Source organism: Solea solea, chromosome 4 (assembly GCF_958295425.1).
Source record: "Solea solea chromosome 4, fSolSol10.1, whole genome shotgun sequence".
Classification (NCBI taxonomy): domain Eukaryota; kingdom Metazoa; phylum Chordata; class Actinopteri; order Pleuronectiformes; family Soleidae; genus Solea; species Solea solea.
Window position 1 is genome coordinate 12,998,596 of NC_081137.1, and position 144,179 is coordinate 13,142,774.

A 144,179-nucleotide genomic window follows, 5' to 3' on the forward strand; every position below is an offset into this window, starting at 1 on the left:
AGGCACAAAAAGTACACAGATATTTCAGGTTAAATGTAGCTGCATGAGTTGTATGTACTTAGTACTGACATATAATCAGTGCTCACAGGGAACCAGCTTGAGTCACAGATGCTTGCTATAAAAAAAAAACAGATTTTGGACCAACAGATTATCCAAAAAGAGGTTTATCAATTTAAGTCTATGTTATCTTAAAAAAAAAATTAGCTTTACCATTAAAAAACAGTTGTTTGTTTCGCTTTGTAAAACACTCTCTCCCCCCACACCAAAGTCCATAAAGAAGAGCTGTGATTTTACATCACAGCACAGAATATCCCCTGCTGCCTCAATCAGCAACTATGTGTTATGTTGTGACTTCATTGTTTGAAACATTTTGTTGAGATGTCTCTAATTGACACTATCTTGGCAAACGTAGCAGTAGATCAGCATTTCAATCCCTTGTCCGTGCATGCTAAAAATTGTTTAATTTCTCCATGGTTTTGTGTAGGGACAGTGAGTGGTTTATGACATTTAGTTATTAATTTTTTTTTTTTTTACAAATGACTGTTATCAGGGTTGTAAATGATTAATATGATAATGGTTAACACAATATGAGCGATGTCCATTTATTATTGTCAGTGGAAAGATCCCATTTTCACACTGTGAAAAATAGAGTTTGTATATCTGTACATGACATCATCTGTCACAGACGGGTGGAGACCGAGCCACACATCTGTGTCAGGGTGGATAAGCTCCATCACTGTTGTTGCAGTTACCAGGGTTGTTGGTTAAAGGCCATGGCTTCATTCCAATAACAACAGATCTGTGTGCTCATTTTTCCTGTATATTTAATGGGAGAAGATTTGAGTGCAGGAGAGTAATGTTGCTTAACTGTGCAAATGCAACACCAGTTCATGATATGAATTATTCCATTAGGCTATAGGAACCTTGTCATCTCTCAGGCTGTTTGTCCTTCCCTGACTCCCATTATAATGGCATTTTCTCTCCCTGCCAGAGCAGAGGAATCACTCCCTGTTTTGTCTCAAAAACTAATCTCATCTGGACAAATGGCTGCTTCTTGTGTGCTGTATCGTCACTCTATATTGAAGTGGAAAATAAACCTCTCCAGGGCATTTTGTTACTGGACAGCAAGGCTCTGATTTTCACTCTCCTCACATCATACTTTTGGTTGCTTTCTGTTTTCTCTGGTGATTTGGGGAAATTATGCACTTTCTCTTAATCTCTCTCTCTCTCGCTGTCATAGTTGTTAATAAATTGTGAAAAATAAAACATTTTAGTGCTGCTCTCAAATTTGCATCAGGAAATGAGTGAGATAATGAATGCATGCAAACTGGGGTACATTGAATTTAATATGCGTTTTACATTGTCAGAAAATATACCATAAACACAGAATTATGCAAGTCTCACTGAATGACTCATTGGGATAGTCAGCTTTGACAAAACACTTTTGATTTTTTGAAACTCAAAGTCATAATGAACTTTTACTTGCCTACTGCCTGTATTCCAAACGCACCACGATGAATCATTTAAATTTCATTTTAAGGTCCAGTGTGAGGTGAAATTATTTTTCACTTGGCAAAACAAGTCTACTAATTAAAGTGGAAATGGTGGTATGAATTGTTGATTTTCATTATTCCAGACTGAGCCTTTTTACATTTATATCAGGAGCTGGATCAGTTGTAACAGAGTAAAAATTCATGTATCTGTGTTTTACTTAATTATTTATATTTCTAGCAACTTTTACTTTTTACTTTTACTACATTTCCTAAAAAAATTGTGCACTTTTACACCACTACAGTTCCTCTAACTATTTTTGTTACTCATTACTACCAAATAAAATCAGAAGAGTTAGAAATGGTCTGTATTTATATAGCACTTCTCTAGTCTTGATGAGCTGCTTTACACTATAGTTTTGCTATTCAGCCATTCACACATCTTTCTTACCCATTCACACTCTTCAACATGGGGTTAAGTGTCTTGCTCAAGGACACATATAGACACATGAATTGCACCCACAACCTTCCAGTTGAAAGACAACTCACCCTACCACTGAGCTACCATGGCTCAATCCTTACTCTTCACTTTTTTAATACGTTTATTTCTCAAACTTTAGTACATTTTACATTAGAAAATTACTTTTGATACTTAAGCCGTCCTTTTCTGGTAAGATAACTTTTGCTCAAGTATCCCTTTTAGGTAGACTGTGGACAACTTACAGTAATGTATTACTTTGCTTAATACTGTGACCATTTTGCTCTAATAAAACAGTGGTGAGTTTGTCGTTGTTATGTTGCCGTTATACTGTTTGTATACTTAAAAAATAATTAAATAAATAAATAATAAACAACTGTCTTCCGACTTTATTTCGGGGTTATGCGGCCCATGGAACATGCGCAGTAGTGTTACTCCCATCATGCCTGTCGGCTATGTCCGTGTTCTCTACTTGCTCGGCACGTTCATGAATAGACGAATCCGCGACCCCCTTCAGTATGCGCACGATTGAATGGGAGCTGTCATAAGAAGTGTACATTTCTACTTTTACCTGTACTTTTGATTCAGCATTAATTTTGAATTTAAAATGGCAAGCGATTGTAATTACAGTTCATTTGTCATTTCAGAAACTAATCTCAGAACTCAACATTTCACTTCCATAAATGAATTTTGATGTTGGACTGTCATTAAAGTCAAAATAGAACGACTCGAGTCCATGAACTTTCATTACTCCATGTGCTATTCTGATAGCTATCGCATGGTAGCAGATGCTTAAAGTAAACCTTCTTCAGGTTTGCAGATTTTCCCCATTGTCCACATACCAGGAACATGTGATTTGTTTTGTTTGCACAATGCATCGCTACTTGGACCTGGTAATAGCAGCCTAATCCTGATGCAGTTTCCCTGAGAACGCATCTTCCATTTGTATGTTTTATGTCATATTTGTTTGAGTCAATCATTTTTAGCAGACTGCCATCATGTGACTCAAGCTTCTTCAGTGTAGGACACTTAATCTCCAGGATGGTGTCTGTATCAATGATTCCATCAAGGCTGGCACTGTGCCAGTTTTCTTTCTCATGCACAATGAGACCTGTAGTCTGCACTGTTTGCCCTGTGGTCTCCTCTCCTCAAAACATTTTCTAGCCAAAGGCTCACATGTTTGCCTGTATCTAGTAGTTGTGTTTCCAACAAACTTGCCGTTCAGTTCTATTTCCACCCAGTTTCTTGCATCTGCTTTTTTTGGCACTTCAGATGCCTCAATACTGGTTATTCTCATTTTGCTCTGTTCTAGCCAAAATTGACAATTCTGGCCCTTTGTTTTTGTTCCTATTTTACCTCCCTATTTTTAACATGTCTTTCAAAAACCACATTGTAGAGTTCACATTCAGCACAATGTGAATGATCATTGGATAGTTCATTAATATTTGTACTCCCCTGTGGCTGTGCAGTCAACACATGATGTAAAATGGTTCCAGGTATCATGGCTAAGCCAGCCATCTTAGGGGATGAAGTGTTGAATGATATCTGCATCTGTCTCAAATGCTGTAGCTGTGACTTTCATAATTTTTCTAGATCCATGGTCTGGCCCTCGAATGTTCTCAACTGTGTCTGGCACCACATTTTTCCAGGTGGATTGGTTCCAGGCACACCAACTGGTCAGTGCAGGCTGTCCCTGTGAAGCCTTGAGTCCCTGCATTTTTCACCTTGTAAAGTAGTCCTGTTGCATGACTGCAACACTTCCCTCTGTTGGCCATACAGTCACAGTTCCCGCCTACAACTTTGCCATCCTTCCTCTGCAGTGTTAATTCAACATTATGATGGTTGTTGATGGACTGTGAGTATCGGACAGGTCCTTTTAGAATGATGAGTTCATCATATAGTAGAGAGTGAAATTTTTGACCAACCCATCCGGAGCTCAGGTAATTTTGACCCTCTATGAGTGACCTGTACTGTAGTTGGCATTTTGTTGCTCATCACGTGCCAGGCGATGAATGAAATAATCTTGAATACCTAAAAAAAAATAGGGCAATAGCTGTCGTGACAGAAGAACTGTCAGTGTTTACTATGAATATAAAAGCATTAATATAAAATATTTAGATTTGTGGCATTTTTACAATGTTATATTTTGTCTTTGCTTATTTGTAATGCCTTTAAAAAATGTCAATCCGCCTCAGCTCTTCATTTCATGGATATATAATTTATGCTAATAATCACAATGGCCACAAAATACAAAATTGTCTCTGGGAAAACTGTGAAAAAACACACTGTTAATTGGATGTTTATTTGATAGCATCAAACATATATGTAATGCCACTTTATGTTTTAACAGTTTTATGTCCACGAATGTTTTTGTTTTTATTTTAAAATTTTACAACATCCATTTACATTGACAACAATAACACATATGGCATTTTGACTGATAAAGTACAAATAGCATTTGAGGGAAAAGTGCACAAGTAAATAAAATACAGTAAATACAATAAATAGCATAAAAGGGAACTGTATCAACTCAGATTTCTGAAACATCGGGGTGAGTTTTCATTATGTCATACAATCGTAGGACCTTCAATAAGTTTGAAGGACTGCATGTATAATTTGAATTAATTTCTGAAGACAAAATTGTATTCTATTTTTGTGTATAAAAAGGTATTGTCCACAAATGTTGCTGTCACAGAACTCAGGGATTTTAAACATTATTGTCCAAAAAATAATTACAAAAAGTACAATTCCATTTCATGTAAATCATGAGTAAAATAGTTTTTGTTGTTTTCCGCTGCTTTGTATTTTGGTTTAAAAAAAATGTACAGTAAATTGTAACTGTTTTCGGAAAGACGCTTTACAAATAAGTGATTTTTATTATTACTACTAACATCGTTATAATATTGATGTTATATTACTATAGTGATCATACTGCTTTTTTAAAATAAAGTCAGGCCAGAAAATCTGCAGACTCTAACGTGATAAAATTATTAAGAGCAATGTGTTAAAAGTATTGTTAAACTCCAGATTCTTCCACACAACATCTTTATATTCAACTATAATTAATGTGTTTCTCTCAATCCTCAATGCATCATTGACACAGTGGCTAGTTAATACATCGATAATAAGTTTGAAAATAAATGCTAATGAGTGACGAATAAATAAATAATACCTGCTTTGTCATAACATTTTGAAGAGTAAAAGTAATTTATTCACATTTACCCATACTGTTATCTCTATGTCTTATCATACATTTTGTTGGCAAGTAGCACCGTTCCCAAATGATCGCGAGTTGGTGAAATAAGTTTTTTCTGGTCTTTTTACGGCCTTAAGGAAAGTTTTACAAATATGAAACTCCATACATTTAAAACATAGGATATATAGATCGATAAATGTATATGTCCATGTCTCGAGGTGTCCCGTGAACACTTTTACAGGTGTCTCAAATATGATTGTGGTTAATGGGTTAATTGAGTATTTTTTGTTGCAGTACCACGAGTGGCCACTGAAAGAAAATACTGCAAGGCAGACAGAGGGGCGGTGCTCTATCCGGTGCTTATCCACGGAGGAGGAGCTGGATGTTTGAAAGTGGCGGGCAGTGACAACACTCATTTTACAGAGGTCGGCCTGGGCCATATTCATTTGGAAAAGGACAAATGTTAACAAGAACAAACAGTCGAAAGTAAACGTTTTATTAAGGCTGGTAAGACACTCACCGTCATCGAGAGCAGCAGCTTTCGTGGCACTGGAGGAAACGTGGAGAGGTAACGTTAAAATGTACGTACTGCTAATAACTGCAACAAAGCTAGTTACCGCTACCCCTCTGCTAAGTCATTGTAACTTATTTATAAGTATAATCTCTGAACGTGGCGAACGACAGTTTGTTACCCGACCGCTGTTGCTGTCAAGTCAATAAACATTCACTTTAATTACCGCAAACAACACAGTCGCTGGTTTAAATTTCAGTACGTCTACAGCGAGTTAAACTTTAGGTGTTGTTAGCTAGTTTCCTTGTGTATCATACAGAGACCGACCGAGTACGCAGAGATTTTCTACCCCATAATTGTAAACTTCCAGGGTTGCACTGGTCTATCGTTATGAAGTTATGGCGTCATCCTGAGCTTCTTTTATAGTGAGTAATGGACTGACTGCAGTGATAGTCTGACTATTAACTCACGGTGATACTGCTGCGATGTGGAAACATTATATGTTTAATAAACCACGGTCTTCAAAACGTTCAAAATCAAAACGTTATTCTCATTTAGCATCTCTAACATACTGTACAACTAGTAAACCCAAAGAGACAGACACTGACCACAGTTAGTTTGTATTACATATCTTTAGTAAAATCCAGCTGTACAAAATATGGCCTATTATCATTTTATTAATTATTTAAGTCACCACACTTAATACTGAGTAAACAAAAATGTACAATAAACCAAAACATAAATATAGCAATGCACTCCACAGCTATACATAAAACAATAGAGTATTATTATAAAATATAAGGACATACACCACAGATATACAGTGACTAAGGAATAGAATATTAGAATTAGGAATGCACGATATTACCAGCACGACATCGTCTGATATTGGCTTTAAAATATATTATTGGATATCAGCAAGATTCCCACCAAGATTCTGTATTCTCTATGACTAAGGCTGAATAAGCTTGACTTCCATGTTAGTACCCTCTCCAACTATTTTTTTTTTAATGTTTATTTACTTTGTACAGTGAAGAAAGTGTACATCTGCCTCTACATAAGTGTGCAAAATATGTTAATATTTTATTGTATACACACCCTGTGTATACAAAAACATTTTTGGTGTACATGAGGCTGCGTGGCGTGCTAAGCAAGCACAATTTAATGAAGACTGGTAAAAAAGGAATCTGCCAACAGAGTGGTACTCCTGTCAGTGTCCAAGCCTCTGTGTGAGACACTTCAGTCAGTAAATGTGTATTTTTAAAATGTATTTTGTGGTTGTACTTGTACTGTAGTGACCAGGTGACAGGTTTATAGCTGGATCAAATTCATACCAATGCAGGGTCATCTTCACCCAGGAATAAATCTTGTATCTCTTCACACTAGACAAAAGACAGACCTTTTTTTTGCTGAGGAATAAGATTTTATAATTGGATAAAATTCTGTAAGGGCGCTATACTGGACTGTCATCTCAGTTTTAACTTGGGGAGAGACCCACATGATCGTGTACTAAAAGTTTGCCCTGACTGATGACTAAAACAAAGAACAGGGACGCTTGGATCTCAACACACACACACAGGGAGTGTGACCTCATTCCTTGCTCAGGACACCATTACTCTTTAAATTAAAATAGTTGTTAGCTGCTCTATTAATCTTTAAAATCTGTTAACTATAAATGCAAAAAATTGGCTAAAAAAAGTCCTCTGCCTATTGAAATTATTGCAACATAACTTGGACTCACTAGAATTATTGGTTTTGTTAGAACATCCTTGTTGTGTTTCTTGTCTCATAGATTTTTAAACCATGTCACATGAGGACGCTAAGGTGATCCCAGTGCGGGTTGCTTTGAGATGTCGGCCTTTGGTACCCAAAGAAATCAATGAAGGATGTCAGTGCTGTCTCACGTTCGTGCCCGGGCAGCCACAGGTATGTGCTTAACAATTTAGGAAAATACTTGGTTTGTACCTTGTCTGTCTTTAAGACTAATGTTTTTGTACCATGTCAATTATATCCATATGTGTTTCACTGCACTAAACATTGTGCGCACAAATTGAAAGTGTTTGCTTTTCAGGTGATTGTTGGCACAGAGAAGGCTTTCACCTATGATTATGTGTTTGATCCCGCTGCTGAACAAGAGGAGGTCTACAGCACCGCAGTGTCCCCCTTACTGTATGGCCTTTTCAAAGGTAGCTACATCTTAAAAAAAAAAAAAAATATTCTTCTGTTTTTGTTGTTCTACCCTGATACTGGTGTGAAACCATGTAGGGCAGAAGTTTAGTAAAAGGTGGACAGGGATCCAGATCAGCCCCCAGACGCCATCCTAACTGGACCTGATCCTCTACTGATGAATCATTGATATTTGCCACATTTTGATGGAGCCTTTGTATTTTAACTGGCACAGCTTTTGTAGTATTTGTGGCACCAGCCATCCATAAAATGCAGACGATTACCTTTGTTGTAAATCGTCATGTAATGCCTCTTAGCCAATCAAATCAGTGGTTTAGCGTTTATTTTTTCTCATTTCATGTACTTAGTGAATTGTCTGCTTTGTAGGCTACCATGCTACAGTTCTTGCATATGGACAAACTGGATCAGGAAAGACCTTTTCCATGGGAGGAACATACACATCAGCACAGGAGAATGATCAGTTAGTTGGGGTTATTCCACGAGTCATCAGGAAAATCTTTGAGGAAAGGGAGAAAAGGACGGACTGTGAATTTCATCTGGCAGTATCCTATCTGGAGGTTGGTGGATTTATACTTCCCATTTAGTGTGTTTTAATTTGTATTCTTTTTTGTAAATTATATTTTGTTGTGGTTCATACCATGTAGTTTTCAATGTACAATAGAGCAACACATTATTACTTCAACCCAGGGAGTGGGAGTGAAGTATTGTTTTTGGTGGCTGTGTGTGTGTCTGTGTTTCCACACTTGCTTGCAATATGAGCAACAGAGGCCAAAGAATTTTGAATGGGGTGAAGTCTGCCATCTCTGATTGCCTTGTTTCCTATTGTGTTAGATCTATAATGAAGACATATTGGACTTGCTGTCTTCGTCTAAAGATAAACCTACCCTCAGCATACGGGAAGACCCCAAAGATGGCATCAAGGTAAGTGGTTGACATTTAAAAAAACAAATAAATAAATAATTATGCTACACTACACCAAGCCAGAGCCAACTTGACACAGTTAGAGTAAGCTGAAGCATACTCTTACTATCACACATTATTAATAATTATTTTTGGTTACAGCAAACAAGAAATGTTATTGTTATTTCCAGGGCGAAGCAACTACTAGCCCCATGAACACGCTCACAAGCCACACCTCCTGAGTTATCAGCAGCATTTTTGCCATCGTGGTTTGTTTTAAATTGTTCTAAAAGAGAAAGATAGCATTCACTGTGGATGGTTTCAATAGCCTGTGTGTTGCGTTCAATGTCCTGTAGTAAATAGTAAACCACGGTTCTTAACAGAAACTCTTGGTCAATCACTTTTCAGTTTCTACTTATTATAACTTATTTTCACTCATACTGTGCATCTGATTATTATTATTTGTAGTTAATTTCAAAGAACCTGAACTATTACTTTTGTGGTTGTGGCCATATTTTACAGATTGTTGGATTGACTGAGAGGCAGGTGTTCTCTGCCCATGAGATGGTGGGATGTCTTGAGCTGGGAAACTCTGCTCGCACTGTGGGCTCAACAGCAATGAACGCCGCTTCTTCGCGCTCACATGCTATCTTCACCATCACACTGGAGCAACGCAGAGGGACAGACAAGTCAGTTTTCTGGTTTCTCACATAATCACTATCATATTTTGGCTTGGTAGATTTTGGCCATCTGATAACAAATTAGGCTGATCATTAATTGTGATAAATGTCAAGATAGTTAGATGTTTGTGTCTGAGTGAAGGTTGTAGAGGTCAGGTAAATGTAGATTTAAATGAGTTAATTTAAAGACCTTTACAGAACAGGCTAACATTTCACATTGTGTGTTTCAGTGTGCTTGTGTGATGCAGCATAAATGTTGCATTGATATACATTATTATTAACTTATTATTTTGCTATAGAAGAAAATTATGTTAGTGTTAATTATTGTTTTATTGCCCAGACCCCTGCTTTTTATTTTGTCTCAATTATAATGTGACATTCTATCTCTAATGTGAATGCTGTCATAAATGCTGTCCACAGGTTTAATTGGCTAGTATTCAGACGCTTTTGTTTTTTGCTCACTTTGGGGCAGATGTGTAGACATTCCCGAGCATTTCCTGGTATCTGATACTACATTGTCTTCACTTTATGGCACTTTTCCCAATATACAGTTCCAGCACGACTCTACTCGGTTTGGTATCATTTTGCAGTTCTATAATATCTCCTCAACATGGGCGGCGTCATCATTGCACGGCTGCATGAAACTGCAGTGATATTGTTTTACGCACGACACACACAGACTTGTATTGATGATGGGAGAGTCGGGCCACTGAGCAAAGCCTTCTCCAGCACATCCCAAAGATTCTCAATGGGGTTATGGTCTGAACTCTGTGGTGGCCAATCCATGTGTGAAAATCTCAAGTCTCATGCTCCCTGAACCACTCTTTCACAATTTGAGCCTGACATTGTCATCTTGGAATATGCCCATGTCATCAGGGAAGAAGAAAAATGCATTGATGGTATAATCTGGTCATACATTATATTCAGGTAGTCAGCTGACCTCATTCTTTGGACACATAATGTTGCTGAACCTAGACCTGACCAACTGCAGCAACCCCTTACCTATTTGCTTAGTTAAATCCAGGTGGTGACTTTTTTTTTGGCCAGGCAGTGTTTAATCCTATATATATTTTCATATTGTTTTGTTGCAGAGCTGACTCAGTTGTTTCAAAGTTGCACCTTGTGGATTTAGCTGGGTCAGAGAGACAAAAGAAAACCAAAGCAGAGGGAGATCGTTTGAAAGAAGGTAACGATATTAATTCCACCTAGAGTTTACTAATTTAAACTCCTCAACCCTCACTTGATGGTTTTCCCAAATTGTGTATATGCTACAGTGCAAAACTGCACATGCCCTTTATTTGTACTTTAACTCTAACTGTAATAACATAACATAATATTCATTGTATTATTTTATTTTCATCTTTAGGCATCAGCATCAACCGCGGCCTTTTGTCTTTGGGTAATGTGATCAGTGCGCTGGGGGATGAAAGCAAGAAAAACGTCTTTGTTCCTTACAGAGACTCCAAGCTCACCCGACTGCTGCAAGGTAGGCTTTGATTTAGATGTACAAAAGTTAGGTCCGTCTCAGATCTCATCTTACATTTAGGATCTTCAAACATGATGCTTTTCAGAAAGCCTCCAGGGTTCATCGTGCCTTTCTCTGCTTTGAAAAGCTTCTTTACTCCATTTGTCATTGTAACTACCTTTACTTTGCTTACCCTTACTACCTTCTCTATTATAAATATAGCTGCATTACTTTTTCATACACATAACAGGTGTCCAAAGCTGCACTAATACGACCCAGGTAATGACTGCAGATCCTTTTCCTTGTGTTTGTTCGCTCAGACTCCCTTGGAGGCAACAGCCACACTCTGATGATTGCATGCATCAGTCCTGCAGACTCAAATATGGAGGAGACGATCAATACTCTGCGATATGCTGACAGAGCTCGCAAGATTAAAAACAAACCTGTTGTCAATGTTGACCCCAGAGTTGCAGAAATGAACCGTTTAAAACAGCAGGTAAAGACACTGAACTAAAAAGCCACTGTTGCTTTCCAGGTTGAAAATATTTTGAATTGAATCCTGTTTGACATACTGAGAGTGTATGATACACAGCCTTTGACATTCAGTGTCTTGATTCAAACCTTAGGTTCAAGAACTGCAAGTGATGCTGCTGCATGCTCGTGGAGGAGTTGCCCCAGTGCTTTCCGGGTAAGACACAAAATGTCCTGGTTACGTAATACAAGATAAATGCGCACAGTGTTATATGCAGTGCTACCCATAACAAAAGGCTGCAGCAGTTACGTAGTCCCTTTTTGTTCCAGGCCAGAGTCAACGGAGAAGGTTACCAAGCTGCTGGAAAGAAACCGCGCTCTGCAGGATGAGAACAATAAGCTGAGCAGAGAGCTGAGTGAGGCCGCTGGACAGACCGCTTTCATGTTTGAGAAGATCATTATTGTAATCAGAATCTTTACTTTCTATCCTTTTGAAAAAAATCAATGCTGAAAGCAAATGCATACATTTGTTCAAAGGCAATAGCTTAAAAAAAATACCTTTTAAAATTGCTGTTTATTCAGAAGTTTGTTATCTGTCATTTCACTGTTTTGTATGTCCATGTTTTTATAGACGGAACAAGCAAATGAGAAACTACAAAGCAAAATGGAACAACTGCAGCATCATGCAGCGTAAGTCATGCAAGTCATGAAGCATGGAGAGCTTTGGTCAGACCCCAAAAGTACACTATGACAAAATGTCAAGACATTCTTTAAGTGTATATATGTGATTTCTGTTTGTTGCATACAGACACTCTGGAAATCTAACATTTTACATGTTTTAGTCACAAAACACCATCTTTAGTTAAGAGTTCTAATCTGACTAGATCTTATGTGGAAGGTGTATTGACATTATATTCAGCCTAACTCTGAATTGATGTTTATTTCAGATGCACTGTCGATCTTGAGACATTGCTGGAGACTCTGGAAGATCAGGAACTGAAGGAGAATGTTGAAGTGATGAGGAACCTACAAGAAGTCATCATAGAGCTCAAGGTAGAAAAGTCAACTTGAATGTTAATGTACCAAAGCATAGAGCGTAGTAATATAGAAATCTGCAATGGATTTCAATTTTGAGTGAACTTTTTTTGCACAAGCTGATGTTTAATTGGCAGGTATCCAAGTACAATTGCATTTTGCAATTTGAGTAAAAGTTTTTTAAATGAATCCTGAGGTTTTACACAGTGTAAATTTGCCACTGGATGATGTTTATGTTCTCAGTACAATTTTTAATAACATTGACTGACTGTTTCACTGTTTGTTGGCTTGTCTAAGACTGAAAGTGCAGGCATCGCTGCCTCCATCGACGCTATGGCTGCAGGAGAAGAAGAGATTTCTGGGGATGGCAGTAAAAATGCAGCGGACGAGTCTTCATCAGTATGTTGACGTTTAAGTTCTCTCATTGTTGACATGAAATTGCATTTGTCAGAATCCTTTTCAGTGTTACTGTGCTCTTGTTTTATTTCAATTCGTTACGAATTAATGATAGTTGGCATGTTTTGTTTTCCAATTAGCCTTGAGACCTTTTCACATCAGCCGCAAAGCAAATAAATGACAAATAACTGTGAGGTAAATGTACCCTTAGTATTTATGTTTAGAGTGACACAATTAAGGGTAAGGGAAAAATCGAGACATTGAAATATCGGTATGTGGTAAGTATTGACTTTTTGTGCAGATGTTACAAATAAGCAAACTTTGTGGATTAGCAAAAATTAAAAATCAATTGACATTTCAGTCCACTAGATGGTGCCAAGTGCTCACTCTCCCTATAGTTGTTTAAGTATGCCGCAATATTTGGTTCCGCAAATACTTTACTAATATTGTATCGTGGTGTCTCTGTCCATCCATCTACTACCACTTTATCCTCAACATAAAGGTTGTGGCACATGACCACGTATAGAGGCAACCATCCATTCTCACACTTGTGATCAATTTAGAGTGTCTAATTTACCCAATCCCCATATTGCATGTTTTTAGACAGTGGGAAGAAACCGTAGAACCCGCAGAAAACCCATGCACACGCGGGGAGAACATGTAAACGGGTCTTTTTGCTTCAAAGGCAAGAATGCTAACCACTACTAATGACCATTTTACTTAATTATATATATATATGTGTATGTGTGTGTGTATATATGTATATATATATATGTGTGTGTGTGTGTGTGTGTATATATATATATATATATATATGTATATATATATATGTATGTGTGTGTGTATGTATGTGTATATATATATATATATGTGTATATACAGTATATATGTGTGTGTATATATATATATATATATATATATATATATATATATATAAAACCTTAGTAGACTAAACTGAAGAGAGAAGAGCTTGTTTGGTTTAGGAGCTGATGTAAAACTTCAAAAGAAAAAAAGCATCCTTTGCACGCTGGATGGTGGTTTTGTATTTTCTCCTTTGCCCACACTAACTGATGAAAGAATGTCTCCTTCCCCTTTTAACTTCTGAACTAAATGTAATTTAAGATATTTCCTTCCTCTCACAAATTAAACAGGACGCTCCTGCCAATGTGAGTAAGGACTCCCCGGAGGCATTTGCAACCCATCATGCACTGCGACAGGCTCAGCTCTCCAAGGAACTGATTGAGCTGAATAAAGTTTTGAGTTTGAAGGAGGCTTTTGTTAGGAAAATGTGCCAGAACGACAGCCAGTTGGAGCCAATGCAAACTGAACATCAGGTATGAGAACCTTTGATTCATTTTTGACTGCGCTTTGATCCTTATCAGTATTATTTAAGTTTCTATAAAGTTTATTAATATTAAGAACATTTGATAAGGGTAAATGTTTGTTATCGCAGACAAAATACTGTACTATGCACAAGTTAAGATAAACATAAAGGGACTTTTATGTATGGATCATTTGAGCATTGGGAACATTAAGTTTAAAGCTCTTAAAGTCTTTTTGTTTCATGATATGGATTATTTTTCTCAAGTGGAACATTTTTGTGTGTCCTACAGAAAAACGTGCATTCTTTACAGTCTTCAGTGGATTCTCTGCAGAAGGAGAAACAGGAACTTGTTTTAGCACTTCAGTCTGCAAAGAAAGACACTAACCAGGCTAAGTATGAACACAGATTTTTATTAACGTTTGACTGTAGTTTGGCTGTACCTAAAATATTTTTGCTTATTTATGGAATTGATGCATCTTTTTGTAATATCTCAAAGGTAATTTAATGAGCACTCACTCCTGACCTCCATTGTCTGACACTACTTTCTTGTAGGCTCAGTGAGCAGCGGAGAAAGAGGCTGCAGGAGCTTGAGTCTCAGCTCACAGACATGAAGAAGAGGCTGTTCGATCAGTCAAAACTGCTCAAACTCAAAGAATCATCTGTCCAGAAAGTCAGCAAGCTCACGCAGGAGATACATGTAAGACGTGATTCTCTTTACATATACTAATGATGATGTCGATGGGTGCATTGAACCAACCGTTAAACATGGATTAGTATAAATTTTGATGAAAGAAAAAATGTTCTTGATATTTCTATTGTTTAGACATATGTAGCTGAGTTGTCACGGTCTTACCTTGATGCAAAACATGTGTAAAAGCTCTGCGTAATTCCTAAAGAGGAGGAAATTAAGTAGAGGAGAACAGAGAGATCAGACAGAAACCAGCTCAGTGTTTGCCGTTAAACTGCTGCCAATAATTCTCTACACATTTGTTGAACAGGTGATTTGACACCGTAGCATTTCCGTTAATTTTCTGTACAAATGGTGACGCACAGTCATTTTGGCTCCTCCAGTGATTCAGGGCAGAGAATGTTGCTGAATTTTACATGATTTGAACACTTTTTTTTTAATCATTCAAATTGGGTCAGGAGGTGACAAAGTCAGAAGAGATATTTAAGAATCCCAAGTACAATAACATTGTTTCTCACAGTCAATGAAGACCCAGCGAACACAGCTGATGAGGCAGATGAGGGACGACTCTGAGAAATTCAGACACTGGAAGAGCATGAAGGATAGGGAGGTGCTGCAGCTGAAGGAGAAGGTATGTGAACACCAGCCATGCATGACAAAATGACATGTATGTGAACATGGCATTTTATCCGATTCCCACAGTGTTTTTGCCCTTTTACGAGTTAGGTTCTTTGTTCTCGTTTTATTTTTCCCAGGATCGTAAGCGCCAGTATGACTTACTGAAACTTGAAAGGGATTTCCAGAAACAGGCCAATATTTTGCGTCGCAAAACTGAAGAGGTAAGTTTTGTCTCTTGTCTGTTATTTCTAATTTGTGTCATCTACATGTTAATATATTGTCCTGTGTTTAACATATGTAACATACCAAATTACAAGATTGTACCTGATATCCAGAATGGAATTTTCTCTGGTGCACCCTCCTAGTTGCAAACACACTTTCTTCTTATCACCTCACTTGTGAAACAGCTTGAATTGAGTGTAATTTAAAATAATTTAAAGTAGTTAATTGCAAGTCTTTTTTTTTTTTCTACAGGCTGCAGCTGCAAACAAACGGTTGAAAGATGCCCTGCAGAAGAGAAGTGAGGTGGCAGAGAAACGTAAAGATATTCACAACAGAGGGATAGAATCGGCTGCTTCAAGAGTTAAGGTAGGAAACATGTGTTCTAACCAACTCTGTCGTTACAATCACATTTATTTAGTTGCACCATTGAAGAAAATACCATTACCCAACTTAAGAAGGTGCATGAAATGTTACATTTTCAAGAGTATAGTCATATTTTTCATATATGTTGGTGTTTACTCTGTATCTATGTGATTAGACGTGGCTTCTCAATGAAGTGGAGGTGATGGTGAGTACGGAGGAGGCACGGCGGCACCTCGGCGATCTCCTGGACGACAGAAAGGTCTTGGCTCAGGAGATCAACCACCTCAAACAGCAGCTAGAGGCTGGAGAGAGGCCTGCCTCCAAAATCAGGGTGAGTTACTCATTAACACAGAATGTTGACCAAACCGATAATTAAAGACTTTAATTGCACTATCAGAGTAAAAGCAAAAAAAGTTTTACTTTGTGTGTGTGTGTGTATGTCCTTGAATGCAGCGTCGTACACTGATCATTTCTGAGCTGGAGAGCCATGGGGCGCTGGAAACGCCTCTGACCAAACAGGTGGAGAACCTGGAGACAGAAATGAGTCTCAGGTGAGTCTGAAAAACCAGCTCATTCTCAACAGTTCATTAGATTTTTGTACATCAAAGTAAAGTAAAAATCGCATCAAGGACTCTTTTCAAACAAGGTTATTTCATAAATTGCATTTTGCTGTTCTGCAGTGTGATCGTTTAATCTTTGTATTTTAACAGGAACGCCCAGATTGCCGACCTGCAGCAGAAACTTCTTGTTGCAGACAGCGAGGGGCGTTTGAAACAGCGTTTAGACGGCATCAACAGCATAGTGGACGCCAAGTGTGCCCTTAAAGTCTTGATATCTGAGGTGATTATTTTTCTTTTAGGAAGTCATATCACCTGTGTGTTCAAGCTACTGTTAGTGGTGTCATCATTACCGTCCAACTTTGTGGAGTTCAGACTCCAGAGCCAAACAACACTGCTTCCCGATGTCAATAAACTATGAATTTTGTTTTGATTGAGAGACTACTTGCAGCAGAAATGACACACCGAGTATTTTCGTGAGTAAATCACGTACTAATCTGCTGCTCTCTTTTTGTGCTTTTCCAAACCCCCTCTTTATATAGCTGGTCTCTGCTAAAACAGCCGGTGCCAAGCTGGAGAGTGAACTCAAGCAGGAAAAGGGAAACTCACAAGATTTAAGGAAGATGCTCGCTGATGAGAGAAGTGTGATGTCAACCATGGACGTGGAGCATCAGCAGCAGATGGTGGAGCTAGAGCAGAGGCATCAAGAGAAGGTGTCCATGTCTTTTTTTTCTTTTCATATATTCCTGTCTAAAAGGAAAATGCATATTCATGTTGTTTATATACTGTGTGATACATGGTTTTTTCTATTCTTTGCACAGGTGTGTTACCTCCTTAACCAGTTACAGAACAAGCCCATATGTAATGAGCCGGACAACACGAAGCAGCAAGAGGAGGATAGTTCAAAGGAGAAGGAGCTTCTCCATCGCCTCAAAGTTCAGGTTTGTCTCGCAATGTTTTGTGAATCAGTGTATCTAGTTAACTCTCATCGTTCTGGACAAAGTCATGCATGAATTAATGATGCCATTATTTGGAACATAATTTCAGGAAGAAGAGCTTGAAAAACTGAGAGAATTGAGTGAGCAGAACCAGGAACTGTTGGAGCAGAATGAGCAGTACAAACAGGTAACTGGGAAATTTCACAACGTATTCGCCGTTGGAAATTTTGGAACATTGTTTTTCAAACCTGGAAATGATGGATGTTCTCCATAGTCTTGTTTTGTCCATAAGCTAAAATGATTCTGTTTTAATGATTTCTTTGTTACATGGAGCAAAGAAACCAGATAATATTCACATTTAAGAAGCTGAAAATCAGGAAACTTAAACTCTCAAACCAATTAATCAATTAGTTAATGATTAATTTAGTAATCAATTTACAATTTATTAATTAAGTAATCATTTCAGCCTAATTGCTTTCTATCCATTTTTGTTTCTTAATCATTTTAATGCGGTCTATTGTTCACCAGCAGCATATCTGTATAACACATGCAAATACAAAATGTATCATCTGCTAGTTTGTCATAATCTAAATATAAGTATAAATGCATAAATATGATTGGTTGGTTACTTTTATGTTTATTTTCTTTGACATTTTTTGGAAGTGTAGTTGTTAGAGGTACTGAAAGTTGGTCTAACACAGCCAGATAATGAGATTAGGAGAACGACACAACCACTGAACAAAAGGCTTCACCTAATAAATTATATTCCTGATTAAGTCTGTGTTTCCTTAAGTGCTGCTTAGACAGCGATTCACAAAAAAGTCCATGAAGAATGTTTAACTTGTGGGGACACAGGAGCTGCTACTCCACTGCTGCCTCCTTTGCTAAGTTTGTGTAATTTTTGTTCAATGTGATTGAAGGATTTGTTTTTTTCCCTCTGCAGAAACTCTCATTGCTCCAGATGGTGAGTGGGAACAAACTCTTGGTACCTTCATCCAACAGTGAAAAGAGCCCAGATGACTCCTTTGAATATGTTCCCCCAAAGGTCGGCTATTGCAAATGTTTTACCTTTTTGTATGAGGTTACATCAGGTGTTTAACGTCTGATGTCAGGTTATTTATGTGTAGTCATTGAGATGACAACTGAAAGATAGCAACACACACACACACACCAAATATGAATGATCCTGTGAACATAATCATTTCTGATTTAACATAATGTGTAGATACAAAACAAAAGTTGTATTTTGAAGTTTCTTAGTTTCTTTTTACAATCGACAGCCTAAAGGGAAGCGCTTCACCACAGCTAAAGCGCCGCTGAACATGGCCATTAAAATCGAAGACCTGATATCTCCCAGTGAGGATGAGAACGAGCAGGAGGAGGAGGAGTGGCGTCCTGAGAAACCTGAGAAGGGACGTAGAGCCTCAAAGAAATCCAAAGCTACTGGGGTAAGACTCATGGCAGGGCTGTTTTTTTTTGTTTGTTTTTTTAAATCAGCCTGCTTGACCACCATGTCACTTCATTGGACAGTGACACATAATTAATAACACACTAGATGACACACAGAGATGCAAACCAGAAAATGTATTTTTTTTTTCTTTTAATAAATGTTGTCACTCACCTTAAAATGGCAGTACAGGTGTGTTTGCTAGAGACCATGACATAAAGGGTGCAAATACACATACCTTTTTTGGTATTTTTGGAAAAACACCCCCCAGAGTGGGAACATTTCAAAACGCTGGCCCTCGTGTTTCCGTGTAGACGGCGAATACAATACTTTAGGAAAACAATGACGTCCTATTCCCAGCTCTCTCTTGTGCTGTCATTCATTGTCTTGTGTTTGGAGATTGTTTGACAGTGTTACCAACTACTGTCAATGAAAAGTAACTACTATCAGCCTGAATAGATGCTGGATATCACTAGAGAATGTCCTGCCTTTAGGGATTTCACACACAGTGAAAAAAAGTGTTCAATCGTAAAATAAAGAGAGGAGAAAACAAAACCCTTTTTATTACTTTAATAAACAATACAGATCAGTGATTGTTCCACACACAGTCTGCTGCACTGAACATCCACAGCTCGTTCTTGTCTGTGACTCTGAGCACACACAGCACAGTCAACCCTGACTGTGCTGTGTGTGCCCCCTGCACAGAGAATCAACCTTAGACATGGAGGCCTCCTCTCACTGACACAGGGAAAAAACACTCAACAAAAGGCTGATTTAGTGAAAATTTATACCTGTTTAAGTCTAAACTATTTTAAGAATGTGTTCGCCACATTATCTCACTCTTTCTAGCTTGATTTTGTGGATTTGTAAACTGCTCACACCTTGCACCAAAGTCATTTTAAGTGTCTGTCACGTAAGAGTGGTTGATCAGTAATCAGTATGTTATTGTTTACTCTACTCTTTTAAACCTCTCTTTTAAAGAAAGACAAGTAATGAACATGTGTGCTGAATGTACATACAGGACGTGCAGGTCATCTCATTCAGTTGGTTTGCTGTGGGTTTTTTTTTAATAATGGAACAATTGAAGATGCTAAGACCATGATTGTGTTTGTCTTTGTTTAGTGTGCGTGTAAAGGTCGCTGCGGTAACAAGCAGTGCAGGTGTCGCAAAGGAAAGATGACGTGTGGAGAGAACTGCCAGTGCGATCACGAGAAATGTCGAAATATGGAAAACCAGGCGCCCGCTGAGGTTAATCTTTAAATTCATTTTTTGTTTCCTACAGACAAAAAAAGTACTTTTGTTTGTGTGACACAGCTCCATACATTTGGTATAAATCGATAGCATTATTCAATGTCGCCCTCAGGACACGGAAAATGTCTCCAGAGACTCCGTGGCACTTGAAAACACGACGCCCGAAAGCCCCGACAACACCACCTTCTTCAAGCCGCCATCTTGTACTCCCACAAAGAAGGTAAACTACTATGAAGACACATTTGAGACTCCTCGGTTTCCTGTTTTATTGTCGATGATTTAATAATCAGTCTTATAGCAAATTTCAGACACCTTCGATATTCTACAAAACCAGGCAACGAAAGACAAAATTCATGGCTGCGGTGCAGATGCGTCCAGGCGCATAGAAATGCTGTTTCATACACTGGACACTAGAGGGCACTTTCCTAAATTGCAGGACTGTTTCTGTTTTACCAGTTATGTAAACTGCATTTCACTTTAAACCAGGGGTCTGTCTGCAACCTTGAGGATGAAAAGAGCCATTTTTGTCCCCTCTCCACCTTAGTAAAAATAATGTGGAGCCACAAAAACTATTAGACCCATAAATTGTAGATAATAACAAGTGTAAAGTTTTTTTATACAGATATACTATATATATACTGTATATAAAAGAACAATAGTTTATTTAGGAACTACGAAAAGAAAATGTATAAAACACATAATTATGTATGTCCTTCCATTGTCCACTTTGATATAAAGTAAGCAATATTTGGATTGCATGTAGTTCATGCTTGAGGAAACCTGCCTGGTATAAATAGGTATGTGGATCCAAAGATGGACAAGTGTGTCCAAATGTGTACTTCTTCATGTAAACATTATTGCATTTAAGTGTCGGGAACGGCTTCCATAAACACAAGTTTGTTAAACTGACTGATTAATTGTCTTGGTCTCATCACATATTATGTGTCTACTTTATTCTTCTTATTAAGACAAACGCAGTAACCTACAGTATTTGGTCTACAGTGCCACTCAGACATCCAGGGGCTTAAGAACTTAAATGAACCTCTGTAATGTGCATTATTCTAGGTGCTCAAAGAAATCGGAGACATGGGACATGTCTCTGCAGACCTGAAGATGGTCAGGAAGCCCCTCTTGGCTGAGGAAGAGGAGGAGGAGGACGACGACGACGAGGACAGAACAACAGTCAGCTTCCTCAAGAAGAAGAAACGAATCTTGACGAGTTTCCAGAACAGTTTTTTCTCTGGATGCACTCCCATCAGAGAGGAATCGTAGTGCAGACACTGTGGTGGAGCTTTTAACTTTAGTCTGTGTCTCTGTGTGTTCTGTCTAAATGTTTTCAGCTTCTCTTTAACTGTTTTGTCATGTGACTTGAAAGTAGACTGTAAATCACCTTGTTTTTTTTCTTTTCCCCTGTAGATGGTAACAAAAAGACTGTGAATAGCATTGGATTGTTTTCTGGAGTTCAGAATGAGATGACCAGGCCTCCTATGAAAGTTTTAGTTTTCATCTATTACATAAAAAATTAGAACTAAAAAATACTTTGCTAATCATTTTTCCACTAATCGACTGTCACATTTTTATACAAGCTCCATTCAACACATACTTGAAGGTGTTTTTCAAACTGTGCTTATAGTGTTAGAGCTGAATAAAGTCTTTTTAAAAAAACAATGTTTTGTTTCCAAGTGCACTAGTGGTATCATTAAATGATTGAAAGTAATGTATTTCTTTTTCTTTAATGTGTCTCTTGTAAATCTCGCCGAACATTCAGAAGAATAAAATAAAACAAAGCAAACTGGCTAAGTCATTTTATGTCTTTGTGTTTAATATGTCTTTCTCTATTTATTCTCTATTTATTTATTTATAAAGTCGTAATAGTACGACTTTATTCTCGTAATGTTAGGTTTTGTATCATTATTTAATTTTAAAATTTACACTCTGCTTTTCTCATCTTGTCGCAGGTTGCAGCTGAACATCTTGATTAATAATGACTTCATTCTCGTAATATCACGGCTTCATTCTTGTAATATTACAACTTCATTCCCATAATATTACGATTTTATTCTCAGAATCTTACGACTTTGTTCTCATAATATTACGACTTTATTGTCATAATGTTACGTCTTTATTCTTGGTATATTATGACTTAATTCTCATAATGCGACTTTATTGTCATATTACCACTTTATTCTCAGAATATTATGACTTAATTCTCATAATACGACTTTATTGTCATAATATTACCACTTTATTCTCGGAATATTATGATTTAATTCTCATAATACGACTTTATTGTCATAATATTACCACTTTATTCTTGGAATATACAACTTAATTCTTGAAAGATTAACATATTTTTTTCATCTCAGTTTGGCACTAATACTCTTAGTTGTGTTTGAAATGTATATAACAGTGAATAAAGTAAATATTTGCGTTGTTTGGACCAAATAAATGATCATATTATTCTGACATAATCCCAAATAAAAAAATAAAAAAAATCTATAATTTAGTTGTATTTTCAGTTTGTGTGTGCGTGGACAATTCCAATTCCATTATTGTGACCTCACAAACTTTTTATTTTAACTTGTACCTTATCTTTCTTACCTCAAGGCAATCCTTTTAAAATTTGGAACAAATGTTTACAACCCCTGGATTAAGTTTTCAGGCGTGGGTGACCAAAGGTCAAGGTCACAGTGGCCTTACAACACATGTGTTTGGCCCCGTGCACATCTTTCAGTCTTTGTCCTGAGCTCCTGTCATTCGATGAGCATGGACAGAGCGACAGACGCGTTTGTTTGCCAGTGTCCACTCTGCCTGTGATGTGACGAGGCTGTAAACAGAGTCCAGACAAGGAACAGACGAGTTAATAACAAATAACAAGATAGACATCACTGCTGTTTGATATTGAGTGAATACAATGTCAAACAAGTTACTCTTTGTTGCAGGGTTGATATATATATATATATAAACGTACAGAAGCTCAGCATAAATTCTTCAGACAGTTTCAAAACACTTTTCTTCTTTTTTTTCACTTTGACTATTTTTCATTCACTTTTTATTTAATTCAATAAAAAAAACTTTATTTGTCCCCAGGGGGCAATTCACTTCAAAAACACAGTCGGTTATTGTCAGAGGTGAAAAGTAATGAATTACATTTACTCATTTTACTGTAATTGATCAGGTTTTTTTTGTGTACTTGTAATTGTGTATGTGTAATTTTACTTTTACTTAAGTGTTTTGTTTTGGAAGTACTGTACTAACACTGTATAACACTGGAAACTTGAATGATGAGGACAGGTGAGTTGAAGTTAAAGCATTTGCGACCTTTGACCCATTTTTACTGATACATGATATGTTTACATGTTCTATTTTGTCAGCACTTTCATTTGTAAAGGTTTGCCTTTCATTAAAAACAATTCATGTGAGATTCGTGTCCCCTTGCACGACACAAGAAAGAACCGCAACCTTGTTATTAAGGTAACTAAGTAACTTTTACTTTGAGTACATTTTTTAAAAAAAATGTGCACTTTTAGACCAGTACTTTTGTATCATGTTTGTTCATCCATTCATCCCCATTCTGTCGTGCGGAAAGCAGAATAAGCAATTATGAGTGAATAAGTTATTTGCCAAGCAGTTCAAGTGGCGGTCAGTGGGATTATTATACACACTGACTCACTGATCATAAATTACGACGGGCAGTGGATCAAACACTGAATGTCTTGGCGATGTTGACGTAGTGTGGCTTTAGCTGGAACCCTAATATCATGTAACAGATTCAGACATGAAGAGAGCCTATTTGTTGTGTAACAGAGTATAAGGAGGAAAATGATCACGAAAACACGAGGGGCTAATAAAAAAATCATTTGGATCATTTCCTTGATGAACCGATAAGTCGTCGCGAGATAAGACGCACTTTATTGATCCCCGTCATCCAGCAGCTCAAGACAAGAGAGTAGATAAAAATAAATAAATGGTGATGGTAATGATAAACAGAAAAAGACCAATGCTACATACTGAGGTTATAAAGTCCAGCCGGGATGGATATGATTGTCAAAAGATGCACAACATTTTGTGAAATGTTTATTTCTCGTTTCCCAAAAATGTCCACATACATCTCTCGTAAAGAGATTTTTGTTTTTCTTTAATTTACCTTTAAGTGTAGTAGTTCCCTGTACCCCAGTTTTTATTCATAACTTTATTGACACAATACCAACAATGCAATGACCTACAAAATGCACAAATAGGCCGAAATTGAGTACATTAATCCACTGTCCAATGTTTAATGGAAGAATATGTGATTCTTCCAGTAATAAAACTGAGTGAACTATTTCACAGATGACCCACTGAAAGTCAATTTAAATGAATAATTTAAATTGCGCGGAACAGACGGGACATTGTTGTAAAAACATGTTTGGTACCGATCGGGCACTTGGTTTCTCACAGTCTGCAGTTTCACCACTAGATGTCCCCAATGCTCACACACTGGACCTTTAAAGAGACGCGAGAACTCGGTTGTTTTCATCTTAAATAAGTTTGTTAAGTGTTACTAAAAGAACATCATCTCCCCCGATGAACTCAGTCAATCCGAAAAATTCAAAAGATTACAGGCCCGAGACAGGATTCCGGGACTGCATGTGACTCAGTTCATAAAATCATTTCATGCTCAGCAGGAATGATACTGTTATCTGCTCTGAATTGCAGCTGAGATGGTTATAACCTCAGGTACCTGGCGTTCACAGGATCGAGGAGCGCCGTTATCTGCGTGGCAGATTATTAATAACATATTCTCCCTCTTAAAGACACTGGACTCTGCACTCAGACACACTAAACCCTTGAATGTCAGAGATAAGATAGCCTGCCATGGCTTTTCACTGCGGGTTAGACTTTCTTTACAGCTTTCAAGTGGTTTCTGTTTCTGCATAGTGAGGGCAACAAAACCGTGATTCTTGTTCAAAAATGTCCATATGAGGAGAAAACGGCAGCCCGTCCCGCTGATGTAGTGTTCTGTTTAATTATCAATAATCCACTTGTCTGGCACCTTCGTTAAATCACAGAGTACAGTCTGTTTTTCACAAATTCAGAGAAATTAAGTATAGAATGCAAAAACAAACACTAAAGGGACAGTTCAGACTTTTTGAAGTGGGTTTGTGTGGTGTACTGACTGAGAAATAAGCCACTTACCAAAAGGTTTACCAAACAGAATCCACACCTGCTAATATCATAAGAATACGTGTTCTGCTTTATCTTGTTTAAGACTTGTTTTTCTGACTGGACACTGAAGTTTGTGTTGCTTTCTTAAACCACTTTCTCCCTGCACCAAAGGCCAGAGAGAAAATCAGCGATTTTATTGTATTATTATTTTATTTTTATGTTACACAGGAGATGATCCACTTCATTATTACGCTCAAATGTGTTACTTTTTATTCAGTTCCATCTTAGTGTACACAAATTCACCAAATAAGGCAGCAGTACAAAAGCTAAAAACACTGATTTTTTTCTCTGTGGACTTTGGTGCAGGCGCTTGAGTGTTTTTGAGCAATTTTCAATTTCCACGTTTTAAAGGGCTGCCCTAATAACGAGAAAAAGCGCCAAACCTATCCTTAGGATATTGTAGACTTAAGTGGGCGTAGATTTTAATAAATGAACCATTTGTCTCAGGTTGGTTTCCTGGTGCCAGTGAATGCAGCACTATGACTCATTTGATTCAGAATCCCATTTACTCAGTCCTTCCGTTGCTCTATTGTCTTTACTATCATGACAATTTGTTTAATGAGGAATCATTTTGCATTCAGCGTCAGAGTTCCCTGGTGCTGCCGCCACTGCCGCCGCCGCTGCTGCTGCTGCTGCCTGGTGTCGTTCTCAGTCCAGACGTCGTTGCGTCATATCTGCTTATACCACTGGATCTGCGGGGGCGTGTATATGCACATGAAGGGAGAAATGGATGCAGTGGTAAATGAAAATAGGAGGACTCAGGTGCTGATAACCTCACAAAAAATAAAAGCACGCAGCTCGTGTCATGTCATGTTGACGTTCTCATGAGCAAAGTCTGTCATTGTTTTAATCAACGCTTATATATTTAATCACAAGAAATCTTAATGTAATGGTCACAAACGAGTAGAGAGTGATTGGAATTCTATTAAAATCCAAACAAGCTAAAAACTCTGATTAAAGTGCCCTATAGGGTGCCATTTTCTAATCAGCGCTGGATGCCCACAAGGAAAATAAAACTGTTCATGTGGACAATACATTTGCTTGAGGATGCCCCCGTCAGTTTTATTTAAACAAAAGAAGAATAAAGAAAGACTTTTTTGGACCTTGGCCAGGCGTGAGTCGTGCTCACAGATGTCAACAAATGGCAGATCAAATCTATTTTTTTAAATTATTTTGTCAAAGGTCGATGCCTTCAGGTGTTCAAGAGCGAAAATAGGGATGTTCTTTTTTATAACGGGGGCTAAAGGTGATAATAAGTGACATTTCCTCAAAGTAGGTGATTTATTTATCGTTTGACAAGTTTGAGATAAAAAATAATTGTCTGTTTTCTGTTTTCTTAACGTTTTCATGTGAAAATAGCTTTGTTAATTTGAACTGAGGAGGTCTATAGGTTGCGTGCCAAAGGCACCTGAGTGGCAAAGGGCAGCCCTGATAAAACTACACTCAACTGGCATACGTGACACACCCGAGGGCCTGATCACATGTGCTATGATTGTCAAGACTCCCATTTTATTGTCCCACTGGTTATACAGGCGTGTGGAAGGCTTCAGCTCCTGCACCGACAGGAAAGAAAAAACATTAAATAGAGACATAATAAAACAGGACTAGACTTTGGTAAGAATATAAATCAGGTGTAAAGCATTCTAAAATATAAAAGTTGACACAAGTGGATCAGATTAGCTACTGAATGTGTATAAGAATAAAAGAGTAAACAGAAAAGTTGTCTCATTAGGTGATTCCCAAAGACCGGGTCAAGACTCACAGATAGGTCACCAGAGATTCATTTAGCAGACTTTTCCCAAACTTTAAGTCAAGATACAGCTTTAGGTTACAAAACTTGCTCTTGTCACGATTTATATTGTGATTTGGCCCGTGATAATTTGCTATCTTTACACAGTGGGGTCCCCATATGGAAAGTTTTGGACATAAACACTGATCTAATTTATTTAGAACAACAAAATAAGTGAGGCAATAATCAGTATAATCTTATACAGATTATAGTCCAAAATGGACATGTGCTTCACATCCACTGGGGTGCTTCTTATCATTTAAAATGCAGTAAGTTAATAAGATCAGGGTTTTTATTTTCTTTGACTCTGACTCAGAGTCTTGCAGAGGTGGAGTTGTTTGTGTGTGAATGCATTTTATGTGCAGGGGACAAAAGAGATGTGCTTGACACTGGCCCTACCCTCGATGTCAGTCAGTGTAGAATCAGGATGTTGGACTGAGGGGCAGGGCACTGGGCCTGTTAAATATTGACTGCAAGTGTAATAATTAACCTTCCACCAACTCCCGATCTCTTAAACTGGCTGCTCTGCCTTGCTGCCAGTGCTTGACTGTCAGTGCTGACATTAACATCAGAACAAAAAACAACAACAACAACCAGCGCTTCTAATAGCTGTCCACTGTCAGTATCAGCGTCCCATGTCTTGTGCTGCCTCTGCTTTGTCCCCGCCGTGGTCCTTCTCCCTCTCTGCTGCTCTGTCCGTCCGTCCCTGTCGCTCTGTGTCACAACTGCTCCTCAAACCTTTGGCCTCATCCTGCGACAAACCAGCACGAGTCACAAATTTAGAGGTGAGTATGTGATTTATAATGATTTAGGAGGACATTTCTGTCCAAAAACGACCTGAAAGAATGGGGCGAAACTGAATTTGTTCAAATACAAGCAAACTTTCATTTTTACTTTGTTGTTTTTTGTTTTCTTTGCCTTAAAATAGATTTTATGTTCTTTTTTGCTCGGTATAACATAAATCACGCCAAACTCGTGTTATTATTAAGGTTATTTTTCCACCATTGACTGAATAAAACAAAGTTTGTATTGAAGTGTTATTAGGTTTTTTTTTTATTTATGTGCCTGTTTCTGACCCAAAAAAGGCAGAAAGTAGGTGGATGCAGTCCGATTGGTCTGCTCAAACTTTAAAAAAAAAAAAAAAAAAAAAAAAAAGGTGAAGTACAAGCATAGGCTGCTAATCATCTATTTAATTGCTTTATTGTTCTGTTTTTCCCTGTGTTTTACTGCCACAGTAAAGCAAAGTCTACCGAGGGATTACTTCCAGCAGAACAAGACGACAACTGCGTCATAGAATTTAAAAAAAAATTTAAAAAAATAAATAAATAACATAGTCAAACACTGATTTATCCAGTCTTTTGTTTGTGATAATGAAGGCAGGTGTAAGGAACAAGCAGGAAGCGTGCGTGAGGCCTTACAGGTGCACAGGTCAGACACACCCATGTGTTCACATATTAAAAAAGCGCCCTCATGTTGACAGCTGCCATAAAACCTGCGTTATCTACACAGGCCTTGGCCCTTTGGCCGTGCTGTTGGAAAAGAGTGTGAGCGATGATGCCGACTCTTGAGGCAATAAAACTGGGTGGAGGGAATTGTCCAGGTCAAAGTCACTTGCCAGTGGAGACTCCTCGCACACTAAAGCCACAACCCATGAGTCCACATCCCACATTAACCTCGCTGCTTCCCCTCTCTCAGGTTCATCTCCAAACGGCTGCGAGGAAACGGGTAGGTGTGATCTCTGGAGATCCTCTGGTGCTCGCTGGATGTAACAGCAACTCCATGTGGAAGTAGTGTCTGTTCCAGTGGAGGTGTTGTTACTTTCCGAGAGCTGCCAAACACCATTTTCTCTCCTTTCTTTTTTTTTCCCTTTCTCCATTTTGACTCCAACATCTTCAGCGTGTTGACGGACGATCACCGTTGGAGAGCAACGAGGCACAAGGTGATGACCTATGAATTGACAGCCAGTGACTGTAACATCTGCCTGTCAGTTCTGTAGGCCACTGCTGCGTTTCTCCATCTAAACGTGCGCAGATTTACAGATTTACATCAGAACTACGGCTTTTCAGTTGTTGTTGTTGTTGTTTCTTTAACATGAATAGTGATTGTTCTGTCTTTAACAATAAAGTATCTTTAACAATTAAAAAAAAAAAGCTGAACGTGTCATTCTGTGTGGGGATGTTTTTGTGCTGCCAATGAAAGGCAAATTTATTTAATTTATGCACAGTTAAGGAACATGCATTTGCCTCAAAGGGTGTCAGATATTTTACATTTTTTAAAGGGATTTTACTTAACTTGCCACTTAACAAACAAATAAAAATCTACACCCACATCCATTGTCTTTTCTGACTAGAAACAAGTTAAGCCAACTGCTCACTTTCCAAAATTCATAGAAAAAAATTGGTGGAACAACTGGTACTACTGCTGCCTTAGGTAAATTTGAACAGAAAAGGATTTTAGTCCCAGAATAATACATTTGAACTTACTGGTAGAGGTGATAAGAAATAGCTGATTTTCACGATGGACTTTGGTTGCAGAGAGTGAGCAGTTTACGAAGTGAATCGAACTTCGGTTTGCAGTCATAAATAGCTGTGTAGCAGTCAGATAAAGTGGCCGACACATGAGTTAAACAGGTATGAAATTTACGAGGTGAAACTTTTTTTCAAGGAGCTAAAAATCCTTTTTTTTTTTCTTGTTTCCACGCTGGTGCAGCCATTGTGTCAGCACCTTATTCAACCAAAAAAAAAGGAAAAAAAAGGAACTTTCCTTTTAATAATTAACCTATGGAATGAACACAATGGAATAGAAACATATAATGATGTACTAATGCATACAGAATCTCAGACAATGATGTTAGCTCAGTACACATGTGCGCCCGTGCTCAAACACCACAGAATTAGTGTTTAAGTGAAACTGAAGTAGTTGAGGTTTCATACAATGCCTCATACCGGTGTGCACACAGTCTATATAGTTTAGTTAGACACAAGAAATCCATTTAGGGGTAAAACCGAAACCAAAAAGTGAACTCTCCTTCTTACATACAACACCGCGAGCTTCAATAAAATGTTTATGACTAAGCAGCGAGACAGGGAAGTGATGACTTTGCTGCGTCTGCTTTTGCTAATCAGCAAGTCCAGTGTGCAAAATGTGGGTCATTTTTATATGTGTAAGTGTACAGTCATCTGATTGTGGGAATTGTTTTTTCATTACCTCAGAATGAGCCTTTTATATTTATGTCATTAGCTGGGTCAGTTCTACTGTCACCTCTCCACCCAAATAAAATTAATCTGGAGCTGCAAAACCCATTTGACCCTTAAAATTAAGATAAGCTCACATATGGGGTTTTATACAGATGTACTCTATAAAAAGTTTGTTGCATTAAGAATTACAAAAAAACCCCATCACATTTCATTGACATTTCATTGTATGTAGCCAACCTTTTATAAAGTGGAGAAAAAAACATCTTTGAAATAAAACACAGAATTATGTAGACCTAGTCCTTCTATTGTTTGTGGAAATTAATGAAATTAAAAGTAACCCACTTTGAAATAAATACAGCAATAGTTGTATTCCATGTAGTTTATGCTTGAGAAAACCTGCCTGGCATAAACAGTGAATATGTGGATCCAAAGATCTAAATAAGATGTGTTCAGGAGAAAATGAAAATAAAATAAAAATAAACGATTCTTTAATTCAAAGCTACAAGGAGCTTTACCTGGCACACTTACTGCATCCAAACTCAGCAGTATGATGCACATTTTGCCCTTCAGGTTACTTTCTTATATTTGATTCAGGGGGTTTTATGACACAATCTATGCACTTTACAGTTCACAGTTTACAGTTTAGTCCATATTAAAACTAACACTAAAACTATATATATATTATAATTGTATTAATTGTTTTATAATTATTATATAAGTATCTTATAAAAAAAGTTAAAATAAAAAAAATACACAGAGGTATCATGCTGCCCTTTACAGTCCGAAGATTGCAGTTCTAAGATCGTAATCGCCTGCATATTTGCCATTACAGTTCACTTGCTCCTTAAACTTTATGATAACTGTTACAATGATTGCCTTTGATCAGGATTTCTAAATTCCATCATGTCATACACTGCCATCTTGTGGTGAAACGATTGCATGCAAGTGACGCGCACTTCCCGTGACGCAGGGAAACGCGGTAAAACGATATTCCGGTTTGCAGAAGCAGTAGCAGCGGCGGCAGTAGCAGCAGCATGGCATCAGATAGCACCATGGACAACGTTAACGGCAGCGAGGCGGCCTCACTGAACGGGGAGCCGGTGGTGAAGCGGCCGCGGGAGGCTTCTCAGCTCGAGTCGTCGCTGCGCATCCCCAAAGAGCCGCAGAACAAAGTGACCGTGGTGCTGGGTGCGCAGTGGGGCGACGAGGGGAAAGGAAAAGTTGTGGACTTGCTCGCAATGGATGCGGATATCGTGTGCAGGTGTCAGGTACGGTTCTGTGCACTCGGACGAACTCAGTTGTTTGTACCCACTGACTGTTTTACACGTTGTGGGTTTTTACTGCTGCTAAAATAACCGCTAACTGTAACGGTATTTTAGTGAAAGTAGGTGCCGCTAAACGTCGCCTCTTGAATATTCATGACCTGGTTGCGACGTCAACAACCTTGTCTGACCTCCCGGATGTAAACGTGCTAAGTTGATGCTAGCAAGAACTGCTAACGCGCTTCAATGCGCGTCACTGTTAGCAAGCGGTGTATTGACTCCTGCCGTTGACCTCTGTAGAACATTTTCAAGCTGCTGTTACTTTATGTAAGACCCTGCCGCATGTTGTTCGTGTTTTTGTGCTCTTTGTCGTCAACTCGATGACATTTAGCAGACGTTTTAAATGCTGTAGCCAGAGCTGCTTGGAAACACTGTTTGCATCAGCCTAAATGGGTTACATCAGAGCATGGTACACCAACACAAAGCAGGTCACCACAAGTCACCTACAAGAATACCAATGGGTGAAATTAGTAACTAATGATTATTATGCCTGAGTTTAAAAAGCAAGAACATTTGTTGTTCAATGTACTCCAGTTAAGTAATGAAGAACAGTGTTGTAATGTGACAAAGTACAAATACTTCGTTAGTGTACTTAAGTACAAAATTCAAGTATCTTTACTTAACTTTGTTCTCATTTCGAGCAACATTTACTCCACTACATTTCCTCTAACCATCGTTACTCGTTTCTACCAAATATAATCAGCAGAAGAGTTGGTAATGGTCTGTATTTATATAGTGCCTTTCTAGTCTTGAGCTGCTTTGCACTATAATTTTGCTATTCACACATCTTCAAATAGGTTTATTTTTACATTGTGACGGTACATCACAGGTTGTAAATGCCCTCAGTGTTGGTCTGTTCTTCTGCTATATGTCACATTTAAGACCTGCCCTACCGCACGCTGACTGTTGTTTCTCTGTTTGCAGGGAGGAAACAATGCAGGTCACACAGTGGTTGTGGACTCGGTGGAGTATGACTTCCACTTGCTGCCCAGTGGAGTGCTCAACAAGAAGGCTGTCTCCTTTATTGGTATGAGACACAAATACACACATTTTTTCTAACTTACATGAAGTTGATGCTGTGACAAAGATCGCAGTGAAACAATACAACTTTTTGTAGCAGGTGTCAAATACATGTATATTAGTGTACATCAGGGGTGGGCAATTGTTTTTCCAGAGGGCCACACTGACATAAATAAAGCAACCAAAGGGCCATAAATAAAAGTTTGTATAGAAATAATAATCATTCAACCAATATGTTAAAAAAAAAAACACATTTTAGCTGAGACATGTAACCTGACATACATTTCCTTTCCTGTGATTATTTCCAGATAAATGCTATTAATGAGAAGGTGCAAAACTGAAATGCTTGTATTTACAGTCTAGTGCTCCATTGATCACGGTGTATAGTCTCAGCCCAGAGACAGGCGGATGGAGCAAAGTGGTTGTATTACTTGTCTGAATTATGCGTTTTTTGGGCATAACACCAATTAAACCAATCAGAGATTTGTTTGCCATCCTCTTTAAAACCAAATGCGCTTGTATCTGCGAATGTATGTAACTGGAGAAGTGAATGATTCTCTGCTGTGGAGAATACAGAATAAAAAAAAATCCGCTGAAAATTTTGTGTTTAAAAAGAAAGATTGAAGGAACCTTAAAAGAAATTAGCCAACTCAGGTTTGACGTTAAGAACAAGCGCCAGAAGTCATGTGCTTTTACACACAGGATGAGATGCAAAGCGCTAATGAGTATGTTGTCTTTGGCCAGTGGACCCTCTGCCTCCACTGTCTACTGACCTTCTCTTCTATCGACATCATTACACTGCGCAGGAATTGCACATTCAACCTGCATATAACTGACAAGGAAGAGGAGGATGAGAAACACAGTTATGTGTGTATAACAAGCAGTGTGTGTGCATTGTGAACTCGCCTATGCAGGTGCATCTAATGCGCCGTTTAAACAACCACTATTAACTGCGCTATTGACTTTAGACCAGGTTTGTGTTGGTCAGTGGTGCAGTTGCCTCAAGATATCAATGCATCAACAATGTGCCCTACCACAACTTATTTTAAGACCAACACACCCATGGGTACACTGATGAACGCAAGTGCATTTGATACCTACAAAACGCGAGAGCTAATAATAGTGCTGTGTGCCGCTTTGTGTAAGACAGAGAGCCCCACACTTTGAACTTCACTTAGACTTTGAACAGACTCATGTGAAAAAAGTACTTAGATGACCACTCTTGCCTCATTACCGGGTAACCTTTTGGTTTCTGATTCTGTCATCACAACTGCTGATCACAACGTTGATCTGTCACAACCCGTGAGGATGTTGCAGGCCAGATAAAACTGGTTTGTGGGCCGCATCCAGCCCGTACTTTGCCCATGTGTGGTGTACATCCTTTTTATTGTTAATTAGGAATGTCCTGCACTGGATTCTGCCTTCCTAATAATGTACTTAAACTTGATTGTCCCCCCTATTTATATCAGTGACTGATTTACATTAACCTCAAAGCTAAATCATCCCATAAGAAAGTTGAATCTGCACTTTTTTAAAAATTTGTTGATCAAAAATTATTCATTACAAGCTTGATGAAAGCAGGGTTCTCTCAGTTTTCATTTTTTTAGCTTGATGAATTTCATCTTCATTTCATCACCACTTAAATTGCAAGTGTGTTTTTTTTTAATACTAAACTTCCTCTTTTTTGCTGGTTAATTTTTCCCACTGTCGCGAAAAGAGGAAATGAGAAAACATATAAGGAACAGTTTTGATTTCGACCTGTATGAGTTACTGACACGTGGGCACGTCAAGCAAAGGATCCTAATAAACTGAAGTCACAAAATGGCTCATTTGAACTTAATGATGAGGTAGCCATATTTATATGTAAGAGCAAGTATACATGTCTTAAGCTGGTGCAGGGAGCAAACTGGGGGTACACTTAAAGCAGTCAGTGCTGAGAATGTGTCAGTACATTATTAGTTTCATGTTTAAATTGAATATTTTATATTCAATATATTGAATATTTGTATTAAGGGGTTTAGGATTGTTAAAAGTTGAATTTTGTTTTCTAGGAAATGGAGTTGTGATTCACCTTCCTGGTCTGTTTGAAGAGGCGGAGAAAAACCTGCAGAAAGGCAAAGGTAAGGTTTTCTTTGGTGATGGCGTGATATCCATTCAGTTGTTGGCTGAATTCCATTTAGCTGCTTTAATGACGGGAGGGTCCTGAACACTGAGGCCATAGAAAACTTTCCCTGGCTTTAACTGAGTCGAAATGTATTTCTTTCCTTTTCTAACCTTTTATGTGTGTGAATTAAAAGTGTTGTTGGCATCACTACCACTGTTTGATGAAGTGCTGTCTGTTGTACATACAGTGTATGTATTAAGTTATTTATTGTATTGTGAACAGGACTACAAGGTTGGGAGGAGAGATTAAAGATCTCGGATCGTGCTCACATCGGTGAGTAAGCGTTTTTGTCATTTGGAGCATTTGAATATGAAATGTAATGTTACTAAACCGTCTCCTTTTTCTGCTTTTAGTGTTCAACTTCCATCAATCTGCAGATGGGATCCAGGAGCAGCAGCGGCAGCAACAAGAAGGCAAAAAGTAAGTATCATTTATTTATGTTAAATGACAAATATAATAATGATAAGCTAATTGTGGTTTGTTTTCCTTTTGTTCTTCAGTTTGGGAACCACTAAAAAAGGCATCGGCCCCGCCTACTCCTCCAAAGCTGCACGTAATGGTCTGCGAATCTGCGACCTCGTGTCAGATTTCAAGGCCTTTGAGGACAAGTGAGTATTTTAATTAAATCTTTAATTTTCATTGATTTTTTTTTCATGTTGCTTTATCATTTGCAATCTCAAATATTAAGTGATCACCAATTGAATTAAGGGTTAGTATATTGATCTTTTGTTAGTGTGTGCTCTTTCATCTGTTTTTCTATTCATTTTGGAGCAGCTCAGCTGCTGTAATGAGATCTGAAGATATTAGTCTTTCCATATAATTTAGGTCACACTTTATCAAAACAGTTCTAGTTTCTAGTCCCTGTAGACATGAGATGTTTTAGAATAATTATTTTTCTCTTCTCTGTCATGCTGAGCATCACTGTACCTTCTGTTGCCAGCAGGTGGCATCACGTGGCTGTTGAACTATGAAAACTGCTGCCACCCTACTCTTAATGGCAACATTCAGTCTGTCCTGTGCATGACTTTATGTCGCTGTGTTTGCTGCACACAGATTATAATGAGTTTGCATAAACTGAGTGACTTTTAATCTCTTGTCATCCAGGTTTCGTGTGTTGGCAGAGCATTTCCTGAACATGTATCCAAACCTTAAAATTGACATTGATGGTGAACTGAAACAGCTAAAGGTAAGGACTGAAACCAAGAGTGACACCAACACATATCCCAAAAAGATATTTTGACATGTGAACGATAAAACTGATGTTGGCTGAGTTCCGTGCTGCTGTTGCTGCTGTTGTTGTTGTTGTGCTGCATGCTTGCTCACGGTCACAGTGTCAGGATTTATGGGTGACACTTGAATTGAGCTGCTGCTAATGTTATTACTACCACCTGTGCCTTTCCTTCTGTGGGAAATGAATGTGTAGTCTTTGTCGTCGACTGGGCTTACGTGTTGTGTATATTGTCAAAAGCATGTGTAATCCTAGTTTAGAAGAATTGCTATTGCAGTGCAGCTTTGAAAACAATAGAAGGTGATAATATTACAATGATGGTAATGAAGTTAAATTTCTCTAGTAGTTAAATATCATTAAAATGGTGTCTAATCCCAGTCTCATCTGGAGTTTAAATTAATCCCTTAAAACTGCAATTTCTGTAAATGGCTGAACTGTATTTTTTGTGTTTACATTTGTCCCTTTTCTCAGGAATATGCTGAGAGACTGCGCCCTCTTGTGACGGATGGTGTGTACTTCATGCACAAAGCTCTTAATGGACCCAGTAAGAAGATCCTGGTGGAGGGAGCTAATGCTGCTCTGCTGGATATTGACTTTGGTGGGTATTTAGGGCTCTGGAGTTCATGATGAAGACGGGCGGATGTGATTTCAGTTCTCGGGTTTACACAAGTTTATTTTCACAGGGACGTATCCTTTTGTGACGTCGTCCAACTGCACTGTGGGAGGAGTGTGCACTGGTCTTGGTGTGCCCCCATCATACGTCGGCCGAGTATACGGTGTTGTCAAAGCCTACACAACCCGGGTGGGCGTTGGTGCTTTCCCAACAGAGCAGAATAATGTGAGTAGTAAACATATTAGGTTGACATATTATTGATCAGAGACTATTTTTGTACGCATAGTTTGCATTTTGAACAGATTTTTCGATGTCAGGAAACCTGGAGTCCATGCCATACACGTCCACAAAATCCTAAATGAATAATAATGCACTTGGAAATAAGACGATTGTTGAAGCAATTCATGTTTGTTGTGAGACCTCCTGATTCTGTTGACTCCGAGTTAACAGAATCAAGCCCTGATATTTTCCGCTAACAGATAGTAGGGCGAGTAGAGACAAGCCCTAATCTCCCCACAACAAGCCATTTAACCGTCACAGCTCAAAGGTGTTAAATTACAGTAAAAATACTGCGTAGTTCTGCTTTAAAAACAACTTAAGTTGTAAGTCACATGCATACATCTGAAACTGAAAATATTATATTATAAAAGATATAATACCACACTGAACATATCAAACTTTTATTAACCCTTATTAGTATATTGAAATAAGTGAGGCAGTTGGTAGATTTTGGACCGTTGGTGCTCATCGGTTAGATCTATAATCAGATCCTGTATGTTTTTCTGGGCTTGACCAATCACATTTGAGCAGGCGTGGGGTCCAGGGATCCCCGCAGGTTAAAAGTCTGAGTGGAAAGTAAAATAGGTGGAACATTTTGAAATGTATCATCTCTTTATATGCCGACAGCTGTTAATAGAGTAGACAAAAGCCACAGTTCCATTATTGCTCAGAGTGAATGGTCACAAAGCTGCTGTCTACATGGAAAACCCCAAAATAATGGCCAGTGACCTCAGACACTAATTTATTGCCAGACGTTCTAGCTGATGGGCTCCAAGATTGCATTGCCCTCAACCTCTCTGGTGTAGCTGCTCAGTCATTGACCAAAGAGGATGTGCTTGTGCTCAGTAGCTCGAATGACATTCACAACAAGAAATAAAAGTATCCGTCAATGTGAATCTAAAACAGTGTGAAGCTGACAGAGTATGTTTCTTTGTGTCTTAGGAGACTGGGGACCTGTTACAGTCCAGAGGGAGGGAGTTTGGTGTGACAACAGGCAGGAGGAGGCGCTGTGGTTGGCTGGACCTGATTTTGGTCAGATACGCCCACATGGTCAACGGCTTCTCTGCGTAAGGAACCACCGCACATCACTGTTGTCATGACCTGCTCATGTTATTGGAGTTCAAACTTAAGTAAAGTAGAGTTAAAGAGTGACTTCTTCTTTTCTTTTTTCGTTCTAGGATTGCCTTGACGAAGTTGGACATTTTGGACACTCTGCCTGAGATTAAAGTTGGTGTGGCTTATAAAGTTGATGGAGAACCTCTGCCAAGTTTCCCTGGTATGTTATTGCTGCTTCAGTGTTTCATGTATGTGCTCTTTGTTTTCTTTTGCTCATTGTAGAAAAATACAGTCACAGACAAAGACTTGCTGTCAGCAACAGCATTTTAGCTGAGTCATGTTGTGGGCTTTGTATTTCTTTATGGGAGAAGAATAGATTAAAATACATACATTAAAAGATCTAAAATGACTGATATCAGTATTAATACATACTCTTGTTTGTGAAATTGATAAGAAAATGTGCCATCTTAAAATGTCTTTAAAAATACAATTTCTTATTTATATTAACTGTCTACAAATGATTTACGTGCAGAATCACAATTATGTATATAATACAACATTTTCAGAGCTGCTACTTACGCAAGTGATTGACGACAGCTTTAATGTTCTCTCTAATGTCATATTTTACATGGGTCAGCTTTTACTGGCAGGAAATGCAACATCTTAAGGCTTTTGAAAAAAAATCTATATTTCAGCAGATCTGGTGCTGCTTGTCTCTGTCCTGACAAAAAAAATGTTTTGTTTGTTTGTGGGTAGTACAAGGGGCTGAAACATACAGTAGTCAGCACTGACTGTGGTTTTCATGATCAGGTTGATAAATGATACCGAGTGCCGTCCCAAGTTTTAAAAGGTAAAGCTCACGACATTGTTACTCGGGGCTAAGCCAGCAGCCCCGAGTGAATACATGTCATAGCACTGCACTGAAAAGTAGAGCAAATACATGTGTCCACCTTGTTATTACAAAAACGGGGGCTTTTATTCTAAAAAACACGCTTTTAATGTTGTAATGGAGTCTGACTTCCTGTCTGGCTTGTCATCCGGCAAACAGTGTTGCCAACTTAGACTTTTTCTGCTATATTTTGACCCCTCTAGTGACTCTTTTTCAAAAAATCGACTAGCGTGAAATCTAGTGATGTTTTCTGATGTTATTAGAGACTTTCGGGGACTCTGATGTGAAAGCACGTATAGTTCTAAAGGTCTTTGCACACCAGACGGGACAAAAATGCGAATAATTCGGATGCAAATTATAACGCACCCTCCCATGCACGTCAAGCGCAACACAAAGAAACGGATACATTATGAGGACGAGGGGGGAAAAATGGCATCATGGTCTCTCTGTGACCAATGCAGGCTTCACACACAGCTGTTGCTGCAGAAACAACAGCTCGGTGTAAATTATTTTGCACACACCATCCCACTGAAGCTTCATTACCACGCCCTCCGCATGTTTTGTAATTGTTTTTTTTAAGTTTTCACTCTTGTTATCGCTCTGCCTCTGTCGTAGCAAACATGGACGTTTTGACGCGGGTTACCGTGGACTATGAGACGCTGCCTGGCTGGTGCTGCAGCACGGAGGCAGCCCGCAGCTTCGATGAGCTGCCGCCGCACGCTCAGAGTTACATCCACTTCATTGAGAACTTCCTGCAGTTGCCAGGTTTGAAAACAAACCCCTTAAGATATATATGCAAATGGAGAAGTGTTTTGTTAGTTTTGTCTCATTTTTCCTTTCTTTTTTTTCTCATTTCAGTGAAGTGGGTTGGAGTGGGCAAGTCCAGAGAGAGCATGGTCAAACTGTTTTGATCACACACCCGTAGTTCTCCTCCTCCTCAACGCCATGATAACTTCAGGTATCAGTAGGATTATCAGAGGAGTTTAAACTATACAGACTTTATCCTAAAGTAAAGGACTATCACCAGCAAGGCTATTTGTCAAACCTTTAGTCGCTGCTTGTATTTCACATTTACAGTAATTGTTCCCTAGGTATAATTTATGCATTCCACAAGTTTTCCATGTGTTCATTTTTAAAACCTGGTACAAATGGATCGGTCCCTCTTTATTCCATTACCCAGAAAAGCACACTGTTTATTTTTTTAGCATTTGGCAAATACCCTTTACTGAAATCTGTTCACAATGCGATTGTTTTTTTGTGGTTTTACATACAGTATATTTGAATAACGATTAAAAACACCTTCATAATAGTTAAAGGAACATCACAATAAAGTGAGAGATTATTTTTAGATTTTGTGAAGAGATGTTGGAGGGAATGATTTGGAAACCACAATATGATCAGTATAATTTTCTATTGAACAGTTTTAAACTATGAAGAAAAATGCATCTCACTTAGTGTTTGTAACAGTGCTTAGTGCTTTTAAATCACTGTCAAGAAATAAATGAACTCAAAGGACATTATTTTCATAACAGGACAGTATTGGTTAGTGTTTAAATGCAAATAAAAACTCACCAAGACATATTACAATAATGACATTTTGTTCCTTTTGTCAATGAAGCAAAAATACTCGTATTCAGCTTGCAATGATCAATGAAAATAAACTTTAACGTGTAGTGTTTCATGACTACAGTCATTTTTACACGGTAAATATCTCTGCATTAAAAAAAAAAAGGACGTTTTTGAGAAGGAAGTGTAATTAATCTGTCTCAGGTTTTAACACAAGTGTAAGGGATTAAACCAGACTGCTTTAATGACAGTGTTTTCTGCTCCTGATGTTTATCATCATTTTAATATTCTACTTTCATTGTTGGTGTTTGTTAGTAATAAAAAAAAAAGAAAGAAAAAAAGCTGGTGGTTGATGGGATGTACCTCTGGGAAATCCAGTGGTGGTTTGTTAGAGACCAAAAATCATGAATTAATGAATGAATGTTCCACTCGTTCATCAGGTGGCTGAGATATGGGACGAAATGATGCTAATGTTTCTTCATGTTTACTGGATGTTTAAATAGGCAAAGGGTAATAAAAAGATGTGTAAATAAATCAGTGTTGTGTTTCTAGCATTTTGTTTTGTCAAAGTATGTAACTGCTCTGCTGTAATTCAAGTACAATTCCCTCCAAAGTATTCGATCAGTGAGGCCAAGTACTTTATTTTCGCTCTACACTGAAATCTTTTGGGTTTGAGACCAAATGATTTATTATTTTTTTTGCTTTAATTTCCAGGTATTTACATCGAGATATGTCAACCTACTTGGTAGATGATCATTTGTTGAGGAACACCAAATCGTTAAACTCAGACATCGTTAAACTCAGGTGTGTCCTGTAATTAGCATCACAGGTGTTTTCAATCAGTCAGTAATCAGTCAGTCTGCCTATTTAAGGTTGGAAAAGAAGTTTCTGTGCTCCCTGGACGTGGCCACAAGAGGAAAATTGATGACGAATAATACGAATGGTAACCGAAGAGCCCAGAACGACTTCCAAAGAGATTAGAGGTTGAACACTGAGGTTGAGGTACATCAATGTCGGATCACACCATCTGTTGCTGTTTGAGCCAAAGTCGACTTAATGGAAGACGACCGAGGAGGAGACCGCTGTGCCACAAAGCTTCTGGGAGAATGTCTTTTGGGCAGATGAGACACAACTAGCGCTTTTTGGTAAGTCACATCAGCTCTATGTTCATATATGTGAAAATGAAGCATACAAAGAAAAGAACACTGCACCTATTGTGGAAGCTCAGGTACTGCGGCTGCTCTGCTGCTTCTGGCACAGGGTGTCTTGAATCCGTGCAGGGGACGATGAATGTCTCCCAACTATCTGGAGCAAAATGTGCCGCCCAGTGTCAGAGAGTTGCTCCAGACAGCTGTGGCAGCAACGTGTGAATGTGTATAAAAATGCACTGCACATAGATGCACTGCATGTGAATGGCAAAAGTGTAGCGTCGAGTAGTTTCGAGTGCAACATAAATACAGATTTATCTAACTATTTTTCAAGTGTTAACTGAAGTGAGGTGGAGTAACCTTGTGTTTCCATACCAACCTGAATTTTCACACTTCTTGCACTGAATGTGACTGAATGACTCAGACGCTTCTCAAATCTTCTCGAGCAACAAACTTTTCACCAAGTTCTCCTTTTAATAGGCCGCTTTTCTCTCACTCTTGCGTTACATCCTTCTTTGTTAAGTCGACTTCCTCTCGCAGTGTAAAAGCTTTCTGTGTGCCTGAGGAGGGGGGGTCAGATTAAAGTGTAAATTAAAGTGTACTAAATGGATTTCTTGGCAAATCGATGAGGTGTAACAGTGTTCTGGAGCCTCTCTTTCAGACTGATTAGTTCTCCGCTCCGGGTTAATGTTGGACTGAGATTTGCCAGTGAAGTAGGCGGTGTCATCAAAGACTAGGCTGTGAGCAATAAAACAGCAAAGGGTTAATACTGATAATAGGTTGTTGGGTGTAAATCAAAGCTAATAGACTGGCATCACCTTTTTTTTTCATGTGCTATGTAGTCAATGAGAAACAATCCATGATAACGATGGAAACTTGCTTGAGCACATACACTCAAAGAATACAAGACCAGTGAAGAAGACGAGGTGTTCTCCTGGTGAGAAACTGCCAATACTAAAAGGCAACGAGAGATTGAGTATGTGCATAGAAGGCAAGACTAATGAAGTTGACAGTGTAAATAAAGAACGGTTATACTGTTTACATATTGCACTTTACACAAAGTGCCCCCGCTTCCCCCCTTGCTATGATACACTGTGAATAAGACGAATTAAAAGAGCCCATTTCCTGTTGGATAGTAATGAATGACGGATATGATGATGGAGAGGATTTTATTTTCCCTCATTCAAATCGTACAATCTTCATTAGTGGACTGTAGCAACTTTGGAGAACAAAGGAGGGGCTGAGGTACAGCCTGCTTGTCCAACGTGCCACACAAAGTGGTGGAGCGAGTCGTCTTTCAACTTGAAGTTTGTGGGTTTGATTCCCGGCTCTGCTGGTCTACGTGCCGATGTGTCCTCGGGCAAGACGCTTAACCCCAAGTTGCTCCCGACGGCTGTGAATAAGTGTGAAAGATGAGTGATTTAAAAAATGTTCTGCACATAGAGTGAGTGAATGGGTGTGAATGGCCAATCTGTAGTGTAAAGCAGCTTTGAGTGGTCTATATAATATAAGTGCTATATAAATACAAACCATTTACCATAATCCAAATAATCACAGTCATCAAAGAAAAATAAGCGTCAACCAAAAAATATGGCAAACCATAACCCGCTATCCCCCTATCCAATGTGATCATGAACTAAAAAAATGATATGTAACAATGCCAAAATATAACAATCAATGCACCTTGCTATAATAGAAAATAACTGGTAATTATTTCATGACTCCTATGTCATTTTTCTGTTATGGTTTCACACTGACTTGATAATCAAAAGTAAGTCTTAGTCTTATTGGGGGCGCCAAAACTGCACAAACAGAAACAGCCTGGCCTTTTAACACTTATTTTTCAAAAACAGAACAAATTCTTTCTTTACCGGACGGTTGGCATCCCTAACAAACCTTTTTAAGGCAAACCATTATGGTTACGTCAACTTTTATTTCTACAGCACATTTAAAAACAGCCAAGTTTGACCAAAGTGCTTTACCTATTTAGTAAGGTAAGTAAAACGGTAAAATAGTGACATAATAGAATAGTAAAATGGTAAAAACCACGTAGAAGTGTCCGGGTTGACTGTTTTTATCCTGGCCAAGGAGAAGAGGTGGGTCTTTTAAAAGCGATTTAAAATGTTCAGTGGTGGGGGCAGATTTAATTTCCCAATAAACTACAGTCGATAGTAACGCTTAACATGGGCATACACACCCTGCGTTGCAACATGTCCATGGATAAGAATTGAACTATGAAACAAATGTGACAGAAATGAAAAGTAAAGCAGCAGTGATTGTACCAATGGCAGCCATCTTGGAATCCCAAGCAACCCCAACATGGGATTCCAAAATGGCTGCCATACAAAACTGCTACTTATATCATTAATAGCACAAGTCTTCGTCTTAGATTATTAATATCCCATTTTCACTTTTGATTTCACAATGATGAAAGAATTTGGAGTTAAACGGGTACAATTAAAATCATGAGATCCACCTCCCGATATTTAAGGGAAAAAAAACCATTGAGTTAAAGATTCAGGGACAATGGATAACCGTTCAATTCTGGCTGGAATCAAACCCAACATTGCATTCATGCACTCACCAAAGAGACATTGTTCACAGTAAAAAAGAAAACTTAATGCCCCAAAAGCTAAAAATGGATGAATAAAATATCTGATTAATTTTCTTTATCACTGCTCAAGGGCCTTTTCTCTCCCCTTAAATTAGCAAAGTTGCTGACGTTTGCTAACCAGTCAATTTCCAGCGCAGAACTCCCTGCATCATCAAAAATAAATGGCAGAAAGTGATCTCACAGATACAACAAGGCTTAATTGAAAATAAAGTGCTCGTAATAACCGCACAGGACTAGTCCTCCTCCTCTTCCTCCTCCTCCTCCTCACGTTCCTATATGTCCACACCCTCCCACCTCCTTTTTTACTTACTGCCATCCTTCTTAAGCTTTAATTTTCAGATTGTTTGTCATCAGGTATTTTATTTCAGGGTAGCTTCTCATCTCAAATCAGACAGATCTATATTCCAAAATTCCGTCTTCCATTATTCTCCCTCCCACTGGACGGAAACTAAACTTCACCGCGAACTTAAAGGGCACCTGAAACAGCCATTTATCGACTACAAGTAAGGATTTCTACCTTCTTTACCAGAAATGACGTGTTTTAATGATGTGAAGTAACCTGATTTATTCCTGAAGCTGAATTTCTAAGTTATTTGAAGAGGTATGGCAGAGATTGAAGGATTTATGAACACTCTGTATTTGTTTTCCTACACTCTTTATTATCGTCCCTGTTTTCCACAGATATCTTTGGGTTTGAAAATGATGAGTGGATTAATTTCTTCCTCACAACAAGTGATCAGTCCTTTTTGTAATCTGTGAACCTTGCTCACACTGCAGTATTATAGAGTCATAAGCTGCAGTGGATCTGTGCTCAGCTGGAGCCGGAGCGCGCTCCACACAGATTGAATTTAAAAAGGAGCTAAATGTGTTTTAACACTTTATTTGTGTGGAGTGCATGAAATAAATGGAGTCTGGTACGGACGGATGGATTGAGTGTGAGCAGGAAGAGAAGAATGTGTCAGGTTCCATCTCGTTACAGATGCATCTAAATACATTACATCCTGATGTAATTGTCTAATGCATTATTACATCTGTGTTTATGTACGATGACTAATGCGACCCGTGTCAGTCTGTCAGTGGTAATTAAAATCAACAGTTTCAGTAATCTAATAACAGCCATTCAGTATTCACCACTTATTAACATCAACAGGCAACATCTTGACTTCTTAGGAAACCAGTGAACAACAACAACAACAACTTGTAATAGAAGCTGGAAGCAGAGGTGTATCAAGGGAGTTTGGGGCCACAAGCGAAAGGGTCCTGAGGGCCCCTACAAAAAACTGAAAGCACTAACTATTTCAATTATTTCCAATATCATAAAACAAGACAAGATATTCCTTTAATTGACAAGGTAGACATAGAAAAGAAATATGATATTTAATTATATGCAAAGAAATGTGCAAAATATACAAATACAGATAACTTTTTTTTTTTTTCATTGTATTCGCTTTTGGCAAGACTATTTTGAAAACAGAAAATAGCCACTTACGTTGTGGCTTTTGCATTTGTATCATGGCTAATTTGTGCCTAGCGGCAGAAAATGGCACCTTCCCAAAAAACGCTGTAAAAATAATATACATTCATATTTTTTTCCACTTTAAATTAGTCAATCTTTTAAAACTAACCTGAAGTATATGTATCAAATACTAATAAAATATTTGCTAGTATGTTTACACAGCTCGACTGTTTTTATAATCGAAAAAAACGCACAGGGGAAGCTTTTGACTGTTTTCTTGGTTTGTAATGTTTTTGCCAACTCAAGTGAAGTAAAAGAAAGTTATCTGTAGTGATGTTCCTGCCCTTTCCTGTGTAAGTGCTCCACTAATTTCAACACCACAATGTCTCCCATCCTCTGAACTGGCCTCCGCGTCTCATCTCTTCCCAGGTACGGCACAACCATTCACCATGTATTAGGTATCGACATCAGCAGCAAACCAGAACTTGATGCCACATTTGTCTGGTTTGCTGGTGATGTATTGGATGAAGCTGCATCTTGCCTTTGTTGGAAAGAGCTGTTCATCAACAGTAATGTTGACACTAGGTTTATAGCAGGCGTATGCTGTGGGTCTACAGCTGGATTTGGTTCTGATTGTGGTGGGGTCTCTGGCACAGCTGGCACAACAGGCACCCCCCGGTGTCGAACTATCACCAGAAAATATCGTGTGTTAGTATTTTTTGATTTTTTTTGATTGATTGAGTCATATGGACATTGAAAACTAGCATAAATAAAAACAAATAGCGGTAGCCGTGGTGACATCTTCAAGGGGCGGGTCAGTATTACATTACATGTCATTTAGCAGACGCTTTTATCCAAAGCGACTTACAATGGAATTGAGTACCATTAGCCAGGGGTGGAGTCGAACTTGCGACCATGATGTCTTTCCCACACAGAGTATGGGTCTTAACCACTGAGCCACTCCACCCCCCAGTATCAAAAAATAGACATATTACATCATTTATAATGAGTACGGTCAAATTGACCGCTATGGTAATTAAAGGTAGACATTCCCAGACCTTTTTTTGCATTTATTGTTTTAACAATAAGTACACATATTTAGAAAAAGTCAGGGTCCCATGGTCTCATATGTTTAATTTCAGTTATCACCCTAAATAAAAAAAAAATTAAAAAAACGGTCAAAATGACCCCCCTTGGTAGTTCTAGTGTTAAAGGCTAGTTTGTTTACACAACTCCACTGTTTGATTTATACTACAATAATTTCCATAAGATACATTTAAGGGAGAATTTGATTATAATTATTATTAGACCCTGAGATGGGTCAATGATTGGCAGAAACATTGATTTTGATGCATTGTAAAAAAACATTTTTCTGCAGTGTCAGATTTTTCAAAAAAATAAAACTGACTAATTTGTTCCTAGTGGCAGAAAATGTCACCTTCCCCAAAACAGCTGTAAAAATATTGTATATTAATATTTGTTATCTTTTGAAACTACCTCAGCCTGAAATATACATATCAAATATTAATATCTTTGAAATTAAAAAAAAAAATTTAATGACAAATTTGTTCCTAGTAGCAAAAAATGTCACCTTTCAAAAACAGCTGTAAAAATATTATATATTAATATTTTTTTTCCACTTTAAATGGGTCAGTCTTTTAAAAGTACTTCAGCCTGAAATACATATGAAATATTAATAATATTTTTGAGATTTTAACCCTTTTAAAGGCTAGTATGTTTGCCCAACTCCACTGTATTTTTAACCCTAATCTTAACATAGTCACAATTGAAATTTAAGCCCTAAACTTAACCAGTTCCTCATAAGTAAGTACCTCATTAAGACCAGGTTTTGTTCTCCATGAAGACTACTGGTCTCACACACACAGGCACACACATTTACAGAGGGACAGAAAGAGAGCAGCAGCAGCAGCAGTTCTGTCAGGCAGCTTGTGAGGAGAATGGGATATTGAGAGTCGGGTAAAGGGTGGCTGAGCTGTTTTTCCCCTGCAGAGTCGGCAGTGAAACACCAATCAGACCTCAATCAATCAAAGCTTTAAAACAGAAATATCAATAGCTGTACGCAAAGCTGTACATTGCACAAAGCCAGCACTACTTCACAATAGAAGTCACAGAGGGAAATAATGACATGCATTGTGTGGTCTTTTCTTCTTCTTTACAGTACAAACTCTTCTAGCTTTCATCCTCACCTCTGTTTTTACCAGTGCTGTGCTCGCTCCCTCTCTCACTCTATATAAAGTCGCTTTGATTGAGTATCTTTTTCTCTCGTGCACTCAGCAACAGCCCCACACACACACACGCTCGTGCTCACACTCTCCTCGCACACACGGCTGCCTCCTGAACTCATGAAAACACGACCATGCAGTGCCTTGGAGTCTTTTGATCCTTCATTTTGAGGTGAGCACACATACCCTGTACAGTATATAGGGGCTGGACTGTCAGGTGCTTCGCTCAGTGCCATACATCTCATGGACCCAGAGGGACTTTATAAACGGTAATAAAATGGGATGACTGGGATGGGATGAATGGGCTGCAGCAGCAGCGCTAACGGCATGGTTGGCACCTAATAGAAAGCTATATTATGATTTCCATTTGTGTAGTGCTGTGTAATCTGTTCTGGCATTGTGTGTTATGTCTGTCTGAGGTTGGTATAGACAGATAAACTGCATACTGGCTGCTTTAGTCTGGTCTTATAGGCGTGTTGGTAGACACTGGATGAAGAGTCTGCACATTCAGATTCAGTCAAAGTACACTTTAATAATGTATATAAAAATATGGTTCTTTGTGTAATTCATTGTTCGTATGTCACATGTGATGATCAAGTATGTATTCTACATTTTTCCCTCTGTCACACTAAAGCATTAGTTTGTAACTTTTTTTTGTTTTTGATGTTATTTCTTTGCCTCTGTTTGGGCTTTTGTAAACGGAAGCAATGTAACATTATTTGTATGCTGTGGCCATCTGTGAAGCAGTACTATCAGACCTGACTGAGGCAGCGTTTGTGTGTATACAGCAGCAGTGCAGGGGCGGGCGGGGACGAGAAGGGTTGATAGATAGATAGACAGACATAGAATGAAATGAAATTGTACATAACGTAAGGATGAGGAGTGTAATAAATATGTCGTAAACTGTAAAGTAGTGTATAGATTAAACGGTAGAGTGTAAACCTGCTGAACGACCAGGTTTTTCTTGAGCAGTAGAATTCCCTTCCTGAAATTCTTTGCGGTTTCAGTCGCTTCTCTTTTATGAGCACAATGTTGCTTTTGCTTCTGTCTGTCATGACTTGAGTGGCAACCGGTCGTGGCGTCACCCATGAGATTCCGAACTCTCGTTTTGAAGCCTCCAGAATTGCAATTTGTTCCGGGAGAAAAGTTCAGAGGCTTGTAGTCAGCTGTCAATCACACTGGTGTCCACTCATATGGGCCATACTTTCTGTTCTATTGAAGAAGACCTGAAACTAGTAACTGACATTGTAAATTATGGAATAAGATGTGTGTCAACACTTTTTAAGAAGCAGACAATTGAGCAAACAAAAATGAACCACCAAATCAAAATACACAAATTGCAAATAAAATATCGATTTAATCATTAAAAAATATTCTATTTTATTTGTTTGTAAATACACTTGCTTGTTTGCAATGATCCAAATTTTGTCTATTTTATGGTCCCTGACTTGTTCTTTGCGTTCCCTAATTTGTTCTTTGCGGCATGGTTTTTTTTTTGCACTTTTGACCATGGGCGGGTCTTAGGAAGCTGCTTGCTGATTGGCTACTAAGATTATTTTGTCAGATTTTGACGGGGAAAACGACATAGCCTTTACCGTGACATTTTTTACTTGTTATATAGTCTTACCAGGTCATCTTGGCCCTAATCCTAACCTCACTTCTTCTCCATGCCTAACCCTAAACCCTGGGGTGCTCTTTCCCCCAAAAGTGAGTTGTTTCTTGTACATGATATACTTATAAGCCATCTTTTCTACCACTTTTCTGAGATTTCTCTCAAACTCCTCTATTGTAGTGAAAACTTTGGGACTTCTAGCTTGGGGAATAGTTGCCGGCGCTGGCTTTTCATTGGCAGCCAGCCCTCAGTACATCACATCAGGCACCACAGCCCTCCAAAAAATCCTCAACCCACTCCAAAACACAGTAGCCAATCAGCAGACAGCTTCATAATGGTCCGAATCGCAAACAAAAAAACACAAACGAGTCAGAGCAAACAAAATTCCAAATAATTTGCAAATAAAAAGTGTATTTTCAAACAAATAAAATTCATTATTTTTGAATGATTCAATTTCCGTATTTTGATCTTGTGGTTCATTTTTGGTTGCTCAATTCATAAGGTGTTGCTTGCGTCGTGAAAAGTATTATAAAATACTGACACTAATCTAATTCTGCAGTTAATCAAGTGAAAAACAGGTGATTTTTTTTCCATTATTTTTGCAAACAGTGGAGTCGCCCCCTGGTGTCTGTTCAATATATTGCTATTCAGTTGGATTCAGTGTAAACACCAAGTTTTTGTTGATTTTTTTTGTTCCTTTTACTTCATCCTTTATTATCCTCCATTATCATTATTCATTAATTATTCTCATCTTTTATTCCGAGGGATAAGCTGACTCGATACTAAGTGATACAAATACTGGCCAAAATCATTCAATCAGATACTGGAAAAATAAATCTGATACTGTCATAAACAAATGTCTCCCATGCAGTGGGAGCTTTAGCTGGTTATAGCTGGGTATTACCAGCTAAGTTAATTAAAAGACATAAAATACTGTCTAAAATTGAGCTCGTTATCGGTACATGCTCAAGGTTGTGATATTGCTATCACATCAGACACAAAAAAGCAGTATCAGGTTATCCTCAGTGATGATGATGGTATTTTTACGGCATTACAGTTTAACGGCAAAACAGTTTTTGTTACATAAGATTGTATGAAAAGTGTAATCGACTGATACAGTACTCTGTATTTACTCAAATATGAGTATATGAGATATATACAGTATTCCGCAAACTGTAAATCACATTCCGCAAACTGTAATTTGCTCAATTTAGTAAGTGGACAGCTCCTTTGTTTTTACATTTTCCCAGCTGCTGTAAAACAGTTTCCAGAGTGAGTGTATATTTGCTGTCACCGTGTTTATTGCTGTAAAATTGGATCAGAACCAGTGGATCTGCTGACTAAAGAACTGCAGTTACAGAACTTCGGAAGACGAGAGCTTGTTGGTTTTCTGGCTTGGAGTCCAGTGATGCAGACAGAATTTGTTCCAAAAAAGATAAAGCCCTTCCCTTTTAAATAATTCCACGAGTTTCTCGGAGAGATCGAGTCTCCGACACATCTGTCGCTGTGTTCTTTGCCTCTCAAATGAGGATGTGGTCTTTGTTTGAGTTGAGTTAGGTTGCCAGGTTTCACAGCTATTTGGATGCCACTGCTCTTTAGCAACACCTAAAGGAAACTGATCCTAAGGCATTTGTTGCATCCAGAGATGAAAAACTCCTTGTTTTCTCATTCAGACCGCAGTAAAATGATGCCGTTTGCCCTGGTTTTAAATACTGTGTTAGCGTGCCCACGGGAAGATGCTATATAGCTGCAACAGCCGTCGTGACATGATATGTTTTTGAATTAGTCTGTGAAGCCAAGGTTCTAGGAATTCATGATACATCTTGTGTCCCAATAAAGAAAACAATCAATTGCCCCTCAACGTGACAATGTGTTGTTCTTATTTGACTTAAAATCACTGCGTGTGACTGCTGTGAACAGTGAATTCCACACAAATTCATCATGCATGTGCTCTTCTCCGTCTCTAGTGTCCCCTCCTCCTTCAGAGTGTGAGGTGGACGGGCTCCCCGGTGGTTACGGGTCCAGGGACACCATCCTCACACCTGCTGTTAAGAAGGACTGGAAGAGACGCAGGCGTCAGCACCTGAAACGTATCGACAGGTACGCGTTTTATGTGCGTCTGCCTGTGTGATCATGACACGGCCATTTGTTGTTGCCTTTACTGCTCTCCTTTTTACAATCACATCTGGTTTGTGTGTAAGGCCCGATCAAGTGACAGGTTATCAGAGACTCACTGTGTCAGCAGTGTGGTGATGCTTCAGTCTGATTGATTTGCTTTCTGTGCAGCTAATAGTCTTCTATACGGGGGGCATGTATGTGTGCAGCCCTCAGCTGCCGTCGGGCTCTGTGTGGTCAGCATGAAAACACTCATGTTGGTGTTTCAGCTGCAGCAGCTGGGATCCAGGCCACACTGAGGCTGGCAGAGGGAAACCGCAGCCTGCATTCGAACTGAGCGGACGAGTAGCCATGCGGTGCTCCACCCTGCTCGTTATCTTCACCGGGGTGATGCTGTACTTGGTGCTGGGCGCCGTGGTGTTCCGCACCCTGGAGACTGAGCGAGAAGAGGGCATCCACGTTCAGCTGCAGCACACACGCCGGGAGTTCTTGTCGGACTTCAGCTGCGTGGAGCCAGACAACCTTCGGTCTCTCATAGAGGTAGACACTCCCCTCACAAGAGCCACTCCTAATGTTCTGGATTTACTGATGAAATGTCACAAATGTGTTGCATGCTCCTCCCAATAGTCTTTCTTGAGCAGCTAAGATCATTTCAAATTGAGCGCCATTGTGAAGGGTAGTCTTTAAATCTGTGTGAGAGCCAATCAGAGACCTGTTTTTCCTGAGGGGCGGTCTGAGTTACTGTAGGAGATGCTTTTAGGCGTTTTTGTCATTGTATACTGACACCTAAGCTTGTTCATAAATCTGATATTCTCAAACTCAGACCACATTTGGAGGTGGTTTGAAATGCGATTCAAATCAGATTTCCACAGATGCGTCCGAGTCTGAACATTGTGGCTGCTCAAATTTGATTTGCATCACTCTTCATGCAGCCCCACCCCTTGCTGCACAGCACGGAACATTGCACTGTACCCCGGTGTCTCCTCCGTCACTGAGTTTCAAATGTGACATGATGATTGTTTTTAGTGCAAGATGATGTGTCTCCATTCCATCTTTCCTGTTTGAAAGCAGAGTCACAAAAATACCAAAATGTACCCACACAGATTGACTAGACTGGACGCAAATCCAATTTAATATCTTGCAACTGACAGAACAAAAAGTCATAAAAAGTCAAATAAAAACCAGACTTGCCTGCAGTCTGAATATTATAGTCAGCAGTGACTGTACTGCGTGCACCCCCTGCTTTAGAATTCACAGAATTCATGGCTGCAAGTCCATTTTTAAATTGCAGGCACATAGGATTTGCAGGTCTACTGCTGCCTCACATGATTTCACATGATTTCAAACACCATAGTCACAAAATAAAGAAGATGAACTTAGCGGTGGAAGCAGTGGATTAATAATTCCTGTATGCCATGATGTAAAATCATTGGTTTTCTCTCTCTTCCTTGTTTTTCCTCTTGTCGCCATTGGCAGCCATGTTTCCAGTGAGAGCACGAGTCTGAGTCAAGTTGGATGAGTCAATACCTCACACAACCACATTTCAATACTGTGCCTCATCATGTTGTGACCATTTACTTTCATTTTGAGTGAACTGATGACATGTATCTTTCCACTTTCACTGGGCCCTATCCCTACAGATTAATTGTCACCGTGACACTGTAGTTTCAGCGTGTTGTTTACACATAAACAAATACCAAAGAGGATCTAAAGCTTAGGGAATGATAACATTTTGGTGCTAAAAATACATTTTGGCTGGGTGTCTGACAGATACCTGGCACTGCTTCATATTTATACTCACTGGGATCTTTCTCTGACATTGACAATACAAAGTATCACAATGAATATTATTTGTGCGTCCCAAAGGAGCGTTTGTGTAGTGTACCATGTTGGATCTGTGACACAGTGGGTCGGTGTGTATATAGACTGTGGGGCAGACACAAGGTGTGGTCAGAGCAGCTCAGTAGTGTTTCAGTAAGTGAAAGCTGAGCTCATTCATTGGCTGAATGCTATGATTCCACCAAGTCTGGTCTGATTCCAGCAAACGCATTGTAAATATTGTTTTAACCTGCAAAGTCATCTACAGATAGCAGCTGACAACTTTAAAAAAAAACAAAAAATTCAAAATACACTCAAAAACATTTCATGTGTGTTGAGACGGTTGTTAGCATTCTTAACTAGCTCAAAATAAATAAAAGATGTTGAGCATTTTGATTAAAAAAAATTCAAAGCTTAATGCAAAGCATGTCCTGCCATTCCAAAACAAGGACTTCCATGCTTTGTCAAATTATGATCATTTAAAAACACAATAAACACTCATGATTTGATGGTATCTTTTATTAGTTCCTGTTCAAAAAATAAATAAATAAAAATAAACCTAAAATGACACCAAATTAATGGCAGCCATAAGAAGAGAAGTAATGAAGTGGCAGCTGTTAAAGGGTCATTCTTTAGACGTCGTTCTGGGGGTCAGGTTTCACTCAACAAGTGTCAGCTGCTGTTTCAACAGGTCTTCAATGGACTCAAAGTCCCTCTTTCCACTGTTCACATCCTGAGTAATGTGAGATGTTAGACGCTACACTACTCAATGTCACCTTTGTACAGTTGGACATTTTATTCCACTGGCTATTAATGTGTAATGGGTCATGTGCCTGGTATTGTGACACAGCTGTTGGTCTGTGTGTGTCTACTTGTTGTATATCAATACTACATAAACTAGTATCTTAAAAGTTAACAGCAGACTGTGACTGTTAACTTAAAATACAACAAACATTGTCTGATTCGAGAATCTCCGAGTATTTTTGCTGCTTTCTCCGTTCAATTTTACTGTTCAACAAGCAGGTTACTAACAAAGAGGGTATTACCTTGGACTTTATAGGAACGCATGCTTGTCATTATTTCAGTGTAAACAAAGCATAAATTGAGAGTTATCAGCAGATGAATTGATAGTTGTAGAGCTTAAATCTAGTTCAAAAATAAAAGTGGTCAGGCTGAATATTTGTACAGCAATTTGGAGTGCTCTCGTTTATGGCTCTTTTCTTACCTCCTCCCCTGTTTGATCAAATTATTGCATTGGAATCTGAAATGGTCAGAATTATGTGAGAATCGTGTTTTTCTGGTCCCAAATAACCCTAACCCTAACCCTAACCTCTGATAAATTCTCTGTAGTGGTCAATGTAGACGTAAGCTGAGGTGAAAAGCATTTATCCTTTCACCCAGACTTTTTTTTTTTTTGTAATTGAATTAAAATATACAGCTAAATAATTATGTAGCGTTTGAAGCACAAATCTGATGTTCCTCAAATCGGGGACAGGCATATGCAGTGGTGTGACTCAAACTGACACAGCTCTGTCTCATAGATCATATCATCTCGTTAATGAGAGGTAATAATGTTTGCAGTCACCATATTCTGTCCCTAATCCATCATATTCACCTTTCAGTTTGGATTTAACAAATGTCTTGAAGTGCCAAGAGATGCAAAATGGTTAATTGGATCAGGCAATTGAATTATCTGTGCTGGCAGTGGTTCGATATACTTCAGACAGAATGGAGCCGGTCGCAGTTGTACATCACCGGTGGCCTCTTCGTCACTGGCAGCCAGCTGTCGAACGTGACCATGCATTTTATACATCGTTTCTTTCTCCGCTGTTGAGGAGCTGCAGCTCGATTTTAATGTAATAACACGAGTGATCTCTGCAGGGGAAATAAAAAGTCGCTCATCCATGTGTTGGATTTTGAAGCGGTCAGCATCTAAGAGATGAAGCGTGTATACAATTTTGAACACAATTTGAAATCACTGATGGGTTCATTTATTCATGTGTGAAGTCGCCTTCTAATCCTTCTTTATAGTTTACAATTTATTTCTATAAACTAACCAGGGAACTCTCTCTCTACTGTCCAATCCCAGGAGGTGGTCGATGCCATCGGTGCAGGTGTGGATCCTATCAACAACACCACCTTTGTCAGCCAATGGGATCTAGCCAGTGCCTTTTTTTTCTCAGGGACAATCATCACAACCATTGGTGGGTATCTAGTACAACCCTTAAAACCTCTAAATTAAACATTTTGACTGGAATATGTTCCCGGATTCTGTCTTTAACCTCTGACCTGACATTTCAGGTTTTGGAAACATCTCCCCAAAGACAGAAGGAGGCCAGCTGTTTTGTATTTTCTATGCCCTGGTGGGAATCCCATTGTTTGGTATCCTGCTCGCTGGTGTCGGAGACCATCTGGGTACTGGGCTGAGGAAAGCCGTTGCCAAAATAGAGACTCTCTTCCTGGTCAGACCATAAACTGTGCCGTGTACTCTTTGCTTGCACTTGATGTAAATCTATTTCTTTTTTCTCATTCCACTGTGTTGTTTCGCTCTGCTGACAGAAATGGCGTGTCAGTCCTACTATTGTGCGAGTGATCTCCGCCGTCCTGTCCATCCTGCTGGGTTGTCTGCTCTTTGTTGCAGTGCCCATCCTAGTTTTCCAAGAAGTGGAGCAATGGAGTCTTCTGGAGTCGGCCTACTTTGTAGTCATCACCCTAACAACAGTGGGGTTTGGAGACTATGTTGCAGGTATACAGTACTATAGTAGTAGTAGTACAGTACTATTTAAACAAATGTCTGTTACATTCAAACCATTGTGAAACGAGTTCACACAATGCTGTTTAAGCCGATCAGCTCCACCCGTCTGTTTTGCTGTCGTGTCACCCAGCACCCATTCTCACTACATGCGGGCATGTGCCATTCACAGCTGCTGCTCCTGCACCACACAGCTCCAAATTTCCTGGATGCAGTCTGGACGTTAAAAGACAGATATAGAACACATGAGTTAGAGAGCAATGCGGAAACAAAAGCTTTAAATATAGAAGGCAACTGCCTGCGACAAATATTTTTGCTGCATTATCTCAACATTAGACAGTCTCCTCTGACCTAAGAATGTTTGTAGTTTGTATTGCTCGGTAAACTACTCAAGTTCAAGTTTTCTTTGCACCACGTGGCCAGCCTGTTTACCTCACTCCTGTAGATTGTCTCATCGCTGTTGTTGATGGGACCCACCACAGTTGTGTCGTCCGCAAACTTAATGAAGAGGTTGGAGCTGAATGATGGAGTGCAGTCATGGGTCAGCAGAGTGAAGAGGAGGGGGCTCAGCACACATCCTTGGGGGGCCCCAGTGTTCAGCGTGATGGTGCCGGAGGTGTTGCTGCCTGTGGTCTCCCCGTCAGGAAGTCCAGCAGCCAGTTGCACAGGGAGGTGTTGAGCCCCAGCTGGTCCAGTTTGTGGATGAGCTGCTGGGGGATGATTGTGTTGAATGCTGAGCTGAAGTCAATGAACAGCATTCTAACGTAGGAGTCTTTAGTCTCCAGGTGGGTGAGGGCTGAGTGGAGGGCAGCGGAGATGGCATCATCGGTCGAGCGGTTTGACCGATATGCAAACTGGAAGGGGTCTAGGGTGGGGGGGAGGGCTGACTTGATGTGCTCCATGACTAGCCGCTCGAAGCACTTCATGAGGATGGGAGTGAGTGCGATCGGACGGTAGTCGCTGTAGCTGGAGGGAGACAACTTTTTCGGGACCGGGATGATGGTGGTGGCTTTGAGGCACGTGGGGACAACAGCCTGTCTCAGTGAGGAGTTGAAGATGTCGGTGAAGACATCTGTGAGCTCCTCAGCACAGTCTCTCAGGACACGACCAGGAATGTTGTCAGGACCCTGGGCTTTCCATGGGTTTGTGCTTCTGAGGGATCGCCTCACACTTTCTGGGGATAGCGTCAACACCTGGTCGTCAGGAGGTGGTGGGGTCTTCTGTGCCGGGGTGCTGTTGTCTGCCTCAAAGCGAGCGAAGAAGTCGTTCAGCTGGTTCAGCAGAGAGGTGGAGCTCACACCCCACTCCAAAGCTGTTTGTTTTTTTGCTGGAGCGCCCACACTAGTTGATCTTCATTTGTATTCACAATTTCCTACTGTAAAATATTCATTCAAAAAATGCCAGCTAGCTCCAGCTGTTTTCATGTTACGGTTTAAATACAAAGGTTGTAGAAAGGTATTCATATGAAGAAGATGTCTTCATATTAAGTGATAAGCTATTTTACTGCAGAAATTAAAAAACTGTCCTCATGGCAAATTTCAAACTTCAAATTGCAAATGCTAAGCAATTTTACTGTAGAGACAACTGACTTCAAATGACCTCAATGTGACAATACTGTATACCAAGATGGGTTTATTAAGGCAGGGTTTATTATACAGCTGACCAGAAGGCCTCATCAGAGGTCAAACGTTCTAATTGTGTGCCCATCCCTTTCCTCTTAACAGACACTTTAATATCATTTACAATATACACTCAAAGCTCCATGTGCACCACAACTGACAGCTGGTCATCATTTGCCATCCTTTGATCAACAAATGAATTAGAACTTACTTAGAACATCTTCCTGTTTATGCTGAAGAAACAAAAATGCCTCTACTCTTCTGTGCTTGTTTTTTTTTTTTTTTTTTTTTAAACAAATTTTCCCTTTATTGTTGAATTTATCGATTAGAAGATGAGTTGCTGGGTATGATACAATTTAATTAGTCATCCGTAAGTATTCCAGTCGGTTGCAAAGCATTAAGATCACTTAGCACAAACAATTTTCATTTAACATCTAAATTATTCAGAACATTTTCTCTTAAGAAGTGAACTATTGATTTAGCTGCTGAAGGCGACGTCCTGACGTCATAGAGATGGAGGGAGGGAGGGATGGATGGATGGATATGCTGCGTTAAAGTCCCCAACATGTGTTACTTGAACACCAGTAGTTGTCACAGTTTAGCACGTCCAGGAGAAGAGGTATCTCCAACACTGAGTTCTTTGGCCGTTCTTAGAGCTGTCTTTTTTGGGGAAATGCCAGACCAATATTAACATTAACATATATTGACTTATTTCTCTCTCCTTGCGTAAAGACTGTCACCTAGGGTGGATGCTCTGAACTACTTTCCTACCGACTGTACTGGTGCATTGCTACCTGTGAAGCCCTAATCATAGCACAGGGCCTTTCCGAAGACTAAGAATGAATAGGTCATAGATATGAGAGGGAAATGTTAAAATCTACAAACAAACATTTGAGCATGGCTTATTAATATTGATTCACTCATTCATTATCTACCGCTTTATCGTCCACATGGCGGTTGCGGGTTGCTAGAGCCAATCCCAGCTGACAAAGGGCAAAAGGTGGGGTGCACCCTGGACAGGTCCCCAATACCTACATTGTATGACAAACAGACTGGGTCTCAAATCTGGTGTGACTATGGCTCAGTGGTAGAGTAAGTCGTCTTTCAACTGGAACTAGATGTGTGATAGAAAATGCACTGCACATACTGTAGATGCGCTGTATGAATATGTGTGAACTGAGGGGTCATCAACAGAAAAACGCTATATAAAATACAGACCATCTTTGCTGCAAGGCAACAGTGCTAGCCTCTATACCGCCATGTGGCCATACAGGATCAGGGTCAACTGGCTACCGAATCAGAGGCCTCGAACACAACGCGCATCATCATCAGTGTCATCAACTCCATCACATTAAAGTCATCAAGTCGTGACCTAAATTTCTGAACCACTCAAGTTAATTAAAAAAAACATGTTCATGCACTGTCATGAAGGTTAGGGTCAAACCCAAGTAGTACTCCAAAAGTACCCATAAGGTAAGTGTAATACTTTCATTTGAATTTTTTTCATGCCGTCACATGCCAGCACTGACTGCACGCAAACGCACTTTGATTTTGGTTCTTTAAGTTGTCTTCAGTGTAAGACAACTTCAGATGACACTTGAGTAACTGCTAGGATGACAGACACTGTTGTCACGACAATGTCGGGTGGGAGTGGCCACGTGCACAGTCACATGGGTAAGGGCATGTCCTTCAAAATGAAAGGATCATCATTCAAGAAAGATTGCTCTATTCTATATCTATAAGATATATAGTATATATAGTGTCTTGTACTACACCATATGGAATCAAGCATTTGGATGCCTGACCATTACACAAACAGGGACTGTAATGACATATTCAAATACTAATATATTGCACCTTCAACTGAGTGCATGTTGTCATCCTGTGTTTTCTCACAGGAGATTCTGGCCTAGCAGGGAGCGACCACTGGTACAAGCCTCTGGTGTGGTTCTGGATCCTGCTGGGTCTTGCCTACTTTGCATCTATCCTGACTATGATTGGTAACTGGCTGCGGGTTCTCTCTAAGAAGACCAGAGCTGAGGTACTTTGTATGTTGTATGGTCTTCCATCAAACGCTCCAACAGGGAGGTTACATTTTGTCGCTGAGCAGCATAGCCCAAAAAGTAAAGGATGGATTTTGGGGATGTGAGTTATGTCCCAAGGATCAGATTCATGTGTTGTTTTGTTTGAAATAATTGTGTTAACCTTGTGAGACAGTTAAGTGTATTGACACACGTTTCGTCCTTTTCTCCCAGATGGAAGAACTACGAGCCCATGCCACTGACTGGACCCAGAACATCCAGAACATGTCAGTGGATTTTCGCATTCCAGGAAAAATCGATGACCCCTTCAAACGCCGCAGGAGAAAGCGCCGCCATGGCTCCCGCAGTCATGGTCACAGTGTATCAGCCACAGGGGCTCCTGATGGGAGAGAAGTGCAACATGAGAATGAAACAGAATCCGGATCGTACTCCTCTTCCTCCTCTTCTGCCTCCTCCAACGAATCAGGATCTGGAACAGAGACGGACTCTCAGGTCACTCAGACAGAACGAGTGCCTGAAGAAAAACCAGAAGAGAGCGTAAAGGAGGAAATTGCTCCTAATCCCCACCTGTCTCAGCCTCTGGACTACTTTGGGGAGAACCTTGCGTTTATTGATGAGTCATCAGATGCTCTGAGTGGTAAACTACATTTGGACCCACTGCTGGATTCATCGCAAACCAACTCTGCTCGCTCCCGTCAGCCAAAGAGGAGACGCCACAGGCGGCCTGTTCCACAGAGAAGCTCCAAAAACAACAGCTCCGACCCTGACAAAAAGGAGCCCAATGGAAACACCACACCCGTTCCAGATCTACCCCTGAACCTTAAGGTTTGAGCGAGGAGCTGAAAGCCCTCTGCTGCAACAAGATTCAACGTGAGAGAAGTTTTGGAAAAACCTGACCCAGGAGTCCTCAGCCTTGCAATTTATTTGTGTATATGTACTGCTTACTTACAGACACTTAAGATGAAAACCTATTGCAGATGCCTTAGCCACTTGTGGTTTGCATTTAATGCCCTTTAGCATGTGAGTGTGTATGCCTTAATCAAAGATGATGATAAGTGTTTTTATATGCCAATGTTCCCTTCACTTCACGAGGAGCTACTGCTCTCTACTGGGCCAAGAGAGAAGTGCACCTCCATTCTCTCCACATGAGGGCTCCCTGCTTTTTACTAATACACATCAGAGCAAGAGGAAACAGAGATGAACGAAAACCCGTTTGGCCAGAAACGTAGCACAGTAATGTTGCTGTTAGTTGGAGACTGTTACACTCTACTCCTGCCAACAATCACACGGGTATTAAACAGGCTCTTACATGTTGTTGGTTTGCAACATAACTTTTCTAAATGCCTTGTAAACAACCATAACATTTGCATTTTGATGGCCAAATGCATTAATCACACTGTAACTGCAAACGTGTAATAAATATTTTGAAGTAAACACAGCGCCGCGTCGTAAGTACGTGCTTTATGAAGATTATGGTGGATGTGAAGATAGTTGCGTAGCAATAATTTTGACAGGTTAGTGTCAGTGTATCATCTGCACCTGGAACCAAAGTTTATAATTTTATGTCAAGACAGGCAACAACAACACTGCACTAGTAAAGTGAGATGGCTGCAAACAAGTAGGAGTACGACGGAGAACATAGAGAAGAGTCCCTGTGAAACTTTTCAGTAGTGAATTCTACACGCGTCCTCCACACTCCTGCTGTATACGCACAAACACTCCCTCAGTCAGGTCTGATAGTTTTGCCTGACAGGAATCTGGGAATGTTTGCAATAACAGGCTACACTGCAGCAACAGATGCAGCAAATGTATCCCACCCCCTCGTGTCACCTCTCTTATCAAAGTAATGTAAATGCTCATCTGTTTGGGCAGCTGAGGAAACATGGCAGCTCAAGATGGCAACACACGAGTCTGAAGTACATATAAAAGGCTGATTATTAGGCTACTAAAAAGCGAACCATTTTTATTCTACAGCAATTACACACTTGCACAAATGTACTCGTGTGTATAGTATATTCTATTTCTGTCAATAAACCCTAAATGTTACACTCTGGTCCTTTAAAGGAAACACTTTGCTGGACATGCGGTCACTGTGGCAGTGATGAAAGCCATGTTGAAAGTGTTTTTTGATGAATTTTGGTCTTTTGACTGGCCCAGATTTGGAATCTTTGGCTAATATCTCTTCTGATTTTGTCTCCCCACAGAAAAATGTGTTACTCACCACATTGCTAAATTTGAATGACTAAAAAAAAAAAAAAAGCTGTTAAGTGGTCAAAGTCATGTACCCTGGAGGAGCTCCGGTGAACTTTGCAGTCCATTTTTGGTCACAGTTTAACACAAACACAGAGCTTGTTTAGCCACAGTCCTGCGCTCTGTCTCCCTCTGTCAGTGGCACTGCAGCCACACACCCGGAGTCTGTAAGGCTGACTTCATTTCCTCAACTTTAGGAATTTAAGGAATTACAGCATTTGAGGAGGGGTTATGGCAGGACTATTCAATTACACACTCAGTTGGGCCGCAGGTGATGACAAATTTAAAACGTACATCAAAAAGTGCATTTTAAAAATAAGAAAAGGACTAGCAATATACATATTTTGGTCATACCTGTGCGTAAAAAGGTGCATAGTATTAGCTATTAACTATTTTACATTAAAAATAAATGTGTTTGTCATCTCAGGGGCATCTCAAAGTGCATCATATCAACAAAGGTGCATGATATTAGCATTTGTTTCTCTTTGAAATAAGATAAACATGTGTCATATATGACCCACAGACATCAGTCAATCAAAATCACAATTAACAACTTGCTTACATTATAAGGTGCTTAAAGAATGACGGGAATAACCTTGATGTGTCTGTATAGCTGAGGATTAGAACTGCATTAAGCACAGCTTTAGCTCAGATATATCCTTGGATGTCTGCTGCAAACGTCTCCCTTAAGGTCATTGAGTCACAGTCTCTGTCGTGTTCAGGTCAGGGTCATGACCAAGACGCTCCAAAATGTGTATTTTTAATAAAAAAAATAGCTTCTTTGTTTGTTTATTCTTTAGAATAGCAAATTCAAAGTGGTATGGAATAAACTATTTGTCCTGACCTATGGAGTCTGACCCTAAATGATTTTTTTTTATTTATTTGGACTATGTCATGTGACTGCCTTTTTTGTTTACCTAATGCTGAATCATTTTATTACATTTGTATTTTTGCTTGTTGTAGCGTGTGCAGTCCTGCACATTATGGCTCCACCTTTTTCATCAAGACACTACCTCTAACTTCTGACTCACATCTCCAGTTGTCTTTCATGACTGGACTTTATAATCCAATTAGCTTTTGTTGCTGTCATTTATTACCTTGATTCACAAATGCTTGTAGGAACCAATTCACTGAGTGTCTGAATGATGTTGTTAAAACCCTTTAACACACCTAGACACATTCTTGTGTGTTTTTTTAAACAATGTTAACTAAAATACTCACACTAACACACCTACACACAAAAATACTATATTGAAAACCATTCAAATCACTATTTCATGACAAAAACTTGCCAATTTAAGGGTCAATTCATTAATATTTCATATGTATGATGAGGACTGATAATATATAATATCTGATAATAATTATTTATAGTTATTTTGTGTTAAAGTGAGTATTTTATTAAATGTATTATTATTAATCTGTTAAATTAAGAATGCATATGAACAAATGTTTCTGCTAATCTTTCATATTAATAACCAGGCTGCACTAATCAAACCAAAAATAGTCCAGGTTGCATGAAGTTTTTAGACCATACAATTAAGGTGAATCATGACAAAAATTACATTTTTTAAAAATTCATTAATATTTGATATGGACTGATTTTTTTGGTTTAAAAACAATAAAAAAATTATACACTTTTTATACCTTAATTTTGGTGCTCTATGTGTGTTAATGTAACAGTTTGAAGGCGCATCTAAGGGTTAATGCAGTAGATACCGCAATAATACAGTGCTGTTGGTTTTAAAAACGTGAACCTACCTTTTTAAAAAATGCATGAATCCATACAAACAATTCTTGGCAATCAATAGAGGAGTTGTTGATGACAAAGATGAAGCCGTAGCCACCACAGGTTCTAAAAGAACAGTAAACAACAACAGTTGTTTACTGATTATTATTTGAGAAAAGATAAACTGACATCAAAAAGAAGGCTTACACAGGATCTGGCACACAGGAAGGTCAAATGCAAATGAATCAACCAACTAAAAAGACACAGAGGCACAAAGAGAGCTGAGGGAGAGCAGAAACCAAAGACACGAGGGAGGCAGAGGACACAGGTGAAACACAGCTGGGTGGGGCAGGACGTCACAAAAGAAGAGGAAAAACTAGACAAAGACAGGACAGGAAGTTGCACACACAACCAGCAGACAGATGCGGTGAATTATATCAAAAGAAACCAGGGAAATAAAGAAAGGTCCATTGAGTCTCTTCAGTTGAGCACTGAGGGGAAAGTGTTTTATGATTTAACGATGAGGATAGAAAGCACTGCCAGACCTTGTGGAGAATGGCATGTGCTGCAAGGCTTGAATAGCATTTTGTACACGCAGTACTGTATGTACTGTATAAATGCCCTTCGTTTTTATCAATATAGCCCTATCACTAGCTCTGTGGCTCCTCAGTTGACCCGTGTAAGTGATACTTGGCTGGTAACTCTACCTTGGTGTTTCAATCTGGAAAAAGGCACCAAGGACAAACGTGGTGCAATCTCAAATTGTGCCTGGAGCCATTTTGTTTCCTGGGTTTTCGTCTTCTTTTCTGCGGTGAGTTCTTTCTTCCGTCAGACAATATCTGATTGACGAAGCTTGAAGCTACTGCTTTCTTATGATTCCCCAGTTTCTCTTTAAGGTAAATGAATACTTCTTCTTTTTTTTAATCTTTGAATTTAGCCAGCAGGGGGCACACACTCACACATTATCCTCCGTCCAACAACCTAACTGTACAGGGTGTTTTCAAACATCCAGGTAAAATTCACCGAGACACAGTATATGTAGAATTGAAACTGTTTAGAGACCATCTGAATGATTTAAATTAAAATAAATGATAGCCTGTTTTTTTTCTCTTTTTCTCTCCCTGTTGCCGCGTCTTTATGGTAAATAAGAGAAACTCGCAGGGATTATGTGAATGTTCCTCTGTCAGGTCTTTGGAAATGTGACACTTTTCTGCAGGAAATACAAAAAAGGAGAGCAGCGGCGCTCTGGCATTGTGAACAGGAAGTCAGCAGACAGTGATGATGTGCAGTGGCAGTGGGTGACCTTTTACTGGAGGACACACACTCAGCTGCTATAACGTCATCAGCACTGCTGCTGCAGTTCCCCCAAGCTGCCACTAGGAGAGCACATAATTGGCAGTATTTTCTTGTATACAGTATATAGTGCTGATGTAGACTATACACTCCTGACCTGGTGTTAAAGGGAAAATCCATCTTAAAACAATTTACATATGCTATTTTTTTTCAAGTAAGAGCAGAGACAAGTGTTGGAACTAATCCATAATGGATATTTGTTCTCATTCACATGTGGGCAATATGCCTGTAAATCAAATGATTGTTAAAAATAAACTATACATATGCCTGCAGTCATTTCAGTGAATAAATGACACTCTAAAAATGATCACATCAAGGTGCTATATTCAATTTAGCAAATAAATTAGATGATACATATACTCATTACAAAATGAGCGTAATAATTGTATTTTTGGATGAATATATCCTTTACATTTCATACTAAGACATGGGAGCATCTAAAAAATGCTGCAGCACAAGTGGTAACCTTGAAATCTTTTCATTGTGTTCCGTTTCCTTTGTGGTTATCTTATAACCTGTTCATCCACTTGACAGCTCTTCCCCCTATAATATAACACCACTATCACCTGGCACTGCAGCCTGGATATGGTGATTTTCTGTCCGTGCTGTTTATCTAATAACCGTACACTAATAAGGTGGCCCCCAACTCCTTTTGTGGCACAAATGCTTCTTGGTATTTATACATCAGCTGACACCTGTCCGGGGTCATGACCTGCAGTATAAGAAGCACCACAGGGTCCACAGCAGGCGTCTAAACTCACAATCACCGGCAACACTCTTGGACAGCTACACTTAGTAACATTACAAATACATTCGAACACGCACACGCAGTGTCATTGACATGGGATCTAAAGAATACAGCACCATTATGGCTGTTTTTCGTCCTCTATAAAGGGATGATCATGCAGACTCTGCACCAGTGTGATGCAGCCCCGCAGAAGTGCAGTGTCTGCAGCAGAGACTGAATGACCTTGTTTCAAGGTCGCAGTGACACTGCCGTCAGTTTTTCCCTCTCGTGCACGCGCCGCGGAAGTCCTATCCCGCGAGCACATCATGACACACACACACACACAAACACACCCACAGCAGCAGCAGCAGCTCTGTCCTGCCACAGTTATTAGTTTAAACACGACCTTTATTTATGTCATTTAAGGAGGAGATATACACTAAATGCTCAGAGTTTCTGCCTTTCTTACTTCTAAACCAGTGTGTGTGTATGTGTGTACGCGCGCGCGCCAGCTGCCACCAGCCGTGTTGCAGAGCGTATGCAGGGACAACCTATTTTAAGACGCATGCAAAATAAGTTAGACAGAAAAAAGGAAAACAGTTAAACTGGTATTATCCCGTTAAACATGTTTGGTCACACATTATTATCACAGGCAGCGAGTGCTAAATGTAAAAATCCCTCGACTATTGTCCTCATGTCATTGCAGACTCCCCCTGCTCTCTCTCTCTCTCTCTCTCTCTCTCTCTCTCTCTCTCTCTCTCTTCCTTAGCAACTGCTATGTGTGTAGTGAGCCCGGTCAGTGTCACAAGACCGACAGCATGACTACATTTTCCATAGAGGTGTGTGTGCTGGTTTCCCCACCCCTACAGTAGCAGTGCACAGTACAGCTTTTTGGCATACACGATCATTTAAGATTACTCTATTTACATCAATAAATGTAAAAATGTGAATATCATGCAAGGATAAAGTTAAAAACAAACAAACCATCAAATATGTTAAAGTTACCCAATTACCAGTTCCCAATTGAGATTTAATAATTTCATATAGTGTGTGTGTGTGTGTGTGTGTGTGTGGGGGGGGGGGGGGGGGGTGGGGGGGGGGGGGGGGGTGTTTTGTGGTGTCTGTTCTGATTTATTATGGAGTTGCACGACTGATTTGTATAAAAGAAAACCGGATGTGAGAGCAGATAAATGAATATAGGCCTACTCCAGCTCTACTGGATCATATATATTATTTTAACGGCTCACAGGACTTCATCATCATCATCGTATGCCTGCATGCTGATGACGTTGGTGGAAGGTGCGCGCGTGTGTACGTAACGGAACCACAGTGGACAAGAAAAGGCACGAGAAACACAGACTGACGTCACAGCCGCTGCGTCAAGTTAGCAGGAGGAAGCCGCGAAGAGGCCGGAATTCGCCCCACTTTGCGTGTATTTCAAAATAAAACCATTATGTCTATGTTGCTTTAGCTAAAGATAATAACGTGGTGCTATCACGAACGTATGACGCGTAGTCCAGTCATTAAGAGTGGCTCTCTCATATGAGGTGTTTATGTCGCTTTGGGGTGAAACTTAAAACAAAAAAAAGTCAAAAGGGTTTTATTGTGAAAGTCTGGTCATGCCGGAAGTAGCAATCTGACGCTGACATCTAAGTACATCCTCAGTTGTGAGAACCGAAGACGAGAAATTATAATAGGAAGCCACGGAGCCGAAGAGGCGGATTAGACAGTCTGTGTCGCCGCTCGTCGTTGTCGCTGTATTACACGGTAACATTCAGTGAGGAGATGTGAGTCACTCGGCGCCATTAAAGCGGTTCAATAAAGCGTTCGCGGACTTGGCAGCTGCACAGACTTCACACTGAAGAGGAGATAAAACACAACCCTATGATGTTTTCACGTTTACCAGTAAGTGTCCTTATCCTCTGTTGACAATGCACAGACTGAGCACACACATATACAGATTGCGTGCTGTGTCTGTATATGTAGGCTGTGTGGGTCGTGTCGTGGAGATGTCAGCTGTTTGATGCGCATTCAAGATCCGCCTGACAGAGCTGTAAGTTCGCGTGGCCACGTTATTTGGAGAAGTGGTTTAAAAGCTGTGTAGTAATATGCAGTATAGCGTCATTTAACCCACTAATACACAATACTGTGATTAATATGCATCTAAATGCATGGTGGTTCGAGCTATATAGTCGCTTGGAAAACACACAACATGTTTCGGCAGCTGAATGTGATGCATTCACGGACTGTAGGTAAAAAATGTTTAAAATGGTTTGAATGGGATGCTACGGCTCAGCGCTCACTTAAAACACTTAGTCCTGCATGAGCGCACTTCTTCAACTATACACACTTTTTCGAAATGTTCCCCTTTTTGTCCACCACCAATGTCCTCTCCCTCTTAATCTCCATTCCGCCTTAACACACTGAACTATGCGAGTCAACCGAGCCTGCGGGACCAGGATTGAGATCGGCGATCTGAACGCATAATCCACTTTGGCAATTAACCTTTAACCGCTCCGAGATCAGTAAAGACAAGGTCACCCCTGGCTGCTGTTCTCGCCTCCTCCACTGTGCGCCGTGTTTAAAACCCTCTCACACTGACTTTTATGTCCAGTCAGTCAGTGCGATGCATTGTCCGTGTCAAAGACCACTGGTGCCCCCTAACTCAAACTATGATAAGAGGAGACAAAACCCTGTGGGACAGAAACAAGAGCTCATGCATGTGCTGTGACAGCCTTTGTGACTTTTCACCTGTGGGGAAAAGTGTATTCAGAGTTGATATTTAGTACAATTAATAGAAATTTCAGGCATGCCAGATATTGGCATGAATGCTGTTTTTAATTAAAACTTTGCTTTGTAAAATTATGTATAGACTGAAGCATTACTGTCTGACCCACATTAGGGCTGCAATGATTAATTGATTATAAGAATAGTTGGGAAGAAATTTAGCAATGGGTTAAAAAAATCAGTTTATCAGTTTGAGTGTCTGTCTTTTATAAAAAAAATTGAGACAACTTCTCTAGTTTAAGTGTCTTAAATGTGAATATGTTCCGGTTTCTTTGCTCTTCTTTGACAGTCAACAAACATTTGATTTTTTTTCACCCTTTTCTGACAAACCAACTTATCAATGAATGAGTAAAATAATCAACAGATAAATCAATTTTAATATATAAGTGTTAGTTGCAGCCCTTGGTACACATATTGTTGCTTAAGTTTGAAGTCTGCAGGAAAAAACAAGCAAACAACACTTTTGTCTCTGTTGTTGATAGAAATGCTAACTTTAAAGACTCACAGAACAGTGTATGATGTTGTGTGTTTTATTAAAAATGTACTAGTTTGTAATTATTTACAGAGAGTTATCACCCAACTTCACGTACGACTTTGAGTGAGAGACAAGGTGTTGGCTGTACTCTGTCTGTCCTTCAAGCATTCCTGTGGCTGTGACCTTTGGAGTGTGTCGCGCAGTGTAAGGGGGAGGGTACTCTAGCAGTGTGCAGTAATTTGGATACATACAGTAGGTTATGTATTTTTGGTGTGTTATAAGTTTACACATGTGTTACCACAGTGGGAGGAAAAAGTGCAAATATAAATGTTTTGTCCGACATGTGTGGGGACTGGCACTGCTATTATTAACAGCTTTTATGGCCACTATGGCATTACGAATAATAAACCTGCCATTTAAATGGCAAGATAAGATGAAAAGTAATTGTCTTGACTTCAGTGTGTCATTTTGTTTTATTTCGCAGGTGTCCTGAAAACTGCAGACTTCAATCCAAGCAATAGCACTGAACTACCACCAGGGGTGAGAGAGAGGTACAGGCTTTAAGCTCTGGCTCACTAATCAGGTAACATGCTCTCACATCATCATTTATGCAGATGAAATATTATATGCCATTATGTTTCAACGTCATATATATGTCTGCTATGGGTCGTCTCAGTCAATATAATGTAATGACTTGAGCTGACAACTTTAATGTTGTCTTCCCCGGTCAAAGGACATGCAGTACAGTATGTGGAAGGATACTACACCAAGAACAATGGAGAGTGGTTTATTTAATAGTGTTGGCATTCTCAAATATTAAGGGTGGCCACTGATAGAAGATGTAGACTATATCCATTCATTTTGCAACCGGAAGACTGCATATAAATATTATACATGGCCTTTGGATAGAATATGACACATTTCTGTTGAAATCATGCAGTTCAACCGAGAAAAGCAGAAGCAGCTGTGCTGGCAGCTGCTACACAAACACCATAGACACCATATACCATTTGGTCTTTTGTTCTGAATTAATTTCACATGGACACATTGCAAGTGTGGGCTGTGGTTGCCCCCCATTCTCATCAAATGATAAACGAGACACGTGGATTGGAAAGGAGAAAAGAGCAATCAAGGTATCAGGCTAAAGTGCTCAGTGATAATAACCATAATTTAAGTGCTACTTGGGTTTGGGATACTGTATGCAGCATGGTGGGAAAATAATAAGCTTCCAGCAGTGATTTTGATCCAGAGGAATCAAAGTTGTGCCAAACACGAGGGGAAAGCCTGATGCCTGACATTAAGTAAATCCAATAAAAACTGACCAAGTGAGTCAGACGTTTCCATTTATGACGTGGACTTGTCAAATTCTGTCTGGCTTAAAATTGATGGCTATTATTCGCTGATAATTCCATTAACACTAGGATTTTATTTGGTGCTGTTAATGCTGTCAATAAATTCTTAATAATCTGCATAATGTAAAAGTGGTCTCTTTTAGATTCTGTTTAGAGCCTCTCAACTGAATCTCTAGTATCACAGGAGGCTTTGACCAATCCCAGGGCAGTTAAGAGAAAGACTACACTACACATACTCAGCAGAATGATCGCACCTGCATCACTGGCCCCAACTGCCAATGATCGCAAATAAACCTTAAAAGGAGTCAAAAAATTGGACAATAAAAGTGTCTCATCAGCTGAAGGACAGGTTGACCAGTGGTTGGGTCAATGGTCATGTATAATCTCCCCATGAACCTCAGCAATATCAACTATTTTCCAGAGATCCTGCCTACTGCAGCTTAATTATGGACATGCTTTATATTGGCCTTTGCTGAATTTGCAATAGCAACTGGGGATGAGCTGATCTAATACTCAGTATTGGTAACAGTACAGTCAACACACAAACTAGTGACTTGTAAAGGAGTTATTTTCATTGTACTGAATCATTATAATCAGTTAATTAAAAACATTTGTTCAGCACCTCCTCCACGATCGGAGCACAGACTCCGTCTGACAGTCACTGAACTGAAATACAGCAGCAGGGTCTGTGATGTGGCTCGCTGCTCGTGATCGCAGGCTTTCAGCAGTGCTGTCACTAAAAACACTCCTCTGTTAAATATGGAGATTAACCCACATTTTCAGCATTTTCTACAGTTCGGCATTGTTCACTTTGATTCTTCAATATCAGGCAAAGTATCGTCTCAGCTCACTTGGATCCTGAGCAGGTACTAATAAAAGTACCAGGTACCATCGCTAATGGAAAAGCAAACTAACCGTGCCATGCCGAGTCGAGTCACGCTAGTGGAAAAGTGCCAACTGTGTCATGCTTGATGCAAGAATACTTTAGGCAGGGACCTTGCTTTACTAACAGACAATCCTTTCTGGATTGAGATCGGTGAGTCTCGCCAGTAGATGCCACTCATTCTCACACACTGGACCTTTAAAAGTAATAATAATAAAAAAGGAGGGTGATTCTCACACACTAAAAATGGCATCTCTAAAGACCACATACATTCTACAATATCACCTAAAACAAATACAATGCTTTGATGTTCCTCTATTATAAGACCAGAACAGAGGTTAACAAATGAAATACATAAATAATTAGTGAAGTTTGCTGTCAGGTAATGTAATGCTGCTCGTTGCATTGGCGTGTTAGAGCTCCAGCACATCCATCCTTTTATCATTTACCAGCTGTTAGGGAAAGCCGATTGTAGCCCGGCCCATCTCAACCTCAGCCAAACACGAGCTAGCGGCCGCTGGCAGTCTGGTCTGGAAGCGGACTCTCTCTGTGTCAAACCTGTGTCATGTTATTACACCGTGGTGACGCTTAAGTCCTGTACTAGTCGCCGTTCTCAGGTAAGACGCGCTCTAGCCAAGGTTATTGAGACAAAAATAACCCACTGTCCCGGGAGGAGAGAGAGGTCAGTCAGGATTAGCGCTAGCTGCTGCTAGCCTAGTTAGCTAAAGGGAAAGCTAACCTACAGTAGTATGTTGTTGATAAAGCTAATGCTAACGTTAACCCAAACATGCTGGTACATTAAAGTACACGCGACACTTTTTTATGGCGAGTTAAACGGAGAATAACGCGCCCCACTTACGTACACAGCTTATATTTTGCTTTCACCAAAATAATCAAACAGCCATTCATCATTTTGGTGGTGTTTCCACATTTTAATCACAGTGAAAGCTGCTTCTCATTTGCCAAAGCAGATGTCGAAGTGGCCAGCGGTGCACATGGTACAGTCAGACAGACAGGCAGACAGCCAGCCAGGCAGGCAGGCAGGCAGACCGACCGGGATCTGTGCTGCTTTGAGAGCAAACTCATATCTCTCCTCCTGTATCATTATTACTTATGGCACTGACTGACCCTTTCCCAGGACTTGTAAACTCCGTATGAGTGAGGTAAACTTTAAACAGGGTTGTGACACCCTCATCTCTTGTCAAATAGGACTACAATCAGGTCCAGAAGGGCAAACTCCAGTTTAAGTCTAGGACTAGCAGTCACTATAGGATTAGGTAATCTGCCTTGTCAGTAAATTTAAAATGATCAGAGCTTTTGGTTTGCATTTGATGATCAAGCAAGTTACTGAATCAGTGTCTCGATATCAGGTAAAAGAGCCGTAATTAATATATACTTACTGTATTATGTGTAAAGCACACAAACACATGTACCTTGTTTTTTCAGTGTAACTTGTGTATTAGGTTTGATTATCTTTTTGTGAGTAGATTGATAATTGATGATGTATATATCTTTGTGCAAAGATGTGATGGCATATTGTATATAAAGTGTATTAACTGGATAAAGCACTTGGAGAGTGCAAACCTTTGCCATAGGCTATCTGTTTCCCACAGTGTCACTTCCCTATCTTGCAATGTTAACAGTTTTTTTTATATGTTCATTATCTAAAACCTTATTATCCGTCTCACCATTAAAATCAAATAATTTCTTCCTTGGGCCATAACCTACATCCCCAGGATACATCCTCCAAATCCATCTTTTAACTTTTGATTTAGGCTGCTAACTTGGTGTAGGTAATAAGTCTGCGAACTGACAGACAAACAGCTTTCAGCACAGATCAGGACTCAGTCTGAGGCTATTCAGGGTAAAGGCTAATGTGTGTAAAGGCTCTAAATGCCTTTAGCTCGCTGTGGTGAACTCGGCAGTTTAAAATATGAAAGTAAAACTGGAAGTACAGAAAGTTTCCAAGCAACTCTAACCCCCAAAGTGCAGTATATGTATGTATATACATATATATATGTATGTATGTGTGTATATATATATGTGTATGTATGTATATATGTGTATGTGTATGTATGTATATATATATATATATATATATATATATATGTCTATGTGTATGTGTATATATATATATATACATACACATATATATACAGTATATGTATGTATATATGTGTATGTGTGTGTATATATATATATATATATACATATGTTTGTATATATATATATATATATGTATATATGTATATATATATATACTGTATATATACATACATACATACATACATACACCAAACACACACCAAACACCCAGTCAGCCTCCAAACTAGTCTATGCCAAGCATTAAATAGTCTGTGTAGGCAGAATGAGTGACTGGAGCTTTGAAATGTCTATAAGCATGTTTTTGAAAAACTTAATTATACAGTATGTACTCTATTGTAATACACAGCAACTGGATTATGAGCCAAGCTGATGCAACAGAAAGTTGTTAAGAGGTTGGTAATTGCAGTATGTATGCTTGAGAAAATCACCATCTGGTCTTAACTCCATTAAGACTATTTAGAGTGCATCTTTAATTGTTCAAGTAAACTTCTCCATTAAAGGGATAGGTCAGGTTTTTTGAAGAGTGGTTGTACGAGCCCCTGACACAGTCAGAGGTGACTGTACTGTGCGCACACTCGGCCTGAGACAGGGACTCATTGAAAACATGGCTGCTGGTGTGGACACAAGGAAAGCAGATAATAGCCACGTAACAAAATACTCACCTTATTAAATCTACACAAACATACGTGTACACAGTCTTAAGAGTATGTTACTCCTTTATCTCACTATTATGGCACTTTTCCACTATAAAGTTCCAGCACGGCCCAACTCCAATCGGTTTGGTATCGCTTTCAATTACAATAGAACCTCTTCAACGTGGGCGGAGTCATCATAGCACCGCTGCATGAAATTGCCATGGCGTTGTTTTATATTTGACACACACAAACCAGTGACTAGTGATTTTTAAAGCAGTTCTTTTCGTTGTACTGAATCATTAGATTTGTTTAATTAAAAAAAGATTTGTTCACATTCGTTCGGTAATTCCTGCATGACTGGAGCAACTGAAATATGGCTTGTGGGGTTGTGATGTGGCTCACCATTCGTGATCATCGCTTTCAGCAGTGTGGTCGCTAAATAGACCAGACTCCTCTGTTAAATGTTGAGATTTTAGACATTTCCTTCCTAAATGTTGGAGATTAACCCACATGTTCAGGATTTTTACTGATTAATGCATGTTGTAAGTCTTTTCAACTGATCTACAGTTCGGTTGGATTCTTGTCTCAGACGTCGCTCTCGCGACTCTTCCAGTGACAACACCTTCTGCCAATCAGCGGCTGGCAGTCTGTCTACGTCACATTTAGTATAGGCTCAGCTCGCTTGGAACCTCGCCAGAGCAGGTATTAAAAAAAGTACCAGATACTTTTGCTAATAGAAAAGCAAAAAAAAGGCGTGTTGAGTCGTGCTGGAACTGTGTAGTGGAAAAGTTCCATTAGGCCTCTTGTGAACTGAAGTTGATAAAAGGCTTACTCTCCCATACCAAAGTCCATAGAGAAAATCAGCGGCATTTGAGCTTGCAGGGACACAGGAGCTGCTGGTCTCCTGCAGCCTTGTTCGGCAAGTTTTTGCCACTTAAGTTTAAACAAAGGATTTCAAATGGCAAAGCCACAAAATAACTAATATCAACTTAATGGTGGAGGCAACAATGGATCGACAACTACTGTGTGTTGTGATGTGAAATCAATGATTTTCTCTATGGACGTTGGTGCACCAGTGGGAGAGCACCATTTAAAACAGTGACACAAGGTCATAGACTTGTTTTATTAACTGAGCCATTTAAGTGGTTAAAATAATATTTTCCTTGTATGACAGTCATGTTTGATATAATAATTTATTTTACTTGATTGTGGATGATGGTTGAGATGATGAAACTTGCCAACTCGCATAGTTTGATTACTTCACTGCAGGGTAGCGTGGGTTGATTTTTGTAATTAGTGGGATGCAAAGTGTTCTCAGGTGCCCACGCAGTCTGAGTGACAGGTCCACAGAAAATGCAGGTCTGAGAACTGCATGCCTGACTTGAAAACATGCATGGCTAAATCAGAAACTAATGGTTTTGAGTTTTTAAGCCTTCCTGTTGAGGATATGAATAACTGAATGGATGTTCTGATGACCTATTGATGTAGTAGAATGACTCCTGGTGCTGCCCTTGGCCAGACTGACTATGACAGATGAGACGTGCATTTTGTGTGTGAGAGAGGAACTGGGAGCCACAGTGGGGTCAAAGAGCAATGGTGCACAACACTTAGTTAATGGTATTATGAGAAGTGGAAAATAAACTTATTACTCAGCTTATTAATAGGGCTGACTGTGCACAATACTGGACTAGTGTCAGACCAGGTATTGGTACTGGTCTGACACTAGTCCAGTATTATCCAAAAACCGTAAATATCATATAAATGCTTCACTATCAATGTCATGTGACCATAATGTGAGTGAGAAGTGAGGAACTTGCAGTAATCACGTCAGCTGTGTGTACTTCCTAAAATCAGCTGAGTGTGGTTTTGTTTTTGAAGAAAATGTAAATTAAAAGCAGTAGCAGTATTATGAGCATTATATTTCTGAAATGGCTGTTTAAGACTATGTGGCATATGCATCAAAACTGCTGTTTTATTAATGGCTTGGTAGATGTAAAACAACTGTATTAAATTATATTGGTAGATAGTTTACTCACCATTGTAATTTCTGTTTTGGCATCTGCACGAAAAAGTCAGCCAGCTCAAGGAAAACTTCCTTTAATGGAAAACACTGAAGTTTAGAATCACCTTCAATGCTTTGAGTGACACGTTGCCTGTACAGTCTGTTGTTGTTGCGAAACCCAGTGAAAGTGACCCTGAACAAATGACCAGAAACACAACTGATTAAAGTTATGCTGGCTGCAAGAGAGCCAAGAACAACAACAAAAAAGACTAGGTGTTGTACAGACTGGCAAAATATACACTATCTGTTATGTGCCATCTGCCGGTCTGTGTCGCTGCCCACCTTGGAACAGAGAGCACTGTTGCAGCCCCTAGGGCAGCACACAGCCGTGTTCCAGTGTTTGTAGCTGCTGTGATTCTGCGTCAGGCAACTGTTTTACAGGCAGATAAAGGAAGATCATGACCTAAAGTTTGGACCAACAACTTAAACAAAAAAAGCTGAGAAACTGTTATGGCTATAACAATATAAAGTGTATGTTTGGACCAGCGGTCTGGAGTTTAATCAGTTCATTGATAATTGAGTAATCATTTATTCACTATGTCTTGTTTACCTCTGAATTTGTAATGGGCCTAATTTGTAAATTGTTGGACTTTACATGGACTGGATGAAAACAATGGAAATGGTTATTAGTTTAAGCCATAATTTTGCAGTTTTTCATATGCAATCAGTTTATTGGTTTGTCTGCAGTAAGTTGCCATAGTTACTCACTAAATAATTTTAGAAGTGCAGTCTATATGAAGTTATTGGCAGGTAAGCCAGTGTGTTACTGCCTAACTTAAAACATAAATTATGTCCTAGTGGAAACCTGGGCTCTGGGTATGAGCATGGCGACCTTGTGGTCACCTTGGCTGTTTCGCAAAGATTCAAAACTGTGGGGAGGATTTCAGGGCTATACACTTTATTTCTAGTTATAAAAATCTTCGTTTAATGCTATTAAGCACTTCTGAGGAACACAATGGCACACAAAGACACATACTTTAGTTCTGCTGAAGAATAAAAGAAGGGAATTGCAGGACCTATATAATAATAAAAATATGGTTATTTAGTACATTTCACAGCCCATGCTTCCTGGAAAGATAAATGACCACCATGTGAAATAACCAGGACACACCTGGGTGAAATCCTTATCAGTGAAGTGTAATTCAGATTATTTTCCTTCTTTTTCCCACTGAAGGTGTAAGTGTAATCAGGTTAAAGGTTAGATTTAGATTCAGCAGCTGGCGTATAGCTAGTTATGGTGATTGATTATCGACCGGTTCTGATATCAGTCAGATACAGATATACATCTGTATCTTCTGTATCATCAGTTTACATCTTTTACACTGCTAAGCTGTCAATGGTAAATTTGTGCCGGTGCATTTACCACCTAGCTATAACCAAAATAACACTTTTCTTCTTTCAGTTAAAAATAAGTCCACGCAGCTGACAGAATGACTGCAGTGTAGCAGACATGTGCAGCCCTCACTCACATTCTGGTCACAAGACATTGATGGCTCATGTCTCTTTTTACAGCCTGTGCCATAAATGTTCATGTATTTTTGGATTTTTTTTCTTTTTACAATATCCAATCCAGTCATTTTGACCAGTATCTGATCATAACGACTCATCTCTAACAACAATGTCATAAAAATAAATCTGAAACTGTAACTGAAATTATTTGACCTTTCTTTGTTTAATGTCTCCCCTCTAGACGTCATGTCTTCCAGGGACCGTCGGTCAGATGTCTACATAAAGGCAGAACCGAGTAGCCCAGAGGGAGGAGGGGGAGGTCGCATAAGTCCCGGCGGAGCCTCCTCGGACTCCTCTCAAAGTGGAACCAGAGGAGACGGCACCAAACGGTACTCGCCGCCACTCTACACGCCAGCTCTGCGTTGTCACTTCAAAGACGAGGGAGGTGATGGAGCAGAGGAGGGCTCCACTGGAAATGGAGCGGGGCGATGCAAGTACGCCCTCAGCACGCTACCCAAGAGGCTCTGTTTAGTATGTGGAGATGTGGCTTCAGGTTACCACTATGGTGTGGCATCTTGTGAGGCCTGCAAGGCATTCTTCAAGAGGACCATTCAAGGTTTGTTAAATTTAAGTGTCTGCAGATCTGAACCGGCAATGACCAGTTGTACAATTTAAATCTTGTTAAATTGGACACTGACTGCTCTCTCTCCTGTTATAGTGATATAGTTTTTCTTACATATTTCAAACGCAGAGTAGAAAATTAAATATGGAGGGATTTGTCCACATAGAATTAGAATTTAGAAAGTCTGTTCCGCCAAGTCTTCATAATACACAGTATTTTTCTACATTTAGTTTCCACAAATCCAATCCAATTTATTTATAAAGCACATTTAAAAAACAACAAAAACAACAGCAGTTGACCAAAGGCTTTTATTAACCAATGAACCATAAGAGCAAATTTAGTTACATTGTAATGTGGGGATAAGGTAATTTGGACATGCTAAATTGACCGTAGGTGTGATGGACTGGCGAACTGTCCTGCCTTTTGCCCTATGTCAGCTGAGATTGGCACAGCGCCCCCTGTGACCCTCATGTGGAGGATAAAGTGGTAGACGATGGATGGATGATTAAATCTGTGAAAATATTGTTTTTTAGTGAGCACTGATATTAATGCTATTATGAAGTATGTCATTACAAGGAAGTTTTCATTTATAAAGCACTTAATTCATACAAAGAGGGGGATTGAAGGTGCTCGAACAAATAGCATAAGAAACAAAGATTGAGAATAGCAGAATAAAAGTACAACCATTAAAAATATGTGTGAATGTGAAAGAAGCCAAACAAAAGGGAATTTAAAAGGGAAATAATAATAAAGGTAACATTTTCATTTAAGAATAAGAAGTGTCTCAGTGACCCCTCTAATCTTGTTATTGTTATCTTGTTACACTTATTGTATATAGTGTAATAGCAGATATATATATAGTGTGTATATATATATAGTATATAATATAGTGTAATCACAAAGGTGTTTATTTCAATCGAAAAGGATTAATACGTTCATCGGATCCAAAGTGGAACTTGTTGAGATATCCCGTGTTTCTGCTGTGCTTAAAATGCCTTGACAAATCCGGCAGTGATAAAGGACCCACATCACGTCTTAATGGTATTATTCTTTATTCATGCTTCAGCACACCGTCGCTACAGCCACTCCATCTAGTTTATACTGGGCTGCTAAACAGAGATCTCAGTCGTGTAGCACAGACTGCACAGTGCATACTATTGCGATGGAACATTTTGTTGGCAGGTAGGCGTAGATTGCACGTTTAAAAGCGTCTAGAGATGAACAGGTTGAAGGGTGGAGGTGGAATATCATTCATATCTGTAATTTTCAATCATGCTCTCAACATTTTCTTCTATCCCTTTAAAGGTAACATTGAATACAGCTGTCCAGCATCAAATGAGTGTGAGATCACCAAAAGGCGCCGAAAGGCTTGCCAGGCATGCCGCTTCACTAAGTGCCTCAAAGTAGGCATGCTGAAGGAGGGTGAGTGTTGTCCTTAGCCTGTCATTGAATAGTTATTTTAATCATGTTTATTCTGTTTTCCCAGAATTCATCATAATTACTCTATGTCTCACCCATGTAGGAGTTCGTCTCGACAGGGTCAGAGGTGGAAGACAGAAGTACAAAAGGCGTCCAGAGGTGGAGAACGCAACATACCAGAGTGCTCCTCTGCCACTGATGAAGGAAAATGAAAAAGGTGGGGTTAGCTTTTTATGAGACATTGCTCAAGTACAAGTCATAATTTTTTTTATGGTTTTAATATTAACTGTAGGTGCCACTATTGCAACATCACAAACATGGAGCCAGCTCACACTGTATTTGACATTAGACTCTGGTTAAAGGAATGGTATTTGTTTTATTGCTTCTTTTCTGTGGTTAGAAGTGTGCTGCTGCTGCTGCTGCTGGACTGTTTATTAGTTAATTGCTGGTTAGTACCACATTTTTACTACAGCAGATAACAACAACATACATAAAAGTGGTCTGTTTATTTGTGACCCCTTCCTTTTCCTCCCCTGAGTGAGATGTGATGGAGGGGTAAAACATCCAGTGGCAAGAGCATAAAAGGAATACACAAATGCCTTAAACCCACTGGATTTAAAACAGCACCATCTACTGGCAAAAAGTAATAGAAAAAAAAGGATGTTACTGTTGAAGTGATGGTATAGGGTTTTTTTTGTTTTTTTTTTCAAATGTGATTGTATAAAGTGCTGATGATGTCACTGTGCCAGAACCGAGCCTGAGACACAGATACTCACACTTATTGAAAACATGGCTGCCACTGTACACAGACTTTTGTTTTTAGATTTTATCTCCAACTAGAAAATTGAGTTTATAAAACTCTCCTGCACCAAAGGTCAGAGAGAAATTCAGCATTTTTATCTCCCTTGGCAGGAGCTTCTGTTCTCATGTTGCCTCCTTTGGTAATTTTATCACTTATGACGATTTTCCACTAGCAGTTATTTTGCTTTTGATATTATAGAACCTGCTCTGGCGAGGTTCCAAACGTGCTTTAATCTCCAACATTTAGCAAGGAAATATCTAAAATAACTAACACATGAAATGATAAGGAAGCAGGAATCTGTGTTTTTATTTGTGCATCATATACTCACCGTTTTGCCTGGTGTCACAGGATCCTCCAACATCATCGTCTCTCACCTCCTAGTGGCAGAGCCGGAGAAGTTATTCGCCATGCCCGACCCTCTGCAGCCTGACACAGCCCAGCGGACGCTCACCACCCTCTGTGACCTCGCCGACCGCGAGCTGGTGGTCATCATCGGTTGGGCCAAACACATTCCAGGTAAGGGGCGCAGAGAGTGAAGCAGGCACTGACAGCAGGTGGAAGAGATGCGGCGATTCTGTCTCACTGACCCCAGGAGGAAACATGCTTTGTCATATTTCAATCAGGCTTTGACTTCTGAATTTATTTTTTCCAGAACAAGAATACTAAAGATTATAAATGGCCTGTGCGAACCTGATTCTGGTGACATTGTGAAGGTTAGAAGTACAACAAAATCAAGTGTTAAATAAACCAAACCCATCAGATTAAATCAAAAGCAAATAAATTAACTGGTGTGTATTTGCACGCATCTGCTTGTGTGTGTTCGGAGAGCAGATGCACAATAGGGGTGGGAATATCAGGGTACCTTAATTTGTCGCTGCATATATAGTTTAGTGAATGGGCAGCCCATAGCCAAGTGGAAATGGCCACACTGTAATTCTTCCATATGTCAGGAGATGGGGTGCAAGGTCTGAGCAAGGTCTTCAATCCCTATTCCTCCCATTTATTGGACATGATAGATATAAATATATATATATACACTGAAGTGATTAATAGAGATTTTAGTGGTAGTGGGGTTTTTCTATCCAGGCTTTTATGCATGTAGAGACAAAATATTAAGAACACACAATTCTTAGCTGAGATGGGCCGTCATGTGACTACAGAGCAGAGAAAAGTAGTGTCCTCTAATTAATGTGTACACTTGGATGATTCCATGGAATCACCATGAATGTTCTGTGTATTGATATTTTTTTTTTATCAATTCATAATCTTTTTCTTGTGGAATAAGGATGCACTTAAAAATCACTATCTCCTCCTTCCTTGTCTTTCATTTGCACACATTGCAATTGTTGTTTTTTCCCCCCACCTCTGTCTGTATTTTCTTTATCAATTCATAATCTTTTTCTTGTGGAATAAGGATGCACTTAAAAATCACTGTCTCCTCCTTCCTTGTCTTTCACTTGCACACATTGCAATTGTTTTTTTTTTCCCCACCTCTGTCTGTATTACAAGCTGGAGTTGGGTAACCAGCATGTACTCCGTTGTTTTGCCACTATAAAGACAAAAGACCCGAGTTTGCTTTGGCTAAAAAGTGCGAACACTGCCAGTTAGATTAATAATCTCATGTTCTGTTCTGTGCAGGCTTCCTGTCACTTTCCCTCGCAGACCAGATGTCTGTGCTGCAGTCGGTGTGGCTGGAGGTACTGGTGCTGGGTGTCGCGTACCGCTCACTCGGCTGCGAGGACGAGGTGGTGTTTGCAGAGGACTTTGTCCTCGACGAGGAGATGTCGCGTGTCGCAGGACTGACAGAGCTAAATGCAGCAATTAGTCAACTCGCTCGCCGCTTCCGCTCGCTAAATGTGGACCGGGAGGAATTTGTCATGCTAAAAGCCATCGCACTGACTAACTCAGGTACAATTTGTTGTGTGGTTGAACAATTATGCCCAGATATAGATTATAGTACTTGTATTTTTACTTGGGTCTTCATCATCATCTGTGGTATATTCTGTGTTATAGATTTTAATTTCATTTTTCATGAATGACCTAAACAGAAAATGTCTGGTGTTGTTGCTCACTGAACATGCTGGTCATTTTAAAGAAATAAGAAATAATTGACTTTGAGAGATTTTATTTGATGTGTGTGTGCGTAAAAGACCCTTTTTTTTTCACAGAAGGGTCTTTTATCGTGATAGATAATTTTTTTCATTTATATTTTAGTTATGACCAGGGTTCGCGAAAGGTCTTTCTGCATGTAGTTTGCATCATCCCCATGTCAGCGTGGGTTTTCTCCGGGTTCTCCAGTCCAACAAACATGCAATATGGCGATTAGGCAAATTGGACACTCTAAATTGACCGTAGGTGTGAGAGTGCATGCTGTTTGTCTCTATATGTGGATGGATATTATAGTTATTTCATAAATTTCACCTGACATACTCCTGTAAATTCTCATTCATGGTAATATTTAATCCATTATGTCGATGTTCTCCCCGTTGTTCCGTCAGACTCTGTTTACATTGAGGATATGGAGGCTGTGCAGAAGCTGAGGGACCTCCTCCATCAGGCGCTGCTGGAGCTGGAGTGTCAGCGGCGCCCGGACGACCCCCAGCGTGCAGGACGCCTCCTCTTAACGTTGCCCCTCCTCCGACAAACTGCCGGCCGAGCTCTCACCACATTCTACAGCATCAAAACCCGTGGAGGTGTACCCATGCACAAACTGTTCCTGGAGATGCTGGAAGCCATGATGGACTCTCCCTAGAGCGGAGATCGGCAGAGGCTGAGAGGACGTGATGGGAAAGACCCAACAGAGATCTGATCTTCTAAAGTAGATGAGTGATATAAGAGAAAGGACAGTTGTCGTAGCGAGTTAATGAAAATGATCCTTTGATCCTGCGTGAAGAAAGAAAAAGAATACAACAAAAGAAAAAAAACAAAAACTCATGTATCCGTCTCTAAGTGGGAATGCACTGCTTAGAATAAGATGTAACTGCCAAACTGCAGTTAAAGGCTTCAAGATCCCCAGAGTGACAACACATCAATCCCTAAATAGTTTCAACTATTTCCATGGCGTGCTCCCTCACGGCAACAGTCTGCAGTTGTGCAGCCACCGAAGAACACTTAGACGCCTAAGAACAGACTGCTACTACACGGTTCCCGAACTTTTTAAAAGATAACGCAGCATTTACTCATGAAAGCCATGATGAAATGTTCGGCAAAACAGGACTTGAGGGGTGCAGTGTGGTGTCAGATTGATGTGCACATGGAGTGCTTGTATTAAATATACTTTAGTGTGCCATTGTAGGCAAATTCATAGGAATTACTTGCAATATGTTAAAAGCAATATAAACGACTTCATTAGTGTCTGTTGCAATTTAAAATGTGGATAAAAATGGTGAGACATCTAGTTGTGTGTGTGTGTTTGTGTACATCAGTAGTTCTCCACTCTCAGGACCCCAGGTGCTAGCTTCTAGCGGAGCCAGCTTTGGATCATTGATACCAGGTGAGTTGGCGTAAATTAAAAATAAACCTGGTTAACAAAGAGAACAGCAGCAGCACACTTTGGGGTTAAATGCTGGAATTGAGAACCACTGGTGTACGTAGTCAGAGCAGGATTCTATACGAAGTTGATTTGTTGTCCAGGAGAAGTGCGTATGAAGACTGTGTACTCATAACATGCTCCTCTTGGAAGGTCATGTTTAGTCAGTGTTGTATGTAAATCCCTTTGACACACCAAGAACTGGCTTCCATATAAGGAGGCGTGTGCGTACGTGTGCAGTCAAAACCAATGAGCTACACTGAAATCAGGGAAGAATGCAGCTCTGACATGAAAGCCAGTGTGGCAACATTAGTGGTTAGAAAAAAATGCATATTCTTTTATTTTTTATTTTTTTTGGTCTTCATCCTCTCCTCTCACTAGATCCAACCATTTTTATTGTCTGTGCTGTTAAAAAAAGACAAATCCGACTTGTTTCATTTGTGGGATGTAACGTATAACACTAATCCATGATGTATAATTTATAGGTTTTATGCTGCATTTTCTGCAGCAGTGAAGATCACTGCATACAAGGCGCCGCCTTTCTGTACGTAGACGTGTCGAACTTGAACTTGTTAGTGCCCCTCGAAAGGGCTGGAGGCAACGAGAAATGCAACATACGCAACATCTTCCTTTTTTCGGATGTTGAAACCTTTTTCTGACTGCGTTCTTTTAAGTCCCACTCGCTGTACAGCAGGTTTGTATACTTGCAATATAACTGATCATTATAGTGCGCTTCAGCTGCAGTGTCTGATGGCAAAAAATCAGATCCCTGAAAATAATAGCGTCCACGGGAGTGTCACTCTTTTAGCCATGTACAGTTCCATTTTAAAAAGGCAGAAACATGCCGTTTATAGTGAAAGATGAAAAGCCAGCACGTTCTTCAACTTCCCCACATTTGTAAAGACTTGAAAAAAAGACTTTTTTTCGTACATTTTCCTTTCTAGGATTTAAAAGGTATTTTATTTACATTGTGACACACTGTTGTGGGTTTGGTATTGGAATGAAGCTCTTCATTCATATTTTTAATGCAAATTGTTTGTCTTATGTGCAGCCGCTGTGTGTTTTTCCGAAAGCTGATGGTCACTTAGGGATCAATTTACACGGCTCTATAGATGCAGCTGCATAGTGAGGTTCCGGGGGGGAGGGGCTACCTCAGGAGGCAGAGCAAAACCACATGGCCAAATAACTGTGGGACACACAAACATTATGCTTCATCTTTTGACTTGTCAAATTTAAATTTGAATATTCGGTACGTTTGAATGTCCTGGAGTTGTTTTTCACAGCTGTTTTCGTATATTTAAGATAGCGGTTTCCGCAGGATTGAGGGTGCAAATTGAAGACGGTTCATCTTGTGACACACGGGTTTATCTGGCAAGATTTTTCCGAATCACTGATTTGCTTTCTTAGGCTGCAGCTTACATAGTCCTAAATTCCTAAATAATTATAACAATTTTGGGGGGGCTCTGTGATTTGTTTACTAACCTAATTTCTCGAATAGTGATCAGATTTCTGAAACGAACAAATGCATACGATACACGCCTGGGTTGAACTAAAGCTTTTAAATCTTTGTCTGTCACGCAAGGGTAATTTTCTTTCATTAGCATACAAATATGTTTTAGGTACGCTGGTTTGAGGTGAAGACGGGGTCATGTGCATTGGCACTGTTTAAAATACATTTTTTTAAAAAGTCATTTGTAGTTTCTATTAAATATGTATGCATTAATATAAATGAGCAATACAATAAAGTACCAAACCTCACACATTTCCTTGTATAGCCACAGTGTACATTTAACATTGCCAGTTATAATGAAGAATAGCTACTAAGCGTTATATTATTTAGACGTTCAAATCAATGTTTGTATTTTGAAAGACTATTTAAATGATTAAATTCTATTTTTTACTCAATTTACTGTTATTTGTTGACACTGCTTTATTTTTGTGTGTGATATTGGCTGTGAATTTCTGTGTAGGCTACTTTTTTTTTTCCATTTTAGAGAAAACGGTTCGATGTCCTTGTCTAAACATGTCCACATAAAAACATCACTGTGAAAAAAAAAAGTGAGATCTTCCACTGCCTGTCACAGGGAGTGGACTATTGTAGGTGCTTTGTGTTGTGTAATAAACGGACACACCACCACCACAGCATATCATTGGTCTCATCTCTCACTGTGGACGTTTGTGTTTTGTGTGTTTGTGTGTGCTGCTTCTTCATTGTATGAGGGTATTACAGTCGTGTTGAAACTATCAACTTCACAATGTTCTAACTTTCAGAAAGTGACGATCTAGACACAATCTTATTTGATGACGAGAGACAGTCTATAGACATGAGATTGAGATGACAAATTGCATGTCACAAAATAATTGTGAATCACAATGTCATTCCAATAAGGTTTTTAAAAAAGGCTAAGAAACAAATCTTTTTGCATCAGGATTCATATTTTTAGTCAACAAATTTAAAGTGATAAACAATTATCTTAAACAAGATCATTTAATCAATTTACATAAAATAGAACTTAATGCAATATAAATCCTGAGGTCCTAGAATGACTGGAAAGATACAGGCTCCCCCTTGTGGCAGTTAGACACCATTTCAAGTCACTCATTACAAATTAACAATGTTGTCCTTTCATAATTATCCTGATAACGGAAATCCCAACATAATAAAATGATTGTTGTGAGTGTACTTTATCCTGGTGCACGATTAAATCGTATTACCAAGGTCCATCTGACGCATACAGAACATTAGCAATTATTATTTAATACTTAAACGTGCCTGCAGGTGTGAATCAGCATGGGAAGTTTGACTTTGAAAGGTAATATTAGGTTTCAGTGTTAATTTGTGTGCTTAAAACAGGATAGACATTATAGGCTTGGAATTGACCTGTGAGGGTTGCAGTCAGTAATACAGTATAATAATAATAATATATGATTTTTTCCATATCATCCACTGCTGGTTTACATTGCTAAGTAATTAAGACAGATGTACATTTTGTACTTAGTCACAACAATAAAAACAAATCTTCTTCAGTTCATTTTTAACCACCTAAAGCATTTAATAGTTATTGCTTCATGGCTTGACAAAATCAAAAACAAACTAATTGGCAACTTACCTGTTTTAATAATGTAATTGATTGACATGTGTAATATGTGTGCAAGTCTTATCACCTACAGCTAAACCAGGGGCTTTCAGTGTCTGGGGGGGCCTTGCCTCACTACACTTAAATGCACAGTATGTAATTTCCCCACGGTATCTCAATCAAAATAATAATTAAAAGGCTTAGATTGGTGATGTCATGAAGCAGCATGGGATCATGGGAATTGCTGTCTTGCTGTCTCATCTGGTCCCTCTATCTGTTTGTGCTTTACGGGTCAAGGTTTGTTGGCAGAACGTGCAGCAAACAGATTCAAAGATTTCTTCATGGTCATTTATTGTGTACTATGTAAAAGAATAAAAACAGATAACATAAAAGAACAGAACAGAATATAAATTCTAAAGTGCATTATGTGCATTGTTACATATATCTTCAATGTTGCAGTAAGTCAATTAAATTTCCTCCACAGGTTATTAAAAATACCCTAACTTTTCTGAATCGCAGCTCTCTCTGTCCTGAGGTCTTTTCATTGGATGAGCAAAGACAGACTGGCTCGAGGCAATCTCTCCATCGCTGAAACTTTCTGCTGACACTGACACATATTTTATTGCAGTTCTTGTCTGACTCTCCTTTATTTCTGTCCGTTGGCTGCATAGGCAATTATTTACTTAAATTTCTGGATGTTAGTGGGATCAGTTGTATCAGTAAATACTTCAATCATCTTCTGAAAACTAATGTATGATGTTAGTTAATCCACTGAAATTGTATGGTGGTTTTATGCCCTCCCTGTTACTGAAAGTCATTAATACATTCAAAATAATATGTAATGTTCTGCTAGTCTATGTTCTTTTGTAGGTAACCTATACTCTAACACAGAAGGCACAGTAGTCTAATGTTGTTTACCTCTTTTAGAGCTATATATGGTCAAATATATATATATGTATATATATATATATATATATATATATATATATATATATACACACACACACACACATATATATATATATATATATATATATATATATATATTTATTTATTTATTTAAAATAAGTTGCCCCCTTTCAATCCTCAGGTAAAGAAAACCCCTGAGTTAAACTCTGGTTAAACTGTTTTCCTTTCAGTCCACAAGGTGATCAATCATTGCAACAGAGGTGGAAAGTGATGAATTTACTCACGTTACTGTAACTGAGTAGGTTTTTTGTATACTTGTACTTAATTAGGTTATTTGGAAGTACTGTACTTCTCTACATTTTAAATCAATTAAAAAAATATAATTGGCACTACTTAGGTCCCTGAGTGTGAACGTTAAATCATTGTGACTTTTACCCATTTTGACTGCTATATTATGTGTTTACATATTTTATTTCGTCAGCACTTTAATTTGTAAATATTTAATTAATAACAATTAATGTGAGATGTGTGTCCCCTTGTCCTTTTTGCACTACACAAGGAAGAACCCCAAAAGTAAATAAGTAACATTTACGTTTTTTTTTTTTTTTTACTTTAACTTGAGTACATTTTTAGACCAGTATTTTTACTTGTTCGTAAGTTAAAACATTTTTTTTAATCAAAAATAGTGGTTATTTTACTTAGAAGAGTAGAGTATTTCAGTACTCTTTCCATCTCTGGTAACAGTGTAATACAGCACTGGCTTTATGGCCTCTTACTAGCTAGCAGATGGTACAGTTAATAAAGAATTAACGGGCCCGAATGTGGAAGCTAGGTTAGGTTAATACTTAGCCTGCAGGTGTTAGCGCGAAGTAGGAGTGACATAACCCGGGAGGGAGCAGACACACACGCAGGCAGACACACTCCTTCCCCGTCAGAGCTGCCTAAGACAAATAGAAGTCACCTAGCTTGTGGTCCAACAGCGAGCTAACATGCTCTCGATCACCGGCGCTAAGCTATTCAAGAACAGCCGTGTCGTCGTACAGCGCGTGAGGTTGCTACAGCTACACACGTCTCCTGCCGCAAGTATGCCCATTCAGGTAAGACTGCAGACTATGTTAGTTTCACATGCTACACTGCATATGTCAAGGACGCAAGGGTGTTGATTATGTTTGACTTTTAAGGTAGCAGAACTGTGCTGTTGTATCGCCCATCTGTGTCTCTGCAGTGTAGCCCACCGTGCTAACTGTTGTTCTCAGAGGTCGCCATGAGAAATGTTTGTTGTACTGTGACTCGACACCTGCACGATATCATGTGAACGTTGCGCGATATAAACTGTCAGCTGTTAACACACACTGTTAACAGCTGTTAAACTCAGTAAATGTCCGAAACTGTTCCCAGACTTATCAAATAAATTAACAAATACCAACGTAAAAACATTAAACATCAGTGTTAATGTTGTCTTTACAACACAAACAATCTAAACGTTTGTTATTAACGCTCCTGAATTTGCTAAAGGTTTTCGGCCTCTTTAACAGAATACCTACATCTGTGTATGATGATGTGTCGCCCCCTGGTGGCTACAATTCCTCGGGATATCTGTTCTTCATTGGGGCTACAAAACTTAACTTAATTTTTTATTGCAGTTTCAACAGTAGCAGTAATTTACAACATGTTTAAATCGGCATAAAGTCATTACTAGTCCTCATAATAGTTTACCTATGACAGAGCTCCACCTTTTGATAAATATTTCTTTTTGGAATCTCAAGTATGTTATTTGTTCCATCTGGTGCTTGTGGCATTTAATTTCTAGAGTGTCTAATAAAACAATTGTTAGCATTGCTTTGTTTTTTCAAATCAGCCTTTTACAGCACATGCATCCCATTAACAAATAATCGATTGTTGTAAAATAAGCATCATTATGTGTTTGGTGTATCTTTCTACCACTGAGGAAACCAGTACTTCCAGTTACCTAAAAAAGTGGAAAAAAAATATTAGTGTCTTACACCATAGTCATTTTAAAATGCCTTCTTCACACCTCCATCTTTACCAGGTTGGTGAACATCTCCCTGCAGTAGAGGTCCAGGAGGGGGAGCCAGGGAACAAGGTGGCGATGGATCAGCTCTTTAAGGGGAAGAAAGGAGTCCTCTTTGCTGTACCTGGGGCATTTACACCTGGTTGTTCCAAGGTGAGTCCACTCTGTTTAATACTCTGCTTGCAGAATCAATCTTTGCATCAGTTGACTTAACAAGTTCCATGTTGCTTTCAGACTCACCTCCCAGGTTTTGTGCAACAGGCTGCAGACTTGAAGAGTAAAGGTTTACAAGAAGTTGCATGTATTTCTGTCAATGATGCATTTGTCATGGCTGCTTGGGGAAAGGAACATGGAGCAGAAGGCAAGGTATGGACTCTTTTATATACACAATTTCTGAAACAACCATTGTGTCAAGTCTATTGAATCTCACTCAAACTTAAGTTTGTAATACACTTACTCTCCTGCACCAAAGGAAATCAGCATTGTTAGCTTGCAGGGACACTTGAGCTGCTAGTCACTGATTTTCACAATGGACTTTAGTGTGGGATAGTGAACGGTTTATCAGTATCTAGTAGTAAAGGTCTGTCTCTCAGTGAGATAGAGCAGCAAACACATTGTAGACATAGCAGCTTGTGGCTTAAAATTATTTCTTTCCACTTTTCAGTGAGACCAAGAATCAGTGTCTCACACCGTGTCCCTGCCTTGGGGACACACCAGGGCCAGGACTCGGCCCAGTCAGTGCTGAATTTCTGTCAGTACCTCATAAAACCACACTTCAAAATAACCCCTGAACTATCACTTTAACATATAAGATGAGTACACAGTAGTATTGTTATCATCCTCTGAATCTCAGATTTTTGTGTACTTGACTCAGTGGCTATCACAGAAATCGCTAATAAATGGTACAAAAGCTCCCTCGTCAAATTTCCAGAGCTCATGTGAGAATTGAGCAGGAAAAACTCTAGATAATTCACAGCAATTGAGTGGACGATGTTCCATGCCGTTGTGAGCTTGCCTGACTTGGGCAATCTGCCGTCACATTTCGCATAATACGAACAGCAATCTATGGGCGACAAGTGGATGTCTGAAAATGGCTTCACTTGACTGTAAACTCAGTGTGTGACGTTAATGTGATTTTCTTCTTCAGGTTCGAATGCTGGCTGATCCTACTGGAGAATTTACAAAGGTAAAACTAAATGTCTGCCATTTTCAACTTCTGTTAAGAACATAATGAATGTGTGCACTCATCAGTTGTTCTGTCGCCTAATAGGCAGTCGACCTGTTACTTGACAGTGATCAGATTGTGCAGGTACTTGGAAACAAGCGATCCAAGAGGTAATGATTTTTTTCCAATCCCATATTTGCTGTAATAGATTGATAACATGATTTTACTGCCGGTTTCATATCTTTACAGTATCTTTTTATTCGTCTTTTAGTTGTTTGTACATTTTTTGTCTCAAGTGATAAAATTAAATTCAGAATCGTACTCTATTAAGGAATCTAATGCTTGATGGCTGTGACTCATACATTTATAGATCATAGTACTTAATTGGTGTGAATGTCATCCTATATTTCAGATATGCTATGTTAGTGGAAGATGGAGTTGTGAAGAAGATCAATGTGGAGCCTGATGGCACCGGACTGACCTGCAGCCTGGCTTCCAACATTCTGTCTGAGCTGTAGACTTATTTAGAACTCATTAAACCAAACCGCAAAGCTTGAGTTTACCTGTAAAAGTTGCACTTAAAAAACCCAGTGTCATGTGGAAGCTAGTGTGATAGCTAGCATAGCCAGATTGCAATTAATGCGCACAATTACGACTTGACTGGCAGTCTAATGGACCTTGCATCAACTTCTGTAGTCTGTTACATATGAGTGAATAAAAATGACCCTGAGCAATAATCAATAATTACTGTTTTCCTGTGTGGCTCATTGTGTAAGATTTTATGAGACAAAACCCAAGTGTCATAATTTATTTTCATATTGTGATATTTTAAATCAAAGTAGGCATTGATGGAATATTTAAATTGAAAGTACAAATAACCAAGCCAATATATATTATAATACATGTAACAGTGTCTCTTTGGATAATTACCTTTATATATAATTTATTGTTTTTGTGCACAAAAGTAGTTTAGTTCCCTACTTGTACAGTAGATCATGTACTGTATATTAACATTAGGCATAACATAGATTGTAGATGATAGCAGCATTGTAAAGCCTAAGGGAATTGCATCAAATATTACTGCAAAATCTCTTGGGATAAACTTTTATTCTGAAAAGTATTCAGCATAAGAAAATAATTGACCCTCCCTTTTGAACAAGTTATTAACACAGATAATACCCCTATCAACCCATTTCTTCAGAAACAAAGATTTGTGTTTAAAGCAAATATTCACTTTGGAAAGTTGGATGGATTGTTTTTATTTTGTGATTACTGCGCAATTGAAAGCCAAGTCCAGATGTATGGAGAAGGAGGTCTGCTGTAATGGATATCCCAGTTTCAGGCACCGCCACCACCAGTTGAACACAGAAGACAGCGCTTCAATTCTTGCGGTTCCAGTAGTTTCAACCAAACAACACCACCAAAGACTTGAATGTAAGTATGGTAAATTAATTTTATTTCTGCTTGAATTACACTGGGAAGTTTGTTAGTGTGCTTAAACCATTTAGTTGTAAAGTAGGTTAGTGTTTTCCGTCGTTTTAATTAAAAAAGCCACCATAATGCCATAATGCACTTGCTAAATCCGCCTAACTCCGTTAAGAAAGTGGTAGTTTAGACTTAGAATTCAGTGAATTGAGTGTTTATTTTGACCAAACCAGAGATGATAATTTGATGAAATAGATTGGGATATTGTGAAGCCTTTATTATTCGCGTTGGCCTTAAACTATATTATTAGAGATTATTAAATGACTGCCTTTGGTGGCTCTTTCTGGTTAAAATGAGAGGGGAAGGACACACGTGGCTCCGGTACTGCAGACACATACTGTTGGGTTTATCACTTTTATGTTATTATTTTATTCTATTTAAGAACTTTATTATTTATCTTTTATTGCTGTCACAAAGTCAAAGCGTAATGACGTGTACAAAGCCGAAATTCAAAAGCTCACGTCCCTAGGTGACGTCATTGCGCCGGAAGCCGGCGCATTGCATTGTGGTCGCCGCCGGTGCTTGAATAGAAACAGAAAGCTTAGCACACGCCACGGATCTTCTACGACGCTCGTCAGCGGTTTTAAGACATTTTAAGGTAATTTCATACTGAGTAAGATACTTGGTGTCTTCAGCGTAAACGCGCTGCAAGATTAATTTAAAGTGAAACTACGAATTGGCTATTTAAGGCAAAAAATAGCAAGCTAACGCTGAAGCTATGTTAGCTTCAAGTTAACTGGAAGGCGCTCAGACGTGAGCCGTTACTACTCTTCACGATGCTGACTTCATAGGTTGTATCATGGCGATGGTTATTGAACACCACGTAAAGTCTTAAAAATAGTAAAGCAGTGACTATTAAAAGGGAAACATACTTTCAAGCTAGCGGATGTTCGCTCGTTGTGCTAAAGGTGTTCGCACTGAAATGCCTTGGGCGCGTATAGAGTGCAATAGGAGTGAATCGCCTTGATAAGTATTCGGTTACTATGTCAACAATTTACAGTAGAGATGTGGTTATGTTAACCAACAATTATTTTCATAATCGATTAATCTGTCGATTATTTTCTCGATTAATCGTTTGGTGTTCAGAATATCAGAAAACCTTAGGAAATGATGATCTCAAATATCTTGTTTTGTCAGCAGACAAAAATCATTGCGTTTTAATGAATTCTTTGTTATCCAGAGCAAAGAAATGAAGAAAATTCTCACATTTAAGAATCTTAAACAAGCCGAAATATTGTTTAATCATGAAAAAGCTTCAAACCGATTATTCGATTATCAAAATAGTTGTCGATTAATTTAGTAATCTAATAATAATCGATTAATCGTTTCAGCTCTAGTGTCGATATCTCCACTGTAACGCCCGCTCTGTTGGGACTTTCGGTTTCTATGATACAGTAGTGAAACCTTAACTGGTTTTAGCTTCTGGAGCTAATAAAGCTTTAGCCAATCAGAGCGAAGACTAGATTTAATACTTAATAAAGCAGTCGCAACCTGGAAGCTATTATTGTATGTTAAAATAATGCATTTATTTACCATTTAATATTTTGTGTTATGTTTCAGTGGTCGTTGGTCTGTGACAGCCCTCAGAGCAGCCATGTCGTCGACGTCTCAAAAACACAAAGACTTTGTGGCTGAGCCCATGGGTGAGAAGCCTGTGATGGCTCTTGCAGGCATTGGAGAAGTCCTTGGCAAAAGACTGGCGGAGAAAGGATTTGACAAGGTGACATTTATTTATTTTTAGTATGTGTATGTATGCATTTAGACAAAGTGAATATTCTCTGTCCATCATTTGTTATCATTACAGCTACCTTTGCAGCATTGTCTGGAAAAATAGGGGAAAATAACAAATTGCTGCTAACATTTTGTAATATTTAGAATTAATTTTTACTCAAATTTTTTCCCTTTGGTAACACATTGTGTATCGCACAATGTTATGATAGTTTTGGATTTTTCATGTGTTAGTTTCTATTTAGTTTTGACTTTTTGTTTTTAAAATGAGTTAGTTTTAGAGTGGGTTTGCAAGTTTTCATCAGCTTATATTCTTTGTAAATGCTTAGTTTTAGTTTTCATTAGTGTTAGTTTTTGTAGTGTGGAGTATTTACCAGGTGTTATGGTCATTGATATTATGTAATAAAAACCTAGCTAAAGAAGCCATTTTAAAAACATATTAGGTAGGGCTGTAACAATATGCAATATGAAACAGAAATCGCGACACTCAGATCCACGATCCTGTGTCGCGGTGTGATAAGGCAGAATCGCGACACACCCCTTCCAACTCCCAGAGTTATCTCTCCTGTTCAGATCCAATGAATCATGTGACGCCTGCCTGCAAAAGTTCAACTCCCTTAAATCAACTCCACAACGAGTTCGGTTTTCTTAAGAGAAAGAAGTTGTTTATTTGTTTAATGTTTACTTACTTGATTTGTGGTTTGCAGCACAGGCAGTAAGCCTCAGTTACCTCAGTGTGAAACAGTAGCCATTTAATTTACTTTGTAAATGTAGAGAACTTGATTGAAGAAGAATTTTCAACATGCTCGAATCATCTCCACAGTGGAGTTTAGTTCTGTTTGTTTTTCAACAGTATTTTGTTACAAAGAAAACAGAAGTGTTATAGCTTTGGCTATTTATGGCTATTTATATTAATAATTTGCATAGTTAGTCTTGTTCTTTGGTGTACAGTCTATAAAGGTTTTTCAAACGTTATTTAATTAAAAAATAACGCCCCCCCCCCCCCCCCAGAAAGTAAAAACGTGATACAAATCGAAATTGTTGGTCAAAAATCGTGATACGAATCGAATCGTGGGTTTGGTGTATCGTTACAGCCCTAATATTAGGACAGATGAACAACAATCTCTGAATCAAATATAACAGTCTGCAAGAAAGTATAAAAACATATCCCCTGAAGAAAAGATAGTATAACCGAGCAACAGAGCTAAACAATCCAAAAAACTCCCCCTTTCGGAACAGATTTTAATCACTCTATGCAGTTTTGCCAACTTGTCTCAAGTACAATGGACATTTAACAAGTATGTAAGACACGGAAGTACACTCGGTCTAGGACTGATTTGCCTAACTCATAAATAAATGTAAAAGGTTAACAACCCTTTAAAATGTGTTGTGAGAGTACTGTGGTGCCTTTAGGAGTGTCTGTCTGGAGGAAATGTCTCTATCAGCTAAACGGGAGTTCTTGTGAAACATAACCAGACGTTTGAACGTTGAACTAGTGGAGGGGGGGGGGCGGCGATCTGAGCTGATACTATCTGTGACGTGGACAGACTGATCAGAGCACTGGATTCTTGAATAGTCATGAGCGCAACGTCTGACACAAGTATCAAGCTGAACAATGCTGAACTGTAGATCAATTAAAAGACTTGAAAATCCCACGTTGATCTCCAACATATAGCAAGGAAATGTCAAATCTCAACATTTAACAGATGAGTCTGGTGTACCCCTTACGCCATATTTCAGTTCAGTCTGCACTCTGGTCATGCAAGAAGTACTGAGTGATTCTGTAAACAGTTGAGCTGTGCATGTACCGTATAATGTCAGCTGGCTGCCATTTTTTCATTGAGTGTCCACGTTTTCAGCTGGCTGGGGGATGCACTATTCGCTTTGTCATGCCTTTGTGTCAGTACCTCATGCAAAAATATCGGAATTTCATGTCCCATATTTAAATTTTCAGTTGTGTTTTTGTGTGCGTCTCCACAGGCGTACGTTGTCCTTGGGCAGTTTCTGGTGCTAAAGAAAGATGAGGAGCTTTTCCGGGACTGGATCAAAGACACGTGTGGGGCAAATGTGAAACAACAAGGTGACTGCTATGGCTGTCTTAAAGAATGGTGTGACGCCTTCCTATAAAGCAGTCGTTTTCTACTTCAAACTGAACGTTACCTCTTCAGTTATCTTGATACATTTAAGATGCACAGGATATATGAATGGACACTGTACACACTAGGGTTTATTGAAGTCAGCGTGTTTTTTCTTGATCTGTCACATGTAGCTGTAAACTAGGAAACCTAAATGCAGACTCATGTTGGTCTACTGTGACGAGAACTGCTCATATTCCTAATATTCTCCCTGCGCAAGATTTTTCAAATTATGCATATACTTTCTGTTAAAGGTTAACATTTTTTGCAGAGCTTGTCATACACTGGGATCCCGTTTGTTCTGTTTCATCTTCAGGGAAAATATAACACGTTTTGGTTCACTTATTTTCCCTGTGTAATGTGAACTCGTTCCAGACTGACGCTCGTCTTCTAAGCCTTGGCCTTATTTCCCCATATTGTTTTTAAAGCCTTTGAAAAGTAAATGCAGGCTATATATTTTTAAACATGTCATGGTAATCTACCAATGTTTAAATTATCTCATGAAGTGTTGTATTGTCAGTTTGTTTAGTACTGTATGTGACTCATTTAAGAAAACTAGATATATGCAGGTGGCTTTTTATAATATTTTGCCATTTTAAATTTGGATGCGACCACTAAGGAAGCAAAACGGTCACTTTGGCCAAACTTCACACATCGGTTAGAAATGGAAATGTTTTAATAAAAGATGTCAATGGAACAAACTCAAAACGCTGTCTGTTACTGATGAGACTCCAACCTTTACAATGAGTATGTCTATTAAACTAGCTCTAATGAATTGCATGAAATATAAGAGATCGATCCAGATAGATGTGACTGCCATGAAAACGTGAAAATATTCTTTGCACAGCACCCATTTTGCCATGTTTTAGCAGCAAAAACACACATTATGGACCATGTAGATAACAGTGGCTTTGTTCAGTTTGTCAGTCAGGACAATGTGACGGTGAACCAGCATGCACCCTGAAGCTGAGAACACAGCCATCCTTCATTTGATTATAGACACCTGTGGTTTTCCTTCTGTGACCTGTCAAAATGGCTGCTGTGCAAAATCATGGGCATCATCTAATTTAAAAAACAAAACGATGCATCAGTTAGTAAAGATTTGAGTACTTTATTATTTTAAGCCTTTATTTGCTGTACTTGTACGATAGAATGTACTTCATTTAAGGTTTTGTTTATATCAAATAATTTCACAAACTAGAGGAAGAAATTCTGACAGGAGGTTTTATTTGAATGCTTGGTTTTACATGGTTCACCTGTGGATGGAGAAAGTAAAACCTTTTAGCTGAAATGCAAACTGCCAACTTGGTCTCATCTGCCCTCATTTCACAGGGAGAGGGAAAGACCATCAGTCAGTTCTTTTATTTTTTTACAAACCAGTCAAGCCCACTCTGCTCAGTCATGATCAGTTTGCATGATGTACACCTGGCACTGTCATTCTTTAGAAAATTGTTGACATTTGTGATGTGACAAACGTGGTAACTGATTCTGCTTTAATGGCCTCAATTGTTGCCCTTTTTTTTTATAATTTGGGTCGGTTTGCTGTTAAACTATAAAAACGTAATGACTGATCTGATGCACAGAATTGTTGCTTCATTTTCACAGTAGCACCTATGCGTACACACACACATACACGTTCACATTCACACTGTAGCAACAGTATAGAAATGAGCAAACCTGCTAAAATCTTAGTAAGACCTTGAAAAGAATTGTTTATGTCTTTATAATCCACTCATAAATAGTCTTGGATACAAGTAACTGCCAAGCAATCTTTTTACAGATGGGTTGTAACTATGGAAGCTAATCTAAATGCTGATGGGGGGGGGGGGGCATTTGGTATTTAGACTTTTACTTAAGCATATCCATCCTGATGAAAAAGGTGTGTTTTTACCTCTGTGTGCTTTTATTCACCAAAATAAAACGGTCTTGTACGGACGGATTTTATGGACGAGAATTTATCAGAGCAGCATCTGAGACGTGTAGCACCACCGTCACCCATCATAGACCTAATGTGGGAAATTGAACGTCAAGGCAAAAAGTTTCAAATGCTGCAGAATCCAAACATGAGAACATATGACTGGTGGAGGCTGTTAAAAAGACATTTGATGCTCTGTTGTTTTTGGCAGTTACCTGTGATGTGTATGAGCATGAGAGATGTACATGTTTTCAACCAGGTGACTTTTTTTTTCTAATTCTATAGTAGTTTTGGGTCTAGATATTACTTTTTTTATTGAATAAATGTCAAGTTCTAATGCAGACCTTCACCTCTAATTTTATCAGATAAATAATTCAGTTCAACCCATTTTTGTACATGTTCATGGACTGTACATCGGCAGCTTTTATGCAAGGTTACTATAGTACATCGATGTCTTATTTCAAATGGAAGTACGTGTACACACTGTACATTCATGTACATACTGTACAGCTGTACTTTTAAACCGCAACAATCCCTGATGAGTCTCAAAGCAGAGCGCAGAAGAACTTCTTCTCCCTGAAGGGGTTCTCTGAGGTGGGCACAGGGGTGATCAGGGGATCGTCACAGGAGTGTGCGTCGCAGTACGCCATCAGGTCAGCTGCTGCCTTTGATACCTGCAGGGTAGGATGAGCATATTTGACTTTTTTTAAGCATTAGTTCATTGCACTTAAAACCAAACATTGTGTTAAAGCATTTGTTTTGTTTTTTTTCCAAATGATTTTATTCCACCAAAAGACGGAGCTCTGAGGAAAGAAAGTTCTCGATGTCTACTTTTAACTTTCTTTTTTATGTATTTTTATGTAAGGTGTTGATGTATCAATACTATTATTGTTTACTAAACAGATTCAGAGTGGGAGTCTGACTTAGCCAGATGTACAGTAACTGATATTGAACTAAACTGGAACTGAAATCAGCACCAAATATGAATATTTTTTAGATCATGCCATCGTAAAACATTTCTTTTCTCATATGCTTGTGATTTTAAGCATTATTTTGGTTTTATGTAAAGCCCATTGAGGTGCCCTTGGGTATGGAATGTGCTATACACATAAATATACCTTGCGTTTTTCCACCAAACCATAACCGGCCGTTAAAAAAACGTAATATTCCAACTGTATCATGAATATTCTGCTCTTATATTGAAGAAGTAAACAGCCTATCTTGTTACCATGTTTGTGCCTAGCAAACCATTTATATGAAATTTAGGGGTTTTAGATAATATTAGATTTTCCCTTTTACTTTTTCCGATATCAATCCAGTGATTTTGACCATTCCTTCAAAATAAAAGTCTGGCTGTTTCACTAGTTTAAATGCCATTAATGTGAAGATGCGAAACTGAAAGGGCTCTGCATATGTCTCACCATATGACTCTTGTAAAACATGTATGTATATATGTATATATATATATTTTACAAGAGTCAAGATGTCTACTTTTGGTTAAAAACAAAACATTCCAAGGCAGCCAATCAGATGCATTCACAGACCGTGGTAAATTGTATCACTTCTGCAGGACCTGCAGCATGTTAAGGTGAAAGGAGCAGCTTCAAGATGCATTCAAGAGATCTGTTAAATTTCATCACTTCTGCAAACACACATGAAGTCCACTGGCTAAATGCTTGCTGTGATCATCGATGCGCCACATTTTTATATTTTGAAATGATTTTTAGCTTCATATTTAATGGGTAAATATGTCCAATATATGTTATACACTGGGATTTAATAAACTGATCAGCTTAAAATACAGTTCAGAAACAAGCTATTTCTTGCTCAGCTACTCGTATCCATGTCATAAAGCAGGGGTCGGCAAATACATTTATTTTTCTTAGCAATACTGGGCCAAAACATCTTCATCAGGCAAAAAATATTGTACAAAAATTACAACTTTAAAAGATGTCTGGGTTTAAAGAAGTCCCTTGAATTTGCCACAGACTCTTACTAGTATTTGGAAAAAAGAGAAGGTCTTTCACTCAGTAAAAAAGAAGAAACGCAAACAATGATTATAATAATAAAAAAAAACAAATACATTTTTGAATTCATCTACCAGGCCGGATATTAATGCCAGTTTTGGCTCACAGGCTGCAAGTTGCTGACCACTGTCATAAAGGAAAACTTGACTACAGGATCTGTCCTTTGCTTGACTTTCGTGCTGTTGTATTGCTCTTTTTAAGGAGCCTCTACAAGGTTGTGATTGAAGTCATTTGGAACATAATTGAAACCAATACCATTTGGAAACCTTCCAGAGTGAAGCATTGACTTAAAGAGCATCTGAGAAGGTCACTGGTGCCCTTCTATATCTGCACACCAGTCTGGGTGAGGTTTGTATTCTTCTCCTTTCAGTGTACTGTCTGTAAAGGTTCTCAGTCATTCAGGCCATTGTATCTCCTAGAGCGTAAATTACAGGTAAAGTTCCGTTTTCTTTCAGTAAACTGTATATTATATCTGGACACTAGTGTTGCTGTATCATGACTGACATGTGAATGTGAGGTTTGAGGTTGTCTTACCTTTATCCTGCAGAAACTCGCCTCTATCTTCAGTTGCTCCACCAATTTCCTGGCTTGGCCGACGCTCATTGTGCTGTTCACTGGGGTGTCTCCTTTCATCCTGGCCACAAACACAGCCACGTTTATGGATTTGAACCAGAGGGAAAATCAAGTAATTCTTATTTTTTTTTTCAATTTTAGCTGAATAAGATTCCTTCTCACCTTGTCCCCTGGGATAATTGATCTTGATATGTCACACAGTTCAAATCTATACCTAATGTCTAAAGGTTGCAATACTGATTTCAAAATGACCTTTTTATGTAACTATTTCAGGTGATGAAATGAACTATATGTGAAAGAGTCTTAAGACAAACCTATTTATGTAGTGTTATTACGTATATAAGAAACCAGTTGAACCCCGATAACAAAGTATTAATGTCAGTCGATATTGTGTCATAGAATTGGCCCAGCTGCTACATTATGTCATCATATCTGGTCACAAAAACAAATTAACTTGTCAAAGACACGTGAACTGGGCCAAACGGTCAGGTTTAGTCACCATGGCCCAGCAGCTTCTCCCACTGCAAGCCAGAATAACCAAACAGAAATCCACTGTGGCGTGACATAAACACTGCAAACACACAGACCTGTATGAAATCTGCATATGACTGACAACAAATCTGCCACAGAAGGAAAAAAGAATTCTGTGAAATCAATTGTGGAAATGAGACAAACAATCATATCAACATTTAAATCCCCCCTTTCCCCCATTGCCTTTTTCTCCCTCCATCCTTCCCCTTTTTCTCCTTACCCGTTTTATTCCTCTTCAGGTGCAATCTTCCCCCCTCTTCTCTCTCTCTTTTTCTGCCTCTCTGTGTCCCTCTGTGAGCTTGTGTTTGGTGGTAGTGTAGCCGGACCCCACCCCTCACAGACAACAGCCTGGATGCTCCCCTGCTCTGTACAGTCCAGTGCACTGCAATTCTGCCACAAGGAGCAATAGATGTTGGTGGATGGAAGGGCTCACCCCCTCGGTAGTAAGTGGTATCTGCCAGACCGAGGGGGGGCAATTGATGATGATGGTCTTAGGAGGGTGGATCATACCACTTCTGCTCTTATATGAAATTAGAACCAACCAATCTCTCTGGTTGCAAACCCCAACATATAGCAAGATGGTCTGTGTGTTTTTTGTGTGCTAAAAACAATATACAGCATGGGATATGAACTCTATAATCCTGAAGTAGTGTTTGTCTATGTGCCTTTTGTGATGCCCATCCTCCTCCTCTGTTGCTATGGGGACTGTCTGCTGCAGTCTGGTTTAGTGGTTTACATCACAATTTAAAATTGGGAAATATCGACCAGATGTTACACATAAGTATGAATTTACTACACATGAAAAGGGACCTCAGCTTTCCTCTATGTTGATGGAAATGCTGAAATGTCACTGTATGATGTATTTTTTAATTATTATTATTTTCAGTAGACAGGCTTAATGATGCTCCCAAACCAAAGACTATGTGGAGGAAACATCATCCACAGATACAAATTAGCTTAGCACAATAGCTACAAACACATATCTATCTTACGCTACGTAAAAAAAAAAAAACAGTTCCTCTTGATTTGTACATTGCAGCTTATCGTATTCATACGTCACAGTTGTGACAAACAAGAAGAGAAAGACTGGTCACCAGCAACAAGCTCCTAGGGGTGCCGAAAACTGTCCGACGCCATTTTTGCTAAGCTACTTAGCTAGCTAGTGATTCTTTGACTTCAGTAGCGCTATACGGTCGCTCCCTTCCCATTTTTTGTCTGCGACAACCAATCTATACATGTACTATCTCTGGTAACGAGGACGGTGTTTCGCAGTCCCGCTAAATGTTCCCTTGCGCTTGCCGTACGACGTTTCACCGGCGCACAGAAAAAAGGAGAAATTACCAAAACCAAAATATGATATGGCAGTAATACTGAGAATACAGCACTATTTGATGGAATGTATGCATGTTTTTGAAAATTATTTTTTAATAATTTAAGCTGAATAAACATGGACAAAAATACAAATAAATCACACAATACAATTAATTATTGAATGTAAATTTTGGTGGCAAGTTTGTTATTTGAAGCAAATAACAAGAATAGTTTATACATGTCATTTTTACTTCGTTATGGATGTTTGTTTATTATAACTTATATGTATATATACAGTATATATATATATATATATATATACGTATATATATGTATATATGTATATACTGTATGTGTCGTTATGTTAAGAAATAACTGTTTTTTGATGTACTGCAAATGAGTCCTATGGCTACAGTTGAAGGACTCCATCTGCTGGATGATGACACAGGCACATCAAGATGTAGGAAGACACTTGTAACAACTGTCAGCTTCATTTGAGGTAAATATTACATACACCAAACCTATTTTAACATAAGCATGTAAAATGTATTACATGTAACTAATGAATGGTTAAAAACCTAAGAAGCTCAAAATATATCTTGCAAAAGACTTGTAATTAATTCAATATTACATTTAAATTTTGAGGAAGACAGGAGGACAGAGAAGAACAGGAAATAAATGAAGGACAGGCAATGAGAAGAAAGAAATGATGCACTGGGTAGTGTAGGAGTTTCACCAGCAGATGGCAGTAATGCAACATCATGGATGCAAGCTGCTGTTAAACGCCAAAGAAGAATAAGACATTGAAAATGTACATAGCAATGTAACAAACTGAGCAAACTTGAACATTTCCTGGTAATGTATGTCACATGCCTCCAGTTAAGGACACGTGATTGATGATTCAAGAAATATCTTTACAGCTTTATCATGCCATGCAGACTTTTCCATCTGTACACTGACGTTTGTAAACCATTCACTCTCCTGCACCAAGGTTCAAAGAACAGATAAAAATCAGTGATTTCACATCATCCTATGCTTATACTGTGCAAGTTTTAATTTAAAAAAATGGAGGACTTGTCTTGTGTGTTTTCACATACAGGCTGTAATTTAATAATGTGCATGTCTTCTTATATCTTCTTATTTTGTTTTGTACCAGTGCTGCGGACTAACACCAGACAGCCCCTTCTGCTGGAGGCAGCAGACCAGGTGTGTATTTGTGTGTATATGTACATGACATGTATATACATAAAACTTGATATTACTGTACATGTATATGGGGTTATATTGATCCTATGTGTGTTGATTATGGATGTATATATTTTGCATTCGATGTACTTTTAACGCATGCTTTTATTATCGTAAGGTGTTGATGTATCAATATTATTATTATTCAGGCAGACGGGGCCGATGTACAGTATGTGCAGTGTGGTCAGTACAGGGGACAGACCTTCCAGCAACAAGGATGCATCATGCGTTATGCAGGCAAGGAGGCCGACAGGAGACGATATTATCACATCTGGCACATATAAATCCATGAAATACTATAATATCTGAAAATGTCTGGATCTGATTCAGTTTAAAACAGCACAAATGATATTCAATATTCAGTATAAAATGAACTAGAACATCATAAAATAATTGGTGCAATAAAATAGAAATTAAATTCTGTACAAAGAGACTAAATGGTAGAATTAAAAAATGATTTGTGCTGGATCCAGAGCATCTCCAACTTATGCTGGTGCTCAGGCCTCATCCTATGCTCTGGTCTTCGTCCCAGTCCGTCCCTTACATCCACCTCTGGCAAGCGAAAGGCTGGGGTCCTGACCAGTAAGTGTCCTTTGAGTCATCATGGTTACTGGGCTTTTACACTGTGTTGTTGTTGTTGTTGTCTTCTGTGTGTAATGACTCAGCTGATTTAACTGCCCCAGGTTCCTCTAAGGATAAGGATGATTTATATATGGTGGATACTGCTGCTGCTGCTGCTGCTGTGCACATAGAAATGGCTTCTCCCACACCTATACACAAATATTTGTTTTTGTTGCAACTAGCAGTAACCTTTCTATTAGCCCAGTGGAATGGGAACTCGGCTTGTAACCGAAGGGTTGAGTCTGCTTCGAGTCCCCACCAGGTCAAGGGCTGGGGCACCCCCGAGCAAGGTACCCAATCCCCATTGCTCATTATTAACTGGACATGTAATGGAGGCCACATCCAGCGCCAGTCCCAAGCCCAGATAAATGGGAGGGTTGCATCAGGAAGGGCATCTGGTGTAAAAATCTCTGCCAAATCAAATATGCGGATCACAAATATGTGGTGACCCCTAGAGAGGGAGAAGCCAAAAGAGCGGCCTTATGGTCTATGGAGGGGACAGAGCAGGGCAGAAAGGAGGAGAAAGAAGACGGAACCAATTAAAGATGAATAAATAATTGTGTAATTAATTGTGTAATTCAACTCTGTATCAAACAAAACATTAAATAGACATGTTAAAGTTTCCCTCTTGTCTGATTGTGTTTTTTCCATTCATCCACCAGATGACTTTGAGGACGTCCCTTCTAGCGCAGTCATGCAGCTCTGGTCCGCAGGGAAAGGCCCCAGAAGAATGACAAGTATGTATTGTCTCTGAGTCGTGCCAATTTTAATATAAATGTGACTCCAAATCATGATTTAGTATCTTTTTTAGAACCGTTTTTATGAGTGCTTCCTGGCACAAACTCTGAAAAAGAAGTGACAGCAGCCACCGACTGTAACATGACTGCGAGGGCTGTGTCTGAAATAATCACCAGATGGTTCCCAAGAGCTTCTCTTTCATCTCAGCAGGTTATGCTTAGTTGTAATTAGTGTGGGTGGCTCCAGCAATTCATTTAATACACTGTAGGCAGCCATAATGGCAGTGGAGCAGCTGAAAGTGTAAAAGGTTTGGTGATGCAGAAGTAAAATGTGTGAAACTATTAATGTTGTTTTACAGATATCGTAAAAGTTCTATTTTTTTTTTTATTATGATGTCCTTCCAATTCAAAGCGGTAAATGCCGCATACAGCAAGCAAATAACTTTTATGAGCTCAGTTCGATGTTAAATCACGTATTATATTACAAACGTTACAATGGATTAAGTCTGGACTGTCTTTTTTAACTTCATTAATGGTCTGTAAATGAGCTGAACTTAATTACTGCCACAGCATGATGGGAAACGGCTCAATCTTCTCAGCTCACTAAAAAAAGTCTGAGTTAAATGTTTGCTTTGGACAAATATACAGATTTTTGGTGCATTGGAGGTATTTCCCACACAAAATCATTGAAAAAATTCTACATTTATACAAACATACTTATGGGGGAGTAAATTTAATCCCTGCCCATAAACCCTCCTAAATGTTGCACCCTTGACTTTTAAAAAGAATAAACTTTTTTTTATTTTCAGGCTGAAGAATCAAAGTGAATTCCTCATTTTCATAGTAAACTGTACAGCTGGTGCACTGCTGCCCCACACTGCTCATGCCAGTCAGATACTGAGTTTGTATTAAATCTCTCTGCGATCGAGCCGCCCTCTGGCTGCTCCACAGCACAGCAGTGAATTCCAAACAGGCTGTTATGTAACAATAAGCACAGCAGCTCTGGCGTGGTTGATCATCTGAATCATCAATCACAACTGGCCATTTGTATCAGCCGTAATGTAACTGCTCGATAGTTTCCGAAGAGCCACAGAGTGCTGGTGATCGGCTGCTAAGCTGAGGTTAAGTCCATCGCGATCATTGCTTTCACAAAAATGCTCCCACACATGATGATGATGATTATTATTATTTCTCAGTTTGTTTGTTTGTTTTTAATGAAAAGAGCCAGTTCCAGTGTATTTACTAGAAATGAACATGTACAACAACTTCAACACAATTCAGCCATCAGGTTTTGTACTGCATACATTATCATGTTCAGCTATAAACAGAGGAGAAGACGAGAATCACTTACACAGGAACAAAACTGATCGTGGAGTTGTCACCCACACAGGCAGCGGGCTGTCCACAGAGCACTTCAGCTTTGAAGACTTTGATTTTTTTTTAGAGATCTTTATGCAGCTAGTGTGAATGTGTTGTGCCTGGACAGGAGTTTTGACGTCGTGCCATCAACTTATGGTCACATGTAAACCAATGATCAGTTCTTTACACACACACACACACACACACTGTAAACCACAAACATTCAGACCTCATTCCTCCATAATTGTGTGTTGAAACGGACCATATTTGCTACAGATTATGTGAAGAGTACAGTAGAACTCCACTTTTTGACTTTTTGCATATTGTTGTTGTGCTACAAGATGATTTATAAATGCAGTATTTGGACTTACACGTCTGAGCTCTATTTCAAATTCTAAAAGGAACATAATGAGCCCCAGAATAATGGTTAGCAAATTCAGTCGTACCAACTGTAGGTGCAGTTGACTTCAGGCAAAGTGAAAGGCAAATGGCCCGTAATTCATCATTCTATATCTTTGTATGAGGGACACAGTAACAGCTAGTATTATTGTACATTTAGCCATTTCCTTGATCACATTAAAGAATTCCTGGCGAATTGTTGCTTCAAGAACGTGAAATTAAAAACAACCGTGGTCCATGACCGTCAGGCTCCGCTGAATTCATGTATAGAACCCATGAGAAACACAAATTGTGTGTATGTCTAAAACAAGAAATTTGGACTCATTGATATGATCAATCCTGTGTGTGCTACAAGTGTCTGAACCACAGAATATGACAACATATCACAATATCCTTCAAATATCTTTCAACAAAACAACCCAAAAAACAATGGAATCTCATGGGGTTATTACAGGACTCACAGGGATTTGACCATCAATGTCAATTTTGTCACCTAGAAATTGCAAAAATAATACACATACAATACTTGCATTTGAACTTACTCTGATGTAAAATAAAACACTAAATGTTACTGCAGTGTACACATTTGGACTCACATAGTAACAGTGATACAAATATGCATCTTGTTAAAAATATCAATTGCGATATTTATGGTTTTGATTCACAGTGACCGTATTTTTGGATAGACTGATTCTAAACTGACATTTTTCCAATATACTGTCACTAAAGGGCAGACATTAAAAAAAAAAAACTACCACCAAGCTTAGACAGAAGTTTGTCAAAAATCAGCATGACAGTTCAAACACAGTGACTAATGACATGGGAGTTTTTCACTGAAAAAATATTTCACCGCTACATTTTACTCTCACAGCGCTTTCTACCGTGCTCGTATAAGGAAGACCAACAGGCACTGTTACAGATCCCACAGTATGTACAGTCACTGAGATTAATACTGACGTGGCACCACGAAGCTTGGGCGGAACTGGAGCGTCCTAACCTTTAGCGACAGTCGCCACTTTTGCATCTGCAAAAATGTGATGCAAAGAAAATCAAAGTCCTTGTGATATAGCAGCATCGTATTAGTCACAGTGCACCTCGAGGAGTCATGAAGATTATAGTCAGCAACATGAAGGTAAAAACATTGTCTAAATACAAGGAAACAGTGACTACAATATGAAAATATCACTACTGAGCGAGGGTTACAGGTTAGATAACGAGAGCTTTCGAAATTTCTGGAGGAATCAGGACAGCGGGGGGTGAAACGGCACAGTTTTACGACAGTCAAACCTGAAGAGTTCTTACCCCCTTTAGAAAAAGGAAGGTGATCTGCTTTTTTTTCTATCATCATCATCGTCTTCACTCCTATGCATCAACAACCTTGAATGCAGTATTTGGTACAGGAAATTACACATGTTTAAAAAAAAAAAAAAAGGAGCAATAAAATACAAACAGGAATATTTAATTTTCATCAAATAAAGCCTGACTTATACTTCGTCGCGCAGCACGTGAAACCTGTGTGAAATGACAGAGATGGATGGAAAATGGTGTCGCTCCACACTTTTCCTTGCATATTGCGCACCTGCAGAATTTTCTTGACTGTTTGAGGATGTCTTAGTTTAAAGTTGCAGTAGTGTTGATGTTGTTATTCTGAATTATTTGAAGTAATATCATCAGGCCGGACTGAGAGAGCGTTTGTGTGTATACATTTTATTTTTTATTTTATTATTCACTTTTTGAGGGCGCATCTTTGTGTTTACAGTTGTCTCGCTTTACTACCGCAATGTTGCTGTTGCCTCCATCTGTCTTGACATGAACCAATCACTTCCTGTGTGCGGGACATGTGATCTAACACCATTAACTGAGAAACACAGAGAGTGTTGTGTTAACTCGACATTAGGTGGCTTTTTAAACAGATTTCTTAAACCTAAGCATTTTCTGGAAACGAAATAAAACTTTACTCAAAACCCTTCTCCGGAGCATAAATGAATAAAATCATCGCAAATTCATAAACAGGTTAATATACAATTTTTGTGGAGCGGAAATAATCAAAAGTATCGAGTGACGGACTATAAATCAGGCTTAAGTAATACACAGATTTTCACCATGCTTATAAAAAAAAAAAAGTATCATACACACAGTAACAATGTTCCTCTGGTCAAGTGCAAAAACACAAAGAAAGGATTTGAGCACACACTGACGCTCACAGAGACTCTGGCCCTTCGATTTCCTTCCATGTGTTTCTCCAGTACAAACATCTGAGGTCAACGCTGGAAGTCCATAGAGTGTGGAATTAAAGACATTGCTTCGACAGCCATTTTGCATATAGAGTCTGTATATAAAAAAAAAATTTCTGTAGCAACAGGCGCCCTCTTCACAGGGCAACACTATACACCCACGTCGAGCCGAGCTGGAGAGACTGGAGGCGTGAACAGCATGTTTGGTTGATGTCTCTCCAGCTGAAGTGCAGGAGAGAGGTAAAAACAGGAATATGGTTTTTGTTGACCCACGTTTGCTGCACAGAGCACAGCTGATGATCCGTTATATAACCGTGGAGCTGGAAGGTTCTGCTCAAACTTCCCGTTATATAAAATAATTGTAAAAAGAAAAAAAAAAAGAAAGAAAACAAAGCAAACACAGATATATATGAAAACCAGAGAAGCAAACCACACAAGGCTGAATTGAAGGCATTTTGGTTTCAGGAAGTTGTTGTATTTTGTAAAATGATTAATTGAGTGTCAGATTGTGGGATTGCGGTTGTCTCTTCTGAGCTCCTAATCAGATGAGCACAGACAGATGCACTCGTTTCATATACAGCAGATAATCAGAGGCAATCTCTCCATCTCTGAAAAAAATGTGTGTTTTTTTAGTTTAATGTCAGATTTGACATATTTTAAGGGTTTCTTTGCAGCATAGGCAGTTTTTTTTAACACACGCGCTGGAGTAGCAATCTGTCCATGAAAAGGAACCTATATGCAACGCATGTGCAATGGAACAACCAATAGTTAGTGTTACACTCGCTCTGAACTGTCCTGTGATTCGTCAAAAAGCCTCATGTGATGCTGCAGATTAAGTTGTGAGGCTGTAAACACTTACGATTTACATGATGCTGAACGGTTAATACTGTATGGAATTAATAATCCATCATGCCAAATTATCCTGCCTACAATTGATTCTATAAAAGTGTTTTGTGCAAAACTATGTACAGCTTGCTATCAAAAATGTGTACGGTACAGATAATACCATGTGTAGTGAACAGATTAGAAAACCTTTCACTGGTTGTTGTCTTAAAATGAACTCAATGATATTATATGAAAGCTCTGATACTTGTCATACTGCGGTTTGTATCACATTGTCGCTCACCGTTGTTGGCTAACTTTGTATATTACACTGTAATTAATATGGGATGCGTTGTTGCTACATAAATCAAACGGAACATGGAAGATTAATTGTGCAAGTTGACTTGGGCTTGAATCTTAACAGTATAAGGGTTTAGGTTCACAGTGAAAGAAGGAAGCTTCTGTAATTAAATCAAAGCCTTCACAATAATAATAATAAAAAAAAGCATAGTCATGAGGGGCACAATTTAGTAAGGCAAACTAATCTTAATCTGATTTCACCTCATCAGATAAGGAATAAACATGACCAATACTAACAATGTGAGTTCTCTGATTTCTTCTCAAAGGCATTAAAGTAATGAAAAATAGATTCCGCTTTAAGGGTAATTATGGGACTGGAAGCCATGCACACATTAAATAATAGTCCCTTTGCATTCGTTAAAATAACAGAAACCAGCCAAGATTCGTCATGAAAAGGTCAAAAATAAAAGCTTACACTTTCATACAATTCCTTTCACCTGAAAGGTGAACAAAGGTATTATTTGCTGTTACTGTCATTCCCTATCAACCAAACTACCATGTGCTGCTGAAAGTTAAAAAAAAAATATCTGACTGCGCACCGTAATTGGTCTGTTTTCATGCTGAATATTTCACAAGTTTTTACATCACAGAAATTGATACAAATAATGCATCCTCTTCATGAATTAACCATAAAATAAATAGTGCACAGTTGGAGATGGTCTGGTTTCTTAAAGCACGTTAGGAAAAATTATAGTATCGTATATTAAAAGAAAGTCTGTTGGTTTTGTGGTTTCAACGCACTGTGTGCGCTGTATTATTTCAGACACGTGAACGTGCTTCGATGCCAATATACAGAATCTTTAACTGAAATAAAACCATCCTAAGGCATTCTCATGATCAGTAAAATACTGCTCCCATCCATACTAGACTATGCTGCTGTTCTATTGCACAGTTTTAAGCAGGAAAACAACCCAAATTGAAGAATTATGATTGAAGACGGTGACTGAGGTCCGTGTAAAAAGTTCTTGTCGTTCTTGTGACAAATCATTTGGTGATAAATACATTTGGCAGGTGGGAAGGGAAGTACTATGTGCTGAAATGGCCTGTATATGAAGATGGATCATGCATACAGGCTGCACAAAAAGCCAAAGTATCCTGGTTACAGAGTCTTACACAGGCCAATTGTGAGTCTGACCCAGCTAACAATCACAAATTTTCAAATCACTATTATTATTGTGTAAATAATCAAAACAAAATTTGCTTGAAACATTGGACACACATCAACGCAAGCTACCTAAAATGGTAGCAACTGATAAAAATGTCACATTTGCTATCATGGAGGGGGTGAACCAGCTGTATGCCGTCTGGGTGCTACAGGTGATTGATGATAAATAGACAATACCAATGAACCCTCTCCATGTCTGTGTTCATGTTCTGCATGCTTTTGTTATTAATGGCAAGTATTTTTCTCAACTGTGGCTGTGAATGTAAATGACAGGAACAAAAATGAGGAGACATCAGGAAAAAAATAAGAAAAGAAGAGTGAGGTTAGAGCTATACGAAATATTGGCACATTATCTTATAAACAGTATAGGATGACGGTCTAAGAGTCTTTTGTGTCATGTGTCACAGGGTTAAAAGTGCATAAACTGCCAAACACGCCATCGTTTTCCTGTCGTAGTTCTTATTGAGTCTCTCTACTAAAGTGTGCCACTCTCTCTTTCGTGCTCATTAATGCCACCACAGACTTTGCGGTAAACCGGCACCCACTGACCTTTCTCACACCTGTGTCTCTACACCGTTAAGTTTAGGCATCAGGATACGAGGAGTCACCCCAGAGTTGAGGTCCCTCTCAAACTCCAAAAGCTGGCCCATAAAGTTTAGATTTGGAGAAACCACGGGGCGACGGCTCCGCACATATTTGTAGGCATCTGTCATTGTCATGAGGGTGTGCTTCATAAGGTAGGCGATAACGACGGTTGCAGAACGGGACACACCGGCTTGGCAGTGTACCAACACTCCCTGTCCACTCTGATATGCCTCCTCTGTGGACAAAAACAGAACAGAGGCTCACATTTAAACACCCATAAATAAAAACCCCCAAAACCCAAACACTGGTTGAAAATAAACCAGTCATTCTCTCATGCATAACACACTCTCTCATCTGGTGCCAACTGCCATGTCCTGTGCAAAAATGGGTTTTATGTTACCTGCCTTATTACCTGTTCAAAACTTACCTGGTGTTGCCTGATGTAATTTAGGAAATTTGCCAATTCCAGCATATTTACAGTGACATTAATCAACACATAACAGATAACACCCTGTTTGTGTGTGAGTCACTTAGGTAAATCTGAACAAAGGATTTCAAACACCAAAGTTACAAAGCAACTCATGTGAACTTACTGATGGATTCAGCAGTGGATCAATAACTCCTGTGTGCTGTGAGGTAAAATCACCAATTTTGTCTATGGACACTAGTACAGGGAGTGAGCGGTTAACAAAGTGACACAAACTTCTGTTTCGCGACAGAAAAAGGCCGTCTAATGTGATAAATCATATTTTTCGTATAGATATCGTATGTGGGTGTTAATATTATTAGGTGAGCCTTTTGCTAAGTGGTTAAAACCTTTTTCCTGGTGTCCATGCTAGCATCCATGTCTTAAAACTTAACTTAAAAAAACCCTGGTCTATCACTTTAATATTGAGGTAGTGGGCACAAATATAGGAACTCAACTAGAAAATCAATCTATGGGAAACACTGAAAAGTGTAAAAATCCCCTTGGTTCATTATGAAATTGTTGTGGATCATAGGACGTCTGCTATGTAGCGGGTCCTTCATTGTAGCCCTTGATGAAGTTTTGTTCACACTGTAACATGTAACTGTTGAAATTGTGAAATATACTTTCACAACATAGTTGTGATAGTTTAGTACAGGGGTGTCAAACGTATGGTCTGCGGGCAAGAACTGGCCCGCCAGTGGGTCCAATCCAGCCCCCAGAATGGATTTGTGAAAATTATATTTTTCAGTTCCAGATATCTGTGGCTAAATGTTTTATGTGTTGTTAACTTAGGCATAATATTGTTGAAATTGCACTTATTTTTCTCAGGAAACTTCAGGTTGTTCATAATATGTTTTTTTTTTTTTTTTTTTAAAAAAGATACTTCATTAAATGTAAAACAAAGGGAAAATTGTTCTCATGTTATTATGCTATTATTTTACTGGTACGGCCCACTTGAGATCAAATTGTGCTGTATGTGGCTTTGACACCCCTGGTGTAACTAGAATAGGAGTGCCGTAAGTTGATTTAGCAGTGCTAATGTCCTGAAAGAGTTTTATCAAGTTTTGTCAAGCATAACCCAGGGAAGTGACAGCTGCTGAGCAAGTCTAGAGTGCTGCTTTAGTTACCTCATCAGTGAGCATCTTGTCTGTGAGTAAAATCATGCAGTCTCCCTGTTTTGGCCACAGCCCAGTATACTCACTTACAGCTGTTGTGACTCCTGTGAGCATGACGATAAAGCTGCAGTGCAATATGGCCAATGGAACTGTTTTTGGAACAAATGTTTAACCCCTTACGTAAACGACAAGGATTGTCAGTTACAATCCCACACCAAGTGTGGTCTTAGTGGCTGTAATGTGCATTCGCAGTGCATCTTGAGTGCAGTGCCACATGTGTGATTATATCTGCCAAGATAAATGCTAAGACCAGGTCTTTGTATCCACATGTGTGAACCCACTGTAAGTCTCTGATCAACTAATCATGTACTAAAACCACCCTATCCACACACTAGCAAATACAAGCATATATGAGAATTAAAATCTCACCAATGAATTCAAAAACCTCCTCAAAGTACTGTCGAAGGTTTTGCTTGCTGTTGTCGGTGGCCGGCAGCCTTTTGTAGCGCAGTCCAGAGTTGACATGGTAGAGGGGAAGGTGTGTGGTCACGTTGACCACGTAGCCAATGTTGAGGCGCAGCAGCAGGTCCAGGTCTTGAGCATCTCTTTCATTCCCCAGAAACAGGAATGGCAGGATGGGGCTGATCACAGCGTTCTCTGCGTCAGGAGTCATCACACTCTCATCAGATAGAGATGCAGGCAAGGACGAGGAAAGTGGCAAAGAAAGGTGCACTGGAAGAAGACAGGACAAAGAGAAAGACGTTGTCTGCATTATGATGAAATGTTACACTTTAAATTGTTGCTATGCTAATTAGCAGTATTTGTTGGCTATAAGTAAAGAAGCTAAATGTTTGCAGTGGCTTCACATTAAATGGAATCCGCTCAGAATAGTAGCGAGCAGATGCATGCTAGAGACTGCATTACAGTTCAAAGATGATATCCTTTTACATTCTCAACACATCTTTGCTTTTTACTACTTGCACGTGACTTTAAAAGATATTCTTACTTCTGCTCTTCTCCTCTTCTTGCTCTCGGTTCAGGGAGTTCAGGGCAAGGTGCAGAGACTGAGCTGTGGGCAAAGAGTGTCCTCCCTCCCTGTCTCTTTGCCAAGGTTTTGGTTTGATGAGTGTGCTGGGGGCAGATGGTGGAGGTGAAAAGGACACAGGTGATGGCGGGGATGCAGAGTGGGGAGAAGGGGACCGAGGAGGATATGCTGCATCTTCATCTTGCTCTGAATCATCATCCATTCCTCCATCTTCTCCTTTATTCAAAAGTCTCTTCAGTGAGTTCTGGCCTTCATCATACCTAGGTCCTGACCTACTACCCATAAAATCAAGGGCAGCCATTCTTCCTTGCTGCAACCGCCGCCGGCCAGCATGATCTGTGAGCTGAGCCTGTGCATATTGGAGGTTTTGACAGTCCAAGAGGACAAGGCCTGTTCCGTTACTGACATTTTGGGCCTGGCTTGGATTGGGCCTTCCTACCCCAGTTCCCACCCCAGCACAGTGATTCCTTAGGGCTTTAGAATGGGTCATCTTCTTGGCTAGTTCTTCAGGCCAGATCGTACGCACACTGTAGTCATCATCGTCGGCTTGGAACATACCCATTGACTGAGCCGCTCCAAAGCCTCTTCCTGGAGGTTTTCCTCGACGAGGGTTATATGTGACAACTATGGGGTCACTGCTGCAGTAACTGCAGGTGGAACTACCAGTCTGAGAGGATTTGGGGTTGCATCCTGTGACACAGCTCTGAATTGCCCGGAGAGGAGCTGAAGAGGACAAAGGGGTACAGGGCAGACATCCCCCAACCAGTTTTTTGCGAAGGACGGCAGGACTCTCAAAGTTTCTGGCCTCACTGGAGCAGGAGGTGCAGCGGACAGGTTTGAATAGATTTGCTCGGCAGTCAGACACAGTGCTATTAGAAGAGGAGGTGTTGGAGGTCGAGGCAGTGGAGAGACACCCACCTAGATTTCTCAGGCCCATTTCCTTGCCTCCTTTCTTCAATCCTCCAACATTATGAACACCAGAAAATGAGGTGGAAGAGCTTCCTCCACCTCCCTGGCAGCTGGCAGAGTTTGCCTTACACCCTCTGCATCTTACCAACCTCCAGCAGCCACAACTGAATGGATGGGTGCAGTCAATGGTACAGGTGTGGTCAGGGCTGGGGAAGCCTCCGGCATGGGAAGAGCAGGGGGAGAGTGGAAGACCACGAAGAATGTGGGGGCGGTGATCCCTGGGGCGGGATGGCTGTGGCTGGCTGAGTTGCTGAAAGGAAATTGGGGCATGGGTAGACTGGGAGGGAGGGGATGTGGGGTAGTTTGAATTTAAGATGGCAGCATGGGGCACAGGGACAGAGTTGCGGTGGTAGGGCAGGCTGTTACTATTATGGCTTTGATGAACAGTTCCCAGTTTGGAATTCTTCTTGTGACCTAGAGAGGGAAATTCTTGGTCACTTCTGGTATGAAACTTTGTGTTTTCCTTCTCCTTTTCACTCCTGAGCTGATGCTGCTGAGCCTGAGCGGGTACGAATTGTAGGACCCCTCCGGGGAAAGTCGACAGCTGACGACTTCGCTGTGACTTGTATTCAGCGCCACCTGGTCTCTCTGTGGTTCCAGTCTTTTGCTTGCATTGTCCTTGATCCAACTGTGTGAAGGTGCATTTCCCTCTGCCACCTTTTACACTCCCGCTGCGCCCTAATGAGTTACTGGCTCCTCCCTCGCGTCCTCTTTTGTCCACACTCACCCTGATATCAATTGTATGCGTGTGGGAGGGCAGCCGTGGGTCAAGCGTTACTGTTCCATTGCTATGGCAGTGACTGGGGTTGTGTCTCGCACCCGCTGGGATGACAGGCTGGTCGCCTTTGGATTTCTGCACACGCAAAGATCTGCGCTTGCATTCCAGAGTCAGTGACTTACAGGAGGGTGAAGAGAAATGGGACTGTGAAGAGTGGAGATGAGGAGGGTGGTTGACTTGTCCATTGACAGAAGCTGATATTTGAGAGGAATGATGCTGGATGGTTTGTGGGGAACTCTCACACAGGGTTAAGTTTTTGGGGCGCTGAATGACCACTATGCGCTCGTCAAGAGGGAGGGGAGGCATCTGGGTTTATGCAAAGCTGTAAATCAAAGAGGGAGAGAGAAAAGTCAGAATAGGACTGGAATTTCACAAACATTGACAATGTAGGGCAGACTTTACATTTCATTTGTTAAAACACCATCTTGATGTAAAATTGCAGCTATGGAATATTTATAACTGAGCAAATACATAATTGTGAAAATTATTATCACTAAAAAAATATTCTGCAAGAGAAATAAGAAGTTCAAATAATTAATGAAATGTAAAGCCCCAAATCCACAACATATCTCATGATTTGCATATTTTGTAAATAGCCTGTAGGGTCATGTTCACATACTAAAACATACACATTCCAGTAAAATACCAAAGCAACAATCATACATGTTACACTGTGGCTTGAACATTAACAATACACACATACTGTATTTCCTTTTACATTTGCTGGAAATGAAGGAAAACAAATATAAAGAGGATACCATACTGAAGAACATGTTTGATTTCAATGGATATATTCTTTTGGCCAAATCCACTCAAGCATGCACCTCATAGTCTGCTTATACCAGGGCATTTACCAGACATTTAATGCTCATTTTAATATGTTTTAAGGGTTTTGACAATTACAGTACTAAGAACTGATTTAAAACTGCTTTTTGTCCTTGATTTTGTACATTTAGTCACTTGAATCAACATTATTTATTCAAATGGCTAAAACTATTTATATGCATTAGATGTTTGAGTTTTTCTACCTGGTGAACTAGATTGTTATTATTTTGTTATGTGCATTTTGTTATGTTTTTTAACTACTTTGGACGGACTATATATATATACTGTGTGCCTGTGTGCAAGTACGTGTTTTGACTGACTGACACTTGGAAAGATAAACATTATTCAGCTGCATGCCAAGGACCCACAGTGCAGTTGGGCAATACTTGACGCTGCTCCATTCAAAGTGAATGAGAAGCATTTCAGTTGACGCCTCCCCTGTGTACATAATGGCAAGTCCCTCCCTGTTAAATCTGCCTCTGGTATAAATTATATTAAATTAAACCTTTAGGGCAATTTAAAATGAGCATCTGTTTGCACCATGGCATAAACAGGAAGTCACCACGAACAACAATGATACAACTCGACTTCAAAAACGCTTTCTCACCATGACACAGCAGAAAGAGATTACCTGAGTGTGGCTTCTAAGTACATACGTGTAGACAATAATATTGTGCTATTAAAGTGCTTTACTCAGTATTTAACATGAAGTTGGTGCAATTACTACAGGCCTTCAGACGATTTTTACATCCATTTGGTTTGTTCATTAAGGTTGCTCTCAATTCAGATGAAATATTATTGTCGTTAAAGTGACAATCCGCCCTCTTCACACACTGTTAAACAAAAATCAATCTGAGATGTTCAATGCACCCAGGTGTTGTTTGGCTGATGGAGTACTTTAATTTACTTTTTTGCCACACTGGCTGCAGGGATGGACGCACAGGTCGGTAGGAAGGATGTCGGTAAAACACTCAAGTATTAGTAAGTCAACTGTACAAACACCACAATCCTGTATAGATGAAATATTAATTTGATTTGATAGACTTTTATTCTGGTGCAAATATTAGCATTGGTCATCTTGTGATTTTGATATAAACCGCTGAGTCGAGAAAGAGGCACTCGTGTTTGCCATTTAGATGAAGCGACCCTTTAAACTCTTACTACAGCTTCATACTTTATAATATTCGGACGGACAAAGCACAATCCAAAGCAGCCAAACAACAAACTGGTGCATCACATAATTGTTTTTTTGTTTGTTTTTGTTTTCTTGCAGTGTGAGAATGTTGAATTGTATGTGTAGAGCGTTTCGGCCACACACATCATAAATCTCTCAGGAGGCTACAGGACCAAAAGGTAAAAGGGGGACATGTTAACAGAGACACAGAATATGCAGGGGGGACTGATTATAATGCGACACTTTAAACCACACACTACAGGGGAGGAAGGAACACGTCAACAAAATCTGGAGATGCTTTTATGTCCCAGCATCACAGTTACTGACCCATGGCGAAAACAAAGCACAGTCCTGCGTCTCCATGCTTATATCCGCACACAGAGTCGGCTGATGATGACGGTGTCCTCATCTTTTTTTCTTTTTTTTTTTTTCCTTTCTCAGCCTTGCCTGTGGTGAAGGGGGTGGGGATTACATTGACCCAGTTTTGTCATGGTGGACGTCACAATCTCTCTGATCACTTTTCTCTCACACACTGTAAACTGCAGGGCTAGTGGCCTTTCCACTCACTCATTGCTCCAGGTTCAGCAGGAACACAGGAGATGCACAGTAAAAAAACAGTTTCAATGATTATTATTAAGAAATAAAATGAAACATTAACCAACGGATGGGCTTCATATAGTTTAACAAACGTTACTTTGTACTTTTACTCACCTACTGTAATTTAGCTATAATTATTTTTGAGTATTTTTCACCTAAAATGTCTGTTTTTCTTGTTTATGCAAGCTTGTGCTGAACATCTATTAACTTACAGTCACTGTTACTTTTCAGATTTGGTTTTAACCCTTAGAAAACAGAGCATTTAGGCTTTTTATGTTTAAACATACAGTATATACAGATGATATAAGAATGTGCAATATAGACTGTCTTATATCCTTTTTTTCAGCACAACCTAGCAATCTGATGAACAAAAACGAGCAAAAAGTACTCCAAATATTGATTGAATTTGTGAAATCTGGAAATATGTCACAACTCAAAGTTCACTTGGCTTGTTTTTATGAACAAAAAGGAAAGAATGGTCTATTTTGTGACTTCTACTTTATATCACTACTAAAACTGCGATATAAAATTAAGGAAAATGAATCAGATCCGTGCTACATGACCACTAAGGCTTAATATAAGAAATATTCCTTTACATACAAAAAAATATCATTACGTTAAAGGTATGTTTCCATTTTTTGTATGAGGTAGTGATGCATACAGCTATGTGTGCTCCCTGTGCATAGAACCAACTGGAGACACCAATGTACGCTCTCACTAAAAAACATTGCTGCCAGCAAGGACACAAGGAAAAACTGATTTCAGCTTCTTTAAAAAAATCTACACCTCCTTGAGTGTATTATATTTTATTTCTCTTTGCTGCTTTATCTCAGTGTTAGAGTTAGTCTTTTCAAATAGGAAACTTAAGGTCATGTCGCTCACTCCCTCCACCAAAGTCCATTGAGAAAATCTGCAATTTTAAATGTGTTATTTTGTGACTTTGGTGTTTGAGATGCTTCATTTGGTTTTACATAAGTAGTCCAAAATGAGTCCTTGCAGGGCACAGATTATCAGTCACGCTCCAGTCACAGCCGCTCTCTCGTCAAGGTGGTCCATTTACATAAGACTCTTCCCGCTCTGATTTCTTATCGCCAAAAAAAAATGACTTAAGTTAAAATCTTTTGCCACTCCTGTGTCAGCACAGCGTCAGGTTCAATTCAGTAAAGACGTGACCACCCAATACAACTGCAGTTTGCCTTTTTAATATTAACTATGATCTGAACCCTGATTAGATGATGATGTTATGTGCAATTTCATTTCATTCACTTTATTTCGGTAATTGATGTAATCGATCAGTCTTTCCATGCCATTAATGGACACTAAAATGGAAACCTGATAAAAGGCTGCAAAGTACCTGCTGTTGTGTGTGTGTGTGTGTGTGTGTACAATACACAGTGACTGTTGTTGTGTGTCGTCAGTAATCGTCCATCTAAAAGAGCCATTTCAGTCTGCCTCATTGGAAGTTACAGCAGACAAAGCATGCAGGCCTGTTAGTGATCAAAACTTGATCTTTTCCAGTTTGTGATTTGACAGTTTTCAACAACACGGCTCTGCTTGTTAACAGCTTCTGTTGCCAGATCCTAGTTGCATCAGAGGTGGCATCCAATGTGACAACTCTGACAAAACACCAGAGAGCAGTGTTACGGCACACTGGCGAATCATAGACACGGAAGGCACTACTAATTATACATTTGAAGGCATTTGAATCTACTCAAATCTCATTGAAGTGTTCAGTCAAGTTCCGACTTAATGTTTTTTGGTTTTAAACAACCCGTTAAGAATGAGGTGTCTCATATTGTACTTCTTTAAAATACCCACTCACTGTGCAAATGTAATGGAGCTGTCACATCAGAGAGCAGCAGGTGGGAGGTGGAGAACTCTGCGGGAATGTGGACTGTTATGTAAAGCACTTTGAGAGGTTTGTGTTCCAATAAAACTCTCAAAAAAAATACTATGGAACATTGTAAAGCGACAAGTGTCACTTGTTGAAGTAAGGAAACAATTTAAAGCTGCACTAGGCAAGAACACTGGAGCAAAAATAGTTGATTGTTTATTTTTATCTGCAGCTTATCAGTAATACTTCTGTTTTATCATCAGATGAACATGGACAGACACACTTGATGACCTGAGGTGATCTCTGAAACTCTCAGGTGTTTTAGACTCTTTGCAGTGTAGGAGTTTTGTATTGGTGCATCCAGCACTGGAACAGACCTTTATGCAAAATAGGTTTAGAGTAGCAGCCAGTCGGATGTCTCTCTTTGAACGGCCCCGTGATTGGTCAAAGCCTTATGTAATGGTATAGATTCAGTTGTGCAGCTACAATAGGAGCCTAGCGGAGGTGCAAAAGTGGCGTTCCCTCCTAGATTAAACTCACGCTGTCCTTCACATGAGGTCACGGGGGGCCGATACCAGCTGACATAGGGCGAGAGGAGGCAGGGTTCATCCTAGAAAGGTCACCATTTTCGCAGGGCAAACACACACACACACACAAATACACACACACACACACAGGGCAGATTGCATAATATGACTAAAGGGACGTGACTTCAGAGTTAATTATGAGCACCTTTCAGAGGAACTGAAGCATAAAAGCTACCTTCATAAAACTTTGACATTCAACATATGAGTCTGAATACAGAAGAGTCACAGGTTTGATCAAGGAGAGGGATATATGGACCTGATTATGGATGTATTCATATTTAAAGGGAAAAAGTTATGCTAAGCTTTGTGATCACACAAGCTGCTCCCGAATTCACACTTACCAGAGTGTAACGATGACAAGAAATAAATAATTTCTTTTAAATAATGGAGCCACTCAGTTCCAGTCGGTAAGAGCCGCATGAGCCTGCGGGAGAGATGATGACGCCCTCACTCCGCTCACTGCAAACCCACCAGAAGAATAAAGATAACAGCGTTATAATCACAGGCAGGAGAACAGAGTGGGTCACATGCTAATTTCCCTCCACACGACTTAAGACTTTATCAAACACATGGGGAAAACCTGCAACAGTATCATCATTGCTATCATCACTTTCAGTAACTTTTAGTTAGTAACTTTCGTCTGCTTGGGCCTGTGTTGCATCAAGTATACATGTTAATTAACCTTGTCTTGAGAACAGGAAATACAATACAATGTGCCCTCAAATGCAGGACAGTGTAAAGCCAATTCACACCAGTCAAAAAACCAACTGGACCAATGGGAATGGCTTACTCTGAATTCATTTCCTGGTCAAATGACTCTTATTGGCTTCAGTTTCGATTGACATTACAACTCAAGACCTGGGTGACCATGCTAATTTCTTGTGGCGTCGTTTCAGGTGCAACAAGACATGAATCCATACTGTTTTAAACTACCATATCCTTCTAATACTTGGGGTAGAGCTCGATATTATTCTTACTTAATTTGAATTCACTATATTGGCGCCTTCAAAACCATTAGGAGCCACTGATTTTAAACAAGAGAGTGTTGTTGTTACTGTACATTCATTACATTACATTTCATGCTCGGGTGACACAGTGGTAAAAACAAAAAAACACCACAGGGCAACAGATCAACCACTGGCAATGCATTATATATTATATGTTGTATAGCAAATTGGACCTCTGACCATAGGGGTGAGTGTGAGTGAGTGTGAGAGTGAATGGTTGTTTGCCTCTATGTGGCCCTGTGATGGACTGGTGACCTGTCCAGGGTGTACCACAACTCTGGATTGGCACCAGCGCTCCCCCACGACCCTCATGTGGAGGATAAAGCGGTAAAAGATGAGCGAGTGAGGGAGTGCGAGTAAACTTTTAGTGTGAAAGAGGGTAAAAATGACAGCGCCTTACAGAATTCAGTCAGTGTGTAAATACAGGAGGCATAGCGCACAGTTCCTCTGTAGCTGAAGAGGTGGTGCAGGGACATTTTTCTGGAGGAGGCCTCTGTATTTCAGAGCATGTGGTTGTCGGCGCAGGATTGATGGTGACTTCTCGTCTCCCTCCCTCTCTGCGACGCTCAGACTCAGCTTTATGTGGCTCTTTCATCAAAAGACACCTGACAGCCTAAAACACCCACACAGCAGAATGGACCACACCAGTGCAAAAACCAGGCAATAATGTGATGCGCTGCTCAATTACTGGCTCATAAAAATTGCTCTGCTGCATTCGGGATCACCACTCTCTGTGAGGATTCTGTTTCTTTTATAGTTTTGATCTCTTTTTTGTTGTTTCTTTCTCCCTCTTTCCTCTAGCAGACTTTGTGTGTGTGTGTGTGTGGCAGGGGGTGTGGCTGGCTGTGGCCAATGCTCACCTGATTCTTATTCCTCACCAAACTCCATATAAAAGCCTGGTCATCACTCCACAAACTCTGCCGCAAACTTCTGTGCTGTAGGTCAGTAATAATTGAGATATTTGCTAGTTGTCTTTGAAGGTTTTTGTAATTATTGGTTTCATGCCAGGCTGCCTTGTCACGTCATTGGCTCTTTGTGTTCTCCCGTCCAGGTTTCAGTGAGCCTGCCAGCTTTAAAGGTTTGGACAATTCATAGTTTTCACGTGACATGAAGTCTGATGAGTCCACATCTCCAAATTTCTGCTCAGCAGTTTGCATACATTATCAGGCATTGGCCACCTCTCTCTGTATTTAGTCTTTTACCCAGAAAGCTGAACTGACAGATTGGCAGTAAGAGCGATGGGCACTGGTTACAAAGGAGAAAGCCAGAAGGTTGCACACAGTCATTTTTCTAGGAGCAGTGAGGATCCAACAGTTGGTGCCATACATCATAGAAACAGGCTCCTGCAGAAATGGATTCCAGTGTTCCAGTGTAATCAAGTGTGTTGACTTAACACTGTGAGTAAACTGACAAGGGTTACTGACAGACTCAGCTAAGATAGGAACATGACAAGCTCTGGACAGGGTTCACTGTGTCTCGGGTCAGGTCGTGTCACTGGTCTCTAATCTTCTGTTTGGACAACATTGGCTTTGCTGCTTCCACTTGAGACATGGACCCTCGCTCTAAGTGACAAAAAGGCAAAACCGCTTTTCGCAGCTTAACAAAAGGCTCACGTGGCGAAAGTCTGCTAAATCTTTAAAAATAGGTTTTCTTCTTTTATCAGAAGGACAATTTTAGCTTACACAGACGCCTCATTTGGAAACTCTGTGTCACTGAGGTGCAGTCGAAAAAAAAGAGGATTTCAAACACGGAAGTGACAAGATAACACATTAAAGTTAATGATAGAGGCAGCAGTGGATCGACAACTCCTGCGCGTGGCATGTAAAAAAAAATCACTGAGCAGTTTAAAATGTCTCCGGTTTTCCTTTAAGATTTCATGATGTGACTGAAGTAAAAATGCCTCCAGCTGAGAACACAAATGTGAAATTCCTTTGTCCCACGCAGACGCTGATATCGAAGATCAAGCTAATTCTCATGTTGGCAGAGAGGCAGAAATTGATCGGGATTGTGAGGCCTTAGTTGGCACCAAACCTAAACAAACCAAGCAGATGCTCCGATGTTTTTGCTTGAGCCTGACAAGATACTTGGCTGATCACCAAAGCCCTGCAGTTGCAGGCCTGTGACACTGGTACCACAGCTGGATATACAGTAGTATGAGTCAGTCTTCCCTTCAACGTCTAGGCTGGGTGGAAAGGCTGATTGTAAGTGCAATGGAATCGCTTGTAGATATTATATAAAGCTACAGAGAGTGAATCACCTCCTGCTGCCCCCACAAAATAACATGAATGATCATGGCGTTTAAAGCGAGCCGTGCAGGTGGTCAATAACATTTCAATGAGACATTTAACCCCAGATACCCAGCACCAAGCAGTTACTAACAGGGAGGGCTATAATGAGCAAGGCCCTCACATTCATGTATGCAAGTGGGTGGAAGTCTTTCTCAATGAAGTCAAATGAGCTGTGTACAGTGTACTGTACTTAATAACGCAGGGGCTGTCAAATTAATTTGGATGCAGTGATTGGGAAAACAATATAAACCCTCAAGTCATTTCAAACAGTACAAGTGCCAACACATAACTTGCTCTCTCATCATCCTCCTTTTCCTCACATGTACTTCAGACCGTGGTATAGCAAAACTAGGTTAAGATGGAGTGAGAGATAAGGTGACTAATTATTATTATTTCATTTATTTAATGTATTTGTTGTTATTTGTTTTGTAGTGGTTGGCACTCTTGCAGACCCGGACTCATGACCCAGTTGGAGGGCAAGGGCCTTTCTGCATGGAGTTAGCATGGAGTTAGCATGTTCTCTCTGTGTGTGCGTGGGTTTTCTACAGGTTCTGCAGTTTCCTCCCACAGTCCAAAACCACGCAGATATGGGGATTAGGCAAATTGGACTCTCTAAATTGACCTTAGGTGTGAGTGAGTGAGTGTAAGAGTGGATGGCTGGTTTGTCTTTATGTGGCCCTCAATTTGGTCATATATCGTCTTCCTTCTTCAATATAATACGATCATCGATATGCCAAGGCAAATATCAATATTTTAACATTTGAATTTTGTACAAAACTACTTATTTCATATGTATATCACTATTGGTGTCCAATACATCCAAATACAACAGTTTATGCCTTTTTCTTTTTTTTGAAAATTCAATCAGACCTCTATATATTTCCCATTCAAAAAGAGCCAGAAAGTGGCGAGTTGGTTGAGATATGTATGTAGTAATTAATGTAGTTGTTATTTGAGCTGTGTTTGTCACATATGTATATTTATATATATATATATATATATATATATATATATATATATATATATATATATATATATATAGGACGTTTTGTTGTCTTCATTTTGACAGATATCATGATGTATTGCTATATGGTTGTCTTGCAATATATTGGAAGAATCATTGTATGGTGGTATTATTGGTTTTGTGGACCATGTATCTGTCTTTGCTCATCTGATGAGAGAAGCTCAACAAAAAGAGTGCTGAACCCAAAACATTCCCCGTCAATTAAACTCATTTTTCCAGTGACCCTGCCTGCCGCAGCTTTAAATTCCCATTTTAAGTTCATTTTCTTTCCCTCCCTGTGATACTGTATTTGTTTCCCTTTACTGACCAGTCGATATACTCATCCGTATTCACTGATATGACTGTCTGAGTGGTGTCACATGACATTTTATAGTGCATGTAATTACTCTGCATCTCCTCTACTCTGTTGCCATCAAGACTAGAAAAGTTGAGCCAGTTAAATTACAAACGTTCTGTCAAATCGTGGCATTAATCAATGATTTGTGGAAATAGACACGGGCCTGGATAGGATAGGATGGCGTCTGCATCCAGATCCAGACTGCGCTTCGGTCATCTACATCTACTCCGCATACAGGTCCAGCAAACAACTTCCTATGTTGCAACAAAACCTACACAAATGACTCTAAAAGAAAGTTGGATAATCCAACTATCCATCCATCCTCTACCGCTTTATCCTCCACACGAGGGTCGCGAGGTGGACAAAATATATCAATATTAGCTAAGCGTCTCAGAGATGGAGAGGCTGCCTCGGATCATCTGTCACAAATAAAACAAGTGAATCCATCCACGCTTGTCTGATGAGAGGAGGTCAGGACAAAGAGCTGCAAACTTTTATTTTAACAACCTACATATGAAACCATAAAAACCCTCAAACAACGATCAAAATCACTGACCCCGCACTTTTGCAGCTTAAATCACCACCTGAAAAATAATGAGAGATGTGGTCTTGAGTCATGACTCACACTCTATAATCAGGTTAAAGCAACAGATTTAATGATGTAAGCTTGTGACTCAGATGGCCAAACAAACGCGTGCTTTGTCAACAACGCCACGATTAATGGTTCAACGGTGACACGCGGGGATGAGCCTTGTGTTTTAGAACACTGTGGCTTTTGCTTTGACTGAGCCAGACTGGTTGGGATGCCGCACCATCGTAACACTGCATCAAGAATGTCAACAAAATATTCACGTTCATTGCTAATCTGTGTTTCGCTGTTTCGCCCTGTGCCAAATATGTGGTTTTTCAGTTTTATCGGCTTAGTTTCAGCGACTCATCAGAGCCCGAACGCCGCTACAGGCTGAGCTGAGGGGGAGTCAAAAATAATCACATCATCTCATCTCCACAGTCATGCAGACAGAACGTGATGGCGGCAGCAGCACAAACTGGCCAATCAGTGAGCTGCGTGACGGAAAACAGTCAGCAACTCCATCTCCAGTCGATCTGATTTCACACTGGCTGAAACACCGGGGCTTCTCAACTCACTTTACAACAGTAAGTCGTTTATTAGGGCTGCGACTAACGATTATTTTCATAATCGATTTATCTGTCGATTACTTTCTCGATGAATCGAGTACCTGTTTAGTCCGTAAATTTAAGAAGCTGAAAAATCGGAAAACTTGTTTTAATTATTGAATAAACACTCCAAACCCTAGTCAAAATATGTCGATTTCATATACATTCAATTCGAGAAGCAAACTAATGCTAATCAGTGTAGCACCACCTCTGTCAGCACACTGGGCTTCTACATTGTAATGTTCATTAAATGAGACAGGAGTTAAGCCGCGGTGCTCTTTCATAAGAAATGGAAAAAATTGACTGCAGCCTTTAAATAGAACACTTAGAGTAGAAATGGAGGAAAGCACCTTGGAAAAAGCTTTTGTGGTGGGTTGAGATGAGCTTGCTGCCACTTTAAGATAAGCCAGGCATGAATACTTCTTTCCATTTTTGTGAATTTCTGTGACAGTGTTACTCCTGCAAACGCTCACATAGTGGACACAACGTTCAGAACAATTTTGGGACGGCAAGAAAATGAACAAATTTGCACAGTGTCAGCCTTTGTGCGAGCGTCGCAGTAGTTTGAGTCTCTTATGATTTGAACCAGAAAAGGGGGAAGGTGACAGTGCTTAAGGGGATGGTTCAGGTTTATTTGAAGTGTGGTTGTAAGAGGCCACTTAACAAAACACTCGCAAAAGACAATCTACGCCGGCGAAAGTCTTTATCTCACTGTTAGACGGCCTGGAAACTGACGTTTTGTAAGACCACCTCAGTCCCTACACCAATGTCCATATAGAAAATCAGCAATTTGACATCATGGTACAGGAGTTGTTGATCAACTGCTGCCTTCACCAGTAAGTTCCAATGTGATATTTTGTGACGTGTGGTTGAAATCCTTTGTTCAGATTTACCCAAATACCACAACCAGAATCAAAAGAGGCAGCAGTATAGGCGAGCAACTCCTGTGTCCCCATGAGCTAAAAACACTGATTTTCTCTATGGACTTTGGTGAAGGACATTAAGCATGTATACAAACATCTATTTCCAGTGTGAAAAGGCAAGCAAACATGTTTTTTAAGATATTGTAAAATGAAGTGGGAGTAGATTTGCTTGTTGTGCTGCCAAACCGTCAGTCCGTCTCTCTTCTCTCTGAACTTATATCCTCCATATCCTCAGAGAACAAGTTAAAGAAAGTTTTCTTGAAAACAAGAATTCAGGACATTGTCCCACTGTCACAACAACAGCTCCCTCAGCGCCACTGCCAGCCCGCAGCGTCAACATACGGAGGCTTAATGAAATTATTTGTATTGATAGTGGCAGATGTGTCGACCACTATCAATGAAAACTGTCAAAGCTCTGCTATGAAAGGAAGTCAAACCAAATAAAGGTATTTAAATGTCTAATGCCTCTGCACAGCCATTGTTTTCGTTTAAAATCGTCCCACTGGTAGAATTAGGAGATTAAAATGAATATGCTCTTCAAAAATATTTGAATCATAATTTATATATAATTAATGTAACTCCTAAACAAAAGATCCCTTATATGTCACTCATTAGCTTCACGGTGTAGCAGAGCTTCAGCTCATGAGCGTTTCCTGTATTGAATAATCTTAACTGTGTGGTTTACACAGAGTCATACACATGCAACACTTGCAGTAAGTTCTTGAGCAACGGACTAATCGATCAATCAGCTCATCTTTACGACTCTATTTTACAAACAAAGCACTGACGCGGGCAGATTTGGGCTGTGGGACACATTGTGTAGGTCTCTGTGGGGGCAGGGCGTCAGAATGGGCCACGAGTCAAAACAAACAGTTGAATCTGCAGACCAGTTTCTATGTCTGTCAACTGTGGGAGTGAACGGGAGCACAGTAACAAATGAGAATCATCTACATGACATAAAGTTCGATGGTACATACAAGTATCTAAGCCACCTTTCTATCTAGTATTTGTATACAAGTTCTTTCTTTTCTCCTATCACAAAAAGAAAGCTGCTCATCATCAAGCTATCCTGTGGTCAGTTTACAAAATGCACCTCTATAATGACAATAATCTCAGGATTAATATTTAACTCTAACTGGAGAGTCCCTTTGTTTCTAATGTAAAAAAAATGAAATAATTAAAAACATAATTTATATATTGCAGGCTTATAGAAGGTAAGACCTGATCATTGCTGACAGAATCAAAGCCATGAGACTAATAACGTGACAGTGGCTGCCTGTGTTCTGATTACAAATTACAGTAGGAAGAAAACCAAAATATGAACTAAAAGCAATTTCCAACTGTGAGCTGCATGGCACGGTGTTTCGTTCCATGCGGGCGATCATCACTGTGATGGACCACGTCCGATTACAGCATCATGTCTACGTGAATAATTCATAAAGTGTGTGTGGTGTGTGTGTGACCCTTTCATATGAGGGCATATAGACTTCAAAACAAAACAAAAGTTTCTCTGCAAATGCACTGCAGTGATTTTTCTTTTTATGACTCTTATGATGTCATTGGCTCCACATGAACAACCTGCACGCCTCACACCCCTGCTGCCTCCTGAGGAAACAAACGAGAAGGCTTCAACTGTAAATACAGATGGAGCCTCATCACTTACAGGTGTGTGTGTGTGTGTGTGTGTGTCTCCTTCTGTGGTAACACTGCACGTCCTTATACTCAGAATACCCTGTGTTTCCGCCGGGTACTTTAGTGCACGGCTGACAGTTGTGACACAGACCGCAGACACTTTCACTATGAAATGCATGTCAATAAATCACTGACAGTGGCTATTTAAAGTAATGTGCAGCACATCACTCCTGCTCTGCCTCTCATCAGCACCACCAGATGCAGACACATACATGCTGAGAGGCTATTTAACATTCTTCCTCTGCATTGTTTATGGCTCTACTCTGCAGCTCAGAAATTGAAAATCATGAAGTTCCTCTTTATGGAATCACTAGATGGCGCACAGCTTGATTTCTCCATGTTTTATAATGTCATATTTGCAGCTTTTGAACCTTTTACCACAAATAAAGCTGATGTGGGCCACCAGGCCTGTTTTACTCTCACATAGCCACTCATTTAAGTGGGCATAATGAGGATGCATCATGTGGTCCATTCCTCACTTGTAACCTTCACCTGCCTGCAGTTGTTTATCTCAACAAATAGCAAATGTCATGGCAAACAATCATGACAGCATGGCTTCTTGACACACGCGAGCAGCGGCGAATAACACAGCGATGCAGCGCATTCATTTGACAAAAAAAAAACACGCGAGAGGAGACATCAGCACATCCGTGGAGCTGCAGCTGAGCACAGCCTGTGAAGACTGCAGGCCGACACACAACCACCAGCACCACCGACACGATAAAGTAACGTTAGTAAAACAGAAATGACGATGACTTACATGAAGAAGTCCCGCGCTGTGTTCATCGTTTGTGCGCCGCGGAGGGACACATCCTCACGTCTGTCTCCGTCTCTGTCTCTCTCTCTCTCTCTCTCTCTCTCTGTGTGTGTGTGTGTGTGTGTGTCTCGAGTACAGAACGATCCAGATGTGAGGCAACCTTCTCCTCCTCCTCCTTTGTTCATGTATTTAAAACAGGAAAATACTTCAGTCAATAAATCAACAAACAAACTTGGTTTGACTAGGAGATGCACAAGCTCTGCCGGACTTGGAAAAAAATAATGAATGAGCAGACACATAAATAAATAAATAAATAAATAAACAAACAAACAAAGAGCGATGATGATGATGATGATGATGAGAAGTGCTTGGCTGACTCAGCTGGCGTCACGTCTGAGCGTGTGTCACTCTGAGCTGAGCTGCGTGTGTGTGTGTGTGTGTGAGGAGGAGACACTGACGGGGGGAGGTGGGCTCTATTGTCTCCACTGTGGATGACATCATCCCAGACCAATGGCGACACACACACACAGAGGCACGCGCGCGCACGCACGCGCACGGGGGGGATGATGAAGGGCTCAGGGGCGAGCAAGCAGCACGTGCGGGCCAGTGGGGGAAGGAGGAGGGGGCTCACATGTGTGAGCGAACACTAAAAGTATGCACTTTGTTAAAGAGGGTGTCAGCTGTGTTCAACATCATCAAAGTAAAAGTGCAGTATTTAAGTAAAAAAAAAAGAAAAAGAAAATCAAAAATGTCGCTACAGATAGACGCTCCATAAAAAGACCTTTAACGCTGTCATCACACCAAACATGATTTTGCCGCGTCACTCCGCGCCCCCCAGGTGGAAAGTAATGAAAAAGTACTGTACTTTGCTACATTTTAAATCACATCCGATACTGAGAAAAAAAAATGTTGGCCTGAATTTAAAAAATAAATAAATAAATAATAAATAATGCACCAGAAACTTTGGCAGGGAATGATGAGGAGAGGTGAATTGGCGTTAATTAAGGTCCCTGTGTGAGTGAGAAAGTTAAGTATTTGTGACTTTGACCCATTTTGACTGATATATTATGTGTTTACATATTTTATTTTGTCAGCACTTTAATTTTTAAATCTTTGCCTTTAATTAAAAACAATTACATTTGTATTCCCCTTTTGCATGACACAAAAAAGAACCCTAACCTTGTTAAAAAAGTGACTAAGTAACTTTAACTCTGAGTAAACAAGCTACTTTTTACTTTTTTAGACCAATACTTTTACTTTTATCAAAATTGTGGTACTTTTACTTGAGAATATTCTTTCCTCTTTCCACCTCTGTCCACGCCCATCATTTCTATTGCACCACGGGATCATTTAGCACTTTTTGTGAAGCGATGGGAGCGCTGGCCACAAGTCGCCATATTTGAAACAGATGGGCGACAGAATCACATCTGTGCATAGACTTTGTATGTAAAGTTGTCGCATGACTATTCCGTGTGTGAACTATGTCCGGTGTGAACACAGCATAAGCCTTTTTACAACATTTATGTTTCAGTAACAGGACAATACTCATCCTTTAAAGTAACACAGGGTCTCCCTGCAGTTGGTAAATAGTGTGTTACAACTGTCGCAGTATACAGTATGTCGCGATCATATGGATTTGTCGACAAGCCAATGATACCAGTGAACTTTGAAAGCCGGACTTCAGATCGGGTTCAGTAGCCTATGCTATAGCATTTTATATCATTATTATGTTGTTTTATTTATTAAAACCCCAGAGAAAAACACAGGAGAATGATAGTACTTAGTTTGCATAGCTTGCATTTTCCACCTGGCGTTTCAACCTGCGATGTCTGCCATGAAGTAGAATTTTGTTCCATAGTTCCGTAGTTCCATAGTGCCAATGCAGGCAATGTGGTGCCACAGAGGTGCAGTTCACCATGTTGTAAGTTATGTACCATCACACTGATCAGGGAGATATTCTGACATGAGTCAGAATAATATCAACAACAACATAACAAATCTACAAAAGTTACAAACTGCAGCTTTAAGTTCCAGGTTGTTGAAACAGCCCTGTTTTTGGGATCACCGCGTTCTGTCCTGATCTCCTTTCATTAGACCAGCACAGAGAGATGCACCTGTTTCATATGCAACACATAAGTCGAGGCAGTTCTGCTGTTATCGACACATTTTATTGAGTTTATTGCCAGACTCTTTTCAAGACTTTTCCCATTTTTATGTGTCTTTGCAACATAGACAGTTTTTACAGGTGCTATTCCTGGGTGTGGTGTAAGACATCACTAAGAGGAATATGTTACCTCTGTGAATATATATAAAAGTAAAAGTGCAGTATTTAGTAAATGTTGTTATTTAAATTAAATACCAAAAAGTTGCTGCAGACAAATGCTGACTTGAAGACCTCCTTCTCTCTCTCTCCCTCTCTCTGTGTCCTCATCTTGCAGGTTGCAGGATCCAGATCCAGTTTTGAGGCTATTATTACCATACATATCATCACCATTATTATGATGCTATAATTAAAAGTCGATATCAGTATAATTTTTATCAACAGTCTCTGCTGCTGCTTATATAGATTACATTGTAGTTCTATAAACATGGCATCACTGACTCAGAACTGTCCTGTATAAACTTGATACAGTTGTTGTATATCTGCTCCTGGTCTCTCTCTTCCGTCGCTACCTCATCTCTCTCTTGTCCTTTCTGTCCCCCACCTCTCCTCTGTCCCCCATTTTCCTTTCACCCCAACCGGTCAGAGTTTTTTCTCTCCACTGATGCCTAGTGCTTGCTGATTGTGCTAACTGTTGGGTTTCTCTGCTCTCCTTGAGGTGGTCTATGTACAGTGCCTTGAGATAATGTATGTTATGATTTGGCACTATACAAATAAAATTGAATTGAATTGAAGTCACTACAAGACCTTTTAAAATAATCAGGATGAATAATGTAGTAGCAAAGATATCAATAAAGTAATGCAGAGGCTTGGGATTCAAGGTACCCAGAGCCACTGGGCACAGAAGGCCTGTTCAGTAACCCATCCTTGGACATATGACATTTAAGAGGGCAATGTGTTAAACTGTGGCCATTAATGTTTAAAACAGTAACTGCAATCCAAATTCAAAACACTGGAGAGCATTGGATGCTAGGACGTTACTGGAACAGGGAAATGTGAGCTCCACATACCACATAACTGTGTCCATGCACGCACTGCACATAACTCTCCCACTGTCTGTTTTAACTTCATGAGTGTCTGCTCTGAGCAGCAGTGGAGTTTCAGCAGAGGAGACTTATCACAAGAGGAGAGGGGGGGTAGAAAAAGGCAAGGAGACAAATGTAATGTAAAAGGCATAATTCATAGTTAGACATCCACCAACAACGTGTACAAGAGATTGAGAGACGTCGTCTGAGGCTCAATTGCTTAATCCGTCAAAGAGAAAATGATCAACGATTGCATCAATGATTGCATCTGCCTTCAAATTCCTCTCTGCTTTCAGCCATCTACATTTTAATGCTTCTCTAATTCAGACGCTCGTTTTTCTTCTTCTCTGGTCGAGATTTACTGTTTAGTCATTTTCGGCGTTTCCCACCCATAGCTGCAGCTCACTACACAAACATTAAAAATTAGAGTTTGTAGGCTTAAAATTTTAAATCGTGAATAAACTGGCTGGACCGTATTTACCAGTGAAGCCATATTTTAATTTAATTTTCCCTTACCTCTTTGTCCTGAACTCCACCTCTTGTTACAGAAACAGGGCTGTACTCAAACAGACAGGTTGCAAGACAGGGACAGTGTTATCTTATCCCTATCCTCCCTTATCCTTATATTTGTTTTGTATAAATCTCCTATGATACTATGAAGTATGATCACCGTCCTGTGTTGAATATGTCAGATCTACAATCTCTGCAAAAGTCAAACTGTCCCTTTAACCAAGTAGAATTTAGACTTAAACCTAGACTTAATAGATTTTATGGCCACTTGGGGGCAGTACAACAAGCTTTAACCATACACTGTAAAATATGTATCAAAAGTACAGTCAGAGGTTGTCAGAGCCAACGTTATAAAACATATGTAAGTCTAACAGGCTGCCATTCTGTTTTTCACTGTGTGTGTGTATGTATATACATATATATATATATATATGTGGAGTCTACAGCCCAATTCCCATTCAGGACAGCAAAAATTATGGCGCAAGAAAATATGCATGACAAATAATAATCAAATATCTGTGAGCCAAGATGAAATTAAAATTTGACAAATAAACCACCGTGAACTGAACCATTATTCAGGAACTCAATCTTGGACATCAATTGGCAACCGGGGCAACCACTCAGAGGAGCCAGAGACCAGATTTACTGCTTATGATTGGGGTTTACATAATTTAATAAAATCGTCCTGGAGCTGTGGATGTGTAGATCAGTGTTTACCAGCCTTTTTATATTGGACCCACTTATGATGACAAACCATTTTTGCCCCAATTGTCAGTATAAATCATGACAATATCGAATTTCTGTACAATATAATGTTGACTAGCGGTCGTGTCAAACAGCATTCGGCATCTGTAATCTTGTTTTACTGCCTTTATCTGGATTTCATCATCCATCATTTAATACCATAACATTTCTGACAAATTTATACTGCCATTTTGTTTCAAGAGATCTATTTGATAAGTAGGTTTATTGAAAAACACATACAAATATTACCAGATAAATGTCATGTCTATTTTGTGCAAACTCACCTCAGATGTGATAATTTGGCTCTCCTCAGAGGCAATCTTTTACTCTGGAGGGCAAAGAAGTTAATTGGGGCCCATCACCATCCCTGACCCTCATCACCTTTACACCATAAGCCCTTATTTACATACAAATGTAATCAGTGGTTATCAAACATCATGGACATTTATTTTTAAACATGAATAACTTAAAACTATACTGCAATGGAGTAAAAGTCCCAAACTGAACATAAAAGAAATTGAATCTTAGAATAAAGTCATAATTTAACTAGAATACAGAATACAAGACAATTTTTACGAGAATAAAGTTGAAATATTATGACGATAAAGTCGTAAAAAAAGTTTTTGGGTGGGTCAGTGGATCTAAATGTGCTGCTTTTGTGTCTTTTTGCAGCAAACGCTGCCATTAAATCTTCTAAGTCCAAAGAGTAGAAATTTTTATCCATTCCTGAAACTCTTTCCTGGCTCATGGTGGACCTCAGTTAAGCCTTTATAAGGCTTGAGAAGCTTCTCTCACCAGCAGCAGCTGTAACATCCTCGATCAGAAGGGGCTCAATTAAGGAGTTTTTGATTTAGCAGTGGTGAGCTGCATATTAGTGGAGTTTTAGGGGCTTCATGGATGTCACTGCAAAAATACCATTAGGGGGGCCCAATTGTTGTGTTTTTTTTTCCAATTAAGGGGATTTTGGATGTAACAGTGGTGAACTGGGAGGCTTTATAGTTAGTGCCTGCTACTGCAAGGCATTCTAGTGAGGACCTAGAATGGTGAGCGATGGAATTAGGGAGGGGCTTGTGAGTCTCTCGGTATTCAATTGTTATCCTTCCAGAAACTGGTGTTTGGAAGGGGGAGGGGAACATTGAGAGGAGGAGGGGATTGTGACTCTCTCTCTGCTTTAAAACTTGGTGTTTTAAAGGTTGATTCAACCAAAATACCATTTTGTCTAAATACTTCAAGTTTTAAAGATTCAATCCATGTTTTCAGATTTTATAATGCAGTCAACAAAATGTGATAGCTTAGCATGTCGTCCAAAATTTGACAAAAATGTCATATAGTATATTGTCCAAAAACAGTCAAAAAAGTCATAGTATAGTATGTCGTCCAAAATCGGTAAAAAATATCATAGTATAGTATGTCGTCCAAAATGGGTCAAAAACGTCATAGTACAGTATCTCGTCCAAAATCGGTCAAAAACGTCATAGCACACTATGTCGTCCAAAAACAGTGAAAAAAGTCAAAGTATAGTATGCCGTCCAAAATGGGTCAAATAACGTCATAGTATAGTATGTCGTCCAAAATGGGTCAAAAAAGTAACAGTATAGTATGTTGTCCAAAATGGGTCAAAAAGTCATAGTATAGTATGTCGTCCCAAAATGGTCAAAAAAGTCATAGTATAGTATGTCGTACAAAATTGGTCAAAAAAGTCATTGTGTAGTACGTCGTCCAAAATGGGTCAAAAACGTCATTGTATAGTACGTTGTCCAAAATGGGTCAAAAACGTCATAGTATAGTATGTCGTCCAAAATGGGTCAAAAACGTAATAGTATAGTATGTCATCCAAAATGGGTCAAAAATATCATAGTATATTATGTCGTCCAAAATGGGTCAAAAAAGTCAAAGTATAGTAGGTCGTCCAAAATCAATCAAAAACGTCATAGTACAGTATGTCCTCCAAAATCGGTCAAAAAAGTCATAGTATAGTATGTCGTCCAAAATCAGTCAAAAAGGTCATAGTATAGTATGTCGTCCAAAATGGGTCAAAAAAGTCATAGTATAGTATGTCGTCCAAAATGGGTCAGAAACGTCATAGTATAGTATGTCGTCCAAAATCGGTCAAAAAAGTCATAGTATAATATGTCGTCCAAAATCGTTCAAAAACGTCATAGTATAATATGTCGTCCAAAATCGGTCAAAAACGTCATAGTAGAGTATGTCGTCCTAAATTGGTCAAAAAAGTCATAGTATAGTATGTCGTCCAAAATCGGTCATAAAAGTCATAGTATAGTATGTCGTCCAAAATGGGTCAAAAATGTCATAGTATAGTATGTCGTCCAAAATCAATCAAAAACGTCATAGTAAAGTATGTCCTCCAAAATCGGTCAAAAATGTCATTGTATACTATGTCGTCCAAAATGGGTCAAAAACGTCATAGTAGAGTATGTCGTCCTAAATTGGTCAAAAAAGTCATAGTATAGTATGTCGTCCAAAATCGGTCATAAAAGTCATAGTATAGTATGTCGTCCAAAATGGGTCAAAAATGTCGTAGTATAGTATATCGTCCAAAATGGGTCAAAAATGTCATAGTATAGTATGTCGTCCAAAATGGGTCAAAAATGTCATAGTATAGTATGTCGTCCAAAATGGGTCAAAAAAGTCATAGTATAGTATGTCGTCCAAAATGGGTCAAAAAAGTCATAGTATAGTATATCGTCCAAAATGGGTCAAAAATGTCATAGTATAGTATGTTGTCCAAAATGGGTCAAAAATGTCATAGTATAGTATGTTGTCCAAAATGGGTCAAAAAAGTCATAGTGTAGTATGTTGTCCAAAATGGGTCAAAAACGTCATAGTATAGTATGTCGTCCAAAATCAATCAAAAAAGTCATAGTATAGTATGTCGTCCAAAATGGGTCAAAAATGTCATAGTATAGTATGTCGTCCAAAATCGGTCATAAAAGTCATAGTATAGTATGTCGTCCAAAATGGGTCAAAAATGTCATAGTATAGTATGTCGTCCAAAATGGGTCAAAAATGTCATAGTATAGTATGTCGTCCAAAATGGGTCAAAAATGTCATAGTATAGTATGTCGTCCAAAATGGGTCAAAAAAGTCATAGTGTAGTATGTTGTCCAAAATGGGTCAAAAACGTCATAGTATAGTATGTCGTCCAAAATGAATCAAAAAAGTCATAGTATAGTATGTCGTCCAAAATGGGTCAAAAATGTCATAGTATAGTATGTCGTCCAAAATCGGTCATAAAAGTCATAGTATAGTATGTCGTCCAAAATGGGTCAAAAATGTCATAGTATAGTATGTCGTCCAAAATGGGTCAAAAATGTCATAGTATAGTATGTCGTCCAAAATGGGTCAAAAAAGTCATAGTGTAGTATGTCGTCCAAAATCGGTCAAAAACGTCATAGTATAGTATGTCGTCCAAAATCAATCAAAAAAGTCATAGTATAGTATGTCGTCCAAAATGGGTCAAAAATGTCATAGTATAGTATGTCGTCCAAAATCGGTCATAAAAGTCATAGTATAGTATGTCGTCCAAAATGGGTCAAAAATGTCATAGTATAGTATGTCGTCCAAAATGGGTCAAAAATGTCATAGTATAGTATGTCGTCCAAAATGGGTCAAAAAAGTCATAGTGTAGTATGTTGTCCAAAATGGGTCAAAAACGTCATAGTATAGTATGTCGTCCAAAATCAATCAAAAAAGTCATAGTATAGTATGTCGTCCAAAATGGGTCAAAAATGTCATAGTATAGTATGTCGTCCAAAATCGGTCATGAAAGTCATAGTATAGTATGTCGTCCAAAATTGGTCAAAAATGTCATAGTATAGTATGTCGTCCAAAATGGGTCAAAAATGTCATAGTATAGTATGTCGTCCAAAATTGGTCAAAAATGTCATAGTATAGTATGTCGTCCAAAATGGGTCAAAAAAGTCATAGTGTAGTATGTCGTCCAAAATCGGTCAAAAACGTCATAGTATAGTATGTCGTCCAAAATCGGTCATAAAAGTCATAGTATAGTATGTCGTCCAAAATGGGTCAAAAATGTCATAGTATAGTATGTCGTCCAAAATCAATCAAAAACGTCATAGTATAGTATGTTGTCCAAAATGGGTCAAAAAAGTCATAGTGTAGTATGTTGTCCAAAATGGGTCAAAAACGTCATAGTATAGTATGTCGTCCAAAATCAATCAAAAACGGCATAGTATAATATGTCGTCCAAAATCGGTCAAAAAAGTCATAGTAAAGTATGTCGGCCAAAATCAGTCAAAAAAGTCATAGTATAGTATGTCGTCCAAAATCAGTCAAAAAAGTCATAGTATAGTATGTCGTCCAAAAACAGTCAAAAAAGTCATAGTATAGTATGTCGTCCAAAATTGGTCAAAAAGGTCATAGTATAGTATGTCGTCCAAAATCAGTCAAAAAAAGTCATAGTATAGTATGTCGTCCAAAATCAATCTAAAACGTCATAGTATAGTATGTCATCCAAAATGGGTCAAAAAAGTCATAGTATAGTATGTCGTCCAAAATGGGTCAAAAAAGTCATAGTATAGTATGTCGTCCAAAATGGGTCAAAAAAGTCATAGTATAGTATATCGTCCAAAATCGGTCAAAAACGTCATAGTATAGTATGTCGTCCAAAATCGGTCATAAAAGTCATAGTATAGTATGTCGTCCAAAATGGGTCAAAAATGTCATAGTATAGTATGTTGTCCAAAATGGGTCAAAAATGTCATAGTATAGTATGTTGTCCAAAATGGGTCAAAAAAGTCATAGTGTAGTATGTTGTCCAAAATGGGTCAAAAACGTCATAGTATAGTATGTCGTCCAAAATCAATCAAAAAAGTCATAGTATAGTATGTCGTCCAAAATGGGTCAAAAATGTCATAGTATAGTATGTCGTCCAAAATCGGTCATAAAAGTCATAGTATAGTATGTCGTCCAAAATCAATCAAAAAAGTCATAGTATAGTATGTCGTCAAAATGGGTCAAAAATGTCATAGTATAGTATGTCGTCCAAAATCGGTCATAAAAGTCATAGTATAGTATGTCGTCCAAAATGGGTCAAAAATGTCATAGTATAGTATGTCGTCCAAAATGGGTCAAAAATGTCATAGTATAGTATGTCGTCCAAAATGGGTCAAAAATGTCATAGTATAGTATGTCGTCCAAAATGGGTCAAAAATGTCATAGTATAGTATGTCGTCCAAAATGGGTCAAAAAACGTCATAGTATAGTATGTCGTCCAAAATCAATCAAAAAAGTCATAGTATAGTATGTCGTCCAAAATGGGTCAAAAATGTCATAGTATAGTATGTCGTCCAAAATCGGTCATAAAAGTCATAGTATAGTATGTCGTCCAAAATGGGTCAAAAATGTCATAGTATAGTATGTCGTCCAAAATGGGTCAAAAATGTCATAGTATAGTATGTCGTCCAAAATGGGTCAAAAATGTCATAGTATAGTATGTCGTCCAAAATGGGTCAATAAAGTCATAGTATAGTATGTCGTCCAAAATTGGTCATAAAAGTCATAGTATAGTATGTCGTCCAAAATGGGTCAAAAATGTCATAATATAGTATGTCGTCCAAAATGGGTCAAAAATGTCATAGTATAGTATGTCGTCCAAAATGGGTCAAAAAAGTCATAGTGTAGTATGTCGTCCAAAATCGGTCAAAAACGTCATAGTATAGTATGTCGGCCAAAATCGGTCATAAAAGTCATAGTATAGTATGTCGTCCAAAATGGGTCAAAAATGTCATAGTATAGTATATCGTTCAAAAACAGTCAAAAACATCATTGTATAGTATGTCGTCCAAATTCAGTCAAAAAAGTCATATTATAGTCAGTCAGTCAGTCATCATCTACCGCTTTATCCTCCGCCAGAGGGTCGCGGGGGTGCTGTGCCAATCTCAGCTACATCGGGCGATAGGCGGGGTACACCCTGGACAGTTCGCCAGTCCATCGCAGGGCCACACACAGATAGAGACAAACAACCATTCACTCTCACACTCACTCCTATGGTCAATTTAGAGTGTTCAATTTCCCTAATCCCCACATTGCATGTTTTTGGACTGTGGGAGGAAGCCGGAGAACCCGAAAAGAACCCACGCACACACGGGGAATAGTATAGTATGTCGTCCAAAATGAGTCAAAAATGTCATAGGATAGTATGTCGTCCAAAATGGTTCAAAAACGTCATAGTATAGTATGTCGTCCTTAATGGGTCAAAAACGTCATAGTATAGTATGTCGTCCAAAATGGTTCAAAAACGTCATAGTATAGTATGTCGTCCTTAATGGGTCAAAAACGTCATAGTATAGTATGTCGTCCAAAATGGGTCAAAAATGTCGTAGTATAGTATATCGTCCAAAATCAATCAAAAACGTCATAGTAAAGTATGTCCTCCAAAATCGGTCAAAAATGTCATAGTATACTATGTCGTCCAAAATGGGTCAAAAAAGTCATAGTATAGTATGTCGTCCAAAATGGGTCAAAAATGTCATAGTATAGTATGTCGTCCAAAATTGGTCAAAAATGTCATAGTATAGTATGTCGTCCAAAATGGGTCAAAAAAGTCATAGTATAGTATGTCGTCCAAAATGGGTCAAAAAAGTCATAGTATAGTATATCGTCCAAAATGGGTCAAAAATGTCATAGTATAGTATGTTGTCCAAAATGGGTCAAAAATGTCATAGTATAGTATGTTGTCCAAAATGGGTCAAAAAAGTCATAGTGTAGTATGTTGTCCAAAATGGGTCAAAAACGTCATAGTATAGTATGTCGTCCAAAATCAATCAAAAAAGTCATAGTATAGTATGTCGTCCAAAATGGGTCAAAAATGTCATAGTATAGTATGTCGTCCAAAATCGGTCATAAAAGTCATAGTATAGTATGTCGTCCAAAATGGGTCAAAAATGTCATAGTATAGTATGTCGTCCAAAATGGGTCAAAAATGTCATAGTATAGTATGTCGTCCAAAATGGGTCAAAAATGTCATAGTATAGTATGTCGTCCAAAATGGGTCAAAAAAGTCATAGTGTAGTATGTTGTCCAAAATGGGTCAAAAACGTCATAGTATAGTATGTCGTCCAAAATGAATCAAAAAAGTCATAGTATAGTATGTCGTCCAAAATGGGTCAAAAATGTCATAGTATAGTATGTCGTCCAAAATCGGTCATAAAAGTCATAGTATAGTATGTCGTCCAAAATGGGTCAAAAATGTCATAGTATAGTATGTCGTCCAAAATGGGTCAAAAAATGTCATAGTATAGTATGTCGTCCAAAATGGGTCAAAAAAGTCATAGTGTAGTATGTCGTCCAAAATCGGTCAAAAACGTCATAGTATAGTATGTCGTCCAAAATCAATCAAAAAAGTCATAGTATAGTATGTCGTCCAAAATGGGTCAAAAATGTCATAGTATAGTATGTCGTCCAAAATCGGTCATAAAAGTCATAGTATAGTATGTCGTCCAAAATGGGTCAAAAATGTCATAGTATAGTATGTCGTCCAAAATGGGTCAAAAATGTCATAGTATAGTATGTCGTCCAAAATGGGTCAAAAAAGTCATAGTGTAGTATGTTGTCCAAAATGGGTCAAAAACGTCATAGTATAGTATGTCGTCCAAAATCAATCAAAAAAGTCATAGTATAGTATGTCGTCCAAAATGGGTCAAAAATGTCATAGTATAGTATGTCGTCCAAAATCGGTCATAAAAGTCATAGTATAGTATGTCGTCCAAAATTGGTCAAAAATGTCATAGTATAGTATGTCGTCCAAAATGGGTCAAAAATGTCATAGTATAGTATGTCGTCCAAAATGGGTCAAAAATGTCATAGTATAGTATGTCGTCCAAAATGGGTCAAAAAAGTCATAGTGTAGTATGTCGTCCAAAATCGGTCAAAAACGTCATAGCATAGTATGTCGTCCAAAATCGGTCATAAAAGTCATAGTATAGTATGTCGTCCAAAATGGGTCAAAAATGTCATAGTATAGTATGTCGTCCAAAATCAATCAAAAACGTCATAGTATAGTATGTTGTCCAAAATGGGTCAAAAAAGTCATAGTGTAGTATGTTGTCCAAAATGGGTCAAAAACGTCATAGTATAGTATGTCGTCCAAAATCAATCAAAAACGGCATAGTATAATATGTCGTCCAAAATCGGTCAAAAAAGTCATAGTAAAGTATGTCGGCCAAAATCAGTCAAAAAAGTCATAGTATAGTATGTCGTCCAAAATCAGTCAAAAAAGTCATAGTATAGTATGTCGTCCAAAAACAGTCAAAAAAGTCATAGTATAGTATGTCGTCCAAAATTGGTCAAAAAGGTCAAAGTATAGTATGTCGTCCAAAATCGGTCAAAAAGGTCATAGTATAGTATGTCGTCCAAAATGGGTCAAAAAAGTCTTAGTATAGTATGTCGTCCAAAATCAGTCAAAAAAGTCATAGTATAGTATGTCGTCCAAAATCAGTCAAAAAAAGTCATAGTATAGTATGTCGTCCAAAATCTATCTAAAACGTCATAGTATAGTATGTCATCCAAAATGGGTCAAAAAAGTCATAGTATAGTATG

General features: G+C 39.2%; 7 protein-coding genes and 1 long non-coding RNA gene across 13 annotated transcripts; 7 read left to right on the forward strand and 1 right to left on the reverse strand.

Moving 5' to 3' along the window:
* Positions 1-5,543: 5,543 nt before the first annotated feature.
* kif4 (kinesin family member 4) lies at positions 5,544-22,021 on the forward strand. 2 transcript variants are annotated; one of them, XM_058628162.1, is made up of 31 exons: positions 5,544-5,745; positions 7,468-7,601; positions 7,747-7,861; positions 8,229-8,419; positions 8,694-8,783; positions 9,285-9,451; positions 10,534-10,628; positions 10,809-10,928; positions 11,228-11,403; positions 11,534-11,595; positions 11,709-11,841; positions 12,010-12,068; positions 12,326-12,431; positions 12,711-12,812; positions 13,961-14,143; positions 14,423-14,526; positions 14,686-14,830; positions 15,342-15,452; positions 15,577-15,660; positions 15,914-16,027; positions 16,200-16,355; positions 16,478-16,575; positions 16,735-16,864; positions 17,124-17,294; positions 17,403-17,522; positions 17,629-17,706; positions 18,463-18,564; positions 18,800-18,967; positions 20,089-20,214; positions 20,330-20,437; positions 21,283-22,021. In XM_058628162.1, exons 2-31 carry the CDS (start codon positions 7,479-7,481, stop codon positions 21,487-21,489), a joined length of 3,744 nt encoding a protein of 1,247 aa, XP_058484145.1. In that variant the 5' UTR covers positions 5,544-5,745; positions 7,468-7,478; the 3' UTR covers positions 21,490-22,021. The 2 variants fall into 2 exon arrangements, with proteins under 2 accessions (XP_058484145.1, XP_058484146.1); XM_058628163.1 differs by having other exon boundaries at positions 5,544-5,732.
* A 9,370-nt stretch (positions 22,022-31,391) lies between these two features.
* adssl (adenylosuccinate synthase, like) lies at positions 31,392-41,082 on the forward strand. Its single transcript, XM_058628210.1, has 13 exons — positions 31,392-31,679; positions 32,658-32,760; positions 34,805-34,873; positions 35,140-35,190; positions 35,271-35,337; positions 35,418-35,525; positions 36,022-36,103; positions 36,617-36,743; positions 36,829-36,983; positions 37,980-38,104; positions 38,216-38,313; positions 39,598-39,747; positions 39,841-41,082. The coding sequence occupies exons 1-13, from the start codon at positions 31,446-31,448 to the stop codon at positions 39,891-39,893; spliced, it is 1,422 nt and encodes a 473-aa protein (XP_058484193.1). The 5' UTR covers positions 31,392-31,445; the 3' UTR covers positions 39,894-41,082.
* Positions 41,083-41,259: 177 nt separating this feature from the next.
* LOC131458845 (potassium channel subfamily K member 4) lies at positions 41,260-61,405 on the forward strand. Of its 4 annotated transcripts, XM_058628140.1 has the most exons (9): positions 41,260-41,352; positions 41,421-41,693; positions 51,589-51,721; positions 52,006-52,276; positions 55,644-55,758; positions 55,856-56,016; positions 56,114-56,300; positions 59,824-59,966; positions 60,181-61,405. In XM_058628140.1, exons 4-9 carry the CDS (start codon positions 52,088-52,090, stop codon positions 60,796-60,798), a joined length of 1,413 nt encoding a protein of 470 aa, XP_058484123.1. In that variant the 5' UTR covers positions 41,260-41,352; positions 41,421-41,693; positions 51,589-51,721; positions 52,006-52,087; the 3' UTR covers positions 60,799-61,405. The 4 variants fall into 4 exon arrangements, with proteins under 4 accessions (XP_058484123.1, XP_058484122.1, XP_058484124.1 ...); XM_058628139.1 differs by having other exon boundaries at positions 41,266-41,693; XM_058628141.1 differs by lacking the exons at positions 41,260-41,352; positions 41,421-41,693 and adding an exon at positions 47,691-48,181.
* A 6,281-nt stretch (positions 61,406-67,686) lies between these two features.
* Positions 67,687-86,052, forward strand: esrra (estrogen-related receptor alpha). Of its 2 annotated transcripts, XM_058627410.1 has the most exons (8): positions 67,687-67,931; positions 69,773-69,871; positions 78,017-78,391; positions 79,703-79,819; positions 79,920-80,033; positions 80,967-81,134; positions 82,257-82,526; positions 83,117-86,052. In XM_058627410.1, exons 3-8 carry the CDS (start codon positions 78,022-78,024, stop codon positions 83,368-83,370), a joined length of 1,293 nt encoding a protein of 430 aa, XP_058483393.1. In that variant the 5' UTR covers positions 67,687-67,931; positions 69,773-69,871; positions 78,017-78,021; the 3' UTR covers positions 83,371-86,052. The 2 variants fall into 2 exon arrangements, with proteins under 2 accessions (XP_058483393.1, XP_058483394.1); XM_058627411.1 differs by lacking the exons at positions 67,687-67,931; positions 69,773-69,871 and adding an exon at positions 71,981-72,140.
* Positions 86,053-88,907: 2,855 nt separating this feature from the next.
* prdx5 (peroxiredoxin 5) lies at positions 88,908-92,074 on the forward strand. Its single transcript, XM_058627588.1, has 6 exons — positions 88,908-89,230; positions 90,184-90,318; positions 90,400-90,531; positions 91,313-91,351; positions 91,436-91,500; positions 91,743-92,074. The coding sequence occupies exons 1-6, from the start codon at positions 89,123-89,125 to the stop codon at positions 91,846-91,848; spliced, it is 585 nt and encodes a 194-aa protein (XP_058483571.1). The 5' UTR covers positions 88,908-89,122; the 3' UTR covers positions 91,849-92,074.
* A 1,209-nt stretch (positions 92,075-93,283) lies between these two features.
* On the forward strand, positions 93,284-97,386 carry banf1 (BAF nuclear assembly factor 1). Its single transcript, XM_058627178.1, has 3 exons — positions 93,284-93,413; positions 94,376-94,535; positions 96,524-97,386. The coding sequence occupies exons 2-3, from the start codon at positions 94,410-94,412 to the stop codon at positions 96,668-96,670; spliced, it is 273 nt and encodes a 90-aa protein (XP_058483161.1). The 5' UTR covers positions 93,284-93,413; positions 94,376-94,409; the 3' UTR covers positions 96,671-97,386.
* A 387-nt stretch (positions 97,387-97,773) lies between these two features.
* Positions 97,774-131,558, reverse strand: si:dkey-175m17.7 (uncharacterized). Its single transcript, XM_058627869.1, has 7 exons — positions 131,163-131,558; positions 122,297-122,414; positions 115,153-117,260; positions 114,576-114,878; positions 112,536-112,797; positions 101,155-101,254; positions 97,774-99,267 (listed from the first exon to the last, which is right to left on the reverse strand). The coding sequence occupies exons 3-7, from the start codon at positions 117,242-117,244 to the stop codon at positions 99,139-99,141; spliced, it is 2,886 nt and encodes a 961-aa protein (XP_058483852.1). The 5' UTR covers positions 117,245-117,260; positions 122,297-122,414; positions 131,163-131,558; the 3' UTR covers positions 97,774-99,138.
* LOC131458261 (uncharacterized) lies at positions 103,432-105,619 on the forward strand. The gene is made up of 3 exons (XR_009240075.1): positions 103,432-103,534; positions 104,192-104,241; positions 105,564-105,619. It is a non-coding gene; the product is annotated as an uncharacterized LOC131458261 (long non-coding RNA).
* Positions 131,559-144,179: the final 12,621 nt, after the last annotated feature.

Excerpts from the sequence above, each read along its gene's own strand:
- prdx5 (XM_058627588.1), top strand. The coding sequence starts at position 89,123 with ATGCTCTCGATCACCGGCGCTAAGCTATTCAAGAACAGCCGTGTCGTC. Across the intron at positions 90,532-91,312 it reads AACATGGAGCAGAAGGCAAG|GTTCGAATGCTGGCTGATCC; the intron begins GTATGGACTCTT and ends TTTCTTCTTCAG. Across the intron at positions 91,501-91,742 it reads GGAAACAAGCGATCCAAGAG|ATATGCTATGTTAGTGGAAG; the intron begins GTAATGATTTTT and ends CCTATATTTCAG.
- esrra (XM_058627410.1), top strand. The coding sequence starts at position 78,022 with ATGTCTTCCAGGGACCGTCGGTCAGATGTCTACATAAAGGCAGAACCG. Across the intron at positions 80,034-80,966 it reads GATGAAGGAAAATGAAAAAG|GATCCTCCAACATCATCGTC; the intron begins GTGGGGTTAGCT and ends CTGGTGTCACAG. Across the intron at positions 82,527-83,116 it reads CATCGCACTGACTAACTCAG|ACTCTGTTTACATTGAGGAT; the intron begins GTACAATTTGTT and ends TTGTTCCGTCAG.
- adssl (XM_058628210.1), top strand. The coding sequence starts at position 31,446 with ATGGCATCAGATAGCACCATGGACAACGTTAACGGCAGCGAGGCGGCC. Across the intron at positions 36,104-36,616 it reads GTGAACTGAAACAGCTAAAG|GAATATGCTGAGAGACTGCG; the intron begins GTAAGGACTGAA and ends CCCTTTTCTCAG. Across the intron at positions 36,744-36,828 it reads TCTGCTGGATATTGACTTTG|GGACGTATCCTTTTGTGACG; the intron begins GTGGGTATTTAG and ends TTATTTTCACAG.
- kif4 (XM_058628162.1), top strand. The coding sequence starts at position 7,479 with ATGTCACATGAGGACGCTAAGGTGATCCCAGTGCGGGTTGCTTTGAGA. Across the intron at positions 15,453-15,576 it reads TGCTGCAGCTGAAGGAGAAG|GATCGTAAGCGCCAGTATGA; the intron begins GTATGTGAACAC and ends TATTTTTCCCAG. Across the intron at positions 16,356-16,477 it reads GGCCTGCCTCCAAAATCAGG|CGTCGTACACTGATCATTTC; the intron begins GTGAGTTACTCA and ends CCTTGAATGCAG.
- banf1 (XM_058627178.1), top strand. The coding sequence starts at position 94,410 with ATGTCGTCGACGTCTCAAAAACACAAAGACTTTGTGGCTGAGCCCATG. Across the intron at positions 94,536-96,523 it reads CGGAGAAAGGATTTGACAAG|GCGTACGTTGTCCTTGGGCA; the intron begins GTGACATTTATT and ends GCGTCTCCACAG.
- si:dkey-175m17.7 (XM_058627869.1), bottom strand. The coding sequence starts at position 117,244 with ATGCCTCCCCTCCCTCTTGACGAGCGCATAGTGGTCATTCAGCGCCCC. Across the intron at positions 114,879-115,152 it reads AGAAGAGGAGAAGAGCAGAA|TGCACCTTTCTTTGCCACTT; the intron begins GTAAGAATATCT and ends GTCTTCTTCCAG. Across the intron at positions 101,255-112,535 it reads AACGGTGTAGAGACACAGGT|GATGAAAGGAGACACCCCAG; the intron begins GTGAGAAAGGTC and ends GTTTGTGGCCAG.
- LOC131458845 (XM_058628140.1), top strand. The coding sequence starts at position 52,088 with ATGCGGTGCTCCACCCTGCTCGTTATCTTCACCGGGGTGATGCTGTAC. Across the intron at positions 52,277-55,643 it reads ACCTTCGGTCTCTCATAGAG|GAGGTGGTCGATGCCATCGG; the intron begins GTAGACACTCCC and ends GTCCAATCCCAG. Across the intron at positions 56,301-59,823 it reads GTTTGGAGACTATGTTGCAG|GAGATTCTGGCCTAGCAGGG; the intron begins GTATACAGTACT and ends GTTTTCTCACAG.